This window comes from Porites lutea, chromosome 11 (genome assembly GCF_958299795.1).
Source record: "Porites lutea chromosome 11, jaPorLute2.1, whole genome shotgun sequence".
NCBI lineage: Eukaryota > Metazoa > Cnidaria > Anthozoa > Scleractinia > Poritidae > Porites > Porites lutea.
This window is the reverse complement of record NC_133211.1, coordinates 25138953-25278952: the sequence shown is the minus strand read 5'-3', so window position 1 is coordinate 25278952 and position 140000 is coordinate 25138953. Positions and strand designations below refer to the sequence as shown.

Sequence of the window (140000 nt, the reverse complement as noted above, 5' to 3'; positions counted from 1 at the left end):
TCATATTTTCTAATCAACCAATCGAAAACCATCACGGTTTGGGCAAGCCCAGGCAAGGCAATACAGCCTATTCTTTAACCCAGGCTCCATTAAGTACTGACCTATTTTTTCCATGACGTCACCAAAACGGTGGATCCACGCGATGCACCCAACGTAGAACGCTCCTTTTGTATACTACTCTCACGCACGAGTTGTTGACGTATCAGAAATTAAAAGAGTGAGCGTAGCCAACAAGTGAGGAGGCATTTATCATTCTGCCAGCCTTTTACTTTAAATCTTTCCAAACGGATAAAATTTGCCTCTACATATCGCGAAATGAAAAAGAAAACGAACTATGTCAGTAAAAACAGTATAGGAAAAATTATCATGAGGGATACTTTTTATTAAAGATATGAGTTAATCCACGAATTACAAGTTAACGTACAACTTAAGTTCACTTCTCATTTCCCTTTTCTTTCTCTCCTTCTGCTGCAGTTTTACCGGCTATTTACAATTTTCTTAATGAAGGTGAGATTAAACTTTTTCCACTCGAGTATGTCTAAATGTCGCGGGTCGCGACTCGCGGGTAGAGGTCGCGGGTGCGGGTGCGGGTAAGTGTCGCGGGTAAAAATAAATCACCAAATTTAACAAAAATATAAAATAAATAACAAAACAAAAATTTCTTTTTTTTAAATTTTTAACGAAGACTAGTCAGCAGCACAAAGGAAGTCTTATTGTAGTTGTACGCTTTTTCGCTTTTCTCCGACACGTTTCGTCTCCTACTGAGACTTCTTCGGGGAATGAATACAACTAAGAAAGAACAGCATATGTAACACGTTTTCTGTGTAAGTAAAACTTCCGATAGAAGTCTGAATAATAACTTAACTATGCTGTAAACGGACGTTATAGGAAAGGCCTTAATACATATGTTATTGCGTGTTGTTATATTGTGGGGGCCATACGATCACCGCTAATCTATGGCCCCCAAAAACTCAACGGAACTATCGGACTCCATCAGGATAAAGAATCGATCGATCGAAGTAAACCTGGAAATCGTCTTCCTTTTTGTTGGTGTAAAATCAGAACTATGAATGAAAGTTTTACCCACGTGCACGGGTATTGTTGCCGTGATCAAACCGCCAGTAACGTGGGGAAAATTCGATTTACCAGGATGGCAAATTCTTTCGTGCTACCGCGCCAAAATTGAGCACGAATGACGAATGACAACTCTCGATTCATACTTTTTGCTGAGGAATTAAGTACACGGAAGTCTCATTAGTGCAAAACAAAAAGTCAAAGCTGTATTTTCGATGAACCAAATTATGTCTTCATATATACATAGGGTAAAAACCACTTCTTTTAAGTGGACAAGTCACATAAGCTGACACTGCGGACCCTTACACTGAATAACGAAGGGGTCGAGAAGGAGAGAGAAAACATAGCGGGTGGTCAAGAATGTCGTTCAAGGGGAGGGGAGATTGCTTTTATCAAAGAAGTAGCCACCTTTGTAAGATTTTGCTGGAGGTCTTAATCATTTCTTTTTGTTTATATTCAAGAGCTCGCAGTTGAAAAACAAAAAAAGTTCTAATTAAAGTATTATAAGGTCTTCTTAAATGTAATAGCTATTTCTAACTCCTGTTTAACCTATCACAGCGCTAAACCCTGGTTTCACTTGCTATTTTCAAGTCTTGGGGCGGGGGGGGGGGGGGGTTCTTGACGAAATTTTGATTTTCCATTTTTCCTCAAAAATGAAGAGAGAAATGTACCAGGCATGGAGGAAACAAGATTTAAGACTGATCACTCGCAACATGGTAATGATTAAAAACCAACTCGGAGGTTACGCATTTATGCCACCAAAATTAATTTTATTTGTCTTGATTTGCAGAAAAAAGAAAAAAAGAAGTATTAGTTAAAGTTAGTTTTTCAGTTCGATAGGGTTTCGGCTTTTTAAGGCGGGCACTGAATTTTTACACTCCTTTTTCAATACACTTCGCTGCTACATATAGGTAATATAGAGGTCAGCAAAGGGCCAAATACTTTTTTGTAATATTGCAACTTAGTACCCTTAAACCCTTGGGCGTACAAGCTAGGGGAGTGGGTGAAATCCCCGGAAGGTTTTTTGAATCAACCACCAAGACAAGTCATCACATATCCACTGATACTTTTCTTTCCTCTTTCAGAACTTCAACCTCCTCCCCAACAGATCCCAAACGCAGGTAGCTCGGTTACTTAGTGCAATTTTAATTAGCCAATGTAGTTTTAATCACGTGGATTTTTCTTTAGTGACTTTTTCCTTTGTATCACCCTTAGTTAGCTTTAAATAACTGGACTTCCTCATTATTACCTGTGGACCAAAAAAAAAGTATTGCAAATCTTCTTTGAGAGATAATCAAATTTCCCTTTATTTTATTAACAATTTAATGTTAAATTTGGTGATTTATTTTTACCCGCGACCTTTACCCGCATCCGCACCCGCGACCTCTACCCGCGAGTCGCGACCCGCGACATTTAGACATACTCTTTCCACTCCATGTTCACTTTCCTTCTCGTTGAATGTCTGCGAAGCAACTCCCAAAACGAGGGCGCTTTGTGGCTTTTGATTGGACGAATCATATTTCTCACACGTGCAATAACATCTTTCGCGATTCTGATTGGACGTATTATTTTTCTCAAATTTAAACTACAACTCTTTGCGTGTGAAAATTTGTGACATAGCTTTCCAGAGAGAGTATAATTATCAATATGTATATTATAAAGTGAATCTTCTTAACCAGGTTGATAAATTCAACAGAACATATAACTTCTCAATCACCTGCGAAGAACGTTGTTCAGGCAAATTTTCCAGAACTAGTAAAATGAAAAAAAAAATCTTTCGCTATATATTTCCCTAAGTGTACAATCTGTCACTAATAGATCCGGTTTTCAAAAATACCAAAAACGGTGCCCCTTGATTTTATACCTCAGTAACACCTAAAATATACCCTGGATTCCAGAGGATATTTTTTTCTTATCGATACTGATGGTTCGCGGCCAAGCCTCGTCAACGAGGCGCGAAGGGCCGAGAAAAAAACGTTTCGGGAGCCTTATCAAACCGTAAGCACGGTTTTTTGGTATATTGAGAACGGACCTCTGGAGCCAGGGTACCTAAAGTATTGAATTCATATAACATTTTGATAAATTTTAATTCAATTGATAAGTTATCCGCTGGATAGTGATTTATCCGGTAGATAGCGCTATCCAACGTTTGAACAACTGATAAATCACTATCCAGCTGATAACTTTTATTTAGCGCATAGCGTTATGCCCCTTTTGAACAACTGGAGGCTAGACTGCTTGCAGTCCGCCGCCTTTTCTCTTAAAATCCGTCTAGTTCTTGTTCTCATCCAGCGCGATTGTAGACCACCATAACACTTCCACATTTAGGAGAAATTGTCAACAAAGATTTGTAAGTGTGAAAATGCAGTTATCTAATACTAAAAGAAAAGAGTAAAATTTACAGATAGTACAATTGCTTTGTATGCGGGCGGTTTCATTTGCAGCTATCCAATATTTGAACAATCCGGACCAGAACAGCATGTCAAATTGAACACCATATGACTATAGTGTTATAGCTGATTTCCACTAGTGACAGAGTTTTTAAAAGTCAGTGTTATAAATAAAAGCACTTATGACTACCTAGTAAAAATCAAAGGATTAAAGTCAGCAAAATCATAAACTTGAAGAAATCAGGTCAACGAATCAGAATGTTGCTTTTTTCTTCTGGGCTCACCTACAATTTTCTCGCTCATAAACCAGTACCTGGGCCAGATTGTCAAAGTCTTAGCAGAAGCTGAAAAATAATCTAATCAAAATGTATCCTAAGATCAGGCCCAATTTTAGCGGTTCTCATACATTTCTCTTTTCGTTTCGCCTTGCCCGCTGGAATGTCATTTTCAAAGCGAAACGAAAATAGAGCCTTATCTCAAGTTAATCAAAATGCTTATACCCATGCACTGTAGAAGTTCTGCCACTAACACCAACACCACAATCTGTTATTCACTAGATTGTAAACAGTGGAGTTGTATGCGGAACCCAAAATGCTCTTTTCACTGTGCGCTCTCTCTGTCACTAGTGAAAAGCAGCCTTTAAAAAGTATTCCTTTACAATTTAGCCTTTTGCCCTCTGGCTAAAAACTGAAACACCAAGTCAGTAGTATCCATGGCACAGCCCCAATGCATAGTCAAACCTGACCCACCATGACCATAGTTATGGACAACCTGGAAAAAATACAGTTGTATAATGTGGAATTATAGCTACTCAACACTGCTATTAATATTTTAGGATATACATATAGCTGCATGTACATCAATAAGTGTTGTCCCTGTGACGAGTGTTGTCCCCATACCAAGTTTTGTCCCTGTGACACACTGTTGTTTTGACATGTACTGTCATTTCTGTGCTCATTATTTTTTAATAACAAAATAAAAATAAAAAACGCCCAAAGATCCTAGAATGCACCACAATCTTTGGTTTATTACATAGCTATACCCAGGCATGCTACATGGGAAGTATCACACTGATGCTATATCCTTTAAAATCAAAGATGGCAAAGACATTGTTTCAATGTTGAGGCTTGTAACACAAATTTCAAAATCCTAAACAGAAGGATTCATGTGAAAAGAACACTGTTAGTTTGAATGCTTGTTTATTAAGGGCTCTAATGGAAGATTTTAATTCCTACTTTGAGAGTTCTTTCTTTTCCAAGCTTGTCTTTGAATTTCTTGACTTCTTTTTCCAGCCTGACAGTTGGACGTGCGGGTCGGAGTCCTACCCACGCCTCTAGTACTCGAGCTCTCTAATAATAACAAAGAGGCAGAGGAGGATACCAGGTTGTAATTGGCTTAAAAAACAAAGCACTTTATAGAAGTTCCAGATTGAATTGGAATTTGAAACAAAATATCACCTAGTTTCGAACAAGATGTAAACAGAAGCTTTTGAGAAAAGTGTACAGAACATGTAGCAAAAGTCCTATAATCAAAACATATCTGGCAGAGATTTTTATACTCACTTTCAGGCTTGGAATCAGCTGACTAGTGGCTTCCAAGATGTGTCTGGTGTCATCAGCACTAACTCTTAAGTCAAAGTTATTATGGTATCCAGTCCCTCCAAGAACAACTTCTCCATTGGCTCTGGCAAAAAGAAATAGTTTTTTACTCTTCCAACCCTAAAGACAGATAGCAATATTTTCTCCTTCCTTTAATGTCAATTCTCTGTTATATTAATGTACATGTATCGACAAGGCTGAACTCTAGCAGCATCTGTTGGCCCCTGGTGCCCAACTTTTGCTGGGTAACCAAAAATATTTTTTTTTGTTACAAATCATAGGCTGGGCTTAGATTTCACAGGTTCAGAGCATTGCAGGGCTTCCTTCAGTTTTCTAAGAGCACAGCCTTGATGGGGGTCAGGTCGTTTTTTCCCTGTTGAAAGGGGGGGGGGGGGGGGGGACGAGGGCAGCCATTTTGCTAGGGGTCATTTTCAAAATATTGATTGGTTTTGGGAGGCCATTTTCAGATAAGAGAGTGTTACCTAGGGTTTTTTTTAACAGATTTCATGAAAGTAGGTCAAATCAGTTAAAGGAGCATGAATTGAAATTGAACGTCATGGCCGTAAATAGTGAACACCGATCTTATAAACACAGCTATAGATAACTGTGGCTAGAATATTTGAAGTTTCAACAGCAATCACTTTCACAACGAGTAAAATTTATAGGGGGTTATTTCTAAAAAGCCAGTATGAATCGGGGGATTTGTTTGAAAATCTTCTAAGCTTTCTCAAAATGGCCAGTCCCCCCTCATAGGTAATAAAAGCCAAGCCCCTGAAGACAGGGCAATAGTACCTTAAACAAATAGGTGTTATGAACTATATTGGATGATACAATAAGCTCTTAAAAAGATCTTCTTAAGGAACTAAAAATGACATAGTTGGAGGACAGACATGTAAAGGATATGCTTCTCTGGTCTATAAATGTGTAAATGGGCTAATGCCCACTTATCTTAGCTCATACTTTATGGAAAGAAATACACGGTACGGTCTTAGGGGTATAAGGAAACTCGTTCTTCCGAAACCGAGGATGTCTACACGTGGCCTAAATTCCTTTACTTATTTCGTGACGAATCATGGAATTTACTACCTGACAATGCTAGAACTGCTAGTAATATACATAGTTTTTATACCATTATCTTAGACAACACTATAAGTTATTGTAATGCAATTTGTTGCCTATTTTTTAAATGTTGACATTGTTGTAAATAGTCATATGGTCAAATTATTTTTAATATTATCACCTTAACTGTACAATTCTGAAAATAAGCCCCTCCAAATATAAGCCCACCAAAGCAAAAACAGTAAATTTCCTTCCAACTATAAGCCAGCCCAATCGATTTTGAAACGCAAATTTCCCTCTGTACATAAGCCCTTCGAATATAAGCCCCTCCAAAAAGGGCCTTTGAAAAATATAAGCCGCGGGGCTTATTTTCGGAATTTTATCGTGTTGTGCTCGATTGTTTTATTAATTTATTTTGTTTCTTTTCATTCGGAGATTCTAGCAGCAATGCTACTCTTTAAATCCAAAATTATGTTAAAATGAAGTTTATCTAATCTATCTAAAACCCAAGGTGGGATAGCTGGTAAAGGAACAGAGGTGTACATAGCAGAATTACTTTTTGACACTATTCTGTAGTATTTTGAAATAACTTACTGTGGCAAAATATAGCAATATCTTCCTCGGCTTGTAAGGTCTTTAATATCTCTTATATAAGCATGCTTTATCCAAGGTGCATAAACCTAGAAAGCAATTGACATAATTTAAAGCCAGTTTCAAATCAAAAAGTCTAAAGGCAACAACTGTAACAGTCACACACGGCTGGTGGTATGGGCTTAAGTGTGCAGAGGGTCTTCAGGTCACGTGGTGTTTCCGAGTTCAGGTATTTTTGCTGCCATCCACCACTGCCTGACCTGACCTGACCTGACCTACCCAACCACCCTTTATGTGTGTTTGTTGAGTTGTTTTAGTATATTTGAAGTAGCACAGTGGTTCTGGTTGCTATAATAGTTTCTTGTCAGCCATTTATTAGCTTTTTGATGCTGCAATACTAATGATTTGTGGTCTTGATATTAAGGTCAGGCTGCATGGTCGATTTTAGAAGTGTGATATGATCCCCTGAAAAGTTAATAACAGTAAATTAACGAACATGGGTTGCTGACGTGAATAAAATTTTGTGGACCCTGAGTTGATCATGAGGTAGCCATAATGGTAAGCAGAGGTTTGACAGTAATAACACACCAGACAGTGAAAAGGCTGGTGATACTACAGTCTAGACTGGCCAGTTAGATCCTTCCAGAAAAAATTGACATGTCCAGAAAATTAAAGCTCTGGAAACTCACAAAAACAGGACTTCAAGACTCATGAAAAATGGTTCCATGATCTCGTAATTATAGATGAAAAGATTCAAAGACCCACAATTTTCTTGATACCACTTGCCAGCCCTTGTGAAACTGGGCAATCAAACATCAGAATTAATAAATAGTTTTTATCAGATAGTGGGCAACTAATCTGGATAATTGCTGGTCAAGAGCTCTCTCTAGACTTGGCTACTATGACTCCTAACATAGAGATCATGGCATAAAAAAAATATTTAAACTCTTAACCAGTAGTAGTCATTGAGGGTGGGTACCACAGAAGTGAAAAGAGAGAAGAATGGCCATCTATACAGCAACAAGGAGGACACCATGGCAAATGAGCCACAGGTTACCCAACTCTAAGCACCTCTCAATTCAACTCTGAGCGACCAGCTAGAGTGTGGAGTGTATATCTACTCAAGGATGTGTGAGAGGAGAGGAAAACATGGCAAGCAAGTAACAGGAGAAATATCAAGCGAAAGCAAATGACAGTGCTCCTGTCAACCACAGAGAACCCACAAACCCTCAAACCCAACCCCCAACCCTCCAGCCAATGTAGTGGGACAGTTCGTGATATTATTAATGAAGTAGAAAGTACTGGTAACCAGTCTCCGATAACACGCGTGTAGCAGAAGAAATACAGTAATTCTTTTGAAACCAGTGCATTAATGCTTGGCTTGACTTAATCTGCATTAGCTTTGTTGAGTCACATTTAACAAACTCTCTACATTTTTCCAAACTTACCCTTAAAACTTGACCCCTGACAGGGTCCATGGACAAATCATTCACTAATTCTCGAGCTCTCAGGCCTGGGCAGTTGACAACAACATCATAAAGACCTGCAAGCTAAAAACATTCAACTAAGAGCAGTCTTGAATTCAAACAGGCTCTATGGGAATTAAATGCAATGATTGTTGGTGAAAATTGTCAGTTAATCTCTTACCTCCTCCAAAGAGTCGACTGTTCTCTTCACAATATCTCCACCTAAACCTTTAAACCTGAAATCACACGTTTTAGGGCAACTTGCATTTAATAATATTACACATAGTTTCAAACAGAGACTTGCAAAAGATCTACAAGGCTGTAATTAACCTATGTTCCCTGAAATTTATACTAAAAGTATTCATTTGTTTCATCAATATTTCATGTACTACCTGGGACTACAAAAAAATAAATTAGAGACCTTAAGTATCAGCTAGTTATTCTTGTAAAACCACAAACCACGAAATGCAGTTTGCAGTTAAGTGTTTGCAGTTTCCCCTTACTGGATTTCGAATTTTAGCAGAGCTTCATTGTTTAGTACCCGCATGTTGTTTCTCGTCAAGTCATTGTGCTTTACTTTTATCAGCTCAAAAACATAAAGAATTCATTGATTCCAGTTCAAAAATGTAACAGGTGTAGAAACCTATCTCTTGCCTTTAAAAAACCTTGCCATAAATCAGTTACTGCTGGAAGCTCTTCCTGCCCTTCAAACATAATGTTGTATTATTGAAAATTAAAAACATATCCGTATGAACATTTCCAGGCTGAAACTGCCCAGAAAATAAGAACGATACAGGCTAAACTAAAAATTAAAAATGGACAGTCTTATAAAAAAGAGTGTACATATCTCATAACCCCTTACAAAACTTGGAGTTACACACACTCTTAGAGACATGACGTGGACTAAGGAATCCAATTACTGCAAGTATAGGATCATGCCAATACCTTTCAATAAGCCATGGTTGGTAATATCTTCCATTTATGAATAATGTTGTGAATGAATAACCAAAACTAAAACATGTAAACCAAAACAATATGTCAGGAATTACACTGCATGTCAGACCCTGCCCAATTATGCTACATCACAGCTGAGCTACAGGATAGTTGAGAAACTGGGTTTGATAAAAAACTAATAGAAATTACTAAAAAATAAACTACAAGTCAAAGATGTTTAATTAAAAAACAAGTTTCCTTGAAAGCTACTAAACTAGTCTAGAATTATCTGATGACAACAGTGCTCTCTGGCATGAAGTCCTAGAGAGTTTACTTGTAGTTCCTGTAAAAATCATAAAGAAGAGCTTTAATCTTTAAGTGTTTGTGCGGTACAAATAGAGGATATTTAATACATCCATGCCGTGTGGAGATACAGAATTTCTCCTCAATATTATTCATGAGTGAGTGTAGCTAACTCGTGAAATATTTGTTCAATTATATGAGAAGATAAATTTTGCATCTCCAAGTGACTGCCACGTAATTATGTTCTATTTATCATATAATCACCAAATTATGAAATACCAAACTAGTTCACACTATATTAGTATAATAGTTTTTCTCTGTAAAAGGTGCAATTTATCATGTAACTGTTACGGGTCAAAATTAAATTAAGGTTAAATTTTTTTAACCTAGGTTAATTTTCAATTTCTTTTGTCTCCTACTAAGCCCTAATAGTTTCATGAATTATCAGGGCTGGTAGACAAAGGAAATTGAGAATCAACCTGGGTTAAAAAATTTTTAACCTGAAAATTATTCAATTTTGACTTGTATTAAACAGCTACAAGATAAATTTCACCTTTTCACCTGTGAAGATAAAACGTCATTTTCACATGTGAAGATATCATGTTTTCATGTGAAAGCTCACCTGGTATTTCATTGGTGTTTATATAATTAGGTTCTAATAATTTTCATTATGATGCAATTTATGTTCTAACTCATGTACAGTTAATTAAACCAAAATTCCAGAAAGTTTGGTCCAGAAATGAAAAGATTGAATCGGTTCATCTTGACTGGAAATGTTTTGAAAAAAATGTGAACTTTTAACGTCAGCCATTTAACACAGTTGGGCCAGTCTTACTAGAAATCAGCCAAAATGTAATGGTTGGTTCGCTCTAGCTAACTGAACCATGGAGTAAAAACTGATGTTAGAAAAAATTCCCGCTATTCTTCAAGATTTTGGTTGAATGGACCAGCCCCTTCAACTAATCCCACAAAACTTTTCATGGATTAGAAAATTTATTAGTGGCACTACCAGTTATGACCAATAATATACCAATTACTGACTCTAAGTTACTAGAAGTCAAACTAACTTTGCTGGCTTTGGTAACTTATCCAGTTCGTTTTGTGAGAGAAGACGATACCCGTCGACCAGGTCTTTCCAGGGAGGTTCCTTAAAGAAAAAGAAATCCATAGGTAACAGGAAATGATGCTATTTTATTATAACTTTGTTCCAAAGAAATACAGTGAAAAATTATCACAAAGTTTTGGATACGACAAGGACTTAATAATACATTTCATCCCCTTACTCTTTCTCTATTTAGTCTCGCTTGCTTGAGCAAAGCGAGACTCTTAAAATGCAGTTGTTGTTTTTTTTTTTCGGTGGGACCTAGTTTGTAGGCCCCGTGTTCCTAGCGAAGACCGTGGAAACTGGGGATAAGAATCGTGACGACTTTCATTGTATGGAAATGAGTCTCGTGATGAGAATGCGGTTTATTTCGGCGATGACTGAAATGATGCATGTAAGTTTGGCAATGACATAATTTTCCTCCAATGGAGGCCCTTGATTTTCGTGTAATTATGCACGACATGCAGGCACATCCCCAAGCAGGATGAGAAAATATTATAGCATGGAAATCCTCAGGATTTTGTGGCTTTTAAAGGCGTTACATTTCTCAGAATATTGTCGCAATTACAGGAAATGTATGGTTAAATAGATTCACTTTGTGTTATGTATTTAATTGATAGATTTTCGCAGTTGTTACGATGTGAATTCATGTTGCAGTTCATAAATACTTGAGATATGAAGTATCCACTGTCACGTATTTTTTACGTGCGCACGTGCGTAAAATTTGCATTCGCAAATAAAATAAAGGCAATGTATGAAAGGCTGCATGTACAATTATGTAAGCGTAAAAGTAGAAACTCGCTTAATTTGACTTTTAATCTCAATACTTTATGTCTTACCTCTATTTGATTTATGTGATTAAAATTTACGTGCGTTAGCGTGCGGAGCCAAAAACGCATCAGTGGAAATCCACCCTAACGTGTCACGGATGTGTTTATATGGGTAGTTTTGAACTTGACTTTAACTGCACACTCTACTTGCAGCACTTCATGTCCATAGTTAATAGAAATCCCATATCGACACTGTATCGAGCTTCTCCGGAACGGGTTGGTCCAAGAATTCTATGGCTTGAAAGCGTTGATTATTTTGGAACAACTGATCACTTCAGTGGTCGAAAAAAAAAGAATAATCTTAATGAGCAAAACTTCAAGGTTTACTGGAAAATCAGGATCGAGGATCGAGGATCGAGAAATCAGGGATCAAGGATCGGTTAAAAAGAACTTGAAAATAAAATAAATAAATAAATCGTGGATCAGTGATGATGTGGGCCGCAGACTGTAGATAAATTTCACAGAACATAACCCCGTTCGCTGTACTGAATGCTAAATTCAAGTAAACTAATCCGAGTCTGTCTGAGTCAGTGATTGTTTTGATGAGAAAGTGAAATTTTCCGGGAAAATGAAACACTTTATCCTGGTGACACTGTAAAACAACAAAAAACTTTTAACAGTTTTCAATTTTTTAGTGTACATTTGCTTTCAGTACTCCTTATTTTTCTCGTAATTGTTGTATGCACGACCCCACCAGCAATGCTGATCTTTTTATCGTGCCATAAACTAAGGTTCTTACCTACCCATCTATCTATCTATCTGTCTGTCTGTCTGTCTGTCTATCTGCCTATTTATCTATCTATCTATCTATCTATCTATCTATCTATAAATCTATCTAGCTATCTATCTATCTATCTATCTATCTATCTATCTATCTATCTATCTATCTAAAATGCTTGCTGTGTACAACTCTAAACATTGTACTCTGAGACTGTACGGAGATATTAAAAGTAGATACTAAGCAGCTATGGAAAATGTCATTACTTTCATGCGATATTGATATCTTATAAAACGGACAACAAATTCAGCAGAAATATTTGCGAACTGAATTAACTGTGTGTTGTATAAGGTTCTGTTCAACTTACACTTTTTTCCTGTGATGAACATATAAAGTACCGAGCCGTATCTTGGTCCAGTACAAAGAAGCTATGTATATTTAAACTGACAGAGTCATGGGCCCCTGATACCAATAAAAATCATCGTTCAATTTTTCGAGTGTAGAATCCCTGAAAGAGTACTCCTCAATGGAGCAATATCAATATGTAAAAGGTTTTCAAAGGTTTCACACCGGTTTGAGGCTAAGATGTGCAGCCTGTCTCTCCTTGCAATTTTTACTTTTTGAGTATATACATTATGACATACAACACTCGTATTGTATTCCAAACGAAAAAGTAGTATAACGGCACCGGGGCCTTTGACATTAAAACTCCTCTCCAAGCAAGCGAGACTCAACGCTACTAAGAGCATTCTTGTTTTATAGAGTATTAAATTAATTTGGAATTATATATGTACACGTAGAGTACATGTCAATAGAGAGGAAAATAAAGTGTTTATTTTCATAAAAAAGGTGCTGATTACAATTTGATCAGTCATGTGTAAAAGCATGACATTTGGTATAGAAACCACTGCTCACAGGATAACATTATCATCCATGCATTGTTTAACAGCTTGCCTAAACGTTCGTTAATACAGAAATGCACTGTAAGATGATAACTTGTACAAGAAGAAGGTTATGTTATCTTGTGAGCAGTGGTTTCTATACCAAATGTCATGCCTTTACACATGACTAATAATATTATTCATGCCACAAAGCAACAAACCTCAATAATTTCATCTGTATGAAAAAACACTGTGGTGGTATAAACTGTTAATTCCCCTGCATCTTCTCGTCGTGAAAACTTCTCCAACTCTTTCATAGTTTCACTAAACCATTTTCTAGGTTTCAAACAAACACCAGAAGAGCTTTTCTTTCAGATATAAAATAGAGTGCAAAAGACAGTAGCTTAACTTTTAGAAATTTGGTTCCTTATTAGTGCCCGCAGTTTCACATATATAGACTGCACACTTCATCAGAACTACAGTTCAGCATGACTGAAAATTCTTTATAAAAAAGTTATAATAAAATTATGTCCAGTACCAGGTCACCTTTTATGTGAAGCGCACCTGAAAAAAATGTCTGACAAATATCACATTGAGTTTTGATTTCTTTTATAATCACCAAGCACATCTTCAGTTACAAATTACTCTTTAGTATTTTGATCTATCTGAACAACATGTCTGACAGAAGGTTGGATATGGTCTGTATTGGCAAATTTTTGTTGGACACAAGAATAGATATGGGCTCTATATATTCTGTTCAACAAGTTTCAAACTGCTGGACGAAGGATGTTCCAGTTTTTATTCACAACCACCCCCCCCCCCCCCCCCACCCAAGGATGGCTGGGATCCAAACCCCTTAATTTCTGTTGGGGCCCTTTGAAAAATGAAATCTGAGGGTTCCTGTTCATCAACACCCTTCAAAAAAAATATCTAGGGTGTCCAGATTTTGTTGGCTTCTTCAAAGAAAAAATGTGAAGTCCCCTATACAAAAACCTGCCTTCCTTAGGTGGTTATTCCTGGGGGGGTACTTGACCAAGATTAGGGTATGGGTGAGCTGCTGAGGGTTTGAAACTTTAACCATGTTTAGAACAAAAAAATTCCAAAATACATACCCAGTTTAGGACAAGACTCAATTTTATTTAAAACCATACACTGTCCAGCAGCACATACCTTCATGGGCCATACAAGGGAGTGCCCCCCCTGGAGGGTATATGGACATAAAAAGAATGTCCCCAGAGAGAGCCCGAGACCACTACAAATTTTTGTTGTTCAACAAATGTTGCAGATCCTGTTTAACAAACGTTGAGAAGTGTGGCATGCCATGTTGAAAGTTCAAACAGGCCACTTAACGTGTTGAACGTTGTCCAACGAGAAATTCCAGAGAGACAACATTTTGTTGATCGACAAATGTTAATAAACCGTACATTCAGGCATTCACGTTGTTAATCAGCGTACACACTAATCTTACATTTCCAATCGAAATAGCCTTATATATTAAGCTTACCTTTGTAAGTGGATCGCAGTATTTTCCAACACAAAGGGCATTATCAATCCTGCGGCTCCATCGCTAGTTGTATTTGGAGTAAATTTATCAGCTATCAAAGTTACTTTCACCCTAGGATCTCTTTCCAAAATACAAACAGCTGAGGAAAGGCCGATTATACCCCCTCCGACCACTGCAACAGACGCCATGATTTTCCTGCTCAGTAACCAAACCTGGGACAGCGCAAAGAGAAACAGCGAGGGGTAGGGTAGGGGTGACCGCAAGGAAACTTTCCTTCGCGCTGCCAGCACAGGTGGCCCAAGCGTAATATGAGAGTTTGTATGGGAAAAATAGAGTTTGAAACTTAGATGAAATAAATGAAGTAAAAGCGATAAAAGTTCTCAATAAAGTGTAAATATTGTTACCTGGAGACGTTGTCTTTGCTTTTACGAAGTTTCAGCGCGATTTGAGTACTTTTACATCATCTGACCTGACAGTGTAATAATAAGAGACAAGGTAGGACAGAATCGCTCGATCGATCTTCAAACCTGCTCAGAATCAGCTCCAAATTTCACGCGAAAAAACAAACACACTTACATTTTACGCCGCCGAATCCACAAAGTAGTACCTTAAGATCACCTTCCTGCAATCCGTTCCGGCAAACCTTGCGTCTGGATCGCACAACTCGATCAAAAAGATCAACTACAGTTCAAAAATCGGCGCCATTTATCCGTGACTAGTAAAAGTGTAACATTTCAACCGTTTTGTCGCTCGGCGGTGACTGGGCGCTAACGTCAAATAATAACTCACCGGGAGAGGGTGACATTACTTCGTTAAGACAAATCTATACGCACTCACCTCCGAGCCAACCTCCGAGCAAGGTCGGCTTCTTTGTTTTTACTCGGCCAATGAACGAAGCAACAAAACAAAACAGAGAAGCCGACCTTGCTCGGAGGTTGGCTCGGAGGTGGGTGCGTAGAGATTTGTCTTAACGAAGTAATGTCACCCTCTCCCGGTGAGTTATTATTTGACGTTAGCGCCCAGTCACCGCCGAGCGACAAAACGGTTGAAATGTTACACTTTTACTAGTCACGGATAAATGGCGCCGATTTTTGAACTGTAGTTGATCTTTTTGATCGAGTTGTGCGATCCAGACGCAAGGTTTACCGGAACGGATTGCAGGAAGGTGATCTTAAGGTACTACTTTGTGGATTCGGCGGCGTAAAATGTAAGTGTGTTTGTTTTTTTCGCGTGAAATTTGGAGCTGATTCTGAGCAGGTTTGAAGATCGATCGAGCGATTCTGTCCTACCTTGTCTCTTATTATTACACTGTCAGGTCAGATGATGTAAAAGTACTCAAATCGCGCTGAAACTTCGTAAAAGCAGAGACAACGTCTCCAGGTAACAATATTTACACTTTATTGAGAACTTTTATCGCTTTTACTTCATTTATTTCATCTAAGTTTCAAACTCTATTTTTCCCATACAAACTCTCAAATTACGCTTGGGCCACCTGTGCTGCCAGTAGTCGGAGTGGTCAGTTGACGGGAAGTCCGCCATTATTGTTGTTCAGTTGGCATATAAAGTTAGATGGTACAGATGATAAATTACATCCACGAGTAACAATTGATCAGCAAACTTGAAAATGAGAAGTGTGGAAACTATTACACACAATTTCGCTCTGTTACCCTTTATTTTGTACATAATAACAAAAACGGTTCGGTGTAATTTGTTCTCGCAGGCTAGTACGAGAACAACTTCAGATAAAGATTTCCTAGCCTGATCGAATTTCAGACTTCACTGTTCACCTCGAGTCGAAGGAATGTCTGAAATTCGGGCTAATAGATGTCCCTAGATAGATTTTCGATGTTTTCCATTATCAATCGATAACCCGAAATTAACGATTTTTATCGATTTCGATTTTATTTATTGACCACCAATGTGACCAATGTGGCACGGGTTCAAATCCCGGCGTCGACGCCACTAATATGTGGGTTGAGTTTGTTGTTGCTTCTCCCCTTTGCTTCGAGAGGTTTTTCACCTGGTACTCCGGTTTTCCCCCTCTCCTCAAAAACCAACATTTCCAAATTAATAATAATAATAATAATAATAATAATAATAATAATAATAATAATAATAATTTAATTAGTATACTTATATTGCGCAGGTATTCATAAAAATGATCAAATGCGCATTCCAATTCGATCAGGAATCAGATAGACGAAGAACCACTTCAGTGTGGATTTGCTACCTCCAAGCCATTATTCATTTTATTTATTATTTATCTATTTACTACACCCGGAACTAATTTTGAAATCGTGAAAATCTGGGCTCTTACAAACGTAGACTGCGAAACAGTCGTTTTTTTTTCTCAAAATCAGTAAAGAAATCGGTAAAAGCGTTCTCTCTGTTTTCAGCCTCGTTCCAGACCTTTTGTTTGACTGCTCGTGCGTACTTGAATACGCAAATATACGGTCGACTGTTTTGCAGTCTACGTCCTGCGTAGCATAGCGGGTTTGTCGGGAGCGCCACTGACAACAAGCAAGCCGAACCTCCAAGCCGATCCTCCATGCTACGCAGGCTAACCTCCACACGGGACGCCAATATCTTCTCCCTCGGCCTCTCTTGACAGTGTTGAATAAAATTTAGTGGACCTCTCCGGACACCAATTTCTGATTAATTTCAAGCGTTTAATTGGTCTAAAAATAACTTTGGTGAAATTCACATATCCCAGGGGCTAGACTCGGTGTTTCTTTCTCTGTCCCATTATGAGTCTTGTTATTTAATGTTTGGAGTTGTTGGCCAGTAATGTTGCTCCCGACCCGAGACTTTTAGCATTAGATTTTTTTATGTTAAACGACTCACGGCAAAATTGAGGATGATTGCAGTTCACGTTTGAACGGCAGGCTTGGCTACCAATTCTGTGATTGCTTCTCAGTAGTTTCGTTATTAAGATATATTTCCTGATGACGAAAATGATTTTATGAAAGCAATGAGGTGGCTCTTCAACATCCTCAGCTTAAAACCTACACACTTGCATTTTACCAAGTGTTTTTGTTATTTTTTCCTTATTTTTTGTTTTTCTTTTCTGTTTGAAAACTGACAAACGCGAAGCAAAGTTGTGTCGCGGAAACCAGTATGTATAAACACGAAACGAATAAAGCATTTACCAAACGAAGAACGAACCTAGACTATGACTGAGTTCGTGACTCGATTGTAACTCTTTAATTAATTTCGCGTTCTATTTCCTTGTGGAAGAATGATGTGACAAACAAAACAAACAAACAGATTTTGGCCACATTTCACCGAAGGATCCTCTCAAAGGAAAAAGTTCGTTACAAGTCAATAGCTCGAACTGAATCTTTTAGTCCACTTCAATTTATAATACAGGCCTTGTTAGACTGAAAATTCACTTCGGGTTCGATCATGACACAGCATTACGTCAGCCTATATATTAAAGATTTAGAAAAAGTGAATACATTGAGCGCTGTACGTGCTCAACTAACAATAATTGATGCACCTGTTTTGTCATGACTTGTTGATAGTAACAATGTGTATAGCAAATCATTGAACGCTATTGAAGCCGATCATTGCTTATGTTTTAATGAGGCAGCTAGAGACAGAGAGAAGAATTTTTCGGGATCAGCATCGAGAAATGCAAACACTGGCCGGATTTTTTTAGTGATTTTTAGCAAAATCCATGGTGATATTTAAAATTATGTGTTGCTGCATGCTCAGGATTAATAAGTTTGGTGCAAACTGGGGACAAGGAGAAACAAAACGAAGGTATGTAAAGCATATTTTCACAAAGCGAAACTGTCAAATTTTATAGATTGTTAAGTTTAACTCAAAGAATTAATGATCCTCTATCATTTCACATTTTAATGACCGGTACTGTTACGTAACTTGAATTGAACAGTATTTGCTACGACTTGTGTTGCGTTTTTAACTCGCAAAAAAAACATTTTCATGATCGCTCGGCCATTCTCATGGCCTTGAATCTATTGACTTTCAAAACAATGCAGTCATTACAGTCGAAGGCCACCAGGAAACATGTTCTGCTCTGGTGACCCGCTTTAATCACCATCACTAAATCGCTTTGATCCTATCATCCCCGGAAATTGGCTCAATATCCTGACAGACCCATCCACGAAGAAAAAGGGGCAGAAGGCGCGTCCAGCAACGACGATCACTTCAGTGGTGCAAAAAAGAGAAAAAGTATAGGATACCTCTCGTACCATAAAATACGAAGAGGTTCTAAACAATTTTAAATCTATGCCTGCGCAGTCTGGTGCGTGACCATTCGCGTTCCCTCGCACGCGAAACGAGCTAAATCACTCAGTCTAGTTCAGTTAGCAAAGCATATCTTAGCCCTCCACATCTTTCCGACCGAGAAAATAATAAATGAGTCAGCATTTGCAGTCATGAGCTAATTTTTCTGTATCAGTGAGCAGTATTCAAAAATTGTGAAACAATACCAATAAACTGCACAGAAGGCACGCGTACCAACTCCGCGCAGTTACCGTAATTGGTATTGTTTCAAAAATAGCGCAACGTTTACATAATGGCATAAATTTTACTTTGGTGTTCTACTTGTTTTGCGGTTTCCTCCAGTTTCTACCCCTGGTTTTTTACGGCCAAGTTTGAACAAATGTGTACAAGTTTCTACAAATGAGTTTGTTTGTACAAATGTGTTACCAACCAAGCCGCTATCGATATCCCTTGCTATGTAGATCATCAGTCTTTCCTAAAAACCAGAGCATCTCATCCACTGAAATTTATCCCACTTCAGCTACTGGCCGAGAGCTATCACTGACTGGAATAGCCTGACATCTGATTACTTAACAATGGATTCAACATTTAAAGCCACTATCTCTGACTGCATTTTTTCAGTGTGATGTTTACCCCTTTCAATTTATTGTATTTTTATTTTTATGTTTCCTAGTAGTAGTGCTTTAGTTTTTAGTTAGGAGCTTGTGAATATGTCTGTTATAGATGTTGCAAGATGATATATGTAAATGTAAATGTCGTTCACGGTCTTTGGGGACAACAATGCGACACTCTCGCGTTGCGTGACGCAGTATGCACTGCGTGACAACGAACAACACGCGTCTGAAGATCAGTGATTGTTTATCACACAGCTGAAAAAACAGCGGCTCTTTGAAATGCACATATATTAGAACTATTGGCAAAATATTTACATGGCTAAGCACTCGGAGTAACAAACCATAACTTCCTATTACGACAATTACAATATACTGACAACACTTCAGCAATTAGCAATTGCTAGATTGCAGCACCATTGACTCAAAAGCGACACATTTCCGACGATACAGTTGTCCCGTGTTGTTATTTTCCTACGGAACTTGTGAACGAATCCGAAAGATAATGACAGGGATTAAATTTCAAAATATTATCGCAAGGAGCTCACTCACCTCTTGAAGCAAAACATGTGAGGGCGAGAGATCACAAGATACAGCCCAAGATATGTCGACAGGAAATCGCGGGGTTCTGAAAGTCTTTCGCCGAGCTGCCAAGAAAGCAAAGAACTTTCGACTGTTTACAAAAAGGTAAGTTCGATAGCTAATTTTTGAGCTCTCATGGAATGCCAAGAATTATGTATTTGTGAATGATAAAGTTAGGTCAATTCTGTTTGCTAGTAAGATTTCCTCAGGAAAATTGCATTTTCTTGAAGTAAAGTAGCAGTGGAGGTGGTTTAATCGCTCTAACGGGAAACAGTTCTATTGGCAGCCAAATTCGAAATCTATGCAAACGCCAAACAAACAGCTTGTGGCCTTCGTCGTGTAATTAACACTGAAGCTGAGTTTCAGATGGTTAGAGATCACAAAGAAAAGATTGATTTTGAACGCTTACGCTTTGTTGGAAGACATTTACAACAGAAAACAAGGAAAATAATATTGCGTCTTGTCGATCATATGAATTATATTAACAATCGCCTCGGTATCAGGCCAAAATTTATTTATTTCCTTACGTAGCATTCAACAAGATCTCTGAACTGACTGAAAGACTGCGCTGGTTTCGGATTATCTGTGGCCATTTCCTTTGTTTCGGTTTGTTTATTTAATACAGGCCTAAGAGTCAAAATTTGAGATTTAGGACCGAATTAGCATAACAAGCACAATATTAGATTGACAAAACAAACACAAATTTATAAAAATTTCCTCCCGATAGGGAAATTATTTTGTGTACTGTACGTACAGAATAGCACCCTTACCATATAAAGCAAAGGCACGCGCAGCTATGATGAACTTGACATTCGGACGTTCAAGGTCACGCAATGGACTTTTGCTCAATATATGACGCTTTAAAATTTTCAACAAGATGAATTTTTATTGCTCTTGCAAGCCACAAGAAAAATACCTACAGAGGAAAATGTTCTTTTCTGGTTTTCGACTAACTCTGGCTTGATTCCTTCTTTTTTGATACGCGGAAACAAACTGAACATAGCTCCATAGGAATAATCCAGCATGAATAAGCTTTTTGTTGGAAATAAGACATTTTTCCTATCATATTTTTAAGCTAAAATCTCCACCATTATGAAGTTGTATTGAATTGACGTCGCTGAATATAAACGTCTTTTCAATGACGTCGACACGAGTTTGACAATGTTTACATTTATTTGTCACGTTACGTTTTTGACCCTTTTTGTTAGTTTCCGGTTGTGGAGCAATTGGTGCGCTGCGGACGAAAATTTTTTTCAGATATTTTATTTTTTCTCGCCTGTAAATATATTTTTTCGGGTACTTTATTTTCCTCACAACTTAGAGATAACTAACACCCAATCTAACTTGTATATTAAAGTTTGGTTTTGAGGTTAGCGGCGTATTTATACTCCTGGCCCTGCGGGAAGAGGCTTCGATCTCGTAAAAAAAAATCGAAAAGATGTTTTTTAAATGTTCTGGAGAAATGGTGCATGTATAGTTATTAGGTTTATAACGATTTCCAGAAAACTGGATAAAACTTTATCTATTCATCATGAGACGAGGTTATATAAAGTTTGTTATCTACTAAGCGTACCGCACTGAATTCTTTAAATACTTGTTGTTAAAAATATCCTTCAACTTCGAGATGACTTTACTTCAATATTAAATGATGTACTGTGCACTGATTTTTGGGAAATGAAGACAGTTATGGAATTTCAACAATTGTCATTTCTCTCCCGGTGAAGCAAATATAACATATGTGTTGTGACGAGTCTCTATAAGAAAGTAGTCAAGAACAAGGCCGAATCGTCAGGGTAGTGGGCGAGTGGAATGCGATCATGTCGTTTATAAACGGAAACCAAACATCATCGATTTTCACACGTTTTGTTACTGTAAAGCCGAATTTTCAACATGACCTTTCAAACAAAGAATTGATACATATACACTTTTGTAAACTTTTGAAAGCCAGTTCGATTTTATGTAAGTATAAATTCTATGTGTACTAATGTATGTACTCTGGAATGTACTTACTCAAGCCCTGTCTGTCTTTTTGCACGTGACCAATTTCACTTTACTTGCGTGATCTCACCGGATTCGAGGGTTTTCCCGAATAGGCTAGGAATATCAATTTATATCATTTGTGTTACCTTTTCAATTACATGAAAAACGAGACGCCAAAAAATTCACAACCCTGCGGCCTTCCGTCAATTGAACACACTTTTCACACGTGCTTCCTTTTCTAACGCTTTTTGACATTTTGCAGATGTAAATTGTGAGAACTAGAACAACAGAATTGAGTGCAATTTTTAACCCTTTAGCTGCTAAATAAACTTGAATTGAAATCAAGCTAAATGTAGCTAAGTTTCGGGGGCCTCTTTTGGTCTTTTGGTCATGCTTATTTCCTGTTGATACTGTTGATGTAAAGTCCAAGATTGACACTTTGCCTTTCTTATAAGTCAGTGTGACTTCCGGTGAGCAAACCAGAATTCCAGAAAGCGCCGGTCGTCGGGTACTTGCCATCACCCTAGCGGATTGCATTTGTAGCTGGCCAAGGATAGGAAGGACATGCAGCTTTTTTCTATGCTGTCTGAGACTCTGGAAGATTTTTTCAATTGGTAAGATTGAAAGTATCACGTAGAAAATTGCGAAAAATTGAAAAAATGAGACAAAATTCAGCGGAAACGAGGCCAAAGAGCTGCTCATGCGCAACAGTTATTTCATCTTTATTTTCATCTTTTGTGAAAACTACACGGGGATGACCTCAAGAAACCTTAGCGGTGATTTTTGAACAACCACTGCAGTGTTGAAGTATTTAATGATGTGACCGTTGGTCCAATATGTCCTTGGTAACTGTGCTGCGTTCTCCGTCGACGTCTGAAAGCACCAGCTTGGGCGATTCGGTAAATTGTTTGCTCATCCATCTTTGGTGTGTTTTCTCGATCGTATTTGATATGAATGATCAATTTCTGCTCTGCTCGATCAGTTGTTGTATATTTTTGTTTCAATTAATTGATTGACTTGTAGGAAGTCGACGAAGATCAGGAAGATAGTTCATTCAATAGGTCCCGAGCGTAAGTCTTTTCGTTTTCTTGCTTTGTTTATTTTGTCAATCCTGTCAAGAAACAGCTCCTAGATCTGTCTTGGGATAAACGATAAAGCTGGAAGGTTTGCCTTTTGTCTGATTTGATTACTTGGCTATAAGGAAATACCTTCTCTTCCTCTTTGTAACCTGCCAATGCTTGCTATTCCCATAGGGCACATGTATTTTTGTCATTGAAAAATGCAAAAATGCAAGGTTATAGTTTTTGCCATTTCATTTCGTTGATATTTTTATAATCTGATCAAAGGGAAAGCCAGAATGTTTTCTGCTCTGTCTCTGAACTCTATCCCTCTTTAAGTTGAGATTTAAAATTTTTCATCATAATTTCTTATCGCGTTACAGGGATGTTATTTTAATCTTTTTTGTCAGACGCACGCCCACAAACCCAAAATAAAGTTTAAATTCGAGAAGTGGATTAATGAAGTTAAAGCCATTTAAATTTCCTTCTTTTGTGCTTATTACTGCCTTCGAATTTCATTCGTGTTTTATTTCTAATCTGTAGGAAAACGAGTAATGGTCTGGATTTGTCTCATTACATTGAAATCTCAGAAAATTCCTTTCCTTTCTCAAATTATCTCTTATATGTGGTATTTCTGTGGTACTAACTTTGACATTCCCTGATGCACGTTTTACAGACTGCTTTAAAATTAAAAAGCCTTTTATTGGCTATTGTAAGGACCTTTTGCTTCAAGAATAACCAGATTATTTTTTTGGCTTCAATACAATTTACAAAACTATTAACCTAAAAACGGAATTGATTGACCTGTCAATCATTGCACATGCATCAAAATCTTCTGCTTGTTTTACCAAAGGTTGTGTTAACATGAAAAAAAAAAAAATTCTTCAGTACATCTTGGCTCTTGTCGTGCCAGACAGATTTGCAGCTTTCAGTTGGTTAGTTAGTTTTAAAAGCTGCAACTTCACTTGTGGCTGATCCTGCCATTATTTGAGCAGCAGGGGTGGGTGCAGTAATGGCATGTGAAGTTGTCTGAGATGGCAGTCATTAATGCACTCTCAGTTTTCTTTGATGGCATTGTCTTCCTTTTTGGGAAGGGCTTCTTCTGTCATACCATGGTCCTCGAGACTGCTTAGTGTGATGCCATCCTCATCTAGGACTTTGGGTACATCTGTAGGTGCTTCATGGCACCCTTAGTAGTAACTTAAGTCTGCCCTGAGAATGCTGGCCACAAGAGAGTTCACCACTGTTTTGGCATATGGGTGTTATCCATCCTTTAAACACACCTGAGCCACTTCATTTTTCTCCTGTTCAGGATAGTTGTTATGCTAGCGAGCCCTGCCCTCTTGTGAATTCTACAGTTGAAACATAAAAACTTTCGTCTTCCATGTCTCAGAGGTATTCATAGATCGGCTTTGGACTTTGGTAAATGCACTTGTTATGTAAGGTTCTCTTTCTTGTTTGAGAAACGGAAAGCAAAGTGATAATGTTACAACCCATACTGGAAGGCTGTTATTGCCCGAACAACAGGACAGAACAGGATGGGTTGAACAGACAACATGACAGCCTTAGCTTATACACCTTCTGTTGCAGTGGGAAAGGATAGTTTATGATAATCTTTACATGTATAATGTTCTTTTCCTTCGATGTTTTCCTTTGATTCTCTTTGCAACCATTTAGTTGCTGTTTTGTTCTTTATTAAGTGTAATTTGTACATTTACCCTCTTCTATTATTTTCTCCTGTTGTGGGTTCTGCAGTGCACAGAAATCCTATAGCTAACCAAAGCACTGTTATTTCTTTGGCAACTTGTATGCCTTAATTTGCTTGTTTATAATCAGTAAGGGATGATTTCCAATTAGCATAGTTACACTGTAGTTAAAAGGTCACAAATCAACTGAATGTTTTGGCAGAAGTTAGTAAACAGGGGGTCTTTCCGCTGTATTAGCCTTCTTCAGTCATTTTATCTGTCCTTGAGTTTTGAAGTAGAAGTGGTCATAAAAAGTTTGCATAGCGCTTTTCTAGTAAGTAAATATGATTTTTGATAGTCAAATTGTTTCTTTCCTGTCTCTTAACTTTTTTTACTTTATTTTTAATAACATTGAGTTGTTTTCTGAATTCCAAACAAAAGACTTGTTTTGAATTAGAATGCCTGCACACATTAAGAGTATGCAAGCCTCATGTAACTGCACCTGTCAGTTCATTGTTACTGTAGCTTTCATTATTTTTTTCTCGCAGTGGCCCGTTTCCACCCCCTACTAGAATACATCCTGTGGTAATGTTAGGTTGCAGAGTAATGTATATTTGCTATTGTCTTCTGCATTGTAATATATTAATTTATTATTGTTTTGGGTTTAACCATGAGCAAGAGTACTGTTATCTTTTGTTATGAAAACAATAATAATAAGTAATCCTATTAATATCTTTATAGTCCATTTTTGCTTTTCTGGCACGTGCTTAAATCATGGTCACCTTGCATGCATGTATATTTTTGACAGTTATACTAAATGCTTTAGAGCAACTTTTAAACTACTATCTTAGTAGTGTTCTGTCATTGAAATCCTAAATGATGAGGAACTCCTTTATGAAGTGTCCTTGCTGCTCACTACTTGTTGATTCTTTCAAGCATTTTAAAAGGTCACTTTTATAATCATTCATTATTTAAAACTGTTGACAATGTCTGCTGGCAGCCGGACTCGAGGATGAATTCATGAACCTGACTGTTTGATATTGATGAACGGGGAACATTGTTAGTTACATCTTAAGAAATGAGAAATTTATAAAACAATCTGACAGTATAAATATTATTTTTACAAAGGTGTCATACTTTTACGCTGTAATTTAGTTGAGATCAATCATATTGTGATTATTAGGAGCAACACAGTACATGCTCTTTGCAATTTGCTGTTTGTCATCATTGTAAACTCTTAATGGTTGTAACTTTCAGGTCAAGTTTTGAAGGTTTCTTTGCATCCAAAGGAGCAGCATATGCACTGCCTGATGGCGACTTTGCTCGGCGAGCCACTAAACATGGAGGTATGTGAATATGTTCTAGTTATTATTCTTGCTTCTGATCACTATTTTGAAAAAAGATTGAAGTTGTTTCCATCTTCATTGTATAGGTCGATGGTATTACATGTAACTTGTTATGCCTTAAATCTATTTCAGGAGAGATGCAGTTGCATTTGCAGGCCATGGTCAATTTGTTACGGGATGAAGATGAGCTTAGACTTGTAAGAATCTCTTTTTTGTCCTTGTACAATGTACCTAAATAAAGTAATGTCATATTTACCAATTACTGTAAAATATCTACATGTAAAACCTACATCGCAGCTTGTATGTTACTGGAATGTTGGAATTCTAGTCCCGAGTTTCAGATTTTTCCCTTAAAGTCATTGCTTTCTGTTGTGGTCTTGCAAATTGGCTGTGGTTTGGGCATTTTAATTTTTCTTTCCTTGTCTCTAATCTTCCAGGCTTACTTGGGCCACAACCTTTGACATAATTTATACTCTAATCACACTACTAAATTTCATATGGTTTACCGGTGTACATGTATGCAGCCTCCGTGCCTGAACTTAATTCTGTGCAGCAGTTCCTTCGCAGATGTCATAAACACCATTATTTGTATGTTTTATGCTATAGATATATACGATTTGCATGAAAAAACGGACTGGTCAATCTCTTAGAAGATTAGTTGCCTACCTACTCATCCTTTGAATAATTTGTTCCCCAGAGTTAAAGATTCTTCAAAACATCTGAGAACTCAAACAAGCCTACTACCCTGCGTTAATACGGAATGTTTTAAAGCTAGTTTTATTAATAGACTATTTTAAATATACTTTTACATTTTAACTAATAACATTAAACATGTAAATATATAGGTATGTATTTATACTTGCATATTCAATAAAAACCAAAGACTAAAGACTGTACATGTACGGTGTATACCAGACAAGATAAATAGCTTGTCTGACTAAAGCCAATACATTGCTAATGGGTGTCAGGGGAATTAAACATCAAAAATGCTTTATAACCAACACATAGTTATGAATTTGTATATCCATATGCACTTTATTAGACTTTCTAGAAGTGCTTTATTTTTTCCTGGTTGGTTATGCCATTTTAAAGGACTTTTTTCACTTGTTTGATGTGAAATTCACTGGTCGAAAATTCCACTGGTGATGTCATTACAATTGACCAGTAGGAGCCTGAGTGATGCAATGTACTTGATGCCACTCCCGCCACAGCATACATGTTTGCCAATCATTTTTCCCCATGTATGATTCAAATCCAGGTGAAACAAGTCGACCTCGCGACTTCATCACTGGCTTGGCTGCTACACGACCTCATGGAAGCTTGCTTCGCTTGCTTTTAAGAATTATGAGAGGTCCAATTGTAGCAAGTTAAGCACTGTATCTATATATACCCTTCAAAACAACATTAAATCTGTCTTTTCTATTTACTCAAGACTGTCCACTGCTTAATTCAGACAATTTGATATCACTGGCTTCATGGCGTTAAATTTTAGTACTGATTATTGATTATTGTCTCATTTTGAGTAAAATGTTTGATGTTATGATGTTCTACCATTAGATACAAGTCTGATATCTTCAATCTCTTTGTGTTTAGGTTGTTAAACTGGAATGTCAGTATCCAAACAGAATTCGCTACCTAACCATAGTGTCAGCATTTGGCCCCGATGAAGAAGAACAAAGCATTGTTATGGGAGTGGACTGGACTGACAAGTGAGAAAATGCTTATAATGATTTAATTTATAAATCAAAGCAGTGAATGTCATGATACAACAGCTTGCAGGGCTGTATGTTTCCTGCTTCAAGTAACAATCTACAAGACCTGTACAGCCCGGGGAGGGGTCAGTAAGGCATTACCCCCCCCCCCCCCCCCCCACTACTGCTATTTGTGTGAAATACAAAAAAATTGATAAGATAAGTTTTTTGGATACTAGATTACGTATCTGGGTTTGAATTATTGTTGAATTTTCAAAGTCAAAATCCTGGATTATCTAAATCCTTCTTTGAACAGTCTGTTGAGGAGATTAGCCAAGGTTTATAGGGATTGCTCTTGGGGGGTAATTGTAACCCTTCTATTCTAATAGTCTTCAAATAATTAAAAGGAAAAAGTAACTTTTTAAAACTGGCAACTGATTTGTGTTTTATACTGCTTTCTCTACAGGGCCACTATTGGTCTTGTGGTTCCTTTGTACAGGGACACTAGCATCACTCTGGATGGAGATGGGTAAGTTTTAATTCTTGTTACAAATATATGAATCTTCTTTCTCATTTTAAATCTGGCTAAACAATCACCTCCCTCTAAGACAGACATCTTTGGGCCAGCAAGTCCTATGTGTTCATCTTATAGAGAGTCAACTGAAAGGATTATACAAAGGCATACGTATGTCTTAGTGAGGTGTCTGTTAGAGATTTGACTGTATTGTACGTTAAACTTTAGGCAGTATGCTAGCATGGGTCTTCCTCATGGTGTCTCAGTTATTGTGGGGATGTTATAATTTATACCAATGCCTTCAGCAGTGTCGGATCCAGACCTCGAGATCAGGGGGGGCCCCCATCATCCAGACCCTTAGATGGTGGGACGTGGGGGGGCCTCCAAAAAATTTTTTTCAGCCCTTTGGGCCATTTATATCATACACCAATGGTCAACTATTGATTATTATTATTATTATTACTATTATTATTACTATTATTATTATTATTATTATTATTATTATTATTATTATTATTGCCATTATCACCATTATCACTATACAGTTTTGGTGCTTCTTTGTACTCTTTTATATTTGCAGTATTATGATGTCAATATTTTCATTATTTAAAATAGTGGCTTTAAAATGATGTCAGCCGGCAAAGCAAACATTTTCAAGCCAATCTCTGTTCAAACCATGTGGTAAGTATGGCTAGAACTTTTAAATTGTCTGGCTTTATTTGCCGTAAAGGTTAAAGGAGTTGTCTTTTTAATACTGAGTAGGGTAATTGGACAGTAATTTTGTCCCAAACTCCCTCTTGATGTCAACAATGCTTCTGAAATGGTTATAGATCAATCCAGGGATGTTGTAAAATATGATTAGTAGATCAGAGACACTGTTTTCCTCTCCTTCTTCTTTTTTTGAGAGGAGGGTCAGCAATGTATAAAGTACAGTACATGTAACTTCCAAACACAAACCTACCCCTCTGATATATGATGCTGCTCCAAGCTGTAACCTGGAAGGAAGTGTTTGTTTGAAGGAGTGAATGACGTTAATTAATGTTGCTGTTTAGGACTGCTCTACAGTGGATTCACAAGTGTGCTGATAATGCCAGAAGAAACAATTACTTCTACCCAAATGGCTCATCACATGAGTGGGCAGACTATTATTACAGCAAAATTTCATCAGACAGGCTCTGCTTGAATGAATGGTATGTTACTGTTGTGAAACCTTTGCTTCTTTGCAGTTCTTGTTCAAAAGGCAGATTATAATGCCATCCAGGGGATAAATCTCTACCCAGTGGATATTGAGTGATTTGTTTTCCTAATTCAAAATGTACCTATCTGGCCCCAGTTGTTCAAAAGCTGGATAGTGCTATCCATCGGGTAAATCACTATCGAGCAGTTAAGTATTATGGAAGGCCATTGCACTATCCACTGGATAGAGATTTATCTGGCCCCGGTTGTTCAAACGTTGGATAGCGCTATCTACTGGATAAATCACTATCCAGCAGATAAGTATTAGGGAAACCAATAGCGCTATCAATTGGATAGATTTTTATCCTGTGGATAGCGCTATCCAACGTTTGAACAACCGTAGCTGGTGGATAGTGCTATCCACCTTTTGAACAACTGGGGCCTGATGGAAAGTGATTTATCTGGTGGATAGTGCTATCCAATATTTTAACAGCTGGTGCCTGTAATGTCTTCAATAGAAGACAAAATGGACATTAGGACCCACAGTTTGTTCATCTTGAAAAATTGTTCGTACATTTAAAGTTATAATGGTGATAATTTCTTTTATCCTTTTAAACCATCCTTAATCTTAATCTTGTTTAGCTAACTTTTAGATGTCTTTGGTATTTTTTTTTCTTTTCTAACAAAATACATTTTAGTAATTTGCAGTTTTCTTCATATTTACCTAGAATATGTATGGCATTTTACATAATTCAAGGATCTGAAATGAGGCAAATCTAAATCTTCATTCCAATTCATGACAACCCTGCGAATTTGAATTTTCTTGGCCGTTAAACTTGAATGTAATTGAGGACAACTTTGTGTCTGATGTACTGATATTGTGATTAATTTGTTTTCGTCCTTTTTGAAATACTTGGTACTTTAGTAATGACTCTAAAGCCTTCTGAAGTATTTTATATTGTTGTGGGATATTTTCCCTGTGATCTTACTATAACTCTAATTCAGTCTATAGATACTATATTACTAACTTGCTTCTTCCTATATTACAGTTGTTGCTTGAAATTAATTACACACTAATGAATTACACCATCAGTTTTCAAGTAGAACCAAAAAAATAATAAATTGGTAACCAAAGCCTCTTTTTATAGGCATCAAATGGAAGACATTGAGTCAAAGCACCCTGATTCCCCCATTGGAACAAGGTAAAAAGAAACATTTGCTGAAAATGTTCCGACTCAATCTGTTCACACCCCACCCACCATCAGGGATGTGCATCATTTCTTTTCTTGAACTGTTAAAGCCATTTGACCTTCTCTGGTTGGACTTGTGCAAGTGCATTGTCAAAAACGTTCTGCTTATTGATGTTTGATCTAGTGTGGTACAAAGAGTAGCAAAAGAAAGACTGTTGTGATCTTCTTATTAAAGGGATATTTTTATATGTATTTGTTGTGTTGAATTCTGAAAAAGCCCTTTCAAGATGTTGATTGCTGTTGAATGAGGATATCATTGGTCTCTATCCAGCAAGTTACAAGTTATAAAAGAATGACAGTGGATTGTTTAATAATGATGAGTTTGTTTTACTAATTTAGCAAGTTGCATTATTGCTTAACATTACCTAAAACGTACATGTATGTAGTGTATGGGAGACAGCCAGTATTGATTTTAATTTTGCAGCACTGAAAAAGAACTTGTTATGAAGCTAATTCGCCACAAACTTAGAGAGGTCAGTTCGATGATTGTTTATGTTAATTGCATAATCAAGTCATATTATTTCTGTCTTCAGCATCCTTAGACATTTTTGTCTGCGTGTATTTTACAGGTTATGATGAAAGTCGACCTTGAAGATGTTACTTCACGTCAGGTAACAAGAAATAGTATCTATTTTGATACCATAGAATCCTTTTCCCTTTTTGTCTTGTTAGTATTTTAGGGTCAAGACAATGGTTTTTTTTTCTATTTCTCCCTTGTCCTTTCCATACCATTCTCGACCTTTTAATCTCCTCCTCCATATTTTTCCTTTTTTCTCTCTCATCTAACCCCGCCTCATTCCTCCTTTTCTATTCCACCTCCTCCAATATCACCCTCCTAATATCCCAGTTCTTTCTCTCCATCCTATTCATTTTTTCCCATTCTATTCTCTTCCCTTCTCACTCTCCTTCCTCTCCAATCCTCTTTTCCTTTACCTTTTTCTCATCTGTTTACCACTCCATTCCACACCCCTTCCCATCTTTCTTGCTCTCCATACTTCTTGCTTCTTGTCCAAATCCCTCATCATACTACTCACTTCTAATCCTCTCCTTATCATTTACTGTCTTTATCATCTATGTTTCATCTGTCTTTATCTATCTCTATCTTTATCATCTATTGTCCTCCTCTAATCTCCTAGATGGCAGCATGGATTGGACTGCACAACCTTTAGCTTTTAATAGTGGCCAAAGGAAAATAATAATAATAATTATTATTATTATTATTATTACAATAAGACAGAACGAATTTTTTTGTAAAATAGAGAGAAGTAAGTAGTACTATGCGAAAGTTCCAGCAAAGAGGTTTCATGTGAACGGTAACACCATAGGATTTCCTCCACAGATTTAAAAATTGCAGTGACAAGAATCCCACTATAAAGTGGTCTAGGGATGAAAAGGTCAACATTGAATTTCTTTTTTTCTCTTCCTGTAAGGTGCGAACCATGCTTGAAGAGGATACACAAATGGACTTGAGAGAATACCGTTCATTTATTGACGAGGAAATGTTTACTATACTGGGCCAGATGGACTCTGCATCTAAGATTTTTGATCATCTTTACCTAGTAAGTTCATATAAGCTGGTTTGATTTCTGGTATACAGATACATGTATCATTAACACATCCAAGAAAAAACATCTAATCCAAAAATTAATTAACATTATTATTGATACCAATCTATGAAGGCCCATGTTAGCGTGTTTGTTTGTTGCAGGGTTCAGAATGGAATGCATCCAACTTAGAAGAACTGAAGGAGAATGGGTAACTTCTTAAATTTTTTGCTAGACTGTTTAAGTTCTCTTAGGGGTGCTTGACTAATCTTGTCTGTATGTGATTTTTTTTTCTGTTTTGATTGTGTCTGAATAATTTGTTCTTTAAGTGATATATCTGAACAGTTCTGGCTTCATTTAGGTCACAGTTTTAAGGAGGGTACTTATAAAAATTATCAGCCATGGCAACGAGAATAGCACTTAATTTGAATAGTCCAGTTTCTAGATCTGCTTGTCATAACCGCTGAATAAAAGCACTGAAGACGCATTTTTACATTGTTACCCTCCATCTGAAATGAATATATTCGGGTTTTTAAGATGCCAGGGGCCCGTTTCTCGAAAGGCCCGGTAACTTTACGGGCCCGAAATCAAATATTCAAATCGAAATATAAAGAATAGGAGCGCTGGTCCTAGCTAGCAAACTACTCCATTTTGTTTCATTAACTGACAGTTTTATCATGTTAGATGCAAAACTCTTGAAACCTCGATCTTTAATGTAAACGGAGACAGCTTACCGGGCCCGTTTATTATCGGGACTTTCGAAAAACGGGCCCCAGGACGGTGACGACAGCGAGGACGTCAAAAAAGCGATAGGCTGAATAAGCAAAACAACTACGCTGCACGTGCATCACCGTCGCTTTTTTGTACATTTCTCTGCTGTCACTGCACGACTACGATGGGAAAATGCCAAATTTCACGTTTTATGAGGGACATAATTAGGAATTCGGCTCAAATAGAGTTCGCTTACATTTGACAAAGTAAACGAGTTTGAGTAATCGCGTGATAGGTTTAAAGAACGCAAATTCGCTTTTGAAGCGACGTTTTCGTGGGCGTCGCCGTCGGGGTATCTTAAACTCCCTATTCACAACAGCGATAAGACGACCAGTTTACAACTCTGTCTATTGTTTATTTTTGTGAATTTGAGGTATCTTTCTCCCGCTATTTTTGAACATTTTACTTCGGTTAGAACTGACAGAACATTTTACTTCAGTTAGGTTAAGGCTATTCAGTTGTGCCCATAATGTATGTAAACTTGTTGTGTCTTGTTTTTTGTTATTCTGTAGGGTTGGATATATTTTGAACATAACGAGAGAGATTGATAACTTTTTTCCTGGAACATTCCATTACCACAACATCAGGTTTGTTCATGTACATTTTGTTTTGCAAATGTACCCTGACCGTGACGTCGCATCCTAATTCAGAAGACTCAAACATTCATTCATTCATTCATTCATTCATTCATTCATTCATTCATTCATTCATTCATTCATTCATTCATTCATTCATTCATTCATTCATTCATTCATTCATTCATTCATTCATTCATTCATTCATTCATTCATTCATTCATTCATTCATTCATTCATTCATTCATTCATTCATTCATTCATTCATTCATTCATTCATTCATTCATTCATTCATTCATTCATTCATTCATTCATTCATTCATTCATTCATTCATTCATTCATTCATTCATTCATTCATTCATTCATTCATTCATTCATTCATTCATTCATTCATTCATTCATTCATTCATTCATTCATTCATTCATTCATTCATTCATTCATTCATTCATTCATTCATTCATTCATTCATTCATTCATTCATTCATTCATTCATTCATTCATTCATTCATTCATTCATTCATTCATTCATTCATTCATTCATTCATTCATTCATTCATTCATTCATTCATTCATTCATTCATTCATTCATTCATTCATTCATTCATTCATTCATTCATTCATTCATTCATTCGTTCACTTTAATTTAAGATTTTGTCAACCACTTTTCAAATTCTCTCAGCAACCAAGCACTTTTTTCTGTAACATCTGTGCTTAAGTTAAGTTATCGTTTCTTCTCACAGGGTTTATGATTTAGATGAAACGGAATTACTACGCCATTGGGACAACACTTATAAATTTATACAGAAAGCCAAGTAAGCATTCAAGTCGTTCAATAGCTCGTTAAAAAGGCTACCAAGCTTGTCATGTGTACTGTCAGCTTTTAGTACTGATCAATGTCATTTAACTTCACTCCGCTTTAGCAAAAGACCAGACGTTTTCTAAGTATTCTGAGTAGCTGAAGGACTTACATTGTAAGCACTTAAATGCCCTGCCCTAGCGGATGCTTTTTCGAATGCGTTCTAGTTCTTTGGCTGCAGAGAGGAGAAGTCGTTACGTCGCATTGCTATGGTAGCAAAATTTTGGATGACAACAAACCGATAAAGTCACTAAAGTCTGTTCACATCATTTCAAATTTCACCGATCTTATTCAATTTCATTTACTTTGGCAAATTTTGGCGCAATTTTCTCTGGGACCGTATCTATTGTTATCTAAGTTTAGGAAAATAAAGCGACAATTTTTGTGTTGTGTTCACCTACTCCTTAACGCGGGCTCGCAAAATTAGGAAGTTTCATGTCGTAGTGGTACAACGACGGCAAAGAAATGTACAAAATGGCGTGATCGCACGTGCAAAGTTGTTGTTTGTTAATGTAAACATATTATTTTTTGCCGTTTTCCTTGCCGTCGCTGGTTTTGTTGTCATCCAGAAATAGTGCTACCATGGTGACGTGACATCACACTTCTCTCTATTCCCGGATGTGTTTTTAAGCTTGCGTAAATACCTTCGGTTGCATCTAAGCGTGGTCACGTGAGGAAAAAACATGGGACCAATTTAGGTGTCTGGGAAACTGCTTACCTACCCCTCCCCTAAGTCAACACTAGCACTTAGTTCTCACCTAGGGCAAAATGTTGGGTTAGGGGAGGGGTAGGTGATCCAAAACATGTTCTAATTGGGTGCAAACATGACATCTTTTGGCACCAAACATTCGTAGTTTGGAGTTAGCGGCTGTAGTCGACTTGATTTGTTTTCGCTCAACAAAATATTCTTTGCAAGAATTTTTAGACGTTAAGAATAATTTCTGGAGGTAAGTGTGCTGTTTCTGGGCGAGAAATATGCCTGAACTTTGAGAAAAATGAAAGATGAGCAAAACGCTCTGATCAAAAACATATAAACAGCTTACCTTTGGCGTGACAGTTTGCTTTGTCATGTCTGACACCCTGTTAGAACATGTTTTTCTGTCTCGTGTCCACGGTTAGATGCAACCGACGGTATTTATGTTACGTCCATGCTGAGACGATAGACCTCCGTTTTCAAAATACTACAACTACTCATGAAAGCGTTCATGAAATCCCAGGTTTGGATCGTTAAAGTTTGGAAGCAAGGTCATAGATGCAAATATGTATTCGCTTTCAAGAGTATGAACGCATTAGCGTTGGCGGTATCTAAAGGGTGATTGCTGTTTATCCAACTAAAATCAAAGTAAATACTCCAGCCAAACACAGCTGACGCATGCAATCCATCGAACTAATCAAAAGTCAAAGACGTGTGAAACCGGCGCAAAGCGCGGGAAAACAAGGCAAAACACGTGTGAGCATCTTACTTCTGATTGGTTAAAAACATACCACAGGCTATTCTTTCGATATGTTAAAATTCAGGGTGATAGTGAGTCTTGGAGGACACAAGCAAATTCCTTCCAGGAATCGCTATCAAGGTGAATTTAATATATCGAAAGTGGCATGAACGATTCACAAAACACAGTAATGCAAAACTAGAGCAGTTGCAAACAACTGTTTGTTCTTAGCGGAGACGTTATTAAAAAGGTTTGTCCACGAACCACTGACAGACATGCTTTATGTTTGTTTTCAGAAATGCCGGCTCAAAAGTTCTCGTACATTGTAGGATGGGTATTAGCCGTTCAGCTTCAACGGTAATTTTACTCGCTAGCTGTAATGATTTCTTTTCCTCTCTGTTGTAACTTTTTTATTTGTGCTGGCATAGCTGTCTATTTCATAAATGCTGGGATCTTTTGTCATTTCGGTTGTAGCAACAGAATGGCTGATTATTTTGAGTTTCAGGCGAGCCAAAGAATGGGCAGGCTGACCTGTTTGGTCTATGACCTTATACAAAGGACTGGTACCGAGGGAAGCAGAGAGTCCTTATGTTTTATGACGTCATACATTTTGTATTGTTGTCCTTTCAGGGAAATAGTTTTATTGTTGGACGTCATGTGATCTTAAGCTAGCCAATGAGAGTGCGCACTGGTTGGGGAAAAACCCATCTTCACAAGTTGTTTTTTTACGCCCGTAATTTGGTCCTGAGAAAGTGTTAATTCCGTTAATAATATATTGCATTTGTCAAGTACTGATGGTACAAGAACTTGTAACACTTTCCAGTCCGGCCCACAAGTAGACAAAGTCAAATGTCGACAAAAATTCCAAAGTTCGTGTTGTAACATGCTGAAAAAGAGATACCTAGTTCGTGCGAAAGTACTACCAAATGGGCAACAAGACTCCACCCTTTACTTAACATCAAAGGACGGACTACAGTACACAACCTTTGCTGACTCCTTTTTTGTCTGTATTGGCTTGTTAGGTGATTGCTTATGGTATGAAAGAGTATGGATGGTCTTTAGGTGACTCAATGAAGTACGTGAAGGCTCGAAGAAACGTTGTCCAACCAAATGCGGGGTTTTGGAAACAGTTGATTACATACGAAGGGATTTTAAACTCGAGGTATATATTGCACACGTGTATGTATAGGGTATTGCATGGCAGTGTGGATGTATGGATTTTACCTTCCAGGGTTTTAGGTCAATAGCATTTGTAGTAGTCATGTTAACGGTATTTGTATTTCCACGGTGAAAATATCACTTTTAATTATCAGAAAAACTGGTAACTAATTCAGGGATGATTATACAACTCACCGGCTATCGCATAATTGTTATGTATGATGAAATTATATTTGAACGCGACAGGTAAAATTTGGTTGATTAAGAAAGCCTTCAATGAGGTGAGAGCAACTTAATCAGCTGCGAATAGAGAAGGCCCAAACGATCCTTTCAAGCCTTAATTTCTTTTCTCGGGCTTCTTCATTAGCATTTTTGACTTGCTCACATTTACCTCACAGGAAGTCAGGGGCAGTCAGTCATGAAAATGTATTATTTTATATTCTAAGAGTGGTATCTCGTCTTTACTTTGCAGCAAACAGCGCTACAACAAATTGTTTACAAATGAGGCGGATCCTGAGGCAGGGCCTGTCAGGAAGACAAAAGCCAACATAGCCGTCAAAAAGGACACTCAGCCTCAGTGTGAAGGCTTGGATACTGTGGATAATTTACCTAGAGAAACTGTTTCAGATCAGAAAGACGAAGAAACCTCGGAGGTGGAAATCAAAGATCCAGCAATACTTCGGGTTACTGCCGAAGAAAACTTGGAAGTCGGTCTTGTCACTGCTGAAGCTCACGAAGATGTTTTTAACTACGAGGATGACTTGCGGGAAACGAAAGTTGATGATTTACCGATAAACCCAATATTAGAACTAAGCAAAGAAACTGTCCTAGAGGATCAGTCAAATTCTTGTGTCTCGGAAACTCCTACGACAGAAAAGACTGCGCTCTATAGAGTAAGTTCAGTGCCTGTATTGCCAAGTGATGAGAAAACGATGCACAAATCGAACGTTCTTAAGACTAATTTTCAAAGGTCCAGCTCATTGCGGGAGCGGGGGCCTAAGAGAATACAATACCTTCGTGATTTCATGGAGGGGAAAGCTGCTAGTGATGAAAATATTACGGAATGTGATCAAAAAGAGAAGGGCACATTTCAAAGTCGACCTAACGACCAAGAATGTCAAAGTGGCGCGGGATCCATTTCGCTGGGTGGTCTCCCTAGTGATTTACATGGCCTGCTTGAAAGTGGGTTTGTCAAACGCAAGTCACGGAACTTTGAGGAAGGTGTGTATGATGTCCTTTCTGTAGAGCTTGACGATATTTTTAGCCTAGGGAAAGAAATGGATAGAGAGTTTGAGCTTGGTGAAAATGAAAAATCCGCAGCCACTGAGAAAGAACCAGACAAAAGCGAGGAACCCGAGCCTGGTGTTGTTAAGAAACACAAAGAGGAATATGAACTGAAACATCGGGAGAGTTTGAAACGAGGGGCTGTGCTTCAGCGAGGAGAAAGCGGTGATGGAAGTAGCCTGAAACGCGAGCGAAGTGATGGCATTTTGACTAGTGATGCTGATGGCATTTTGTCTGGTGATGGAACGGAAACTGAACGCCCGTGTTCTGTTAACGTAGACGCTCTTGTACAAAAGGTCAATGAAGACATGAAGAAGGAAGTGTCTGCTCGAAGAGTGTCCAAGAAAGAACGGGAGTTACGAGCGCTGGTACAACTAGCTGGGGAAGATGGAAACTCGAATCAGGAAAACGATAACTCAGTAGCAGACTCAGTTTGCAATGAAACCACAGAAATGCTTGCTGCTGCTGGCCTTGTTAAGGAAACAAATGAGGGAAGAGCACAACTGTCGGAAGATCCTCCTATCTCCATGGAAGCTGTCGGTTGCGCAGAAACGGAATCAACGAAAAGTGACTTGACAAGTGATATTTCACCGGGCGCAAATGTAGAACAAGCTGTGAGCGCTGATGGTGATTCCAGTCGGAATGTGTCCGCGGAAAATACTTGCAAACCGGCAGAGAACGGGGAGGACAATGTAATCGAACAAGACAAAGAGGATATTCCTCAGAAAGGTTTGGTAAAGCGTCACACGTTACTTATTGAAGGAAAGCTACAGCCTTGGGATCAAGAGACGGAGAAAGATGTCCAAAGTGAGACTGAAAAAGCGGAGCGCGAACACACAATGCAGCAGGAAGTGATATTACGATCGCCGTCGAAAGAACAGACATTTTCGTCGGAAGGAATAGAACAAGGTGTTGCGGGTGATGTGAGCACTACATTGGTTACGGAATCGAAGGAAACTGAAGATAGAGCGCTTGAAGAAGATACGCAAAGTCTTCCTGAGAAAGGACTAGTAAAGCGTCACACGCTGTTGATTGAAGGAAGGCATCAGGCTTTAGAGCAAGCTCTAGCTGAGGTTGAAATTGAATGTAAACAGGAGGGCGAATCTAAAGACTGCAAAGACCACTGTACGAAGTCATCAGAAGAGCAATCGAGAGGTGTTGCCTTAAAAAGTATGGAACCAGTTGAAGGAGACGATGTAAAGATTGCTGGAGACATAATAGAACAGGGAAAAACTGCCCCAGAAAACGTGGATACGTACGAATTGCTAGACGACAAGGAGGATATGATGAGTGTAGATGACGCTCCTCAGAGAGGACTCGTTAAGCGGCAAACGTTAGTGATCGAAGGAAAGCTACATTTGGGTCCGGAGCGAGATGAATTTGCAGTTGACCAAGAATCATTTCCATCACCTTCGACAGTTGAATTAAGAAGCGATGAGCCCACAGGAAACCAAGATATCTGTTCCTCTACCTGTCAAGATCAAGAACAAAGATATCAACCTGAACTAACAAGCTCTGTTCCAGGGGAAGTAGTTGTTGAGAAAACTGAGGATAGTGAAACAGTGTCTGGCTTGGTGAGACGTGAAAAAGAGCGCATCGAGAAAAGAGTTAAACCTTTAACGGTTGAAGAGACGAATGCTAAACGTGAAGAAGACAACGAGGAAGTTTGCAACGATGGAACATTGCTTGAGGTTAGTGAGGGAGGCGAAGAAGGTCGTGGAGATGCTGAAAAGAATGAAGACGTGGAAGACGATCGAGTTGAAGAGAAAGAACTAAGTGACGTCGGCGTCGACACGTCAAGCGTGGTGCGTGTTAGAGACCAGACGCAACACTTGGAAGGTATTATTAGGGTTACAACCACGTCGAAGGACGGAGAGAAAGTTAAACGCCAACGGTCAAAAGAAGACTTTCCTACGACGGGGAACGAGTCTCCTAAAATTATCATTGTTCCACGTTCGTGTTCAGACGAAAGTGTCCATGAAGAAAACCAGCTGAACATGTCGTGCAACATGAAAATGGAAGAGATTCTGAGTGACAGTGCAGTAAACCTAGCTCTTATGAATGCCCAGGAAAAGTTAGAGTTGGCAAACGAAAGATTCATTGACTGGGATGGTGCAAACGTGAAGCAGAGGACGAGAATTTTTGAAACAATCATGCATATTAGTAAGCAAAGCAAAGAAGACGAGGAAGACAATGGAAATCAAATTCGGCGATGCGGGTCAATGCCGAAGGCAATCGGTAAAGCCGAAAAATACGTTATACGTCGTCGGTCGTTTTCGGATTTATCCGAGACTGTTTCTTCCTCTTCCGGTCGAGAAGTCGGTTACACAATCAAATTCAGCAATGGGCAATCGTCGAGTTCTTCATCTCTGCCACGAGAATGGAGTCCGCTTCAGAGAAGGCTAGAAAAAGAGAGGCTTAACACAAACGAGGTTTTTTCACCTCAAAATTGCGGTGAAAGTGAATCAGAAGAAAAGATGTATACAGAACTTATCGATTGCCAAGATCAAAAAAATGATTCTCCGAGTGTAAAGGAGAAAGTTCAAGTTCTGGATTCCAAGAATCACCGTAATATTAGTAATGTTAGTTAGCGTTGAACAAGGAAAATTCTTTAGAAATAGTTTAAATTTAAGCATGTTTTTCAAACATGAATTTTAATTTTGATATGAAATTGGAACTGACCTCACAGATATTCGATTTTCATAGAATCACCCTCTGTACATAGTCATTCTTTTAAAATTTTAATACAGTTATACCAGTTAATACCAAATAACCTCGGACACAAATTGCCTCGTTTTCCATACATTTGAGCTAACTAGAAGCTAGCCTGTGCCGGGCTTTCAGTTAGCAGGGACGTCGCGAAAATTAGACGCGCGTCAACTGAGAAGGGAGCCTGCAATAGTTGTCAAGATCTCTGCACATTGCTATCTTGGAGCCTGGAACAGCTAACATGAGCGGGTAAAATGTAGACCTGATGGGATCTAAACTATTTTGTATAAAGCGTTCGCTCTCTTTGCTGTCGAGCGAATACAATCTTCGAACGAGAACTGACCGATGAAGCTCTGTCTGTTGTTTGTTGCATTAAACTTGCAGTTGATAGGTTGTCAGATTTCGTTAAGTTGTAGTAATACCTTTTCTTCTGATCTAGTTAATTCAGTTTTGTTTATTGTTAAGATTATCCATCGTTCAGAATAATTTGCGTTTCGGTCGATTTGCAATAAAACCCTGTAATTATACAGACGAAACTCTGGATTCGTGGTACCGGTATGTTATCTTGAAAAGGCATTGTTTAGATAATGCCGAAACTCGTCTTAAAATAATTTTGTGTGGCGAGTATACGAAAGATTTTATTGTTTTAATCTTTGAGCAAAATCTAAATTGGTGTATTTTTACGGTGACGAATTTTGCCGACATTATTTTGGTCCGTCATTCAGAATACTATGTTTGTTGATGTTGGAAAATTGAATCACATTTTGTATATATTTGAGCCGTAAATTTTCAATAAATATTTATTGTGATGAAAATCACGTTGTTTTCAAGTTTTATGCGTCAGAGTTTTTGTTTTGCTCATTAAAACTATTTCTTCTTCGATTTTCTTTCCTTAGTATTCGTCACCGTAGCTGCTCAGCGCTACCACCCAAAACAAGCGACGAATATGTTGAAAATAAATGCGAGATTGTAGGGTACTTTTCCCTCGGGTACTTTACTGACGACGGAACCGTCACGCGAAAGGAACGGCAAAGCCGTGCGGGTTTTTCGCGAGTGGCCAATCTGCCCTCGCCCTCTAATCCTGCCAGCTACGCAGGCTAACGATTTTTGGAAATTGCGCGACAAAAACAATGTCCTCAGGCTAGCAAAGGAATTGTCAATGCGAAATGTCATTTGTGATTTTTATCGGGGCACTAAGCTTGGGCCCTGTTTACATGGAGGTGGGGAACCCCAGTTAGGTGAGGTAACCCGCTTTGGTGGGATAACCCACCTGTCCACATAATCTCTCATTTTGAGCTGATCACGTTGACATGATAGGTGGGGTGACCCGCCACATATTACCTCACCTATCTGGGGTCCCCCACCTCCATGTAAACAGGCCCTTAGTGGGATGTTGACACGAACCATTTTAAAATTTAATAGACCTTTTTTGCATTCTGCTCCAGTGTGCAAGCACAAAGAAGTAAGGGCGATGCTCGGGTGGACAATTTCATACAAATTACTGTACTTTGTCCACCCAAGCCCCGCGTTCGTGCCTTTGTTTACAGGAATGCGGAGAAGGTAAAGGTCTATTGGACATGCACTTTGAACCCGGCTTCGGGGGGGGGGGGGGGGGGCGGGGAGCTCGGGGGAGTAACGTTGATAGGTGCATTGAAATATTACAAAAAAAAAGTAAGAATTTTTACAAGAAGCATGTTTAGTGATCGCTTTCAGTCACGTGGTTAGCAGCTTTCCAAATTGCTTAGAATAAAAGAAAGTTCCCACAGGATTTTTTTTGTACACAAACAAGGCCCCCGATTCATTGTTTTGTACACAAGTATGGCCGCCGTGACGTCATGGGAAAACGATCTATTAAGAGACATGAAGCAAAGAATAAAGCGAGAAAAGAAACCTCCCACCTTGACAAAGAGAATATCTTGAACAAATCTAAGTTGAGGTGCAGATAAGTTTACTTTAAGTTCGTTTACGTGAAAAATTCATAATTATTGGAATTTTTGCCTTTTAGCTACAGAGCTTATATTCTGAGACAGCTACATTCGGAGGTTTTTTCCCTTCGGAATATTTAGCCCAAAAAGCTAGAACAGGTTGTAGTCTCTTGGGTTTTTTTCTGGGAGTGGAAGAAAGCGCAAGAACAGCACCCTTGCCGCGGCGCGTGCTTCCTACTACTTGCCTCCACTCGCTAACCAAAAAAAAAGCGAAAAAAAGCCTCTGACCAAAAGTCACACTGAAAACTTGAACTTATTACAACGCAGAGCATTAGAACGGAATCCATCAGAGGAAATTGCGTAATTTTAATTTTTAGTGGACAAAAACCTTGTACCAGAATATTTAAACCATAACGCATTCTGTTTTACATTTTTCAAGGGCTATACTGGGATATAATTAGTTATCTGTAATAACACCGAAGACCATATCTCCTGAGAGCCCGTTAAAATAAATGTCAAATTTTACAAGAACTGTGAAAAAACAGGCAAAATTCTGAAAATTTCATTTGTAAGATGTCATTTTGTGAAATTGGACATGTATTTTTCGGACTCTCATGAGAAATTTTCTTTGGTGTTATTACAGTTAACCAATTACATCTATAGCTCTTCAAAACTATAAAAAAAATGCGATATTGTTTAAATTATTCTGGGACAAGGTTTTTCTCCACTGAAAATTAAATTACTCAATTTCCTGATGGATTTCGTCTTAAAACACACTTTGACGTTCAAATTAACGTCCATCGAGTTACTGTATAACTTATGGGATTAGAAATCCACTCAAGAAATCTGGGTTAAACGTTTCACTTCACTCGTTTTTGAGCGTTGTCCCTTGAAATTAATAAAAATACCTCATCTAGTACTTTATCTCTGCTAAATGAAAAAATCTACAACCCAGTAACACATAGTGTCTATGCTATTACACACGTCTGAAATACCTGTCATCTCGGTTAAAAAACAGCGCTAGATGTAAAGCAATTGTAGTCATCTGGTAAATTATCCAGTGGCCGAGGGAACACGCGAACGTGAAGGCCTAGCAGATCCCAGTAAGAGGGAACAAATTGAAAAGTCACGCTAACCTTATCGCCAGGATAAAACTGATTTCCATCTATAATATTATGGGTGGTCTCGATCTTGTAAGAACGTCGGTAATGACCGAGGAAACTAGAATTAAAGGAGACTTAAGACAACTCGGAATTTCCCCATTATTGATATTAATTTTAAATTTAATAGTTTAAATTATGACATTTAAACTGCATAACTTTCTGTTTGGTGAATAGTGTGAATTTTCTTGACTAGTATAATGAATTTTCCTAGATATAGATATATTTTTTAAGTGAATGCACACTATATTTATTCAAATATTAGTACTATAATGATAGTCACGGAGAAGCGAACTCAGCCGGGCCGGGTTACCTATTTCAACACACAGGTCGCATTCAAAACAAACGAGTCTGACTATGGTAAGCAAGCAAATTTGAAAGTGTCGGTGGCCCAGGTTGAGTTGGTTGCACAGTAATAATTCATCCATGTAGCTCCACAGGACTTCTTCGTTTCTAACTTTCAATTCACGCTTTATTACCAGGGGCTGGTATCGGTATCAATTGCCACACAGTTTGAGATCGCATAGCTAAAAAAATAAAATACATGATGCTTCAGTATATTGCATTTTAACACAGATTTTTCCTTACAGCCTGCTTGGTGGGTTGCACCCGCACCAAATAAATCCCGACCCCAAGAAAAAAATGTTACCTGACATAACAACAACACGATCTCTACTTCTCATAATTTCACCTAAATGAAGCCTGTTCCTCCCCTCCCCTCCCCGAAACCAAGTTTAGAAGGAGAGAAAAATTCGACGTGGTGCGTTTACGTCCTCCATAACACGTCCCGTGAGGGAATTTCACGTTGAAGTCCTGCAGTGACGGGAAAAAAGTGTGCTGAACGTACAGAGTTTTTGTTTTGCTTAGAAGCCGTCGTTGCTAAAGCTCCCTATCTTTTCAAGTCCCTCAATTATCATAAACTGAAGATTTGAAAGCAGATTTCTGCCTGCTGCTAACCTGAGCTTCTCCTTGGCGATGGCTGCAGACGAGTAGTCAGGAAGGAAGAGGGTACTGGCGCAGGTAGAGGCATGGGGAAGGCTGTCCTTGTCTCCTCCAGCTTTGGCCACAGTGAAGGGGGCAGGCGGCCTCTTACGTCCGGTAACAAAACGCAGGAATCGGCTGCGCTCCTCAGAGCTGAACTGACTCAAAACTGTCCACATATGTTTGACTGTCTTCGACGATTCCCTTAAATCATCGCCGTATTTACCTGACAACAAATACATCGTTCAAACGTCTCTCTAAAAAGGAGAGCTCCAACACGGCGAACGCCCTTCCTAAGATATCAGTGTGACTACAAGTACAAGATTCCGCCAGTTTACCGCTCTTGTGTGTAAATTAGGGCTATTGTTTGATAAAACTCAGTGGGATTGATAAATATAAATAAGAGAGCTGAAACGAAATGAATTCTGATAGTTGTAGTTAACCTCCGTCATCGTGAATATGGCCTATTCTAGACACTGTATGATTGATTCTCGCAATTCCCGATATACTTTCTAATTAAAGAGCAATAGAATGGCTTGACTGGAAGGTGGCTTGACTCGATTTTTTCTGGGTAACACCTCCCAAGTTTGAGCATTTCCCACGCCACCATTAACAACGCTGTCGAAAAATAGTCAGTCCACGGCTGTATTAGATAGAGATAAAAATTTGTTATGACAAATGCTATATTGACATCGGGGCTGCCAAGGCAATAGAATTAGGTCATATCTTACTATGTATTTGCTATTGTATTTTTCGGAACCTGGAGGTTTTAATGAATAATAATGGAGCAGATTCGGCCGTTAGCGGCAGTATGACCGCACAAAGCTCAACATACTTACAGGCAGGTTTGAGATGCGCAAGAGTGACGTCTCTATCTCCACAAACACCTCGTTCGAGATTACACCAAGTCAGAAGAGTAAGCACTGACTCAGGTACAACAGTCATCAAGCCCTGCCTCATGGCCTGTACCTGTCAACAGAGTAATTCCTCATTAGGCCTGGATAAGTTCTGCCGGCAGAATTTTACGCAAAATGGACGATTTCAAAGGCGAAAATTCTACCAGCAGAACTGATCAGGCATTTTTGAGCAGAATAATGGAAAATGCACCTAAAAGTTGCAAGAAACATTGAAAATTAAATACAAATCAAGATAAAAGATACTACGAAATAATTTAACCTGTTCCACTAAAAGGAGCGATATTGCACAAAGTAAGATGAAATACAATTCTGCTATGCAGAATGAGTGCTAGACCTATGCTCTCTCCCATATTTGTAAAAATCACAAGGCTCGAAGGGCCTTTAAGTTCTAAACCGAGCAGAATTTAGGTGTCTGAGCAGAACTGCAAGGAGAATAAGCGATTTTTAGGAGCTTTGCCGATAGGTAGAACAGGCCACTTAACGCGTAGATTTTATCAAACGTCTTCTTCACCAAACAGAACATTGTAGCCACATTTCGTCTTTAGTAAACATTCTGGCCTGCCAGAAAGCATTGTGTGGTAGAGGGTTGAGAGAAAGGAAGAGAGACTATAATGTGAAACAGAGAAAGAGGTTCCAGCTATTGCCAATAGTTGTCTTCTTTCAAGCAAGACAAAATGTGTTTTGTTTGAACACAAACGTTCAACATGATAGCATTTTATCCATGGAACGAAAAAACCTTGATGTAATTAGAAATCTCAAAATGATTCCGAAAGTAGTAATATTCAAGCATCACACAATTATTGTGAAGATTAAAATACCACCTTATAATCACACTCGTCAGACGACAAGCAGTGTTGTCGTCACTGTTACCTGCTTAGTAAACTCTGTCATCCGGGCTCTTCTGACAAGAGATGCATACTCTTTCCTTTCATCAGGCATCACTACTCTGCCCTCCCCTGCTGGGAGTAGCTCAACACGACGGCCATCACTTAACACGGTGGAAAAGGTACACTCGTCACCATAGTTACTTTTGTACAACTCTTCATCTAGGGCTTCTAGTTCATCTGCATTGCAAAATATCATAAGCTATAAGACAACAGCTCACTAACAATTACAAGAAGCACATTAATTCTACAATTAACATTTGTTGCTCCTCTCAGACCCCATGATTGTACGCTAGAGAAACGCTTCTTTCAAATTTTTATTTCATTCAGGAGTATAACCAAGCATGACAAAGCAAAACTTCTCCCGAGAAGGTAGCCTGTTCCTGGCTGCAAGATGGTAGTGCAATTCTGCAGTAAAGAGTGACGCGAAAACGCGTAGGCGCTGGGGAAGAGATAGCAATGCCACCACCTTCTGCCCCAGATCACGCGTCTTATTTTTGCTCGGCTTGTTTTATTGTTGCGACGTTGTACTATCTGAGAGCCAGGCAAAGGCTACCGAGAATGTCACTAATGCACCATCAAACAAGCCATTGCAAGTTTTCCATTTTGAGTGGGAAAAGTAGCGCCTTGCAAGTGGTGATATAAACCAAATTTCTATTGTTATTAAAGTATCAAACTCTGAACCGTAAAAATGATAAGTTTTGCTTTGATGTGTTTACTCAAGTTTAATTTTACAAAGTCCTTCGACCAATATCAGTTGGTATTTAACATTTTAAAACTATTAATACTTCAATCATTATCAAAGTATAAACTAAGTACATAAAAAAGGAGTCACAAGAGTACAATAATTTTCCTCTGCAAATTAGTTGAACAAATAATTTGCTCTCAACAATTTTAAATAAAAAGTTGTCTTTCTAACCAGTTATACGGACAGCAGCTTCATCAATGGCAGCATAATCCTTGGCCCAGGTGACATGTTCTCCAACAAGAAGTTTCCAAACAAAGGGAGGAAAGGCAAGAGTAAGGCTTTCATCACTACGAAACGCTCCACCCATCAGTACTCCAAGCCAATGAAACATGTAAAGTTCATCACAACCAGGGTTAGGGATAAAACAATCCAGAAAATCACCAACTTTCCCCTGAAGAAAGTGAAAGAAAAGGCACAAACAGTTTTACTGATGCATTCATTGCAACAACAACATTAGCTTCAACGTGGCTAAAATAAAAAATTAATGTAATTTAGGTGAGCAGAGAATGCTGGCCAGTGGTCTCCCTCACTAATCAAATATATGGTGGTCTTTGGGAATTTGCAGAGCCTTAGTAATTTTTAGATTGCTGCTGTCGAGGTAAATCATTTTCCTCACATTGCCTTTAGCAAGTAATATTTTAGGCTGTTTAGCTCCCACTCATCCATTCCATCTGAACGTGTATCTACAAAATTCTCCACTGAAGCTCTCAATGTGACGGTGTCTGGTGGTTGCCACTCACAGGATTGTGATGGTTACCTTGCGTGTTCGCTTTTGACTCACTCAGTTTGTCCAGGCACCATCCCACAACCATCCATCGGCCATGGGTTTGGCAGAAGTACAAAAACGAATACAAAAACGAACAAAACCTGTGGATTACTGTAATATGTGGTGCTTGATTGATAATTACCTTCTGATTTGGAGTCCTGATGAGATATGGCAGAATTTCTGGTACATTCTCATCCAATGGGCAGAGTTCATCCGCTAACTCGGCCAGAGAGTCTCGGAATCCTCCTCCCTGATCAATAATACCCTCGCCAACAAATTTCACTTCCCACCACTGATCATACTTGCACTTGTTCCAGCTGCAAAGGAATGGACAGTGGGCACACAGGAATAAGGAAAAGATCTGTCTCAAGCGCTGAAGGCAATAGAGAGCTGTAGACTCTGAGACGAAGACGACTACGAATACGAGATTTCCTCAATACTGAGTATTGTTCACGCGTGAACCAGCGTCATTTTGGCAGGAAAATGTGATAGCCGTCGTCATTCTACTACGAGTTTTAGCAAGAATGTCGTACTGGCGGAAAAAAGTAATCAATCTTCTTAACTAACCTCCTTCAGTATAAATAACCGTTTTTTGGTGAAAAAAAGTAAATTGAAGCAGGGTGTCCTTTTTTTAGAACGCACACAGAAACTTCAAGTTAAATCTTGACTCGCACTCGTTCTCGTCCTCAAATCTAAAGCCCTCTATTAGCAGTGGGCTGCTTCAGGAATAATTCTGCTACTTTGTTTATAAGCACTGTCTAAACCAGCATGCAAAGAAAGTCATGCACCTTAGCCTGTGGTTTCTTGGTTCAGCTGCTACATGATGGGCAAGTGCAGTTTTTTAAGGGTATTTAAATTATAGAAGAACTGTAATCAATCCTGCTGGTCAAGAATTTTTTCACGCTAGTTAAAATGACTCTTACCCGTTAGTAAATGCTAGCTACAGCTTGACCAAAAGGCCAGTCCTTATATAAACAGACGTTCTTTAAACTCTAGTCTAAACTCCCTATCAGGCTAAGAACCCTTTAAGGAAGATATAATTGGTTTTCTCATTGCAGCCTCACTATATTTCTCTGTCATTAATAACATGACTATATACGTTCTCTCTCAAAGAGTGGACAAGGAGAAAAGGTTATATGGGTGTCCAGCTTACAGGCAGGGAATATTGTATGTAACCCATTTTCTCCTGATAATAACCAAAGGGAAAACAAAAATTACAAAAAATTTGAAATATCTTCCTGGAAAGTCCTAAGAAAAATACTATGCAAAAGTTCTGACAAAAAGGTGTTTTTTTTTTTAACTTGAAGAACACCTTACGATTTTTTCCAGATTTAAAATTTGGAGTGACAATCTCGCCATAAAGTAGTCTAGAAGTAAAATGCCTCATGTAAAAGGACAAAAAGAGTTCATGTTATAGTAACAACTAACCGAAAGTGAAGTTTCTCTCCCTTCAGTTCACGGTGAACCTGAAGAAACACACTGCTACGCAATTCAGCACGGCGTTCCACCAATGGCACTCGTCGATCCACTGTTATTACAGGCATGTAATCAGGGGCAGACAGCTCAGTGGTGTGTAACAACTCATGAACTAAGCGCCATCGCTGACTGCACAGTGGCAAAAGAAATCGGATCTTTGGCAAAAGTGATGAGAGGCTGTAGCGTGTAGAGCTGTTATCATTTAGTGGGGTACTGGCAGAGTGTATTGTCCATTTGTGAGCTGCTTCAACTTGCTGTGGCATTGCTTTTCTTTCCTGAGCAGAGGAGCTTTGTTGGAGAGGTTCTGTTGTCTCTTGTTTTGTTACCTCTGTCAAGCATTCCACTTTCTAGAAGACAACATTTTTGCAGTTATAAATCAATTTTTGTTTGGCTAGCTAAAACAAGGCTTGGTTAACAAAGATTGAGAATCATGTGCATGTGAGAATGACTCACAAACATTTTCAGCCATTAGAGGTCAAAAAATTCATTTTAAAATGACTAATTGCATGTAACTGGCACTGACAATTTTCAATAGAGATAAAGAACATTAAGTTTACTAAGAAATAGTTTCAGCTACATACTCAAATATGCCCCTTAATAGTATGGCAACAACTCTGATTCACTTTTAAGTGGTAAATGAAGCAATCCACCAATTTTAACCCCTAAAAAGTACAATGGACGCCCTGTATTTCTTATAGGGAAATATCTCCAAGGGTATTCACAGGAAGCAGATGACTTTGAGTCAGTAGAAATTTGGACCAGAGCCATTATCCCAGACTGCCACAGAACAGCAGAATACTCTTCCTCAAGAACAAGCTCAATTTTTTCACGCCAATTTTTTTTTACTTTCTATTTCCACAGGGTTGAGTTAGTTTTCAAAATTAATACACTGATCATATAGGCATTTGGATGGCTGCATTATTATTAACAGTGTTTTATGATTTATATAATTCTTAATGTTGTACAGTGCTTAATTCATACTTCCAATATTTCTGTAAATTATGTACATATTTTTAAAGTTGAATAAAATTATTATTATAATCATTACTATAACAAAATTGTCAAATCTGATTGGCTATCAACTACCCTGATTTCAGCCTTAATTGGACAGTTTAATAGGACAGTACGAGTCATGCCTAAGTAATTGGACAGTATGGGCCATCACGTGCGCGCTTAAATGGCTTTTTTTTTCACCACTAGCAAAACAAAATTTCGAATTTTGTGTTTTGATTTAAAAAATAACCTATTATCTCACAAATTTTGTTAAAGTTATGATTAATTGGAAACAGAACTTCATGTCGTCCAATTCGGTCTGTAATCATACTCGTGATTACAGACCGAACTGGACTCCACTCAGTCCTGTTACCATTACTTATTATTATTATTATTATTATCATTATCATTATCATTATCATTATTATTTTCAGCATGATCATCATCACAATCAACTTCAGCTTTTTCTCATCTTTGTTATCATTATTCATCAAGGGAATAAACTACTTATACAAATGTACAATATTTGTCTCACAATGCCATAAAAGGGAAGTTTCGAACAGATAATTTTAACTAAACTATGACCCACCTAAGAGCAGGACCACATTATTTTCATTTAAGATGCACACATGTACCTTTGTAAGAAGTTTCTCATCTTCTTTCAGTTTCTTTAATAAAGCAAGCAGGTGGAGTTTGTAATGTTCTTGCTTCTGTTGCTTCAGTAACAGTTCATTTCGCTGAACCTTAACATCACCAACATCCATGTCTACCAGTAAATCAGCAGGAACTAACTCCTGCTCTCGAATGCTGCTGTGAAGCAGCTGTTTTTGTTCTTCTATAAAACAAATCTACAAAGAAGACACATATGTTAAGTGGTAAGAGGTATCTTAATCAATTTTACAATCAAGGACATTCAACTTGGATCACACCACTCTGGTACCTGCCTTTCTCTCTTCCAATGTTGTTTTGTAATGCTTTTTTGGTGAAATTGTCCAAATTCCAGGCCAACATTGAAAGGGAGAGGAAAAAAGGACGTCGAGCACAACATTTCAATGTTACTCCCTCAACTGATCCAAGTTTTAATACCATGAATTGCAGTTTAAGGGACTCTGGCCATTTTGTTTACATTGTAGATTTTCCAAAAAAATTATTTGCTTATGCAGTTGAACCTCCCATATTAGAGGCATCATCCCCAAAATGCGAAGATGTTGTGGTCACTTATGAGAATCGACCCACAGAGGGTCCCTTGGGAGGTTCACATACATCTACTTTTAGCAGGAAAAAAAATTATTGCATTTTATTTCTAAGTTACTATAGGTGTAGCTCCATGTTGTTGTAGACTTTGAGAGTAGAATTCTGTATAATACAGCAACAACATAGGGATTAGACCATACCTCAATTTGTTGCTTACAAGGGGTTAAAACATAGTAGGAAAATTATAAAACCAACAACCCAAAGAGTGGTTGCCATTGCTCACAAGAGGTGGTCATTTATGAAGGGTTCCAGCCATAAGACTTTGACTGGAAAAATTTTGTGTTTTAGAGATGTGGTCACACATGGGGATTCAAGTGTATTGAATTACGATCAAGCACATCCATATTGTGTATGTCGTCCTTTTCCCTAAACAGCAATTCTGCCTAGCATCAACCTGTATACCTTTCTTTTGACGGCCTTGAGTTGTTCCTGGACCTTTTCAAGAGATGCCAGTGAATGTTTCGCTTTCTTCAAATTGCCTTCATGCAGGAAGTTGTTTCCTTCTTTATCCAACTTAGTCTCAACCTTTTCATTGGCTTCACTTACTGACTTTTCCTCTGTTCTATAATTGATAGGAGGTGAACTGCTTTTTGATTCCAGGTACAGCCACGAAGACAGAAATGAAGATTCTGTGAATGAATCTAGTTGGTATCGATTTGGGCAAAAACTCTGCTCTGTCAACAATGAGGGTCCAGTCACAAGATACAATACAGAATCAAGAATTTGGGCAATTCTGCAGAGCGCAATGGTTCGATAAGCCAAGCTCTCAGGTGAATAGTTGGAAAGCCTGGGATGGTTTGCAACACTTGCCTTAGAAAGCAGTTCAGCTAGTGCATATTCTTCACTGAACCAGCCCTGTAAAAACAAAGAAAAGCAGTTACCTTGAAGAGAAAAAAATTAGAAGAGTGCATCTAAGACATGCTAGAAACCCAGTGCCCAGGGCTGTGCTCTAGCAGAGCCCGGTGGCCCCTGGTGCCTAACTTTTTCCCTCAGGTGACTAGCAAATCTCAGATTTTTCATGCAAATCATATGCCGGGCACCCTAGATTTTGCAGTTTCAGAGCACTGGGCTCCCTTCAATTTTCCTTACAGCACAGCCTTGAGTGCCCCTTATAAAAAATGGGAAAAAAAGAGGTCTGAATATGATTTATCTATGGTCACACATGTACCTCCTTGCCTAATTAAAAAGTGGTATGACTGAAACAAACAGAAGTTGTTTCTACTCCCTACCCAGTAAGGGGCTTTCCAAGTTTTATGAAACATCTCACAAGAGTCAAACATTGCACATGCATTCAATCATCTCCTTAGAGCTGCTTCTATTAGTTCTCTTGTCCCCAATGCGATTTTAGCTCATTTACAGGGTGTTTACATGATACCATGTGACTTTTGTAATGGCACAAATTCAACCTGGCTCCTTCTTCTATATATGTCTTGGTTATTTAACACAAGAGTGCCAGAGCAAGAATTTCGTTCTGGCACAAAATCTTGCAACAGTTACTGTCATGTGAAAAACGAAAAATGACCAAAACTCTATCACTTTAAATGTCAGCTTCTTGTTGTTGTTGTTCTGTTTTTTTTTTTGTTTTTTTTTCGGTTGGTCACACTAGTCAAAATAATTTACAGCTGTAAACCACTTAGAAAACTTCCTACCTTGGTTCTCCCTTGACTGGACTTCTCACAAATGTCACACAAAAGGTGTACAAGAACAAGATCGTCATTTAAACACCACCTGCTTGATGGCGAAGTAGCCAATCTCTCCATAAGTTCTCTTTCCATCTCAATAAGCACTTCAGTATATTTTGAACCATTTGATCCTGATGAACTTCTAGTTTTGCATGTCTCAATGGAGCTCACTTCATCAGCAACATTCTTGTCACCAGACAATTTCTGAGAACACATTTCTGGCGAGTGACTATTACTTGATGTGTTTGGCTGATTAAATTTATCAGCTTGATCAGAATGACTTACAAATCCTTCAGTTGAATTACTACAAAAAGTACTGCCCGTAACATCTTCAGGAGTGCTGTTAGTGCTATGATCTACAGTTGCACTGCAGTCTTTTGTACTACTGCAGCTACTAGCAGATCCAGTCACTGCACTTAACGCTTCCTCTAATGGTAACTCACTCTTGTCTCCCAGTGACTCCTGACATTCTTGCACCGAAACAACACTCTGTGTTGTTGTACTGAGTATACCAAGCTTACGTGCAATCTCAGCATATGACAAAACTTTTTTACTTTCTCTTCTCTCACTTTTATGCCTCACTTTTCTCCTTAAGTAAACATCCAATGTCTGGCACCTTTTTTGATAGGACACATTGCAAAGACTGTAGTAATACTCTAACACAGTCTGCCATAACTTGTCCTTCTGCAAATGGTTCCAGATGCTTTGAGGACCTGTTGTATCTGCTTCAGAAGCACCACCACTTGAACCAAAGAAAGAGATCTTCTGATCCACAGGAGAAGTTACCACCACACTGGAATGTTTCCTGGCCTTTGTTTTCTTACTAAAGTATTGCTGGACTTGTTGTTGTGATGGTACATAACAAAATGCCACTGGTAGAGACTGAGACATAAGTAAGCACTCTATAAAAAAAAAGAAAATTGCTTTGATATTATTAAAGTTAGGGTTGCTAATTAATGTGAAGACAAAATGTTAACCATCATCATCAACACAAGTGCAGGTTCCATTGAAAATCGTGGCAGCCAAAGGGCTGATGTGGTCTTGTGGTTTAACCTGTTAACAATGCATATATTTTATTTACTTTCTGTTGTGCCTTAAAACAGACTATAATTAAAATATTAAACTGTATTAACTGTCTGGTTAGAATGGCTAAAAAGCACATTTAATTCAAGACTCAGTGGGACCCATGATGTCTCAGGACTTAAAATTTGTTACATAAATCACTAAAAGTAAACATGTAGTTGAACCCGTCCTTCTGCAAACCTCAGTAATACAGAAATCCCATAATAACAGTGTAAGCACAATGTATATAACAACCTATGTATACCTTAAATGCAGTAGAAGTCCAAAATGAACTTCTGAGGTTAAAATGAATTCAACCCAGCTTAATTCTCTTTTATCATCCTCTTTTCCTTTGATTTCCTAACTGCTAGTTGCTCAAATGATTAGCATTAGGGAAGGAGTCACAAAGGAAATTGTTGACATTATGGTATTCATAATAGTAAATGATAATAGAGCGGTTTTCACTTGACTGTCGAAAGTAATTGAGGAATTGGTTTGGTTTTGGTTTTACTACGCCCTTTGGTTGGCTAGTGTATTTACTTTGGTTTTGGTTTTACGACAGTCAAGTGAAAACCGCTCTAATGACTATACTAATTACAGTGTATAATTTGTGGGCAACCGGAGGAGCCCACAATCCTAATGTCCAGGTTGCTATTACAGTGACGAGGGCAGCACGTATGTAGCCAGGATTCATTTGGACTTTTGATAAGAATGAAACGAATGCATAGAATGCATAGAATGCATAGAATGCAATCTGACGGTACGCTTGGACAGCCACTGTTGGAGCCAAAACCTTTGCATTGATCTCCCCTGCACTTCCTAACCTTTGGTTTTTACTAGTTTTTATAATTATTTGGGTCTAACAGATAAAGGAAATCTCAAAGAAAGCTAAGTGCAAAACCATTAAATTCATTAACCTGAATTTCAGTTTGAACTACAATGCAGACACGGCACCTCTGTAACATTCTTACACCTCTTTCATACTGCAAGTGTCTGACTACAGAGGTTAATTGAATTTTGGCATGAGAAAAAAAATCACGCAAGGCAACTCAATAATAATTGAGAAATTTCTTTAACACAGGTAATTGTTGGTTGTAGATCACTCCCCCCCCACCCCACCTGCAGAAACTTAGTTATCTAAGGCTACATACCAGTTGCTTCTTGGAGAGCTCTCAATTTAGCAAGTAGTGTTCTGGCCTTTCCACGGCTTACCAGTACATTGGATGGAGGGTAAATACGAGTGTTCTGACAAAATAAATAAAAATACAAAAGTCACTGTCGAGTTCTTCAAGTAAGTCCACTATCAATTTGGGCTTCACAAAATGAAGCCCAAAATAAAGCGTGCTTTGTCCAGCATTCTGCTAAATATATAAATTAAATTATCTCGCGACTGTGCAGCATTTTTGTGTAAACACACAAAAGCAATTGCAATTTACTTCACTAACAGTTGTTAGCATTTCAACAAACCTTTTCTCTTCTTTTTGGATTTTCCTTCGGAAAAAAGAGTTTGGGAAGACTTGAGTCAGAATCTGGCATTGTTACAAGTGGTGCGAAATTCACATCACTGATACAAGTCTGTTTCACCCCAGTTTCTGAGACTCGTTCAATCTTGAGCAGCTGCAGAAATAAAACACAAAAACAATTTGATGTACTGGTCTATAACAATGGACAGGCCTTCAGGATTTCAATCATCAACAGACTGTCAAAATCCATATTATAATTATTGTAAAATTAAACTAAAGTAACGTTCTCAAAAACAAATCAAAACTGTACCGACCATACCTTGTTTCTACAAGGAATAATGGCAAAGCCACCAATCTTGGTCAATGCAAGAATGAACCGAACTTTATTGGGAGGACAAGCTGCTCCACAATATACCCTGTCATAGTTACAACCTGAAGGATCCACTCTGAAGCAGTTTCCAGCCACAAACTTGGGCATACAGATATCATGGGCAATAGCAGGACAGAACTGTAGGTATTCCTCAACTCTTTCCTTAGCAAACCGCACCAGATCTTCATGAAGTTCTACGCCATGATTTATACCGTGGTTTTGAAGAATGTAACCAGCTAAACAGGAAAAATAGCCTGTGCCACTGCCAATGTTGAGGAATGACAAACCTAATAAAGGTGAATAAAGGTTGAAAAACAAATGCAGGGTATCTGTGTTCTAGCAGTGTCCCTTGGCAATGTACTTTAGTTTTAAGGTGACAAGGATATCTTACGTTTTGCATCAAACATAAATGCTGGGCAATCTGGTTTTATGGATTTAGAGGTTTTGGGATCCCTATCCAATGTACAGCTTGCAGTGTATAATTATTATTTTCTTAGAGCACAGCCTTGCTTACACCAAATTTGTTTCATTCATTGTAGGTGAATGGAATTTTCAGTGGATTTTTTTGCACAGAATAATGGAACTGCCCTTACAAGCAGGTTTACAAGGGTTAGGGTGATACCTCGGATGACAAGGCGATACCTCGCATGGCATTGCCTTTTTCTTGAAAATCATTCCACCTGCATGTCACGTTCCATTAAGTTTGCATTCTTCCCAGAATTACTGAGCCATACAAATGGTAAGCACTCCTTGTTTCCCAATAGGACGCTAAAGCCTGGTTTCCATATGATCCTCCGGATCATCCTGATCGCCCCAGTTGTTTCAAAGAAAAGAGTTGGGAGTCGTCAGCGATGTCTCTGGGTCAGACAACAGAATTTTTGCGCATGTTTTGCAAACAAGCCAAACATAATGATGGATTTTAATCGCACAGCCACCCTAGCACCTTGCTATTTACATTTTCTCTCGATTTTGCAGCTTTGAGAAGCTAGAAGAGTTCCACAAAGACATAGTATCACATCAAGAACTTGATGTCAGCGAGTTTCTCTAATTTCAAATAGCACCCATATGCAGTGCGAACAGTTTTGCTTTATTTTTCCAACTTCAGCGGTATTCTCCATTACTGGAATAAAAGTGATGATTTCCGGGATAGCCTTCGATCATCCAAATCATCCCGATCATCTCAGTCACCTGAGAGCGTTTCCACATGATCGCTTCAAAATTTACACGATCGTGCGGATAGAACTCAACTCTATCCAAGCAATCGAGGTTGTCTCAGTCATCTGGGTCATTTGCGATTGTCCCAATTGTCTGAACATTATTTGAGCAAATGGGATGATCGGGGTGATCATATGGAAACCAGACTTAAAAATTCATGCAGCTACCAGTTTACTCATGACTGACCCACTTGTGATGAATGTACACTACTTACAGAATGTAATAATGGTGAAAGTCTAATATTGAGATTTAAGATATTACATAATTTCTTATGTTGCAACAAGCATAAGCCTCCATTGGATTCAGACTCATAATATCCCAGAATATTGCTTGTGCATTCTGATCTCTGAACTAATGGTGACCTAGGTCACTATTAAATACATAACATTTTCATTATACTGTATTATTAAATTGTTATCAGAAATTGTCTTGGTAAATGGTTGGAACCCAGAAGTCATGTCATAAGTAGGTAGGAATCAGTGTTCTCACCAAGCCGCGGCCTTGCGGGATTTCCGCAAGAAAAACTGAAATTGCGCATTAAAACCAAGAAGATGCGCCCGTTAGGGGGCAGGGGCAAGCTACGAGTCAAACGGACTTAAGTAGTTTTAATGGTCAACCTAACACTAAAGCATTCTGTTTGTTTGAATAAATAAAAAACATGATATCAAATGAGTCAAGTCTTTAATTTTGTTGCCTTTACTTTCATTGGTCCCACGCACGTCTCACTACATCGTAAACTCCTCCTCCGAATCGTAAACACCTCTTCCGCCATATTGGATCAGGTAGGTACTTCACGTAACAGACAATTTGGAGTGCGGGCTCAGGTTCTTCGTACTGCGTGTTTTTTGTTGACGCGAGTAACTTTGTCCCCCTAATGTTCTTACAGCAGGGTTCTCCCTAAATTTTAGCCCAGCAGGTGAGGGACCATTCATGGACGGTAAGGCAAAAAATATAGACAAGACTTTTCTCGGAAGTGGGGGGGGGGGGCAGGTGGAGTGAGGTACATGGACCCCGCCGTCACTGGGAAATTTTTTTATTCCCATATTTTAAAACATATTTTACGCAAATCTGCTGTCGTGTTATCTTTAGACAACAAATTAAAACGTTTCATTCCAAAATGCATGTCCCTAAAAAGGAAAGCTGTATATACAGTACAGTCCAAAAGAAATGCATGTGCAAAAAGTGGCGTAAGAAGTTGCTGCGCCACAAGAATATGCAAGCCACCGCAAGAAGCGAAAGTGCCGTATTTTTGCGGATCCTTTGTGATTTACCTGCAAGAACTTTGAAACGAAAGAAGTCAAAAATCTTCACCGCAAGAAGCTACAAAATTACCGCAAGCCTCAAGACGGCGTACGAAATTCTTGATAAGTGTTAACCTGAAAGAAGTTTGTGGTGTTTGTCGCCTTTTTGTTACATCATTTTGTAGCCTTGACACTAATTCACTCTGTGGCAGCAGAAGGTTATCATGCAAGTAAAAAGTTGCCTGAGAAAGCGAACAGCTTTCTCTGCAGAAAGCGAACAGCTTTCTCTGCTTTTTCTGCAAAGTGAACACTTCAAACGTTCAGCTTTTCCAAAGGTAGATAAAGCGTGTGAGGCGATTGTTTAACAAAACGATCTGTAGTTTCGAACATTTCGATCATTTCATAGTACAATACCATAGTCTCGGCAAAACAAACCAAAGGCGTTGAATTTCTGCCACAACGGATATCACGATTCCAAAGAAAACATGACAATTATTTATTACTTTATAAGGAAAGGAAATCTTGTCGAGTCAATTTAACAGTTCTATTGTCTTTTGAAGAAAAAACAGATGACGCTCGCGCGTGCGCATAATCGGGACACTGTCCCTTTAAATGTTCAAACACTATGTGCCTAAAGTATAGATTAGTGATCCGCTGACAAATACAGAAAGTGGCACAGCTATTTTATTATCAGAATAAATTTTCACGTGTCTGCGGCGATGTCGCAAAATGACCCGATGATCGTTTGTGAAACTCCTTCAAACAGCTACTGAAAGAAGGGAAACAAACGAAAACTGAAAAGGATAGAAACGATAAAAATGAAAACATTGCCAAACGATAAATGTAAACGATTCAAACACTGAGCGTAACGCCTCACTTGACCTTGATCTGACCTGCTGAATAATTTTGTCTGCAAAATTTTCCATGAAATATATTTATGAAAGTAAAAACGACGGAAGAAGTTCTTGCGTCTTGCTGGGTTCAAGCGCAAGCGCCTTGCAAAAAGCCACACGAAGTTGCCAGCCTGCGGAAGCAAACAGAAGTTCTTGCATGTGCATTATTTTTTAGCCTGTGAAAACATCCGTTTCTCCTCGCTCTTCGCCGCCGATGTTTTCGCAGGCTAATTATTTTTGGGCTGTATATACGTGTGTTTTGTTCTTAGGTGGCTATACTTTTTTATATATTCATTCATTTTCTCGTGAGGATCGGATCGGATCACAACTTACATATTTTTTAGCGGCTGCAGGCGGTAAGAAGTGTTGCTTCAGGCGGTAAATTTTACCGGTTACCGCCTGATAAGGAGAACACTGTTACAGGGCCCCTATTTCTCAGAAGGGGGGGCCCTGGGACTCCCCAAGGCAAAATCCTGGTGAGAACACTGAGGAAATTATCATTTGGTTGAATTTTATAGTCCTGGATAGGCCTGTTGATAATCGTGACTAACAGTTCGACAACCTGTGCAATAGTCATTTTGACTCTGAAGATGACTTTGTGCAGGTTGTCAAAACATCAGTTACTGTAAACAACAGTCCTATTCTGGACGTTCAAATCCCACCTATTAATATAAAGAAATAGGGCTTTATTTGGTAAGTCTACTTCCGCTCTTTGATATGGACGGTATCAAAACAGCAAATTGTCACACTAACACATGTAGGATATAGACATTGACTTTAGAATCAACAAGTCTTAGAATAAACAAATGAAATCCAGTACGCCTTCTCTGTCCCGTTATAAAAAATTGTTTAGCTTAAAAATCAGCAATTCAAAATTGAAAGTTGGACTGTAAGTCACAAAAACGGAAATTGGCCATACAGCTGCCAGCTAATCAGACAGACATGATGTAATTTTACTTCAATAAAAACACACAATTTAAAAAAAAAGATACAGCGAATAATTCTTCATACCTGGAGAAAGCTGTAAGGCTTCAAGAACAGTAGCGTACATGTGAGGAGCTGACAAATGAACGTGTGGTTCCCCGCGAAGCGGTGAGTCTATGTAGGCCTCGACTTGTAAATCGTGGGGCACAAACGCTCCCCTTGGGACAGCCCTGAAAGCATCTTCCACTTCTGAAGTTATTATAACGCCCATATGAACAAATTTGTCTACCATTTCCTCGTTACTTCGTCCAGTACATCTCCAAGCCCCGGGTAAGCCACTTGTAGCGGACGAACTACGAAGAGCAAACATCTTTGGTGCACTTCCTTTGAGAATCTTCTGAATTTTTAGTTCGCTTTCTAACTTATGCAAGTTGGAAACTTCGCTCCTTTGAAAGGAGTATTACAAAACCTGCTTCAAAACACGTTTACCCCATTGATGAATAAAGTAGTTGACTCTAAACACATGAATACCAATCCAAACTTAAGAGGATATAAGGAACAACATTGCTTCACTCTGATGTCAGTTGCCGATGTTGAAGGGCGCAAGTGATGATGGGAGGCACGCGCGGGGGCAACACACGCTTTTGCCTTCACTACCCAGAAAGCCACGCGGCCCGCCCAACAGTAGATGATATGGCTCTTAGATGAGCAAGGACCTCAAAGCTAGTTTATTGCAAAATTACCGCAAGATTACAAGACCGCACTTGATTAAAAAACACTCTACGACGAAAAACTAACCTCTAAAGAAATCAACGGTCACGACACCGTCGAATACGAAAACCCCAAACCCTAAAACCACTTGGTGGAAAAAAAAGGGAACCTTCCCCTCCCTCGCTCTCCACCCCCGCTGCTAAAAACAACTTCGGTGCCGACAACTCGGGGGCAGAGGCACGCAAAAACTGGCTGCCAAAAGCCTATAAACAAATATAACAAAATTGGTAAATAAAAGTTAGGAGCGCTAATCTGCTGACCTAATCTCGTACGCCGACTTCACTCTGTCTTACGCTGGAACCAAAAAAAAAAAAACTAGATTGATTCAAATTTGCAACGTTCGTTAGTATGACCATTTTTTTTGGCTCTGCAAAACGGCCGTACATTTTCCTTTTTAAAAAATACCGTTAGTACAGTCACCCGTTAATGCGACCAAAGGCCACATTTTAAAGACGGTCTTTAAAATCCCAAACAGCAGAATCTTTTACAATTTCACCCCGTTAATACGGCCACTCGTCAGAAGTAATCGGCTCCTGCAGAAATTTAAAGCTACACTGAAAGGAAAGAAGTCGAAAAAAGGAGATGACGTCATACTTAGGAATCGAACTCGGGATCTCCCGCACAGAAAGACGCGCACTAATCCTTCCTTTTGTTTATTAAAGAGAACATAGCCTACGGGTAGCCGCACCTTTCCCCGGACAAGGTAGGCTTACTTCTTTCCTGCGAGCAAGCTCTCCCGGAAGCTCTGGCTGCTTGGCGGGAAAAGGAAGGAGCCCGCTGCTTCGAAAAAGTCGATGCGAAATGCTTATTGGCGGAGATGACATTTGTGATGACGTTATGAACCTTGGCACATGTTTTTCAATGTTTTTTCACATTAGCGCTCGTTTCAGCTTCGCACTGATTGGCGGAAATCTGACAGCTCAGTCGACAGGGAGCACAGGGACCTTTTCCCACTTTTTAGGACTTCTTTTGAGGAAAGACGTGACTTTGAGCTAATGCAGATGGACACTGACAACCTGTACTTTGTACGTTGCAGAAAAACACTTGTAGACGTGGCTCGCATCAAACTGCGCGAAGAGTTTGAAGCCTACATAAAGCAGTGGCTGGTTTGCGACAAGTGCTTCGCGTTATGCAGTGGAGAATAAAAATGTAGGAAAGGCCTAGGACCCCCTTTTACAACCCCTCGCTGCGAAGGAAAAACTATCATTTCTTTTAAGAACGAAATGTGACGTTTCAGTCAAGATTTTTTTAGACTGGCAGAGCTGTATTTTCTTTTCCTTTAGATCAAGAAAACTTTTAAAACATTTACAGACACACACGCATCCCCATACCATCTCTTTTGGATGACGCTAGTAACATCGTGACCACCGATGCCCTCTAACCGATCTTAGATGGTTCCGTCGGGAGATGTTCGGGAGTATATTCGAACTGAGCGTCCCTCTCTCACACATGACGTCACATCCGCCATGTTGGTATCCCTAAACAATAAAACGGCCGCCATGTTGGTCTTGTGGGAGTTCAACCTTTTTCTTTTCTTAAAAACTTTCTTTTGTTTATTTTTGGGACGCGCGAGTCACGGGGGGACCCCTCTGGGTTAAGCATAAAGGGCTGATGGTAAGCTCGTTCATATGATCCTGACGAAAGCAGTGGGTTATCAAAAGCTTACTCAAGATTGTCATCACCATTATTGCCATCATCAACATCACCATAATCATCAGCATCATCATCGTCAATATCATCATCATCATCATCATCACCATCATCGTCAACCTTGTCATTTTAATATCACTATCCACAATTACCATTCAAATGACCCATAGCACATTGCCATTCAAAAGCATAAGAGAAATGGAGAAAGTCTTGATGATCAATGAAACATTTTTTTTTATTGTGGATAGAACTTTGTTTGTATAAAAATAATTATCAATACAACAAAACCTAAATTCTATTAAAAAACACTTTGATCTATTTCTTAATGTAACTCAACTTGTAAGTCATTATTTTAAAAAATAATTGATAATGTTGTAACACCAATATTAACCACATAAAATCTCATAATATTTTTATCTAGAATGCAACCCGTTTTATTCATTATACATTTCTCATGCTCTACTTGCTTCTAATTTTTTAGGCTTTGCAGAATATTAATATGCAACCTTTTAGTGTATATTTTTTCCTGTCACACAATAAAATAATACTTATTTGATTGTATGTAAAGTAACTCTGAGTAAAAGATTGAAAGAAATAAAGCAAACTTAATTCCTGATACTGCGCCTCATGAAAACTATCAACCCTTTACAAGCAAATTACTTTGGTGATTATTTCCAAAAATATATATAATATAGTTTAGTATTAAATCTCAATAATGCTGACCTTTATATCTACCTTAAGTACCTTAATCAATTTTAAAAAAATAGTATCTGCAGCAAATATCATGAATCAATGATAAATTACATAATCATTCTTTAGATCATAGTCCCTACATATATCACACAACTGGAACTTTTGAATTCTTCCTAAACATTCTTTCATATGCAGTGTATTAATGTTTGTATGGCAACCACATTGCTGTTCTAAAACTATGATAAAACTTGCAGTTTTGCCATCATTCTAAAAGGATACCCTGAAACATGGTTGTCAGGCTAACGTCAACAGTGCAATGGTCATAATGTACACACAGAAAATTGAAAATTCTTTCCTATAAATCATTTAGTATAATATCAACATACAAACGAACTCTAGCTAGTTAAGTTCTTGATTCTAGAGCCTTAAACCCAATTCAATAAAATGCAACACATAACAAAAAGAAATCATTAACATAATTATTTTTTGTGAAAGGTTTGAACCCAGGAGTCATTTCAAAAGTAGGTTGAGTTTGATCGTCCGGGTGAACGTAGTCCCGAATAGGAATGTTGTTGTTGACAGTGACTGTCACTGTCAACAACAACAGTCCTATTCAGGACTACGTTCACCCGGACGATCAAACTCAACCTACTTTTGATAATTATTTTTTGTAAAAAAAAAATTGTAATTAAATTTCTCAAGGAAATACAAATTAATGATCCTTGCTTAGTATGTGCACAAATTTCATGCAGACACAACATTCACTCATGGAAGAGATTGGATGAGACATAACCTGTCTATTTCTCTCCATTTTCACATTATTTATCAAAAAAGTCAATAGAGACATTCATTTATTTTTACATTAAAATTTTGATCCAAACCTGAATGAAACAAAGACGTCTTTTGTTATCGTGAACAACTTCACCAAGGCTTACAAGTAAAAGATTCAGAGCAGATCACTTAATTCAACCATAAGCACATTAATGGGCAAAAAACTGGAACTGTCAGTCCTAGACACCTGAGGGGCAGGAGCAGGGGGAGGGGGAGGGGGAGGGTGTGGTTGACAAGCAAAGAAGTGAATTTTGTTTCACCGCAGTGTTTATCTATCAAAGAAATATTGCACAATGAGTGACCAATATTTAACCACGGATATAGCTGTTAGATTTCAACTGTCATGTAGACAGGCCCTATGTCAGGGCCCGCGCAGGGGGAGGGGCAGGGGGGACCAGGGTCAAAAGTCGCTTAGGGCCTTTTTTCATGCACCCCTTCAATTTATTATTATGGCAGACCTGTGACTATTGAAGCAAAACAATCCACACACCAACTCAAATACAAGTATGCAATATTGGCTGGTATTATAAGGATTTCTTAGACCTTCTCCTTTTTGCAGGACGAACAGGCATGTCCAGATGAGTTCCCAAACCTAGTAGAAAATAGTAATATTCAATTAAAAGAAGAAAATTAATATTACTATACATTTAAATAATAATGATCAAACATGTAATTGAGTAACAACCAACTGCAACCATCAAGAGTCTAGCAATATTGATGCTTATTGGCAAGTGTTTAACAAAATAATAGTTATTTTTAACCTCTTATATCCTTATACATTATTCTAACTACACTAATTCAAATTCTAAGAGTGCTTTATACGCCTTACAGATATTTAGAATATGAGCACAACAGAACTGTGTTTTTTCTCTAACCACACATGCAGGTTGACGGGTTTGTTCCACCAAGTTCTAGGTGTTAAAGGCAATTCATTGCATCACACTGCACATTTTGCAAACTTCAGAGCAATTTTAAGTTATTCTGTTGCAGCAATCACTTGAATGAGTATTGGTGGGATACATGCAAATCAAAACGCAACATGCTCACCCAGCTATGGCCCCTTGCCACTCTGAAAATGACTCAAAAATAGCACGAAAATTGTGATGGAGAGTGGTAATTTTGACAAGATATTATTCTTGCAAAAGGGGGGAGAGTCATTCATTCATATGGGAAAGATCAGAGGCATCCTCAAAACAACCAGTTGATTGAGTAACACCTCAGCTACCAGTGAGTAGAGGTGTAATGACTGTTTTACTTTTAGTTTTGACCTATTGCCTAAATTAAATGGAAATTAAAAATCTTCTTCCTGAATGAGGTATCCATAGCCAGTCTAGCAGTTTGAGTACTACCCCCACAATGTTTTTTAAAAAATATATCTTGAGCTGTTGATAAAATGTTATCATATTATCACACGGTTTTGAAAAGAGAATACACAACTACAGGCAAAAGTTTAGATCTATATCAAAAGAAAATAGCAAGTTTTTATGAACATATACACCACTGAGTTCAGGCAATACATGTACTTTAAATCTAAACGCAGGAGGCAACGAAAGTCAGTTTTACGCGATGTGTTTGACATTGTGATGAAACAGTGCTTAGAATATTTTGATAAAATTTCCTACACAAAATGATTTTGAATAGAACATAACATTATAAATATGCAAAACTGAAGAGTTTTTCATTACATATTCAAAGTATAATCAAAGCATAATCAAATGGGTTTTACAACTAAATTCCAGGTGATGGTCCATTGGAAAAATGTGGAAAATAATAAAACGGATTTTAAGACACCATTTTTTCTACTGTGCACTATTTTTATAAGCTGTATTTGCAAATAACAAACAGTCATCAGACATTATGTCTAACAAAATAGAAAAAAATATATTGGCCCATGTCCAATGAAGTGTTAGCTGTAATCAGATATGATGTCGGGACAAAATTTACACCAAAGACTATTAAGGTCAGTACACACTAGACAACAAGTTGCAGCAACATGTCACAGCGACTCATCGTATAAACAAATCACTTTGTGTGTACTGGAGAACTTTTGTGAAAATCGTTGTCTCTGCAACAAATTTTTGTCACCGCAACATGTTGCAAAATACAAAATCAGGCAGAATTCTGTTCCTGAGACAAAGATTTTCAGAAAAATTCTCCAGTATAAAGTGATACTTGAGGAGTGATCTGTTGCTACAAATTGTCGCCTAGTGTGTTCCGACCTTTATTTTGAAGATGAATAAAACCTGAGCATATTGAGATGTGTTGTGTCCTTGAAATAACATTGTTGCAGGGAATATATGGCAATAATTAATTAGTCTACCTCCAAACCCCATTACTATCATGCACAATTTTCATGAAAGACGTAATGCATTCTTGAATGAGTCCAAACAAATTTTTGTTTTGTCCCACCAAAAAAGCGACTAAGCTAGACAAGAGTCCTTTCATAAAAATAATTATTAATTGCATCTCTGCAGAATACAAAAAAATAATTCTGACCTGTTTTTCTCACTCCAGAGTTACTTCCAGTGTTCCCAAGACCATTTCCAATACTGCTGCCAACATTCACACATGCAATAGAACTGTCATGGATAAAGCTCAACTTTGGAGGTGATCCATAGAAATTTTGTTTCAAGCTTTCCTGTACTAATCCATCTGGGCTTTCATCATTAGTCTGTCCAAGCTGATCAAGAGATGGATTGGCCAAACTAACCCCATCTTTTCTGGGTCTAAATGAAACAGAATTGCTACCAGTCCCATTACTATCAAACTCCATCTGTTTGGAGTTATCCACTTTCACTGAGTTTTTCACTGTTTCAGTAACATTTGCCATAAAAACTTTACACGACAATGGAACTACAAAAGATGTAGGCTCTTGAGTGTTTGTATTGTTTAACTCATTTTTATCTTCAAGCTTGCTTTCAAGTCCTTTTTGCTTTGAGCTTTCAGAACAGGAATTCTCCTCGAAAAAATCACCGGTCTGCATCTTTTCTGAATTTGAATTGTTAGGAGGGTTTGCATGAGAGATTTCTGGCTTAGATAATGGCATTTCTTCTGGATTTGACTTCACTGCATTCTCACAAGCACCACCAACAAAGATTTTTGTATCTTCCTTGGCGTCCACTGTTGTTGCTGGCCTGGCTGGGTTGACTTGACTTGCATTTAAGTTCAGTGCCTTGACATTTGACAGGTTACAAGATGCTAATGCTTGCAGTCTACTCCGGTACAACAAACTGAGCTGTTGCCAGTACCTCATGGAACTGGCAAGGTCAATGAATTGCATCTGAGGGGGAGCCACAGTGTTAGTGGTGGGTTTCAAATCTGCTGTGGTTACAGTTGTTTTCTCTGCAGAAACATCAGAATCTGTTTTGGTTTCTGTTGTCTTGTTAACAGACACATCATTTTGATTCACTGGTAGAGTTTTATTTTCATTTTCGCTGCTTTCTGAACTTTTGGGGTCGCTTACTTGAGCCGCCATCGTGAGAAAAGGGTAAACAAGGCTTAGAGGATATACATAATTTAGTGGATAAGCTGCAGTAACTGCTTGCTGTCCAAGCTGGTTGTTATTGACATCTGCATTGTATAGTGCTGAGTAAATTCCATATTGACGCTGGCCTCCAACAAAATATGTTGGGGAAACCTGCTGATTGGACCATGTGGTTTGTGTGTTAGAACCCGCAATAACAAGTGGTGTTGGTATAGCTGCCGGTCTTCCTAAGGTGAGATTCTGTACCACTGCTGTACTTGTGCTTACTGGTAATGAAGACTTTGCAGTTGTTGCAACATGAGAACTGCTTGTTCGCTGAGCAGGCAACGAGGCTACTACTTGGGAATTAAATGTAGACAGTGTCGGCATTTTGTTGATCACGTTACTTTCAGACGAAGTCTTCATTCCCTTTAATGACTGATCTAACTCTGGTTGTTTGTTTGATGTGTGAAGGTTGCCAGAGGTTGCTGTACATGTGAATACTGACTTGGTAACATCAGTCCATGTTACTGCATCACTTGTCACACTTGCTCTTACAATACTTTTAGCACCTTTTTGGTGTACTTTTGAAGACAAGATGATATCGTTGCTTGATGAACTACCCTGAACAAAGTCTGCTGGTAACTTGTTAAAGAGAAAATGGGCAGAAGAAATGTCACTTTTTGGAAAGGCATTAGCGCTTGACCACAACACCTTGCGTCCACCATGATACCCAGCTATTGTGCTTGAAGTTGCTTTGATGTTACTTGCCTGTGAATCATTTTCTTCTGAAGCAGGGAGCTGGTTTGAGGAACTCTGAATTCTGTCTTCAGCAGTTAGAGGCTTTTCAATACTGGTACCCCTAGATTGAAGGCCGAGTGTCTGATCACCTACTCTTGAGGCTGGTGTTTTTAATGATGCACTAACAGTTGATGTAGTAGCTGTTAGACGTGTGAGGGAATTGCAACGTATGCTCTTAAGATGTTCACGATAACTTCCAGTAATTACTGATCTCCTGTTGTTACTGGTATCTAAAGCTCTCGACTGTTTCCTTTGATGCATTCCACTTGAGCTGGATTTAGCAATGGCAGGAGTGGATGTCGATGAATGTGTTTCTAAGCTTACCACAGAAGTGCAAACAGTCGACTCCTTAATTTTACGAGTCTTGGCAAGTTCTTTCAGTATGTCAGCAGCACTGTATTTGCTTCTGTCAACAAAACAGTCATAAATCAGCTGATCATGATGAAGATCAAAATTCTCCTCAGAGCTCGTACTGCTGGTATCTGAGCTTGGGCTGGCGCTGTAAGTTCTCTGACTAGCAGGAGAGGACACGGCTCCATGAGATACAAGGCTTTCAACACTGGTTTTTCTCGATAGAACCGAAGCTGGACTACCTGACGGTTTTTGCAACGTTTTCTGCATAGTTGATCCAGAGTTTATTAAGCCCTCCTCCGGGGCAAGGCCGCTATTGTCTTGTGAATTGTTCTTGAGCTTACTCAGATGTGATGACAAATCGGCGGAACTCGAATGCGCACTCAATGAACTTGCGATTGACGAGGTTGTGGAATGTGATACGTGGCGAAATTGATTACAACTCTTGGGAGGATTGCTCAATGTTTTGCTTGAGTCTTTGAATAAATTATTTTCTGCAACATCTCCATCTGACCGGACAACTCTCTTTCTCTTCGCCATGTCATTTCCAAAGCTCAAATCTTGCATGGTTTGCAGCCCATGAGCAATCGACGCTTGCGAGTTGAAATCATTTGGCATGTGATGAATTGTCGCTACATTCCTACGAGAAGATACCTTCTTTACTCGTCCTCTGCTCGCGTTTCCCCGTAGTTTCGCTGCAGCTAGTTCCGTTTTCTTTATTCTTTGCTTCCCTAGTTTTATTCCTAGTACAATGCTCTCGCCTTCATTGATCTGCACAGCTAGCACCCCGAGGTCCAACAAGCGCCGATCTCTGCTAACTGCCATCGTGCGAAGCTTGCTAGCCGCTTTCCTGGGGATTGGAAATGTAACCGTAAGTGGGGCATCTCTTTTGCTTCCCATCCTCCGCAGTGCATGAAAAAATCTTTTCTTTAAGAGCCACAATCAGTTATTCGCTTTTGTCGATATCCACAGGGATGAAAAGACTAATCCCTCCTTCGCTGCACAATAACGGATGAGCAATGAAACAAAACACCCCTTCATTGAATTCCTACGCCCGGCCGGCCGTCTCGCGGGACAGCCGCTGTGATTTGCACCTCCTGAGGGACGGTCTACTTTTCTATGATACCGAAAAAAATTGAGTGTCCGGAAACCCAGCGCATCGAGCTGAGACCAAAAACTGAAAAAACCAATCATGCATATAAAATTCTTGTTTTTGGATGTCACCCAGACATTACAATTACAATAAACAATATTTATTCGCATAATGAGGCCATTTACTGATTACCATAATTTGTCAGCAGGGCACCATGGAGGGTGCAATGTGGAAACCAAGTGGGGAGGGCCAGGTCAGAGTCGAAGTCTAGTCTAAGTTTTTCAAGGCGTGAATGGGATAGTTTTTTTTGTTTGTTTGTTTTTTAAACAAACAACAGGGTCTATTTGAATGCTAGCAAAGTGAAATACAAAATAGGCTGGTTTATTTCAGGGAAAGACATCAAAGGAATATTCCCACGGCGGCAGTTTTGACACTGAAATTTCCAGACGGGAGCGGCCCGAAACAGAGTGCGTTTTATGTCTGATGGAATCCACAGTAAATTCGGTATACTCACGAAATTAGAAAAAAAACGAGTTTTTTTCCCCATAAAATGACGTGTGAATAAGAAACCCATGCATGATGTAACAATGTATGTAACCAGTTGTGAAAGTAGGCGAACTCGCGAGATTGGACGGAAAATTTTTTTCAAAAAATAGACACCACAGAGCTTCATTTTCCGTTTTTTCACCAGAAAAGTTAACACGGTTTATAGTTGTCATTTAAGGAGGTTATTACTTACCTTGCGTTTGTGTTTTGTCATTTACTGTCTCTTCGCCTCTAGAGCCATTTGTAAGCCGTTTTATCAACGTTTATTTAAAGATTTTGCGGTTGTACTACTAACAGTGAGAAAAATCTTAAACGTCAATAAAACGGCTTCCAAATGGCTCTAGAGGCGAAGAGACAGTAAATAACAAAACACAAACGCAAGGTAAGTCATTTTTATTTCTATTGTCGTCCAAAATTGGAATTTAGGGCGTATCTTGTTTGTTTTCATATATTCTCTTTTAAATTCAAAGTCCAACGAACTCCCACAGAGTTTGGGCTGCCTGTGCTGGAACCCGTGCACCACGTTTTCCCGCCAAACCGCCAAAATGACGATGGTTCACTGTAATGCGCACGCTCGTAAATTAAAAGTTTCTAATACGTCATAGAAGCCTATGACCCTCCTGTGCCTGCCGGGTAGGCGTTTGAAAGGTGAGGGAGAGGTAGTACAGCTGGTTCGAGAAAGGTTGTCGGAAAACTGCACGCGACAATCCCGAAAGGTATTTGGGTGGTTTTGTGTTCACTTTCCTTCAAAGAAATTTGAAAGAACGTTTGCGATAGCCTGACTTGGAGTCGTTTTCTTCTCTCAGCGGTGGAGGGAGTAGGAGTAGGCCTTGGCGGATTGTGCTAGCATAATTTTTGGCAAAATTGGAGCAAAAAAGCATAATTTTTTAAACGAGCACTGCCACGGCATAATTAGCAAATTTCAGCACTTTTTGGAGCATAAATTCATAAAAGTTAGTAAATATGGTGTATTTTCTACAGAAATAAATTAAATCAGCCGCAGTGAAGTAGTTTCTATTGGTGCAGCCTTTCTCTGCTGCAGCTGAGCGAGCCTTCTCCCTACTCTAAGCGGCATTTAGCGATCAGCAGGACAGCGCTCTGGCAGACTATCTCCAGGCCAGCGTAATGCTGCAGTACATTAAGCGCTGATGTTGACTTGTGTATACTATTCTTATCCATGTTTATTCAAGCAATTATTGGTGCTGAAAGAACTCAGAGCTGTCAAGACAAGTTGATTTACTTTGTGGCTTGATACTTCCAACGTTATAGTTTCCTATAAGGGGTGGCGAATGGTAAAATCCGAGACTCGCCGAGACGCCGAGATCCTAGTTAGAAATCCGAGCCCGAGACTCTTTGGTGAAAAGTTTCGAGACTCAAAAAAAGTAAAAGCAAACCATGAAAAAACGAGACTTGGAGACTTATCAAAAACGCTTCCGAAATTTCGAGATCCTGCCAAAATTTTCCGAGACCCACGTTTTTCGAGGTACCATTCGCCACCCTTCCTATAGTTTGAGTTAGTTTAAATCAAGACAGTACTATATCCTTTTGGTTCAGTCAGTATATACAAGTGTGATCGTTAAGTCGTTGAAGGCATTTTACAAACGATTCAGAGATGCGAGCAGCTAATTTGGACAGCTGAGGGCCGAGACAAACTGCCATAAAACACAAATAAATTTACAACAACAGTTTATTTGAAAAACATTATAATTTGGTGTCGTTATTCCGCGCCTATATGTACAGAATCTACGTCATTTTGTGAGCATAATTTCGGAAACCAGAAGCATGATTTGGGAATTCTGGCATAATTTTGCCATAATTTGGCAAAATTTCGAGCACTGCTAGTAGCATAATATGCCACTTTTAGGAGCACAATCCGACAAGGCCTAGGAGGGAGTAATGACGACTCCAAGGAATCGGATGAAATTCAGGCCACGTTTGCGAATGCTAAAGGAAATCAACAAAAGTATGTTCGACAGCTACAGTGTCAGGAACCGTGTATTGATCATACCCCATATTACCTTCGGGATTGTCGCGTGCACATTGACAACCTTTCTCGAAATAGCTGAATACCCACCACATTAAGGAAATTCCGAGCGCGAGAAGCCCCTTTTTCCTCGCGCGTGGTCTCGCACCCAAATTCCATTCCTCTCCGCTTTCGAACGCCTGCCACGCAGGCTACACTCTTCTACCGGTATTGAATTGCTATTTTGGAAAAGGTAATGAAAAAGAAATGGTCACTCTAACAGTGGTCCCGAATGATGTTTTGCCCGTATGCCCAGCTGAAGTGTCAATAAATTTAGCTGAGTCACGCACATTGTTTATTTCCAATTTTATTTAATAAAATGTATCTATTTAGATTTATTTATCATGTTTATCTATTTACATAATTTTCACCATTTCCTCCAGCTGCGCTGAGCCTGAAAAGACAGCCGACATTTCGCTTCTTATTACTGAAAATTTGCTGCAACGAATCAGAAACCCTACCCAGATCTGGGTAGTGACGCGTTATCAGCACAGGATTTCGGCACTAGGAACACGGACGGGATGCTGTCGATGAGTGAGAAGTGCGAGTTGGGGGTGATGGAAACGAGCACAGAGCGCCAGCGGGGAGAAACGGTTTCCTTAATTATTTTACAACTAAAATATCCCTAAAATAAGCCATCGCGAGTACATGTTTACATAAGTTTGGTTAAATTCGCAAAATGCATTTTAAAAGCTTACCTACGACCGTTCACACACGGCAATCTAACACAAACATTCGTGCGTCGTGTGGATGTTGTCTAACTGCTGCGTTCACACTCGGCGTCCGCGCACGGTGCCTTAATACGGTACTCGCTGGATACTAATGTGAATACAACCAACCTTTTTGAATACCGGTTTCCGTAGCATGAAGCATCATACCCACGAGTATTGCTAGGAATGCAGTTTCAACTATCACTAAACTATGCTTTCATTTATGCAAAAGGTTTTTTTCGAGTTTGCGGCTCGAGCAGACGGCTAAAATTCATTCTATAAATGTTTAAAAAAAATTTTGTTCTTAGTTAATTCGAAAGAACCTTCGGGCAAGCATGATAACAATACTCCCTTTTTCAAAAAAAGGACTTGAATAGGAGACATCACTGTTTACAAACATTGTTTTAGTTATTCAAATTTATAACGAGTAGAACAAAACAATCTTTTGTTACAAGAACCAATGCGCTTCTGGTTGGCACATTAATATCAATAGGTGACGTCAGCGTGAGTATCGCTATATATTATCTCTACGCCTGAAAGTGTGTCTTGCGATACTCTTGATGAAGACGCAGTATTGCTTAAGTTATATATGTATGTCTCCATTACTTTAATTTACGGACTGTTTTAATCAGTTGCTTAACAATTGCACTCAGTAACGTGCAACTGGGGCTATGCGCGGGAACAAGTACGCATGTAGCGTTATGTAGCGCCACACAGCAATTTTTTTCGCGGGAAAACGCGTCCACTGCAGAACGGGCCGTACTCGGCAAAGGCGATTGATAATCGTCCAATACCTTTAAGCTAAGGTTTAATCATCATTTAGAATTAACAGTTGCTTGGTCTTTGAGTATGACTTCATTGCATCAGATATGGCCGTCTTGAAGTTCTCAAATGAATGTTTTGCACAAGGTGGAGCCTTAAGCTTACCCTCAAGTACCATATTACATACTTCCTCTAGCATGGCAAGCCTTGTAACGTCTAACGAAAAACAAAGTCATCAAGGCTGAGTCGGCAAAGCAAACACAATGATTTCGACAGTTTAACATAAACTAAGCTCATTAGCTGGTTGCTATATTTACTGAGACTTAGTAAACATATAAATTCTCTCATACTGTCGCGAAACTTTAACTAATGTTTGAACAAATGTCGTATGTATTTCATGGAAGAACAACCTACGTCTGTTTCGCCTAAAGTTCTAGGAAAATATTCTCCAAATGTAAACTGCGCTTCTAACATCAGCTGTAACATGAGTGTAACCGGATAGATTCACTCCAGAATAAACACGCCACTATTTGAAAAGGAAGGATATTAAATTGCTAAAAAAAAAGATACAGAGATTATATTTTGTGTGACAAGGTTGATTCCTTCGTAGCGCTACATTTTACAATAAACTTTTCCTATGACAATACTCTCGCTGTCACAAAAATTAGGCTGCGTGGCAGGCGTTAAAAGGGGAAGGGGGAATTTGGGCGCGTGAGGGACAAAGGAAAGGAAAGTTTTCACCTTGATAAACTCGTGAGATAGGGGAATCCAAGACAGTCTTGGATTCTGGATTACACGCCGTGGCTTCCGGATTCCAGCTACTTGATTGTAGAACTTGGATTTTGGATTCCAATCCTTAGTAGGATTCCGGATTCCTTGAGTTGCATTCTGGATTCCAAAGCCCTGGATTCTGGATTCCACAAGCAAAATTTTCTGGATTCTGGATTCCAAAAGCAAAAATTTCACGGAATTCCGGAATCCTTATTCCCTTGCGTGTGGCGAAGAATGGTTCAAGTTTTGAAGAAAGAATCAAAATGAGGTACCTTTCTGATGTTCTTTGCTCCACTTGCTCATCCAGAATCCTCTGACCTTCACATCACTGAATATTAAGGAACCCTTAAGAGGAAATAAAAATAGCAACGAAGATTCGACCAACGTTGAGGGCAACACGGAATACTAAAGCACCAAGCGAAAAAGAGAAGTAACACTGAACTCCATTGCAAAATGAACCATGAGTGCCCAAAACATCCAGGAGTTTTCATTAATAGAGATTAACACTCCCAAACTCATGACTGGCAAAATATCCCACCTAAGAGCCTTCACGCAGCTGGGAGGACAGAAGCATGTCATGCTAACAAAACACGAGGAAAGGGTGGGGGTAGGAAGGGAGGAAACAGCCTTTTCATCTAGTGCTTAGTATTAGGTATTTTTAAGTTAAACAACCAAATGCAGGAGCTTGACATAACATTAGCAGGAACATATTCTATTGTTCACTAATAATATTATTAGGAGCACAGACCCGACCGCCTTAATCGAGGATGGCTGTAGAAATTGTATGCTTTGTAATGTTACCAAGCAAAATTTATCCTGTTAGAATATACATACATTTTTACCTGTTAATAGGTGTTATATTTTTATTTTTCCTACCTTTTACTATTTGCATTACTATTTTAACATTATTTTAACACTATTTAAATAATTATTATATGATTTTTATCTTTTATTGCATCACCAATTAGTCACTATGCACTAGAGATTCGTCACACGTCGATTAAGTTCACGACTTCACTACTACTACTGCTGCATTTGCAACAGCTCACGTTATGGTCAGGTATGTCTTATCTGTTATGTGTGTGTCCTCTCAGACAATGACTATCTTGAAAATACTAATGCAAATTTGTTGAGGACATTGATTCATTTGGCCTGGACGCTGGGCTAGTAAATGTTATTCCCACACCCTCACTCCCCCATTTCTGAGAGCCTATTGCTTATAAGCAGGGTGGATTCCCTTGGGCTTCCTAGCCATTAGCTTTTAATATTTAGAACTTCTTCTTACTTTGTATCAGTATATGGCTCACCCCCTACCCCACCCCTCACTGTTTTTCCTGCTCACATCTCTTCGCGCCAACCCTGCGTTCTAAACCAGCCTGGAACAGGCTAAGTGGTTTAAGGCCGCTTGTTCAGACTGCCTCAGGTCTCAGGGGCTAAAAGTATAGGGGTCTAATCTGGGTTTATCAATGGTTCACATACCGTAGGTACAGTAACAGGCTGCCTGGACATTCCTCCATAAGTTACCATCGTTCCTTTTGTTCTGGAAGTAAAACACTTTTCATGAGATGTTACTGCCATTGTTTCTGGCCAAAGGAGTGTTGTTGCACAGATTCCATGCATACAAACTCTGAAAGCAAAGTGTCTGCCACTCTTCTTACTACTGACAATACAAAACTTCAAGGAAAGACTCTAAGTTAAACACTCCCTTTACATTTTTCTTACCCCAAATAGCGAAAAAGGACCAAAGAGCTCTTTCCTCCAACACAATTCAGAGCAAGTTTAGGAGGCTTCATGTTCTAAAAATAAATTCAGAAGTATTTATCTCTTGTATTTAAGTACAAGTTTAGGACACTGTAAATTAGATGCTCAGCAACTCACAAAATTAAAAAAACAGTAAATGTTTCTGTGATTTATAACAGGCTGCAGTTATACTTAAAAATCAACATGGGGATAAAAAAAGTAAGGTAAAGGCATATATGAGTCAAAGTACATGTATTGCTACTCCCTCCATGGACAGGATGCTAGTCCATCGCAGGGTTACCCCCCAGCAGTATGTTGCCAGGACTCATTTATACACCTGGGCAACGAGAGACAAAGTGGAGTAAAGTTCCTTGTCTAAGGAAACAACGCGACGGGCGACGCTTGAACCCCGAACCTCCAGATCTGGAGCTAGAGGTGTAAACCACTCAGACACATATGCCCAAGAGATGATAGTCTTTTAACACGACAGAAATTCTCAGCTTCATACTAATCCGTTTCCAGATATCTATTGGTAAAACTTAGTAAAAGAGCTTATAACCAAGGTTTCTCACCAAAAACTGCATACAGTGATCACACTTATGTTCAATTTTATTTGATCCCTCAATCACACTTTTAAACTATGTGAATCCCTTTATTTCTGTTGCCAATGGTACACACTACTAAAAACTTTTATCTTTACATGAACCATACACGTACAAATACCTTCTACCGTGAGGTGTAATATTATTATCGTTGGTTCTTAAAGTCACAAGATTCTGAAAAGTGTTGGAGAGTGAGGAACAGTCACTTACAATCAATGATTCTGGCTTGAATTAAGATGTTAGAGAGGGCTGATCTATTAATGCAATGAATGTGGGAAAACGTTTTAGCTTCTCTTCCAAGTACAGTGTTCCAAGCTGTGACAATTTTGGTTGCCATGGAAAGAAGAGTCGAGTTGAAAAGACGAAACTGACCTTCATTGTTTTCTTCACTTCAGAGCTTTTCAGTTCCTCTTCAGTAACAACATAATTTGCTCCTAGCCCCACAAGCTGACTTTTAAGGTCTTCAAAATCTGGTCTAATATAACAAACAGTTAAAATATCATTACTTTTTTCCCAATGCATGCAAACCAGATAAGTTAAAAACTATTTTTAAATAATTGTCCTTGCTGAACTCCAAACATATCTCACAAAATCATTGTTTAACTGTCAAGACAATTAAAAAAGAATAGTCATCAATTTACAAGGGACAAGTTAATTCTTATTACTGCAGGAACTTAACTTTCTCTAAAGGGTTTACTGGTACACACAATTTAAGTAATTTACCTGTCACGAACAATATTGACAGTGGTTAAACCCCAGGCTGCAGCGAGTTGGATTACTGCCTGTCCCACACCACTGTTTGCTCCATTTTGAATGACAGCATCACCTTGACAATAATATTTAACAGACATATCATCTAACTACCATGAAAACCTATTAAAATTAAACCATAAACAATTAAGTATTGAATTTAGCTTCTCACAAACAATAACAACTCTACTGTGATGAGGAGGATAATGAAGATGACTGAGGGGAGGGTGATAATCAACTCTTCATTGAATTTGGAAGTTTACATGTACTAAAATTAATTATTAGTTATCCAGTGATTAAAAAGTCTAACTACTTGTCACGTTTATAGATTTGAAACAGAGTGACTACAGTAGTGACAATAGTGCCGTAGTGTTGCTGTATTTAAATGATACCAAAATAATACCAAGTTGATCAAGTTTGCACAAGTTGTCCTTTTATGTAATGTTGATTGTGACTTTATCTGAAAGTTAGAATAAAGTGTGTCGCACTTAAACTTATTGAGTGAAGAATCCAGTTGTCATAAAAGTACATCTTTGTATAAACAGTGTTGAGGAGGCAAGTAAGGAAACAATTAAGGGTTCTTCAAGGTTATTAACTGCATGTTCCCAAGTCCTTGGTACAACAAGTTATTTTGACAAAAATAGAAAGTAGTGACAGCACCAGATCCACAGGCCCTCTGAAGCTCGGCAATAACTAGAAAAGTTGCTTCTCTAGTTATTGCCGAGCTTCACAGATGTCAAATAAAAAAATCAGGGCCTGTCAGGTCAGACAAAATTCTTGCCTTTTTAAATTATTGTAGCTATCTTAGCCAATATATTTTTATAACTACCTGGCTCCAGCTCTTCAAAGTCCTTCAGCATCCTAAAAGCTGTACAAGGGTTTACACTAACTGTTGCTGCAGCATCAACAGGGAGACCAGCTGGAATTTTCAAAACTTGGTCTTCTGTAACCACAAGGTGTCTTCTCCAAGACCCTAGACATACGTTGTAAACAAGACCATGATTTAAGTCCAAATACTCTCTATAGAATTAATGTAAACATTACATACACTAAACCATTTAATACCTAAGCTCAGATCAGCCCTTAGTACCACTTGGTCACCTGACCTGAGACTTTTCACCTCACTTCCAACTTCTGTGACTTCTCCAACACCTTCATTACCACCTACAGCCGGTAAAGGCGGCTTGATCCCATAAGTACCTGTTACAAAATGCACCAAATAATTGATTATAGAACCTACAAAACGCCGGACAAAACTGAAAGAAGAGTTGTTCTATTGATGGAAAGTGTCCAAATTTCTCCTTGCAGCTTTATTTGCGAACGCAAGGAGAGATGATGTTAGCAAATTTCAGGTTGAAAATACGGCCATTTTGAGACTTCTACCACGAAAACTGATATTCTTACATTTCTTGAAAATAAAAGGGTTTTTGCGAGAACAACTTACATCAGATTACTTATCTACCTAAAAACTATTTATGGACAAAAAATTAAGGAAACCAATTTTTCAACTCTTACCACTCGATGGTCAATATTTCCTGACCGTCACTCTTAAAATATAAAGCGTTATGGGCTATAGGCCAGTAAGCTCAAAAAGAGGGACTGGTAACAGCCTTTAAGCAGGGGCAATAATAATAGGCTATGCAGCACCATCATAATAACACTACGCACAACCAAGTGTCACATACTCACAGGGGGCTTTCAATATCATTGTGTGGGTGTGTTTTCTTTTGGCAGTCATCTTGAATATGGCAGTCAGCTAGTGTGAGTTCTGGGACTGAGAAATCTTCAAAAACCTTTTGGGAAGCAATCAGATATTCCGTGGATTTTTGAAATATCTGAATGTCCCAGGCCCTCTAAATTTCTTGGTCCAAGAACTTGCACCAGCTGACTGCAAAAGAAAACAAACCCACACAATGATAAGGGAAGTATTGTTTTTTCATTGATTATAGTCTAATCAAATGTGAGAGCCCCGTGTGCATACATTGTTACATACCAAGACAAAGCTTGAATTATTATTCTAACCTTGAATCTGATTGATATCAGCAGGGTTTATTGGAGCTGCCAGCATGTGTAACAACACAGACCTGTCACCAAAGTTATTTGCTTCAACTTTCCTTACACTAATAATAAGAAAATACAAAGTGATTACATCTTTTCACAGGTGTGATACTACAGTGAAACAGGTCTCCTAATAGGGAGCTTTCATTATGACCACAATGACAGTGGTGAAAACGTCTTTTTTAGTGAATTTTATACCTGCCAACATTTTTTAATTTATAGCTGTGGCACTTTTATCCTGAGAGTGCCAGCATTTTTCGTAGGGGTCCGATTGTATCTGAAGATATCCAAAGATGTTCCAAAGAGTTCTGTCTAACATGAACATGGGAACACAAGGGAACAGTGACTTTCCTTAGTACGAAAATAAGAGAATTCAGAGAAAGCCGATCATGTTTTTGTGACTCTCATTTTAGACTAGTCTTTCTCAAAGCCTGTTTCCAGTTTCTGCTGGTTAGGTGGTCAGTAGGGAAATGAACTTTTCTGGCCTGAAGCACGCTATTTTTGACCCACCACTTTTCTCGCTGGCAGTGTGACGGGGGTGTGTCATTAGGGATATCCAATCAGGAAACCCCTTATCTTGTGGCGTCAGTTCTCAGGAAACTTAATCCAGGCAAATCCTTTGATTGGCATGTGCTTGACTTTGAAGTGCAGGAAATAAACTTACACAAAGTGACAAATGCTGGTAAAAAAAAGGAAAGTTGGCTTCAAAGAATTGAAATTAGAGAGAATCAAAAGGCAGTGGTAGAAGGGTACATTAATGGTCGAGATTTCTTGATGGTTGCACCGACAGGCTCAGGGAAAAGCCTTTAAATATTTCACATCGCGCCATTCAAAAACATACATAGATAGCAGAAACGACCTGCCATGATAATGTTTGGGTGGACTTTTCAGTTGATTTCACTATGGGAAAAGGTTGAGCAGTGATGCTGGTTTTGTTGAATATGAGGGCTTTTTGCTTGCTGGGAAATTGATTGCTAGAGTCTTTAGTTTGCCGTTTGACTGATTTGATGGAGCCAAAGTTCACGGTTTATTTCACAGTAGGTATTTTGAGAATGGACCTTGAAAGCCAGGGTACACTAAGCTGCCAGCCCCTTTTTCAAGGAGGCAAATAATATTGCTCCCTTGTTCAAAGACCTTTTCCACCATGTTTTCATTACTTCTGGCAGAGTTTTCACAACTAGTTTCTGTCCAACAGCTTCTTTGCCCAGCTTTGAGCTGACAAGGATTTCCAAAGTTCACTGACACGTGCTGGTGACTTAGCCTGGTCCAGAGAAAGCCTTCCGGGCAAACTTGAATTTCAAAGACTTTCTACAGTCACATAATATGCAAGTTAGTTCTTTCGATTTTGGAGGAATACCGACCTGGGAAACGACATTCTTTGAGTTCAGTTCATCTACATTCATCTCGGTGTTCAGACCATCCAGTCATATGAGAACAGATTAGTTAAGGGGGCTGTAAAACAGCCTGTCAAACTGACGACACAAACAATTATTTTGCACAAACATTATGCAAATTAAATTCAATCTTTTCCGCAGACAGAACAAGTCAACTTGCGACGCTGGTCTTGTGACTTCATCACCCGCTTTCCTTTGCTTCATGAGCATCCCTTTGCACCTTCGGCGCTCACTCACCGAGTCGACTTGTGGCAAGTCTAGACGCATTGGTTCCAGTTTCTTTAAATAATTAATATATTTTTCAAAATGAGTCAGTTAATGCTGTCATACCTCAAACTTTTCTACTAGGCATAATAAATTGGAATACAGGTGTGAGCAGGCGTGAGAACGAAGTTTTCGATCAAGGCGTGACACTTGGCATGTACAGAATTCTTTTTCCATGTCGTCCAATTTGTTAAATCTTGGTGAATTTTTCTGGAGTTGAATTTTGAAGAACTGTGTCTCAGTTTCAAAATCAGATTTAGAAAATGGTTGCTTTGTGCTCGCGTCCTCGAAAAAACATAGAATGAGGCAGCCTCATGTCGTGGTTGTGCAATGATGGCAGAGAAATATACAAAAAAGCGTACGGCACGTGCAAAGTTATTGTTTAGCTAATCTACTGCTTTTTTGCCATTCCCACTGCCTATGTTTTGCAAATAGTTTACATTATGAATAGAGTCGACATATGTATGCATAACAAATTTATGTATGGGGCTGTGCGGAAATCTGCCCTGAATCTTTTTAATAGTGTGTGCGTAGTTACATTGTGTAAAACCTCACCTCTCACCTTAAGACATTCTTCGGATCACCATGCTCGGAATAAACTAAAGACTCAGATTTGGTTTTGAAAAACCTAGATAAGCACCCCAGACAAGCGACTTTTCTTGCAAATTCAGGTCGTTTAAACCTGCAATTCAGTAACGCTCTTGACGCCGCCATCTTAATATCATCTTAGTTCCCAATCCCTCACCCACTATCCCCGTGTTCCCTTGTTCTGAAGTTCCCCTGCATCAACCAAGCATGAACCTCCCTCGATCCCCGCCCGCCAATGAGGATGGTTTTAATAAGCCAACACTACCACGTTTTGTCTGTTAATCGTTCAAGCTTTCATACACACTTAGCTCGCTTAACTACAGAATACAGGGCAAATTTTCTAGGTAAATTCGTTGGGGCGGCTCGGCGGTTCGGCAGTCCGGTCGGACGAGCCACTGAGCCACTAAAATATATATCAATACACACCTTTACTTTTTCTTTAAATTTTATACTTTATGCTCCTTTCATGCATGTCTTATATCTTTCTTCTTCTTTAAATGACTAGCAAGCCAACGAGCCACTTCAGTAAATATGGTCCTACGAAATTTTAAAGGAGATACTGCAGTACTTAATTCGTGGTTGTGACTGAAAATACGTTCAGTTTTGTTAGCGTACGTACAGTTAGACAGTAAATAAAAGAGATCTGAAACTTGCTTCGAAAAAAGGGAATTCCAGTTTCGATAAAGCTGGGTGATAGATATAACCAGGTATACGAAATTAGCGTGTTTAAGCAAAGGCGTTTTTGAGCGACGCACTTCAACCGGAAGTAAGGCCTTTTGTGGAGTTTAATATGCCTTGACTCTACCAAATTTCTTTTGCCATGTTTCTTTACCCTCACACAGACAATTTTCCCGAAAATTTTGGCTAAAACATCAGTGACCAAGAATGAAAAAAGTCTACTTCAGGTCGACGTGCGTCGTTCAAAAACGCTCCCTACCAACCTGTGTACAACGGTCACTCGTAGGAAATCGCAAGGAGACCGTTATATACAGGGTGACAGCTATATACAGATCAATTTTGCAGAAAATAGAAGGCAACTGAAAATCTTAGGAAGTTGTCCCGTGACCGTAATATATAGGGTGACTAGGGCCGCTATATACAGATTTGACTTTACTCCCTCGGGGGGTACTCCCTCTGATGGCCCATACGGAGAAGCTCCGCCCGAAAGGGGTATCTTGTTCATGCTTCAGGTATAGAGCGGTTTTCATTTGAGTGTCGAAAAGTAATTGGTTTTGCACTTTCTACACGATGCGATTGGCTTAAAAGATTCGCGCCACCTTTTCATCCAATCAGAAGTAAAACCAAAGCCAATTGTGACGCGCCCGCATGCATTTTCCCGCGCTTTGCGTCAGCCACATGTAATTACTTCGAGTTTTGATTGGTTCAATGTATTGTCTGTGTCCTATGTGATTGGCCAGAGTAATTACTTTGGTTTTGGTTTTACGACACTCAAACGAAAACCACTCTATGAAAGGGTAGGGATTTCACTCGTTGAAGTATATAAAAGGGTGGGGAAATCTGTCATTTGTGTCTGTGAAAGGGCCCAAAAGGGCTAACAGATGGATTTTATGGCTTTATAAAGTCGAGAATCTAAGATCAGTGTAAGACTAACCCAGCGCACCTCAGAATACCTGTATCACGCACTGTTAGGTACAAACAATCGTTTATTCCTAGAGGTGCTAAACTTAACTTAACTTGATATGTATTTATAATATGTAGTGTTTTGAATTTTTATTGTAATATTACCGTAATTCGTATCGCCAAAGGTAATAAATAAAGGCAAGAGACTATAAAGGGGACAGAGAGGGCATCCCCCATATACACCCTATTCGATAGGTAATTCGTCTCGAGTTATTTTTAACACCACAGATCTCAAGGGGGATTAGACAACAGCCAATCACATAGCGCGAATGTGTTCCGCGTGGATGACCCACGCTGAGAGCCACGCGTCCTTCACGAAATGACGCAGAACAAAATGGGGGAAGACGCGGAGAGCGATTTTGCTATTCCCTTTGTCGACGAAAACGACTACAGCGAGATTTCTGCGAAAGCTGTGTCAGCGAAACCGAAATTAAAAAAGAATCGCCCTTCCTCTCTTGTATAGAGCTAACAGCAGAGCAGGGAAATCCTTAACACACTGAATATTCTCTCAGGATCATTTATAATTTACAGTTTGAAGAGAACAATTTCTGGTTTGATGTTTATTTTTTTCAGTCTTTATAGCGATTATTCCTACCCACCTACTTTGTCAACTGTAGGCGAACCCTCCTAAAGCTGAATTTCAAGGGACCATATTCAAGCTCAGAAAGAGAAATAAAATTTCGTCGTTGCTTATTTACGTCCTCCATAAAACGCGAAATTAGGCATTTTCACGTCGTAGTCGTGCAAAAACGGGAAAGAAATGAACAAAAAAGTGTGTTGCACGTGCGAAGTTGTTTTTTTGCTAATTAAACCTAATGTTTTTTTGATGTTCTAGTTGTCGTCCGCGTCGTTGGATCTTAAACTCCCTAAATTGTACAAACGACCGGTTTCAATAGACCGGCGAAATTTCTCATTTTATTAAAGCACTGAGGTTACGACAACTTCGAGTTAAACTGATTTCACGGGTTGTCAAAGAGTCCAGCGATTCCTTTTTCCCAGGTGAGCGCCGACTCATTTCACTTCAATATTCAGGAATGCTCTCGATTTTTTTACGCTTTCATTGCCTCTCGCCCGACATGTTTTGCACGGCGTTTGGTCATGCGAAACCTCCACGAAACATCCACGCCTCGCGCAAGGTAACTTTATCCCGATTCTAAAAATAACTCGAGACGAATTACCCATGGAATAGGGTGTATATGGGGGATGGCCTCTCTGTCCCCTTTATAGTCTCTTGATAAAGGTATTATTATTATTATTATTAGAAAACGTTCTATTTTTATGACTGATTCCTATTTAGAAGACAAGGCATTTATAGCAGTTAAAAGGGATGCAAAAATCTAAACAAGGTATGAGAAAGGGGTAACACAGGGGGGGGTGATGAACTCGCCAATCGCTCCTATAGGAATCGCGCGGCGGATGATCTTGGCCATCGTGACGTCACGAGAAATTTATCCCGGGAACTTTAAGTGGTTTCAGCGAGCGAAATTGTTTCGTGGTTTCAAGAGGTAAAAGTCGAGACGTTGCGATGAAACGACCGAAGGTATGTGTTTATCTATCAATGCTATATAGTAAAATTGCAATATATTCTAGGAAAGAGCATTTCCATCGTAAAAAATCAAGAACTTCCCGAGATCGACCAGATGGTACAACTCATACCCGGGCGTCTTTAGAGACGCATAACTAAAGAGCCCAGCAGAATTTAGTCTCGAGAAAAACAAATGACGTTAATATGGTATAGGTCTCTCAATTAGTGATAGAAGTGAGCCATCTAATAAGTTAGCAAAAATGATCAGTGGGATAAAAGTCGCAAACCTCAGGGATGTTTACAAAAATTGCGAAAGTGGCGTGGACAGGTCACGAAACATAGCGTCATGATGTTCATACTACACTATCAAATTGTGTAAACAATTTATTAAAACTAAACAAATGTAAGAAGCAAGTGTTTTTTTTATAGAATATGGGCTATAATCTTCAAGGGTTTTGAAAGGATTTCCTGTTTGAGTCAAACGTATCAAACTGTTAATAAAGCGTATTGAATCTAATCGTCGCGCGATAACCAAGGATATTATAGCTTATTATATTGCAACTTTTCACTATAAATTACGATCATTTTGTCAAAACATTCATTGCTCATGATGGAGATAAGTTCACATTGCCTTTCTCTTTACTTCTTCGCCCCACAAACAAAGGAGAACATGGTTTTTAACCTGTAAATAGTCAAACAGAATCTATCACTAGGGTAAAGTGCCGTGAACTAAAGTTTTTGATCAACATCAACATTTTTAGGGCTTTATGCAGAGAATCCAGGAGGAGGAGCGATAGAAAGGATGGGTATGTAGCTTTGCCTTAATCGCTTTACAGAGTTAATAGAAAAAAAAAACTAGAAAAAGCCAAGAAAACGGACACTAGTAAGCGTTTCAATCGTGTAATATTGAAAATGTGTTTCCTCGGGCGTCCGTATCTTAAAAAATGAGGGGGGAAAAAATTTCTAAGGATATAAAAAATTGCAGGATTTTCATGCGATGAATATCATCACCCTTCTCACACTTTTACAATATAAAAAGAGACTTTTTTATGTTACATTTTTTCGGTTTTCCTTTTTGTGTAGTTCAATAAAGACACCAAAGTTCAAGAACGACAATATAGTTCAATAACTACATGAGTTCAGAAAATGACACGAGTATCAGTGTATGTTTATTAGGTAATGTGAAGGCAGGGGATCTACTGGGAGTGGGAGTGCAGGGGCATCAGTTTAATTTTCAATCATTGATGCTTTTTAACTTACCTGGACTCCATGCTATTGTCAGTTACATCAAGTGACACTGTCCAGTTCCAACAATTCGGGGCCTGCTCGTACAGTTTTATCACCCAGCTTGTACAGTTTTATCACCCAGCTGATGTAGCTTTGTGGTAATTTCTTGGTAGGCATAACTTAGTAAAGACAATCATTCCATGACTATAGGTGTTGCATTATAATAGCTCTAAAGCCCCTCTTTAAAATTTGCCGTTCTACTGCCTCTGCTAATATATTTCACATAGCCTTGCCATTGCTATGGTATGATTACAGATAGGTTGACAGGTATTCATTTAGCTATTGGTTTAAGATTAGAAACCAGTCTTTGGATTATCTTGATAGGTTGCTTGAAGTTACAAAAATTTATAATTCAAGGGAGAAATATTTTTTACCGTTGCTTGGGGGGGGGGGGGGGTGGTGTTTGTGGTTTAACTCACCCATATTAATGTGAAGTTTAGGGAGTAGGCGAGGAAAACCATTATAATATCTGATTTAAGAGATGCTTAACAAATAATTAGGGATTTTACGTGATAATATTGCCTTTATTGATTTTTTTTTTTACTTTTGTATATATAATAATCTCTTTTTATCTGACTGATTTTATAATTAGGTGCTTCCTCGGTTGGGAATACTGAGAAAAAACATGCAGTGTATGATGGAGGAGGTGCTGCTTACTGGATGTCTGTAAAGATCTAGTATAATAGATTCCACGAAGAGAGTAGTGCAGTACGGGAAGTGGAGGGTGTTAGATGTAGTGGATTCCATGGAGCAAGAAGAGACCATACAGGATACGAGAAATTAGAAGAACCAGTTTCCTTTTATTTTTTATATACTGAACAAATGTGTTTTCTTTCTGGCATAACAGGTCTGACTTAGACTTGTTTACATTTAAAAACTTTGCACATCGACTTTGATTCAAAGAAACGGTTTGTTATCAATAAAATTTTCTTACACTGGTGTTTTTCTTTTACTTCTTCTTTAACTTTTTGGTCTCTTCTAGAATTTGGTTAGCCAAGCAGTCTAGCTGCCCTGCCATTAGTTGCAGTTGGGCAGCTACCTGCTTAGCCTCTATTACTGTGTTTTTAATTTCTTTTGCTTTTTGTCTTAACCTTTCTTCTTTTCCTTTCAACTCTTTCTCTTCTCTTTCAATTTACTTTCTCCTCTCCTCAATCTCAGTGGCTGCCAGTCAGCTCCTTACTTCTATTTCTTCTTCCAGGGATAGCTGTAAAAAAGAGTATCCCACCTCTTATAATCTGTCTATTATTGTTAACTTATCTTACCCCCGTCTCTACGATAATAAAACATGATAAGCTCATCCTTTAAAACAAAAAGCATCCTATCTCAACAAACTGTTGAAAGCCTTGTTTCATCAGGTACGGGGAGGGGAGGTGAGGTAGGGTAAATGCAAATAAAAATAGCCATAGGGGAATGGGGCGGGTTTCGGAGGAAAGGCCTGTTTCCATACGTTTTGACGTCATTATGGTACCATTCGGCTGAGCCCTATGTGCCTTTTGTCCTTTTAAGATGCCTTTTGCTTTCCCAGAAAACCATGAGATTGGGAGTCTCGCCCTATCAGCACTTGGCTAGTGTCACCAGGGGACTTCTGTAAATTATATAAATAAGTTACAGTACTTTCTCATTTCATTTTTGTTTGTATAAAGCTTGTTTTACTCATTTGATATCTTAAAATTTCAGGTACAATTTGCTCTGCAAAAATAAAGATATTAATGCAAATGTATATCATCATATCTCTGGAAGTATTCCAAATGTTTCCGCCTTTTATTTGAATGGTACTTAGCTCCTCATACAGACCTGCAAACTCCTGATAAAGGAAAATCTGTAGACTCATGAAAAAAAATCGGGAGATTCTACAAAAAGTAGTGAGATTCTATTTTTTCCTGATCAAAATTAAACGACCCCTTTTCCATTTAATAGTGGCATCAAATGTTTATTTTAATATAACCTTGCTTTAGTGTGGTCACTTATGTAACAAATTAGATGCCCCTATTTCTTTGATGACTTTAAGAGGCCAGAAAATAGGTTATCACTGTGATGAAACATACAGCAGAGTCATTTCTTTGGGCTAAGACAACTTCATGGCTAAAATAGTCAAAGCTTATCCAGGCACAAGAATTTCCCCACAAAATTTATGTTTTTATTCAACAAGGTAATATTTCAATTTAGAATATTTCCCAGAAAACCATGAGATTGGGAGTCTTGTCGTGAGACCATGAGAAAAGTTAAAAAATTGTGAGACTCATGGCAGAATTGTGAGAGTTGGCAGGTCTGCCTCATATGACATTTTTCTATTGAAACCTGTATGTAGTAGGAAGAAACTTTGTATTAAGTGGGCACTACAGCATTCGCTGAGGTGTCCGCTTAAATTATACAAGTTTCACTGTACATGTTTGACTCCATTTGCACTAACTATTGATGTGGAACGATATGAAATTGCTTCATGCATAACAGATGTACATGTTTGGAGCTGTATGTAAATCTTTATAATTTTTTTTGCTATTTATGAAAACTTAATGTAAGCTTATAGGTATTACAGAGAAATATCCTTTGCTTCAACAAGATGGTACAACCTTCAAGTGTTAAAAAAATATATATTCCTGGTGTAATTATTATAGATACATAGTGTTGAGGGAAGTCTTTGGTTTCCTTTTTCTTAAAACCGAAAAATAATTGACTTACATTGTGCCGGGGTAACCGAGTCGAGGTCATCTGTTTATATCAATATTAAGCGCACTCGAATGGACTGATCATTTTTACTGCTAATTTCTCCCATTAAACATCGAGGACAATGTTTTCCACTATTGCTGACCTACCCTTCTGCCAAGTTTCGAATTTCCACACGAAACCGATTTTCTAAAACATGCGATGTTCATATGTGATCATGCAAATTTCTGCGACAAATATTCCACTTGAAAAAATTGGCTTAAACTGTTTACGAGGTAATTATCAACAGAATATAATACAATTAACTCTCCTTCTTGGAAAGAGCTGTTGCAACTATACTTTCCCTCTAACAGAAACTACTTTAAAGTCTACTTATCCCGAAAAGACAGCTTGAATAGGTGGTACTATTGGCATTATTGGAGATAACAGCAAAGTAATGAATACAATTGCATCAGTTCTGGGACTGTACCTTTAATAGCGGCTACGCTGGCACACTCGAATGGACTGATCATTTTTTCTGCTAGTTTATCTTAATTAACTTCAGAGACAATGCTTTCCAATAGAAGTAACCCACCCTTATGCCAAGTTTCGATGTTCAACACCTCACCGATTTCGAGAAAATGCGATATTACTGTGCGAACATGCAAACTTTTCCGGCACATTATTCCACTCGAGGAAATTGACCAAAACTGTTTACAGCTCTCATACGCGTTATTTTTCGGATTAATACACATTTCACTCACCTTCTCGGAAAGAGATGTTGGAACTGCACTATCCTACCGTGACAAAAACCATTTTGGAGCGTCAATATCCAGGAAAACCAACTTTAAAAGTAGCATTTGGAAATGGCAACGGCGCCATTTTCGAAAACTCCTCGAAGTTGCGCGCTTCTCTCTTCGTGACGTCACGATGGCCAAGATCGTCCGGACAAACAAACTACCAAGTTCACCACCCCCCCCTGGGGTAACATTTGTCAATAGAAGTTAAAAGGAAAGGGTGCCTTTTCTGTCAAAAATGGTGTATAAAATGGTAAAGGGTTGGACCACAGGGCGGAGCCTCCCCGTATAAACATTTTTGGGCAGAACTTAGCGGCTGGCATCCGGGAGCGGTACCACACCAATCACCAGATTCTTTTGAAAACCCTAAAAAAATCCCTACTTACATAAAGGCATCAGTTTGGCATTCAAACCTCTGGAATTTTACAGAGGGAATTTAGCTATCAGATCAGTCTGCTGCAGGCTACCCCGCGCCATTCACTGCATGTTTATCGTTTGTGGCGTATGATACAGCGCTTATTAGAACTGCAAATGGAAAGACACTTTTTAACTCTCCGAGCAAATAGGGTGATAAATAATGGGTGATTTGTTTTTGTTATTGTAGTCGGTATTCGTTTGGACATCGATCATGCATGCAGTTGTCGGGAGTGTGAAAAACAGAACAGTGATGTTGCAGATCAAGCATAATTATTATAGGTCTTTACAGTTGCTGGGGCCTGTTTCTCGAAAGTTCTGGTAACTTTTTGGGCCCGAAAAGCTGTTTTATGTTTGCTGTGTTTGCATTCAAAATCAAAGTTTCAATAATTTCGAAAATGGTACAATAAAAATATCAGTTAAAGAAGCAAATTTGACCGGTTTCTGAGCTAGGAACTGTGCTACTATTGAACAGGTCTTGATTTTAAAATTTGCCTTAGGACCCGAAAAGTTACTGGGCCTTTTGAGAAACGGGGTCGTCTTTATAGTGTAGTCAGAGAAAAAAACGCTTTACTCAGTTTTGCACAAACGTTGACAATTTCATCTGAACTTTTCAGTTTCAGTTTATGAAATTTTTTGATGAGATCTACAGAAACATGAACTGAAAAATCTTCTAACTACATGTTACGTACAGAATGATCAATTGGAATGAAAAAGTTAAGGTATCACAAATCTAACTTTATCATAACATTTATGCCCCCGCTGTAACAAATAGCCTTTTACAACTTTCCGCATCTAACATCATAAATTAAAAACCGGAAAGAAACGCGCTTTCTCTTCTGTTTGTTTTGTGTTCAGCCGTATCTAGTTTGATTGATATTGATCAGAAAAAAATCTGCTAAGTATTGCTTATACGAATGCAAGGCCCCGATGAGAGCAGCTTATATTCGCAAAGACTTCAGTTTGTAGGCTAGCCGCTTGTAGTAAATCAATGCTAATGAATGTTTGACTCATTTTGTTCATGCACATCATGGTGATTATGTGATGAGTTTTTTTGATATATGGAAAAGCGTTTAAATCAGGATTTTGCATTAAATTGCACTTGGAAAGGTGTTTAGAAATAAAGCTGGTTTCCAAGATCGCAAAAACGAAAATACACCAAAATTTCCGTGCATGGCAAGCATCATTGTGTTGCTACTTTGGATATTTAACCATGATTTGCTCCTAAGTCGTTCATTTGTCATTATGACTACATGAAAATATAAGGTGTAATTTTTTTGCGTTTTATATGCATTCAAACATACAGAATATTTTTATTCTCATGGAGGTAATGTGCCAAAATCCAAACTTTACGTTCCAGATGCTGGATTTTGAATGGTACGGCTAGATCGCGCGAAATTCGTCTTTACTGATTTCAAAGCTTTTTGCTTATCGTTGTCTTAGTAAGAACAATTTAACTTAAAACTACATTTTAACAAACTTAAATCTAAATCCACTAAGTGGTGAAAATCTTATGGCGATCGGACGACGAAGATAAAACTATCACGTTCACGAGGCGAAAACCGTATCGAAACACCTTATGTGACGGTAATTTCCTATACCTTCAATATAATATTGTGGAGCTTTAATTTCCTATATATTATAGGGTAAGAAAGGAAAAGCGTTCAGTGTTTGCTTTTTGTGTGCAAAACGGAAGCTCAAAATGTTTTTAGACTCGTGAGAATCTTTCAGCTGAATCTTTATACAGTCCCAAAACCCAACAATAATGAATTATTACAATTCTCATTGCCTCACCAATGTATACTCGCCTTCTCTCCTCGAAATAAAGTGGGGAGAGAGACTACCGATTTTTTTAGGGGTGGAGGCTGATTAACACAGGATAGCATTGCCCGCCATGAATCTCGACATCTTTTCCAAGCACTGTGGCTTTGGAAACGCTATACATTATATCGAAATTGATATGATGATCCTTTACAAAACCAGAGTTTTAACCATCAAAACATATCAGTGTACTAAAACATCTTGGTTTCTCTCTACTTCGCTTTTTTGTGGGAGTAATAGGGCACACGTACTTCCGTAGTGCATAAAAAGTACCCCAGGGAAGCTCCCATATAAAAGACTGAGACGGGGATGCTCGTCCGTGAGTTTGTTTTCTTGTAATTATCAGTTTACTTCTTCTTGCTTATAAAGAGGCGGTCGCACCTTAAATATGTGTTCCAATGACAAATCTCCTGTAATCACCTTCTGATCGGAAAGCCTAATTGTTATCTTGTACTTTTTGCGCTTGTGAATAATTCGTTAAGGGTTTTTTTTACCATGTTTATTCAATAATTAAGGCTGTACGGTACCTATTGTAATACTAATCGGCTCAGCTGTTTTCCTTGTGGATGAGATCACCTTTTTCCATTTTCAATTTCGTTTTTTAAGTGAATACTGTAATTAAACTTACACCAATTCAATATTGTAAACTATCGAAAAATGTATATTAATTTTATTTCAATTAAGCTTACTTTTACTTCACTTGTAATAAAGTTTTAGTGACCAAAATGATCCTTATAATTTTTCCTGGGTCTCTGGCGCTGTGTTGAGAAACAGTTGATTAACAGTATTAAAAATATTGGAAATAAGGTGTCACCTTTGCGATGAATTTATCATCTAGGCACAGCTGTTCTTGGATTTTAGCGTTTACGAAGTCGTTCGCGTGGCTTGCCGTCGCGTAGCTGGTACTCGACAGAGACAAGCCACGCGAACGACTTCGTCAACGCTAAAATCCACGCCGCATGCAGAGAGAAACCTCTGCTCAAAGGGTATAAGCTGTTCTTAAATACAGACCGAGTTAGTTGCTGGTTTGAAGTGACTTGATTTGATTTGTGTCAGTCTGTCAGTTGTCAGCCGAGAACCAGTCCCCAACAAACAGTTGAACTATTACAATATAAGTTTAAAACTAAAAACTGCTTTATGTTAGAATAAAATCGGCAAAACTACTAGCAAGCTCAATTACAAAAACATCTACTCCACACTGCCAGCTTACATAGAACATACATGCTACATTGCTGGTACCAAAACAAAAACCAAAATTTCAGCATCAATCTGATGGAGCAGAGGGCATTTTCTTGAAACTTAACAGGGGTCTGCCTTCAAAAAGAATGTTGTGATTCAAACAATCAAGGCCTCCTTTTTAACTTTCCATTCGGCCATCCTCTTTTTTTCTTCGTTTAGCGTCGTTTGACCAGCCACAAATTTTTGGCATTTCAAAAAAATACCTCTTTGAAAAATTCTTTTAATCTGAAAAACGAGGATTGTAATAGCATTTCGTAGCATGGAGGGTTCGGCAGTGTTTACTTTTTAGCAAAAAAGTTTTACTTTTACTATGACATCGGCGACCATTACATTTTCCGCCATATTGGTTTTGTCTTTTTTTTCCAAGGAAAAGAAAGGATGGCCTTATACCTTAACTGGGTCAAAATCATGTTATTGCAAAATTTTCACTACGGCTAGTCATGGGCTACATGAATTGGATTAAAACGTTAAAACCTAAAAGTGGCACATTTATGAGCTCCTAAAATGGTAAAAACTAATGGTACATTCAAGAGTTAACTTGTTTAAATAAGATGCGCTAGCACAAATGTATTTTAAGGCGCCCGATAACATCACCAAGCGCCCACATGTTACTTGGTTTGTCATTTCCCTGGGAAGTAACCAGACTAGATTCATCCTGTTGGCGTTTTCGTTTGTCTACAAATCCGCTTTCAGTTTTAGCAGCAGGAGACTTTAAAAGTAGACTAGTGTTTTCGTCAAGAGAGGATAGGGTTTGCGTTGAATATTTTCAAAGAGTTTTTCTAGGGGGGATTAAAGAAGACTAATTAGAAAATGTTCATTACTTATCCGCAGAAAGTTACCAACTAATTGCAAAACACATCCACATAGTGGCATTTTCAGCAAAACGGTCTAACTGTTCACATTAGAGGACGAGAGCAAAATCAAGTCTTTCCTCCAATTTTGAAACGCTTATGGTAAAACTTGTTACTTTTCCAGGAATACTGGTTGCGTGATGGACTAACGTTTCAGACGGTGAGTTGCATTTTTACTTTTTTCCGCATCAATGAACTGTGTAATTTACATCTTTATTTGAAAAAAGGATGCTCATAAACTTTTTATTTATTACTTTTTAATAAATTTTCGTTCAACCTGCAGTGGAGAGTAGTGACGATACATCTTTCAGAATTGCGCACATTTATGTGACTTCTTATCATAGGTAAGTAAAATAATTGTCACCGGTCAAGGATTGCCGAAAAATTTCAATCAATTTAATCTTTGCACGTTTAGCTAAGCAATAAACAGTAAATTTTCTTCTCAATTGCTTAGTCTGTTTTAGGGGAAACTTAAAATAAGGAGTTTTGGGTGATATACCTCAACGGACCAGTGCTCAACCAATTCATAAGAAAGGTAATCATTTTTTTAGTTATTTTCCTTCTGCGAAGTCCGACAGGCGCACTCGAGACCAGGAAATTAGTCTTTTTTTCCATTCCACTGATGAATTCGAAACGCGAACAGAACCAAAATTGTCAAACATTCGGTGGCAAGAAATGAAAGAAAAATGAATTTTACTTAATTTATTCTCAACATTGGGTCGACCAAAAAAATAGCGGCAAAGGTAATGAGGTTGCAAACACACTGTCTTCTACTTAATTCTCGTTAATGCAGGTGATGGGCAATACATGCACATTAAACTAACGGGCAACAAAAAACGACCAACTGGTTTTGACGGCATGCCACTAAAAAAAGAGTTGAATAGCGATGTTGCGCGTTTTACCACCCACGTTCGAACCTCTTACAACAAATAAGATTGCAAGGTTTGTTTTCGTGGGTGGTAAAACACGCAGTTCCTACCGACCAACAGCATGGCTCAAACATCAAAACCCAAACACTTTATTTAGCCTTCCGCGCAGACGTTCTTTGGGTCCTTTAGGTTTCGTCAGCCGTTCCTTCTTCGCCAAAAAAAAAAAAACTCGCTTAATATGGCAAATGAACGTGAATTTCCCTGGAGTTGCCAGCGAATTCTTGGGGATCGCACCCACATTTGGAAAGAGAACTGAAAGATTCGTTGTCGAGTGCTCACGTCCTTCAAACAATTTAAGTCGCACAAGGAGGTCATGTACCAAAAAGCGCAGTGTGACGTGAAAAAATTTGTTGTTTTTCTCATTATATTAACACCAAACCGATTATATTTTTCATAATTTTTTTGCAGATGGAAGATTTGCAAGCAACGTCATATCCATTGTCTATTAACAACCATTCAGCCGCTTTCACCAACGGCACTGCTGCAGCAATCACTGCCAGTTTAGTATACGTCACTCCAGCAGGTTTCGATACTAAACTCGTTCTTGTGGTACTGTTTGTAAGTTTTGGAATCCTCGGATTGGGGGGTAACATCCTGATCCTGTATTTTGTTTCCAAGAAAAATTCTGTTCCATTCCATCAATCATCTCCCTTCCTAAGGAACTTCAACCTTTACATGAAGAGTTTGGCGATTTCAGATATACTTGCTTGTTTGATTTCTGTTCCGGTGGTTTGCGCACAACTAATGTTTGACATATTTCAAAATGGTTGGCCTTGTAAAATAGTTCGGTATATTGCTGTTGTATTTAACTGTGTAACAATTAATAATTTAATGGCCATAAGCACCGAGAGGTTTCTTTCGACCCGTGATGTTCCTAAGACGTTCAGTAGTAGCACTGTTCGTAAATTAGTGTACGCTGCGTGGGTTACAGGGTCTCTTATCGTATTTGCTCCTGCAGCAACAATGAATGGTGTAAGACACGATATTAGTGCCACGCACTACACGGTGGTATGCGATAAAGATACCAGTTACCTACCTTACAGAGTGATTGTAGCGGGCTTTGTACTTACACAGCACGTCATACCAAGCATTGGTTTGATTTGTATTAACGTAATCTTAGCCGTAAGGGTGTGGAAGAGGGGAAAAAGAACCATCGATATACAGAAAGATAACGCCATTAGGGCGAGAGTCAGATCACAGCAACTCAAAGCAACTTACATACTCATACTTGTCACACTCGCTTTCGTTATTCCATATTCATCATTACTTTATTACGCAGCCTTTGTTGTGGTATTTAAACCTTCCCTGGATTTCCAGGACGATTTTTTGATAAGATATATCAGTGCAGTGCTGATTTTGTCGAGTAGCTCTATAAACTTCATCATATATGTGGTTCAGATGAAGGATTTCCGTGCGTTTTTAAAGAAAGTCTTATGCTGCAAGGGTGATGGAAACGCGTAGGTTTAAGTGGTTCGGCCTGATTGAAAAGCGCATAGTGTTCCACAGCAGCTCACAGCTGACCTGATAAATTTAAAAAGCGCTAAACAAGAAAGTTACCCAATAGATCTCTTTAACTTGTATGGTTTGTTTTCCCACAAAAAGTCTGGAGGAAATTTGTCCCTTTGTTTTTTCATAATACGTACATATGTACGTTAATAAGGTTAAATTTGAAAGAAACAGTTCTCTGGGTCGGAGTACTATCACACGACCTACATCGGGAAAACAAATCATACAAGTTAAAGAGTTCTATTTCACCAGTTTCTAATCGGAAATTTATTGGGGAACATTTACCAGCAAAACTATTTTTTTCTCTACAGCAACTGAAGTTTCTATCAATGAAAACCAAATCAGTTATTATGCTTAAAAAGATATTTGTATTATTTTACTCTTTTCTCCCCATCATTTGTGATATGAAAGTTAATTCTGCAGTTCATTTAAAAAATTTCTTGGTAAACTTCGTTTTGCTAGAAACGTAAAATGCTACTGTAGTATTCTATCGTAAATCTTGCATTTTAAAATAAAGCAACCAGCCAGTCAGAAAGTGGAAAACTGGATAAAAAAAGAAATAAAAGGAAAAGACGAAGGATCGAAACAGGCCCTTTGCGGGTAGCCATTCAGGTGGTACAAAACCACCATGCTGGAGAGCAAAAGTCGCACTAGCACAAGAACAACAAAGGAAATTACCCTTTAAAATTATGTATGCCTTTTATTTGTCTTGTTCCAGTGCGACTCTTTTGCACTCCAGTATGGCGGTTTTGTACCACGTGAATGGCTAGCTGCAGAAAAATCCGACGAAGACAAAAAGGAAAATATGCAGAAAACTTTCAAAAGTTTATTTTTTTGCTATTTCCATGCTGCTTGCCGGAAATTAAAACCGGTTTTTGCTTTAAAAACTTTAAACATGGGATACCTAGGTCAGGAATCTAAGTTCAGCTCATAGTCTAAACTCACAACAATGTTCAAGCGAGGCGTCATAAGTCTCAGCATTGAGAATGCCAATAATATAATCAATACTAATTACAGAGGAAATATTGAGATAAACTAGAATCTGTATGTCCAGCGAACAATAAAAAAGCAAGACCAATTGTACAGCTATAATACAATACAACGACAGACTGATACATGTACTGGCTTAGCGGCCGACAAACTGTCCGAGACCAATTTGGCCACGTAGTTGCCGGATGCTTAGGTGTCGGCCGCGGGCCGACAGATCCTCGGCCGAGGGCCGAAGCCACGAACGGCGAAGACGCGCGGAGTACTATAAAGTCCTGGCGAAACCGAAAACCGCTCACAAAAAGTTTCTAGCACCCAGGGATTGGCACTATTATAATAGTCCCTAATTGTGTAATATAACCATATTGATATAAGATGCTATAATGACTAACAATTATTTCGTTCAATCTTACTAAATATAAGATAAATAATTGTACATCTAGCCGGATTTTTGAAAGCGAACCTCGCCAAATTTGCAACCATTTGAGTGGAAAAGGGCCAAACGGCAGGTTTTTTTGCGTCCGATATAAAAAAAGGCCGAACATCAAACGAAAAAGGGAAAAGGAATGGAAAAAATAGCAAGAGCGAGGAGAAAGGAGAAGATAAAAAGCAGAGTTTTTTTCATTTGCTTACTTTAACGGAAGAGGTCTATTTGGTGGTAACCGTTTCAAAAATCCATCTATTGTAGACATGTAAACCGTTTCATATCCAATGCGCATGGGGGCCATACTTGTAATGGCTCCTGCTGTTGAGCATTAAATACGTTTAACTATATTCAAAAGCAGCAAAAATGTATGAAATTGCTTAGTCGACTTCGAGAAATCTCTTATTTTGCTCGAGTGTTAGTAAAACGAGCAAAATACACAAACAGACAAAAAGAGTCGCCTCCCACGAAAGACGCGACAGGCAGAAAATGGTCTTTATTCTTTGTCGTGTTGCAACGCAGATTGTTCGCTTTTCCAACTCTGAGAAAAAGAAGAGTTTACTCATTATTTATCGTCAGGGAACTCTCTCTCTAAGCTGGGGTCCCTGAGGACCTGCTTCACTTCTCCTTACATAAGAGTCAACCTCGTAGCGTGTCTAGCACTTCGGAACAAACTGTTGTTCAGTGAGGAAAAACTAACCACTGGGATCAGGGTGTTGATCAAAATACATATATTAAAAACCTAATGCAGGTTTCTGATTTCAACGTAACCCCGTTAGTGGGACCATTCACAAATCATTGAATTTTAAGGTCAGTGGCGGGGTAGGGACACATTTCATGCATCACTGGTCTCTTCATCACTTGATACTGTAAGGATGTTGATACACTGATAAATTTGTGAAGAAAATAGCCATTTTAGAAGTTAAGAATTGATATTTCAAAGACACTACTAAAAGGAACTCTCATTATTGTTTCTCCAAAATAATTCTTGTTTGCTTATTTTAAAAAGAATGTCTACTTTTAGAACGCACATTTTTATTTGAGTAACCGTTAAGTATTAATGAGGTAATTCTATAAAGGAACACAGACTTTGGGAACTCAAAAGTAGCAGTTGGCCGCTCATTCAAAAGATGGTCACACTAACGGGGTCAGAAAAGATATTAGAAAGTACACGTTGACAATCTCGTGCCCAGAGTCTTCTGGCTTTTTGGTCAGCAGGGCAACTTAAGGGCCTTACACAGGTGACATTGCGCATGGGTTCTAGGGATAACCGCTTTGAGAGAGATGACTGACGTGCAGTGTACAGTTGTACAGATTATATAGTCTCCCAATAGGGACATTCACTGAAAACTTGAATTATAAGGCGTTTTATTTTGTCTAGTCACCTATTTTATAAGTTTTAAGATCCTGCGAAGTTAGTTTGATTAACAGTCCAGAAAAAGTCGTTTTGCCTCCTACAAATTAACGATGTTTCGTAATTTTTTTCTTTTTCTGTTCTAAAAGTGCCTTTGAAGATTTCAAGATAAAAGAATTGGACGTTACAATTCACTAAAGAACACTCTCCGGTCTTCAAGGCAACCAGAATCAGAAAATTATAGGTGATTAGGGCCTTTAAAACGCCAAATTTCCTCCAAAAGGATTTCTTAGGTGTCATCCTTTCTAGCATTGTAGCATATTTTTTTGTTAATAACTTTATGTAACCAGACTTTCAAAAAGGCAGATTTACATGGTATAACTTTACTTTTCACCCTTACTGGCTAACAGGCTCAGGTTTGGTAAAAGTTGCTACCAGCAAGGTAAAGCTAAATATTTTAAATTCAGAATCTCCGGTGTTGGAGAACTCCTTCTATCTTCAGTTTTTCGTTAAAAAATGGGCACGTTCGGTGCAATATATCTTGATCATCACTTTTAACAGACAATTCAAAGAAATGCCTCAGAAGAGGAAAATTTCCGGCTGGCATACACTGATTTTCATTTTTCTTTTCTTTTATATTTCTGGTACAAGCCCCGGCGATGAGTCAACGTCGTATCATGTAAATCGTCCCGTAAACGATAGCAAATCTCAGTAGTACGTAAACAATTGCGCAGTGAAAATAAATCAATAAATTTAGCTGTTAACTACCTACCTGACCCTGTTCAGACTAGTTTGTTTATTAAGAGGCCTCAACAAGTATGAGTGCAAGGCAGCGTGTCCTCGGAGACCAGTGACTGGGGGTTGGCCAACTGGAATTGAACATGTACGGACTAATTCACTACAGGCAAAGTTTACAACAAGAACGGGAGATCCCGTGGGAACTCACCTCTACCTAACTTTTGAATCCCCCGCTCCAGATTTGCCACAAAAATTTTCGGGCCAATCAGGAACAGAATTTTTTAACGTTCTTGGGATTGGTTTGACCCCAGGGGTTCTTCTATTTTTTGTCGAAATTTTTTCTTGCAATGATTTTTAGGGAAACTACGTCTAGATTAGCTGCTGCTGGTTCTCGGAGGACGAGAAAAAGGTGGCTGTGGAGGTGGTTGACACCTACATGCACTAAAAGCGGCAAGGGAAATTATAAACTAATGCGAGGATCACAAAGTGAGAATTATATGGAAAGCAATCAGGTTCATAAGGAATTTTTGTTTATAAGAATGCCCACTTAACGTGAAGAGAAAGTGAGTTTTTTCTCTTCTGTGATCAAAACTTTTTATTAATTTTTTTGACTTGGCTTTCACCAACTTGTCACACACTACACCCTGATTGGAGGCAATCAAACACGACTTCTAAATGCAACTGCGAGCAGTTTCAGCACTTATAAACCGCTATGGCAAAACAGAAACAGGAAAACAGCTCTAACATTAGCAACATTATCTCAACCGAAATCAGTCGCCTGCTAAGATAAAGTGGTGTCCATAGCGGGAAACTAATAGTTAATGGTAAATTATTATGAAGTGCTTGGCCCTTAATGCTTCCCATAATTTCAAAAACAGAAGTGAATCAGAAGTGACAGCTGAGCAAATTAATTGACCTCACATGGTGCCATCAGTGTATTCTTTGATCCTTTACTTGTTCCCAGTCTGTGGGAAATTTCTGAAGGGGAAAAAATAGTTTTTTGGCCAAAATTCAAGAAATGTTTTTGGCAGACACATTTTTCAAGTTTCAGATAAATTGTTAATTAAACTTGTCTAAGGACCAAAATCAGTTTTAAAAAAATTCGTGTCATATACACTGTAAATTAAAAATTCACTGCACAGGATCAACTATAGCACACTGTACAGTGGAATCCTGTTTTTCAAACCACCATTGTTCAAATTAGCAGGAGGTTTGAAAAATTCAGGGTAAAATTGTAGTGTTTGACTGGTGAAGGGAAGTTATATTAGGTTTGAATATTAATATGGTTTTGAGTAAACCAAGGGTTTGAGAAATCAGGATTTTACCATACGTTGATATGGCTTTTCTTCTATGTAGACTCATTTATGAGTTCTTAGGTTTCCTACTGGGTAATCATGTTTCAGAACTTTAACATTCATAACACATTTTCTAAGTTTGGACCCTCTGATTTAACTATAACACTTGCCACAATATGATAGAACTTTCCCCAGAGTGGATTCTTTGATGACTCTTCAGATTTCCTGTGCGGTTAAAACACTTGCCACAATGTTTACATTCATAAGGCTTTTCCCCAGTGTGGACCATTTCATGTCTCCTAAAGTCTCCTGCTCGGCTAAAACACTTGCCACAATGTTTACATTCATAAGGCTTTTCCCCAGTATGAATTCTTTCATGAGTCCTTAGAACTCCAGCTCCCCTAAAACACTTCCCACAATGTTTACATTCATAAGGCTTTTCTCCAGTGTGAACTCTTTCATGTACTTTTAGGCTTCCTGATGTACTCAAACACTTGCCACAGTGCTGACATTTAAAAGGCTTTTCTCCAGTATGGACTGTTTCGTGTTTCCTTAGGTCCCCACTTTGTCTAAAACACTTGCCACACTGTTGACATTCATAAGGCTTCTCTCCAGTGTGGAGTCGCTCATGTCTCCTCAGGTTTCCTCTTGAGTTAAAAAACTTTCCACAAGTTTTACATTCATCCTGCTTGACCCCAGTATGGACTTTTTCATGTTTCTTTAGGTCCCTGCTTCGTCTGAAACATTTCCCACACTGCTTACAATCAAAAGGCTTTTCTTCAGTATGGACTGTTTCATGTTTCTTTAGGTCTTTGCTTCGTCTGAAACATTTCCCACACTGCTTACAATCAAAAGGCTTTTCCTCAGTGTGGACTATTGCATGTTTCCTTAGATCTCCTGCTGAGCTAAAACACTTGCCACACTGTTTACATTCTGAACGGGTTTCTTCGGTGTGGATTCTTTCATGCTTCCTTAAAGATTTCACCTGCATAAAACACTTACCACACTCTTTACATTCATATGGCTTTAAGATTTCTCCAGTGTGAACTCTTTCATGTGTCCTTAGGCTTTCTGCTCGGCTAAAACACTTTTCACACTGCTTACATTGATGAGGCTTTTCCCCAGTGTGGACTCTGTCATGATGCCTTAGATCTGCCCCTCGGCTAAAAGACTTGCCACAATGTTTACATTCATAAGGCTTTTCGCCAGTGTGAACTCTTTCATGTGTCCTAAGTCTATATTTTTCACTAAAACACTTGCCACACTGTTCACATTGGAAAGGCTTTTCCCCAGTGTGGACTCTTTCATGACACCTCAGAGTTCCTGTGCGACTAAAACGCTTGCCACAGTGTTTACATTCATAAGGCCTTTCCCCAGTGTGAACTCTTTCATGAGTCCTTAGATCTACTGTTCTTCTAAAACACTTCCCACAATATTTACAACTGTGAGGCTTTTCCCCAGTGTGAACCCTTTCATGAGTCTTTAGATCTGCTTTTCTACTAAAACACTTGTCACAATGTTTACATTCAAAAGGCTTTTCCCCAGTGTGGACTATTTCATGTCTCCTTAGGTCTCCTGCTCGGCTAAAACACTTACCACATTGTTTACACTCATTACAGTTATTTCCAGCATTAACTGCCTCATTTCCTTTTAGATCACACTGTTGGCTCAGTATGGACATGGAGTACAGATCTAGAGTGATAACCATGAGAAAAAATTATTATTTAAAGGATTAAGCTCAAGGAAAACGTTCACAACATTGTCACAGCATTTGTTAAAAATCCTTCAAGGTGATGGGACTATAGCAGGACAAAATAATAATTCAAGAAATGTGACAACACTTGTACAAAACTATAGCAAGTTTTTAACTGTTTAAAAATTACCCTCACAAAACATTCTCACATAACACAAATGAGATATGCTATTCTTAAGGTTGTATCCCATAATTTGGACAAACTATACATGTGTGGGACAAATAACCACAAGCTGCAAAGGGCCTATTTTAAAAAATACTGTCAGTTTAACATTCAGTCAATAAGATTTTTTTAGTGCTGTAACAATCTTTAGTTTTAGCAGCATTTGTTAGATTTCTCCACTTTCCAGGATTTTCAAATTTTATTGGTGGGAGAAGTCAGTGTGACTTCTGCTTCACAAATTTTGTATTCACTTTGGAGCATTTGGAGTCACATAACACAACAAAAAAGCAATGTATTATTCCCTGAACACGAGTTAAAATAACAGTAAAAAATTCTAGACAGCTTTGGATAACCTTCTTAAGTCACTCTCCTTTTGATGAAGATGCCATTTCACAGAGTGTGGTTTTGGCACGTATGAGCTATCATGACGGAAACATGAAGTAGCCACGGGCCTCATGTTGGAATCTGCTGACCTTGAAAGGCTCAAATAACCTTGATGATCATCATTTGTGTGATCTTTACAGTAATTTTGCTTCTACAGTACTTGTACACACATGAAAAATTCTTCAATTTAAGTGTTTGTAATCAAGTTTACAGCGCTTTCAGTTAATGTAAATTGAATTTGTTTTGAAAAAGGTACGGAAAAAACTATTTTGCAATTATTTTGAAAATTTCTGGAGTCAAAGTGACTCCCTTCATAAACTCACTGGCGTCATCTTAAACATTTTGGCGTAAAATACGCAAAATGTGGCATTTTTGTGAACCCTGGCTTTCTAATGCCCAGTTCAGATGCAGAATTGACTTCCATGGATTAACAAGCGGTAGAATATCAATCTGCATGGAGAACACTTTTTCAGTTCCATGTGCAGAGATCATGAGTACCTATATGATACAGTGAAAATGGAAAAATCTCTGCGTTATTAAACAAAAAGGTGTGTGTGTGAATTGTGCCAGTCTCAAAGGTCCACCCCCCAGCATTTGTTGGTCCTGGCAGTGGGGAATTTGTCATAAAACCTCTGCCATGGTTCGTACAACTTCAGACAAGGAATTTTCGAGGACTTTTCAAGGACAACTGACAGTTTTCAAGGACTATGATTTCTTCAATAAATCGGCATTCCTTAACCCTCTTCTGAATACCTATTATTGCCTATTTACACTTACAGTGTCTAATGGAGTTATTTACATTATTTTTAACTTCTTTAGCCATGGTTGATCACATTATTCTATACTACTTGTAAAATTTTGAGGGATTTTAAGGGACAAAATCGCGGAAAAATCAGCCAATTTCGCAGGAATTTCGCGGGAATTTTTACGAAAAGCAATCGATAAAAAAAGGCGGATTTTGTGGTTATTTTTAGGGCAAATTTTGCTAGAAATTGATTGGTTTTACACTGATTAGACCAGCCTTTTTAATGTGTTTCTAACAGAGGTCATCATTTGCTCTTTCAACAACAATATGCTCCAGAAATGAACCGATGGCAAAGCCTTTAACATCATGGCTAGTGCCCAGTTTTTGGCAACATAATCTACACCTGGCAGTTTCGGGATGTTGTTTGCACATTCCAGTGACTTAGTTTCAAGATAAATTTACAAGTTTACAGCAAGTAAATAGCCCCAATAGCTGAGACAAGTATCAAAAATGCTGTACAGACATGTATTTGACAAGATTTTCACCGAATTTCGCGGTATTTTGCGTGTTTTTGTGAATTTCGTGGGATTTCGCAGATTTCCCTGAATTTTGCAACTCCGCAACCATGCGAAATATCAGAAGCCCTGTCATGTTAAGCACGTCGGTTGTTTGTTTATCATTCACTATATTAAATTTCTTAGAAAATAAGAAAGCTATTATCAAAATTCTAGTTTATACTTCTGTCTGGTATTATTCAGATAAACGTGATCCTTTTTACAATAATTACATGTATAGCTAGTGGCTAGCAGCAATTTGCATAGGGTGCTTCATGTCTTTTGATCAGATTATTACAGATTTCTAATAAATATGGCATTTGCAGCCTATTTATTGGAAAATGCAACTTTCCTGTTGTCCGGGGGTGGGGCATTTGCACCCTTTTTTTAACTCCACCATGGGGCATTTGTAGCTATTCCAAAATAATAAAAAAAATGACAAATGCCTGACGAGGGTTCGCAAATACGCCAAATTTGGCATATTTCACGCCAAAATTGTTCAGATGACTCCACAGAGGTTATGGAGGGAGTCACTTCGACTCCAGAAATTTTCGGTAACAAACAGGGAGCCACTTCGACTCCAGAAATTTTTGGTAACAAACACAGTTTTGTCCTTACCTTTTTCGAAACAAATACAATTACGTTAATTTGTAAACGTTGTAAACCTTAATTAACTCATCAAAATTAAAGAATTATACTACACGACAAAACAGGAAGAGGGTAAATTACGATCAAAGTTTACTTGATGACCGCCATCATGGATTTTAGCTTTCCAGGTCAGCGGACTGCCACAGCTACTTCGTGTATCCCTCAAGATAGGTTATACATGCCAGGACCACATGCTGGAAAGCCTGAAAATGGCTTTTTTCGTCGTTATACTTGACTCCAAATATTCCAAAATGACTCCAAAATTTGTGAAGCAGAAGTCACAGTGACTCCACTCATCAATAAAATTTGCAAACCCTGCAAATGCCCTTGGAATTGATTGAGTCATAAAGAAAACTGTTTTTTTGTCGATCATGCTTGATGCTTGATTATTTGTTGTAAAGCCATTAACCTTTCCATAAACAAAATGCAAGTGTACTCAGATGTAACAGTCTGTTAAGAGTGTTCCAGTGAGGATAAATTCTTTCAAGACAAATATTATGGTTTAAATATTAGGTTTAAATGTTTCAAAGACACAGGGTTGTCATTACAAGCTGGCAGCTGGCGGAAATCTGCCAGTTGTTGGACTAGTTTGTGCTGGCTACTTTGTCGGAAATGTTTCTCAAATTTTAGAGAGTTTTGAAAGAAAGCTGTCATTCCATGCTCCTACAAGTTGTAAAAAACACTTCTATGTTGTATAAATCTATGGAAGTTCATCTAGTTTCGTTTCACCCTTCTTTCTCATTTGTATTCGTTAAAAAAACGGAAGCACACAATTTCATCATGGGTGTTGTTGACAGATAGTATGGAGTTCGCGGTAATACGTGGGCGATGTCCACTGAACGTGTCAGATTCTCAAAGTTCTTTACTAGTAAATAAAGGTATAAAGGTATGTAAACTAAATAAAGGCTCCGCATTAGCACACATACAATATTGTCCGAGACAATTCCCGTTTTCTGTACTAATGCGGAAAGGCCCTAATCAACCATTTGGCCATCGTGTCCTGTATCAACTGTAAAATTAAAAAACTGCAATCAAGGTCACAAACAACTCCTCTGATCCCTGTGCAAAAGATGTTACCAGTGGATTCACTGGACGCCTTGCGTGATGACAACTCCATTGCAGGACTTGCGACTTTTGAATGAAGGTTTGAATAAAGGTGTCCGCAAAATCCAAGTTTGGAAGCACAAAGCCATAAAAAATAGACTAGGCGAGTTCGAATCACTCTAAGATGTGTAAATAATGTGATACAAAAAGCTATTCTTACCTTTAAGATCGAATAAAGACTGACTCTAAACTCAACCACCGACCGTCGATCGAAGAAGTAAGCGAACACCCGGGCTTTCCGGTCAGCGGGTAAAAAGGAGGGAGGGAGGGGAGGGAAAGGATTTTTTCCCCTCCCCACTCCCTTGAGTCTAGAGAACTTGCTGCCTTTGCTACTTTTGCTGGCAATCTCTACAGCTGGACTACGAAACTTGTCGAGCTCCAAGAAACCTGCTTGCAGTGTGGGATGTAAATATACTGACTCTCAAATAAAGCGTTTAAGCATAATCGGCCGGTCCGCCGCTGCAAATTTCCATGACAACTGACTGTCATGACAACTTCACAAATACAAGATCGCCAAAAACGCGTGTGTTGATTGGTTCGTTGGTGTTCGACTTCTTGAAGGCCACAAAATGGCTCTATTCTTGACTCCTTAGGCAAGTTATCGAGGCAAAATGATATTTTTTCTTCCTTATGCGGCGTATTTACGTCAAGATTTTATAAAATAAGAACTAAAAATTCTATTATTATCGAAAGGCACGGATGGCGGGCTAAATTTCTCGTTTTGATGATGGCAGTAAAATGGCGATCGAAGCTAAAATCGAGATGCTATTTGGTGGATGTCAAACTTAATTCCATGGAAAAGGTTGCGAGATTCCAGAAGAATTTTAAGACCTCTCTCGAATAACTAGGATGTCCACGACTTCCTCTAGCGGTGAAACGATTGAAATTACAGATGACAACTTTGTAAGTAAACTTTATACATGTAAGCTTAGGAACATGTTTATTAAATGCATAAATTGCTTAAATTGGAGAACATAGCCTTGATTTCTTCAAGGAAAAACGTAGAGTCAGTTGAGTTATTGCATTGACAACGACAATTTGTTGGGAAATCCCCTTGTACGTAATACCTTAACATAGAAGTGTATTTAAGACACGTTTTGAAATAGGTCTGATAGATAAAACACAGAGGAAGCGCCTGTCCTTGTTGATCAAGTTAAAATGCGATTAATATCGCCAAGTAGCAATATGCAGCAGTTACATTTCCTCAATGCTGTCTTGCAATGACGTGAAAGATTTTACTCATTTTAAAACTGTCTGACTTTGCTACCTGTTTGCTGCCGCAGTGGTTAATTAGTTTGCCGTCAGAGCAACAAACATGTAGGCATTAAGACGGAATCCGTCAGGACACTGAGTAATTTTAATTTTTAGTGGACAAAAATCTTGTACCAAAATATTTAAAAGCATATTGCATTCTTTCTTACATTTTTCAAGGGCTAAAGATGTAATGAACAGGGACCGCGCAGCAAGTTTTCGAGTGGGGGGGCTAAAGAAGAATGCGTGAAGGAAAAATTTTTGGGGGGGGGGCCGGGGGGGGCATGCTTGTGGATTTCTATTCAATTTCTCTAAAGTGACGGAGAATGCGAATAACGATAAAACTATTGATTTTTTTCCACATCTTCAGTGATGTTGCTATCGGGTCTGAAAATTCACCATCACTAAATTGAAATATCATAGATTGTTGTGTTATACTGCTGATATCAACCTTTAATTACTATAAATAAGCCAGAAATCCAACGATTTTGCTTAGCTGCCTTGAACTCAAGGCTGTATAATTACTGAGCAATTATTGCACGAGGCTGAGTATGATATGAAGAGTTATGCAGATCGAGGGGGTTATCCGCCAATGCCGAAGGCTTGAGCCCGGTGGATAACACCCTCCGAGATCTGTATATCTTCATATCATACGAAAGCCGAGTTCAATAATTGTTTAATTATTCCTTCAAAATATTTACACGGCAAAACAAAACGGTAACTGAAAATAATTTAGTGAATGATATTAAAGTTACTGTACATCATTTACTCGAAAAGTGCCAAAATTACACTTTCTGTTTGTGTTGCGGTCGGTAAATTCGTTTGCGATGTCAATGGTGGAAAGCCTGTCCGTTCTTTCTTTGTGTATGTTTAAAACTGTCAGGTTACTAAATCGTTCCTGGTTCATTCTTGAACGGAGCCATGTCAGGGGCACCCAACGACAATTTTCGGAAAATTATCTGTTCGGAAGACGATTTGAGATCGGATCATTTCCTGTAAAATTTCTTGCTTGCCTGCCTCTCCTAGGATTTTCGAACATCAAAAAAGTGGTACAATTGGCCATTTTTCACGGATTTTTACCCTAAAAAGGTCACCTAGAATTTTCGGAAGCCTTTTCTCTGGCTGAAATTTTCGAAAAGGTAAATTTTGATCCCTATAATTTTGATCACTATACTTTCAGCTAGGAAATCCGAACAGATGAAAAATTTTTAGGGGATAAAAATTAGCCTTTATCTACCGTTTAAATACTAAAGTACGTTCAACAATGCTATGTTTATGTGGTTTTGAAATATATTCTCGTTGGGTGCCCCTGCCATGTTTTTAGCCTCCGGGCAGTCGAAAAGGATCTTTCACCGGCTGCACTGGTTGCTGGATTTACGACAATCAGCTTACATGTTTACCTCTGCTAGGTTAGAAGCGAAAAAATATTTTACAATTGTAACGACTAATGCTTCATTCTGTCTATTTATCTGTGCTTTTGTCTTTGCCAGTAACTCTGGTCACTTTCGAATTAACGATTTTTTGCTATTTTTCACTCCGTTACTTTTGTTAAGTTATTTTTCGTTCAATTTATTTTTATTCTTGCAAAAAAGTGGGGGGGCTAAAGCCCCCCCAGCCCCTCCCTCTGCGCGGTCCCTGATGAATCATCTGTAGTAACACCAAAAAAAAAACCATTTTGCATTATTTGTGTGTTTATTCACTCTCGGGCTTTATATAGGTTGTCGATGAACGCACTCTGGTCTTCTTTACTGCACTCCCTGAATTTCGGGTCCCAGTTCTTTCTGTGTTTAATCTTTCACGGCAAGGGTTTCTAGCCATTGTCCAATCAGCAACTGTTATGTTCGCAGCCCGCTGTTATTTGCCTCAGAAATACTTTGCGGTTTGCCAGGCAATTCGCCAATGCACAGTGGAGGATCAGCCCTAGTCAGTGGCCATGTTGCCTGGAAACCCAAAATACACTATATATTTCTTGGTTCAGAGCCCCCCTCCTGCTGAATTTCCAGAACTGTTAACCCCCTCCTCTGGCGAGATTTTCCAGCATGCCGTCTGTGGCATGGGGGTGTGGATTTTTTCTGGAATAACCCATTATAGCTGCAAGTGGCTTAAGAAATCACATGAAGTCCTTACATGTACATAGCATAAACATTATTTTGCTTTAACATCACAATGATATGACCAATAGTAATCTTAGTCAGTGATGAAATAGGTACAGAAATGCCCCAGAAACCTTATTCATTGAACTTTTGGAAAAATGGAAAATGGGCTTAATTCCAAACTTAACCACAGCTAAAAAGTCTGAATCTTATTCGAGAGAGATTTGGTATGGGAGAGCAAGAGATTGGCTTTTTATTTGGGATACTCCCGGATAACTCGGGAGAGTCAAGGCATGATAATTATTAATGTGAAAAAGTAACAAAATTTAAAAACGTGATTTTAATTAACAGTTAAATGAAAACCAGCATAAACTCACTTGTGTGAACAAGATCAAATTAATTCCTGAATAAAGGAATTAAGAACTTTCTAACCAGTCAATTCCCCACCTGCTAATTTCATATATCTGCTAACTTGAAGTCGTATAAGTAACAGTTCCGCACTAATGCCTTTTAGTTGCATAAATGGGTGACAAAGTATCTAACAATATTGTTTTGTTTGTTATTTCTGTAACATATTTATTCTTACCATTGCAATTATGTTATGTATATCTAGAAATGAAACAAAACTCTATCTCCATGTATAGTGTGCTGTTGTGGGCATTACTTTTAATATTATTATTCTCTGTGTTCATTGAGATTTTAACATCATTAACCTGTGTATAATATTGGAATGTTCTCAGGAGAGTCTTAAGAGTGGTGTCACTTTGATTATTACTTTTTTGATTGGCATCTCCATCAGTGAAACTGTATTTTTACAGTGCATGCAAGCAACTACATCTGTCTACACCTGAGGGTCTTTATTCGCAAGCAATTTCCAAGTTTATACTAACATAAACTCATTGCTTTTCAGGAAACCTTTCTGTCAGATGATGAAGGATTTGTAGAGTTCTTTAATGCATTCTTAGCATTACCTGTACGTTTTTCCCACACTAACTTTGTATTATATTAACTTGTGTCTGAGTCATTCAAGTATCTTAAGTTTACCACCATTGTTACTCAGGTGCATGATTGTCCTTCTTAGGAGTCAATGAGGCATTTTTTCTTGGCTCCACAGATAGCCATGGTACATTCAAACATGACAAGGATTAATATTTTTATGGACTGAACCACATAATGTTGCTTCAACCTTGTTGTAACACTGCCTCTTCATTCTCAACAATTTTGCTAAATTAGACAGTTTGGGCATACCTGTACCTCTTTTTCTGAGATCTTTTTGTTAGCTGGGGTCAATTTGATAAAACCTTTTTAAAAGAGAAGTGCAATTAACAAGTTAAGTGTCACCTTTGTTTTAGAGTCTGGATACAGTAGCTGTACCAATAAATTTCACTTGTAAAAGTTATATTTAACTGAGCTCTGGTCTTTTGCTGTTTCTTCCATCAGTGGCTCATTCAGAAATTTGTAAATGAAAATAAAAACAGACTTATTGTACCCAAAACTGTTCAAAACAAAAAACAGGTGTAATCTGTTCATGTTGACCTTCAGCAGCATGATTGAAATAAAATTATTCTTCTATTGAGGCCTTAAACTGCTGGGTTTTTTTTTAAATAATTAAAATGAAATCCGAGCTTGTGCCGATCAACGGCATGATGATGATGATGACGATGCCATTGATTGGCAAAAGTTCTGATTTAATTTTTATTTCTTTTTTTAAAAACAGCAGTTTAATGCCTCATTAGAACATTTTTTTATAAAAAAAAATCATTAAGAAAATAATTAAGATTGGCTTTTTTCCCCATTCTCATTCCATCTCAGTTCCTCTTTCCTGTCCTGTTTTTTTCCATCACCGCTAGCTTTGTTACTTCAGATAATAATTATTATTTTTCTCTCATCCCTAGTATGTTCATCTAGCAAACAATTAACTGTAAATGTCTTTTCAGTGCTTTGCAGAACGGCTCTTCTATAACAGTGAGCTTGAAGTTTTTGAAGAATTCATTGAAAAATTAGCAGATGACGTGGGTAAAGGAGACGCCAAAAGCGCATCACAGCTGCGTCAGTTTACACACTTCAAGGGAACCATATACAATGTTGCTGACAATCAATCTCGTATTGGTTACTACGTAACTGTTCTTGATAAAGTTCATGGGCTGGAATTTGTTAAGAAACACAGACTACCCTTATTTATGAGAAGCGAGCTGTATGCTGAATTTAAACTTTCCAAACACTTATCCGCCGTCCAGGTTAGTAGATTAAATTGTAAAGTATCGTTTCAAATGAATAAGATAGCATTTGTAGATTAAAGTTTAAGATGTATTTAAATTGAGCAGGGCCGAGTTGTTCGAAGGCCGGTTAGCGCTTAACCCGGGTTTCTTTTTCTTGTGTTCAAAAGCATTTTCTGGGATAATTCTCTCTGTCATTTTTAGAGCTTCCAATCATCAACTTGTAGACAAAAAGAATTAAAACTGACATGTTTTTTAAGCTTTAAAATCTGGATTCAAACCTCGCACTAACTCTGGGTCATCTTAACCCAGCTTTGAACTACTCGGCCCTGTTCTTCCAGAGGTTATTGGTCAGCAAGAAACCTCAAATACTTATTAAATAAATATCAACATCACACAGAAAGTGTTGAGCGGGCATAAAAAAGACTTAATCCTCGTTAGCCTACGTGTAGCCGCATCCTTCCCACCTCCGAAACATAATTTTGAATTTGCCATTGATGTGTTGTAGGCATGTAGTTTACTAGTGAAGGCTGAAGTGGTTTGTCACAAATATAACGTGAAACAGCTTTACTACTCAAAACAGTAAAGCGCATGCTTTTTTTAGGTTATGTTGTTTGCTACGTTCTGATTTATAATCAACAAGTAAATTTCAATTTTCACATAACATTTCTAAAATTAAATGTGATTAAAATGTTCATTAAAAACTGGTTTTCCCCTTCCTTCCGGGTATTTTCCTCGAGGTCCCGATAACTGGAACTTTTTTCGATTTCCCTTGAAGGTTTGAGTTATCGGGAGTCGGCTGTATCTTTTTAAAACCGCTCTCCAGAGTGGAGATTTTTGAAAACGTCGTTTTTCCTGTATTCCTGTGGATGGAGAAAACGATAAATTCACGGTGTTGGATCCAGTCTATCCGGCGCACGAGATTAGTAAATGCGCATGCTCCCATAAACATGATCAAAGATGGTACCGCTTTCAGTAACTATTGCGTTTTCGAGTGGATGAACAAAAAAGAATTAAAAACCGGCAACTTGTGGACGCGCTTTTTTCATTTAAAAATGGAGAAAAAAATCTCCGCTTTCAAGCAAAAACGGATAGTTGTGGACCGGGCCTCGGAGTATGCTTGTTATCTCCCCCACCTCAAAATACAACATGACTCAAGAGTGAAGTATATAAGTATAAGACCACTCTTTCTGTCTTTTATTTAAGGAGTCTTTTTTCCGTGGTCTTTACTCCGAAAGCTCAGATGAAGACAGTGGTGTTGAGGAACTTACAGTTGTTCGTCCTTTGACTCGGAGGCGAAGCGTCGTCAGTTTTAATTTGAGTCCTTCATTAGGTGGAGATGAACAATCCTCTGAAGAGGAAAATGACAGGGACAGCGAAGAACACCTTTACTTACCAACTCACGTTCGAACTATTGAAGAAACGTTTGATGCTTGGCATGAATCATTTACACGTTCAGACAGCCGTATCAGTATGTTCAGTTCTGGTGCTGGCTCGCCATACCCAAGAACACCCCAAATCTTGGAAGAAGAAGAAGAAGAAGAAGAAGGGGAAGTCACCCCGAAATTTATGAACGAAGAGAACGCCCTGGAAACTCAGTCAAGCTACAGTATGTCAAGTGTTCAGGAAAGTGAAGTTTCGGTTGGGAACAATTTTAGACCCGTCTCACGGATGAGCTTTCTAAGTGATGATCTCGAGAGGACTTTAAATGCGAATGATATATCTAGGGAAAGCTCCGCGTCCGCCAGTGGTGTCTCATTAGCGATGGAAACGGCCAGTCAGAATAGCGTAGTCCAAGAAGAGTTAAATGTAGGGAATGAAAACGATGCGAAGTCCTTTGGGGCAGACGAAATGACGCGGAGTCTGTCTTCTGTGGTGAGTTTTATTACAGAGCATGGCCAAGTTTCAAGGAGTTCATCAACTTTGGAGAACGTGGATGGTGAAACAGTGTGGTACGAAGTGTCATCAAAAGACGGTGTAGAACGCAATGCTTCCAGTCCTCCAAATGAGAGAGACGTAGATGTTGTATTGAGCACCGAGGAACAAAATGCGAACGCGCCTGGTGCCGTGGCGGTAGGAGGTGAAAACATACGTATGTCAGAAAGTGTTGTGGTTGCCATAGGAAAAGATGATGTATCGACCGTAGAGTCTGAAAAGAATGCAAGTACGCTGAATATTGAAGTTGGTGAAGACAATTTTTCCCCTGTTGGTGATGACAAAGATGAAGTTACAACACAAACGTCCGATGGTGGAAAGATACCAAGTATAGTAGAGACTATGTGCAGTGATTACGAGGACGGAGAGCTTACTATCACTGGGACCTCTGTGGATTCAGTCAATGAAGAAAACAGCGAGTCGGTTAGAGAGGTAGCGAGTGAAGAATTGTCCCAAGCAAATGAAGACATGGAGGAGTCATCGGTGAGTGGTGTAGCTGAAGGAAAAGATAAAGATAAGGAGAAACAGGAAAATGAGGTGCTTGGTGATTTAAGCAAAGAGGATTGTCTTCATTGCCGGAGCATTTCTGAAGGTAAAGATGCAATTCTGATTGACGGTTTCCATGACAGTTTAAACGATGTTGATGATTCAGCGCCGTCCAAGCTGTTAGACCCAAGTTCTGAAACGTCAACGATGTTAGCTGATCATTGCACAGAGCAGAAGGACTCGGAAAATGAGAGTTTGGCTCACCAAGATATACCAACGGAATTGGATGGTATATCTGAACCCGGGGCGCAAGGAAGCAAGTCTCTAGTAGAAGAAAAAAGCGAAGAAAATGTAGCCAATAAACCTGACTCAACTAAGCCCCCGATTTCCTCCGAACATTGTGAATCACAGGAATCCCAGTCAGTTACTGAGCCACAGGACGCACCGGAAGACGAAAACGATTCTCAGGACGAATCTGAAAGTAAAAATGAAGGCAACGACGAGGATGATGAAGGAGGGTACACAACGGAAGCAAGCGCCACAACTCTGCAAGGAATCCGTGGCGTTTTGGGCCGTCGACGGCTAACACGCTGCAGCACAGCGGCCACGTCGATAGGGTTGGATATCGACGATGAATCCGCTTTCAGTGAAGACGGATTCGATGCTGAGGAAAAACCTTATGATTTAGCAACAAAGGATGGTTTGGAAGCTTTTAAACAGTTTCTTTTGGATACAAGCGGTGAAAAAATGTTGCAGTTCTGGTTAGAAGTTGAGTGTGGAAGACATTTGGACGATGATGGCCAAAAGAACAGGTGGGTGCAGTCGCGCCGCCTTCAAAAAACACTTTCAAAATTTCTACTTTATCAACCTTTAAAGCTGCAGTTAAACATTTAAAAAAAATCGCAAGAAATGTTTGAGCTAAAACCACGAGATGGTAGGCAAGATAGTTTTAAGCAAAACGCGAGTCTCGCGCACTTCTCAGTGTCACATAATATCCCTTATGTTTCTTTTATAGCCTACGTTTCGAGCGTTTCCAAACGAATTATTGGGCGAAAGTTGGAGCGAAAGCAAAATATTATTCTCTTTTTACCCTCGTCCCAACTTGCTCGACGAGCTTGCGTGGAAACGCTTGCTACGCAGTCTGTTTCTTTTATTTCGTAAAAACGAGTAGTTTTCGCGATTCGGTAGAAAATGACTTAAGTTCACGAAAATCTTACAGATGAGGACAATAAGGTTTTCAATGAATCGACACTAAGACCTTTATCTAGTATGTATTTAAAAACCATGTATTTTTCCACAATACTGGCATACTTTATTTGCAAATCCTTAAGTTATCATTACGGCAGTCATACTTCAACGCAAGTAACACTAATGTTACAATATGAAGTTGATAAAACAGTGGTTCTTGTCTTTATTTTTTAGGCTGGTGCAGAATATACGCGACAGGTATTGGAAAAGTGGAGGGATTTACGAGTTCGCTGCTGCAACTAAAACAAGATTAAAAATGTTAGACGCGTCACTGTTAACCTTCAACAGTTTGTTTGCTGTTCAGCCTGATGTTCTTGAGCCTTTGTTAAGTTATTGGTAAGTTTATTTTTATTTTGTTATTTTGTTATTTTTTGTTTATTTTATTCATTGGTGAAGTGCAGGAAATGGAGTGGTTGTGATTGTGTACTTCCTGAATTATTTCTTAATACAATTTACCTGCTTACAGGAGCATTCGATTTACTATGCACCAACAACGTCGTTCTGTTTCCCGCGACCTGGAATACACAAGACTTGCTAAAGAAAGACCCAAATCTTGCATGAAACGCGAAAGCGCCCTTTCAAACCTGCCTCAAGTTCCTGCTCATACTGGCCTAGCCCAGGTGCACTCGGACAAGCTAATTACCAGGCCCCAGAGCAGTACCGTCAAGAAAACTACTCAGCACCAGACTTCCAGGCCTCAATTGCGAGCCAAGTCCGCGCATCCTAGGCTTCTGCAAGCCAATAAATGCATCCATACCAACGCCAGTACAAAGCAGTTGCAGGTAAGTAGTAAAGGAGCTCTGTCATGATTGTCTCGTTCATTTTGTTGATAATGAGCTTACGCAACATGACGGAATAAAGAAGAGGACGGCAAAACGTTTGTGTGTGACAAATACGACAGGGCTTTTACTTGAGTGTTTTGTCATGATCTTCACTTTATATTACTGTGTTATGGTCTTTTACAAAACGATCTGTTTATTAAAGGAGCAGTGTCACCAAAAAGGATCACTAGACGTTTCTGGGAAACTGCCCACCTACCCCTCCTCTAGGCTAACATTAACAATTACTTCTCACTAAGGGCAAAATGTTGGCTTAGGGGAGGGGTAGATGAATAGTTTCCCCAGTAACGGATAATGATTCCAAAATTCTAACAATAAGAATTTGCCACCAAAATCGAGTGAACATAAAAAATAATCGCTCGAAACTTTAAAAGAAGGTATAATAACACAGCGAATACAAAAGTCGGCACGGATGGACAATTTTGGGGAAGATTGAAACTTGCATAATTTCGACTTTCTGGAACTTTTATTTTTAAAATTCTACATTTTTTGTCAAATTGAACAGCATGGCCTAATTCATTTCCAAATTCTTTTTTTATTGTTTAACTTTTTAAAAAAAATGTCTGTCTAACAGCGAACCCCATTTCTTTGATGAATCATTTTTCTATTATTTATTTATTTGTATATTTATTTGTATGTTTTTTTGTTTATTTATTTATTCGTTATTTATTAGTACATCCTTGAACCCTGGAAGACTGGTTATGGATTTGAGCAGCCTCCTGGTCCTACCTTCCCAGTCGAACCTGAGCCAGACTACCTACCCTCTGTCAGGCTATTTATCAATCCTATCCCCTCCCCTGATAGTAAGATTCAGCGAATGATGAGGTGAGTGAATGAACAGTAACGTTCCAAAGGAATGGAAAATAGAAAATTCGTGTGTGCGACTGAGAGAGCGCCTGATTGAGTAACACCTACAACAACCAATTTCGTGGGTATTTCCTTTGGAAAATTAGAGGGGTAGAACACCTCTCAGAGTTTCTAAATGGAAAGTCCTAGAGACTTGACCGCGGCAATCGAGAGAAATTTGCCAAAGCTAAGCGAAGTACTTTAAAAGCTAAGGTTGCTTCTTTTACTTTTAGAAGCTTACAATATTACCAATACGTTGTTAATTTACCATAGATGTTCTGCAAGTTTACGAAAAAAGGTCTTGGTGTTTGAAAATTAAAACAGGCACCATTTCCCGGCATAATTTTACTCGCGCGCGAAGCGTTTTCAGCGAAAAGAGGCTTGTTTATATTTTGAGAAAAATGACTTAATAGTTAAATTAAGTAACTATTTTAAACATCCTTGGCCATGTTTCCACTATGAATGAAATTCCAAGAAAACGCCTTATACATTTGACGGCGGTGGAATTACAGATGCGTTTGTGCAATATCGCCACTAGTTTCTCCATCCGCCCCCTGATCGATATCAGGATCCGGTTGCTGATCTGTTTTTCGTAGCCTAGTAATCTCCATGGCAGGAGTTATTGTATTCGTCATTTTAAGTGGGAGCAAATCCCAGCCATACTCAACTCCTTTTTGTTCGGCAATGATTTCCTCGAGTTCAATACAGCCTGTGAAGTTGATGAAAATTTAAGTACGAGGTGTTGCACAGTTATCGTCCCCTGTTTTTTGTTTTCTTTTAGAACGCTTCATCGCACAACTTTGCTGCCACCAAGTTCCGCTTCAGCTGTCGTTCAGAAAGAGACTGGGTACAAACCTGACGTCTCGTTGGATTCTCTAATCCAGGGTCTGATCTACGAGAGACAGACCGGAAACTACTTTCAAATGTATTTACAATCGACAGGAAATAAGGTATTATTATGCTGGTGCTAAAAGTTGACTTACTTTGGGATTGGAATCTTAGGTCTAGGCCAAACGTCGAACTTTGCATGAGACGAACCAAACTGCAATTTGGGTCGACCTAAATTAAGTTAAGATCGTCTGCTGGGTCAGACGTCGAACTTAGGACGCGTCGAACCAATCAATTGAATCAGATCAGTAATATTTTTTCTCACGAAAAAGGCTAAATATACATCATCGTACAATTTTTAAATTTAGTGGTTTAGTTTGTGGCATGTGAAGATCGACGTTTGTCCCGTGGACGAGCCTCAGACGTTCAGGCGGATAAAAGATCCAAACACATTCAGGCGAATTTAACTGAGCCAGACGTCGAACTGCTCATGAACCTAACTCACTTAATTTGGTTCGTCTCATAAAAAGTTAGACGTTTGGCCTGGGCCTTAGGGCGCTTTTTAAAAGTCAGAACTGGCCGGTCAGACCGGTCATTTTCAAAATGAAACATTAGCCTTTTCTCAAAAATTTTACTAAAACCCATCACTGCCCTGCACACCATTTCAGAATAGACTGATCTGGCGGAACAGTCCTGATTAATAGTGAAAATCTCCTCACGACTGGACTGGTCTCGCCAGCAAGTTCTGACAACTGGAAAGCACCCTTAGTAAGACTCCAAATGCCTGTGAACCACCGTCTCTCCAGTCAATCTGTTTTTGTTTTTTCTTTACTTTAATCTTGTAAAAATTCGTGGAAAGGTTTTACGATTTGTACATTAGCTTACATTGATATTGTTTATTTGTTGTTTAACAGACTTTGAGAAACTGCCTTGCATTCTGGAAATCACTTCAAGAGTACAATGCATATTTTTTTGCTGATGCGCTAAATCCTTCTCTGCTTTCAAGAAAAGCAAGGGTATGTTCACCTTCGTTTTCTGGGCCTAGTTACACAAAACTGTTTTCCTTTGACAGTATACGCAACTAATTGGCGACGCTTTTCAAATAGAACCTATTCAAAAACATGCTTTGGTCTCCCCGGGTAGATTATACAACGTCTCTTTTTTATAGTCCGTCATTCGAATTTATGGGAGAAGAAAATGGTCACACGCGCAACTGGAGGCGGACGCTGTCGCTTGTCGCGTGTCACAATCTCACCGCTTTTGTCTCGCACGTTATGCGTGGCCAAAAAATGGAAAAGGTCGACAATACCTCAGCATTCATCATAGCGTCGACCTGGCAGATTACCAGACTAGATCCCTAAATTACGGTTTTTGTTTGTATGTTACAGACTATGTATGCTAATTTCGTGGTGTCGGGCAGTGCGCAAGATGTTCACGTATGTCGTGACATTCAGACGCAGGTGCTTAAAGAGCTAGAGCCGCCGTTTGAGGAACTCTTTGATGCAGTGGAGGAGCACGTACTTCAGTCTTTGTTGGAACCATGGAATATGCTCATTGCACAGGAGAAAAATCAATACAAAGATGAGGTGAGAATAACTGAGTTTACTACTATGCGCAAAAAGCCCAAACATCTGCATTTTGGCGAGCAACTGTGTTTGTAAACACGGTAAAAAAGTAATACATTCTGAAAAATTTCCACTTTTTATGCCAAAAAGAATCGACTGGTAAAACTCTTCATGATTGCTTCCTTTTAAGCCGGCTTGTGTATGGAAAGTACCCCCTCCCCACCCGTGAATGACGTGGATGACAAACACTAAACTAAATTAAATCTTGGCTAAATTACTCTGATATATTCTCTTTAAGAGTTATTGTTCTGGTCCCAGTTGCTCCAATATTGGTTAGCGCGATCCACCGGCGGGTTAATCACTATCCAGAGGAGTGAGATTTTTTCAGGAGCCTGTTCCAGGCTCCGAGATCGTCGGGTCCACGAAATTGAGAAAGCGCGAACACGAAAATAGAACGGTTCCTTTTACCCGCCGCCACCTCCTTTTCCCAGATCATGCGCTCATATATTTTGGCATGCCTTTCACTTACGCGTTTTCCCTACTATCTGAGAGCCTGGAACAGGCTATTTATTCAGTGGAAAGCGTTATTCACATTTTGAATAACTGGTCCGGTGAAGCTCTGTAATCGCGTGGATTTCTTAAGTAAGTCAGCTTCGCGTTATCTTTCCCCCGCGAGTAGTTTGAGTGGGAATATAGCACAATTCAGGGGTGAGTCAAGTCCGGGTGAGTGGTTTACCAGGGTACCCCTCAGCTTGTGAGTCCTTTGAATCTTAACAGTCTTCTGAGTTAACTGTTTTATCACCTCAGGTTCGTACAGAACAAAGACTGAGGCATATAGAAATCCAAGTGACCGCACGACGAAGGCAAAGCATCGTCCATACTAATGGAGGGGTAAGAAATTAATTTTTGTGATCAGAATCAATTTTCCCATTTTGATACTTGGTTATGGTCTTGAGAATGAAGAAACTAATCATCCTTGGTTAGGGTACCTCGCTAAAGAAAATGGTTTTCAAACATGCGACGTGCGATGGAGGTATTTGTATTGTAAGAAACACACAAATGGCACTTCAAAAAGCACTAGGCATAGACAACGACGACGTGACAAAGCAATTGGTATTATGAGCAAACAAGGGCTCTGCATTTGCATCACGTACGCTTTTTATTACATTTCTTTGGCTAAGACGAGGAACTTCCTAATGCGATTTTTTATGGAGGACGTGAGCACACAACGATGAATTCTCCTTTCTCCTTTTGAACCTGGATAAATTCCTTTTAACTCTTAAAAGAATTCAACTACAGGAAAAATCTCCAGCATTTGACCAATCGAGTGGGTCTACAATAACACATACGCAGTTCTTTTTATGCTACATTTTTTACTGCTAAGGTAAGTGTCCCCTCTTATGCTAGATATTTGACTGACTAGTTAGTATAGGTAATAGCATGGTTTGTAGTCATATTTGGCATAAATACCATGAGTGATATTTCAAAATTGTTAGACGTAATTTCACGAGCCGTTAGGCGAGTGAAATTTGAGACAATTTTGAAATATTACGAGTGGTATTTATGGCAAATATCACGTACAAATCATGCTATTATTTGTTTATACTACTACCTGCAAAAGGTTTCAAATTTTCACATGTAGGTATTTCAAATTAAGCTGGAATACCACTGCTCTAAGCCAATCAAATTGCAGAAATTTCTCATGTAGTAGTATAAATTAAGTTTACTCACTCATTCATTCATTCATTCAGTAAAGTTGAAAGAACGGAAATATAGGTCTTTTTTAGCGACGTGACAGTTTCAGTACACCAGCTATACCAATCAGTCTTTAAAGAAGATTATTTAATTTTTGTTGGTTTGTGACTGTCTTTTAAACTTTCTGCTAGGAACTGTTAGTAGCCTTTTTAGTTAATCAAGTAGTGTACCCTCAAGCAGACGCATTGTTTTCTCTCTTTCAGCTGGGTAATGCTGAAGAAGACCACGAAAAGGAGCGGATATCAGTGGAGGAAGCCAACAGACCACTTCCGGTACCGAAAGACGGCGTCACATTTGAATCACTTATAAGGAACAGGGAAGAAGTTGAACATTTTAAAGAGTTCCTAAACAAAAAGCATGCCAGAGGTAACAGTTGTCTTAATTGTTTTCTGTTCTTTGTTTCTTTTCCTACGTAAGGTGCATTTACACTTTCGTAAATAAACCACGACGAAGTTTTCTTCTCGGTCTAAAATTGGATTCGCTCCTGCAAAAGTACGTTTGTGAATATTAGTATTCTCTATCTCAAAAGCCATACACACTAGACCCCTAACGGCACTTGAGTTCAAGTGTACTTGAAAAGCACTTGAAGTGCACTTAGGTTTTTGGTAAGAGATGAAGTATTCGAAGTACGGGAAACTTCTTTGCTCATCATAAAGCCCTGCTCGACAGTCTTTTGTGTTCGTTGCTTCAAGGGTTTAAAATCGTATTTCAGATTTTGTAGGCTGTTTTCTTGAGGTAAGAAATCTAACGCTTTTATTAAAAACCGCTTTTTATACTTGTTGTAAATTTCACTCCAGATTCTTGCTCTCTTTTTAGCCGATGAGCGCTTTTATTGTTCTTTCTTTGGTCCCTACACTTGCAAGAGCTCTTCTGTTTCTTCCCTGGTCCAGTCTGCACTTTTTTGGTTGTTTGAACTTCTTTGAGTAGTTGTAGTGTCGTTCTGTGTCTTGTTCGAGTCCAGAGGTGGACTCATGTTGTAAATTATGACTGCTTAGCACAGCAGATGGACACGGAAAACTGGCTTGAACGGGTTGAAATTAAGAATAAACTGCATCCACCGATTCGCAAAACGCGGAAGCCGCTCTTCGTGGAACACATGTCATTTCGTTTCCATGGCCAAGTCTTCAATTTACGTTGTATCTATCAATTAAAAAAGGAAATCGTGAAATGTCCGAACCAGTTCGTGAATCAAAACTAAGAAAAACCTGCTTATATTTCGAGAAGATCAGTATCTCCATTGCTTGCGAGAAGGAAAACTGCGGCTGCACGTGCAGTGTTTTAAACATATAGAGGTTTTTTTTATTTCCGTGGCCGTACTATGTGGTCAGATGTGTTTCGTATGGGCAATGTGGGCTTGCCAGGAACGTATCATGTTAGAGCGGTAAAATCTTGTAATTCGTATAACTTGACGGTAAGTTGAATTCTCAGTTCGATTCTGTCCTTCCAGTCCAATTTCTGATATTCATTTCCCTTACATGCTTGCAGGCCTCAAAGATCTTATGGCGTGGACAGACATGGAAACATTTCGCCGCGTTCCTCGCTTTATGGAAGAAAAACGTGACAAGAAAGCTAGGGAAATCCGAGAAAATTGGCTCGGCAAAAAGTACTTTTTTGGTCCCGACAGCCCGGCGACTAGAGAAGGACGAAACTTGGTAAGTAATCGGTCACGCGGAGTGAGAAAATAAAACGAATAACTCAAGAATAAAAAAATAGATTTTCTTCCAGCCCAAGCTTTTTAGGTTGAGCCCTTTTCCCCTCTGTTCCGTAGATTATGGACCTTAATGGCGGCCGACCGATTAAAGAGCGACCCGCGTCACCTGTTATCCTCGAAAGCCAGAAGTTTGTACGCGCACGCATCGAGCGGCGTTGGTTAATGCTGTTCAAACAGACCGTAGAATTCCTCGAGAGACAGAAACCCAAAGTTGCCACGGTTCCAGAAATGGTGGAGGATATAATGCTCAAGAGAAGACTTCAGCGGAGCGAGGCTGCTTGGAAGGTAAATATAACTTTTTTTGCGAACGTAGGCGCTTTTTTTTGTCATTTGGAACGCTGAGGAAAACTATGTAGAGTTTGTGAAGATTGTAATCAATAGGGTGGGTCAGACAATTTCTTCAACATGGCCAATTTCCAGCTACACATGGTACCATTAGCCAATCAGAGCATTTGTTTTATATTTGGCTGTTGCGTAATTTTTTATAACGCTTAGTTTTTCATTTTTATTTTTGTCTGACGTAGATTCTTAATAGCAGATGGGTCTCATCGTCACGTGACGTGGTGGCATTACGTCAGACCCTTTTAAATCCCAGCAGCTGTAGCGAGTTTAGTGCGTTTGTCGCAGTTAAAGGAGACACACTGGAAAGTAATGTTCAGTTCTGGCTTGAAGTGCAGAAATTCAAGGTAAGATATATGCACGTGTTTTGTATAATTAACTGAACTTTCAATTCAGGTCGCGTGACATGTGACGAAACGTTCCACCGTTTCTTAGTGTCTTAAGGGAGTTAAAGCAGAGACGTTTTTGAGTGACGCACGTAACCCGGAAGTGAGCCTTTTTCTCTTTTAATATGCCTTGACGCTACCCAATTTTTATGGCTAAGTGTTTTTACGCTTATAGAGACGATTTGACCAAACATTTATTCAAAATCACGGCTCAAGAGTGCAAAAAATGTACTTCCGGTTGACCTGCGTCGCTCAAAAACGTCGCTGCTTAAACTCCCTTTTATCAAGCTAGTAGATTGAATATTCAGTTTCTTTTTGACAGCTTATTTCGAGGTTCGTTAGTGACAACACGAGTGGAAATGTCACGAGTTGTATCGTATGACTTCCAGCTCAGTTAGTACAGCTCTTTAACAGTTTAAAAAAATAGAAGCCAAGATGCGAAATTACTTATTTTATGCGATATTTTTAATCTCTAAGATTAGCTTTGACTTGTTCCAACATTCCATTTGTACACTTAGCTTGTAACCTATATAAAGTGCTTCTTATTTTGTCTCATGAAAGGTTTGTGTTTCACTTGCGTCTCATTTAGTGTACACACATAAGCATTTAAGTTTCGTCCTTTCCAGCTGTGAAACTCGTCAACTACAATCTAATACTCTCGTATGTTCTAACTGTTCTCCTGCCCTTGGTGGGCTGTTCGTGTTAGCTTGTGTTACAAGGCTATGTTGTTGTTTATTTGTTCTGACTGTGGTATATGAACATTACAGGATTTGTGCCACGCACATGCCCTGCCAGCTCTGATCCAACGTAAAGTACAGACCATTATAGATTGTTTCCTGAACTCGGCGATTGCACCTGAGTTACAGATCGATATACCTATTGAGATGGCCGATAAGCTTATGGAAAGGCTGTCCGGGAGGAATCCTTCTCTGCATCCTTATGTCTTCAGAGAAGCACAGGTAAGGAGTCGGCATTAGGGACCTTGAGATCCGATGACGGCGACGGCAACGAGAACGTCAAAAAAGCAATAGGTTTAATAACCAAAACAATTTTGCACGTGCATCACGCTTTTTCGACATTTCTTTGCCGACGCTGCACGACTACGACGTGCTGTAATGCCTAATTTCACGTTTTACAGAGGAAGTACACAAGCAACGACGAAATTTCTTCTCTCTTTCTGAACTTGGATATGGTTCTTAGGAATTCAACTTTAGGAGGGTTCACCTTCATTTGACAAAGTTAGTGACTTGGAGTAATCGCGATGAAGATTGAAAGAAAGCGAATTCACCTTTTTCAGCGACCTTTTCGCTGCCATCGCCGTCCTCGGATCTTAAGGTCCCTATTAAAAACAAGAGGACGGTAAAGATTTCTTTTAAGCAATGCAGACAAGCAATTCAATGAAAAAACTTGGATGGAAACAGTGACACCCCGAGGTGCTTGTAACCAGTGCCAAGAGAACAGGGAACGGCTGCTAATGGCGGGAAAACTTGTAATCTGCACCAAAGGCGTGAAAACATGTCACGGGTTCCAAGCGCGGGAAAAAAAAAAAGTTGTCAAGAACCGAGAACGTTGGTCCAGTCGTTGGTGGTGTTAGTTCACTTGCAATGTGTATGCATGTTCTACCTGGTTTTTAAGGAAGCTCATTGAATTTTTCGAATTCACTCATTTTTGCCTTGTTCAAATGAAAATGTGTGCGCATATGGTTTGACATCTGCTAATATCGTTCACACAGGTCTCAAATTTTCCCACAGAAAGGAAACTTTAGAAATACAGACTTCTTCGCGATCGCACAAATGTATTGTTCTTTTCGTTTTTCAGATGACAGTATTTCGAGTTTTGTTTAACCACTGGAAGGAGTTTGTGACCCAGCGGAGCAAAATCCCCGAAGGCGTACATCCTCGAGAACATTTCAAAGAGCTGCTGAGCAGGCACAGAGCAGATACAAAGTCCAAGAAAGAGGCCAGTGAACGAAGGAGGCTGGCGCGTCTCAGTGCAGAGAGAAAAAAGAAAGAGAAGGAAGAAAGAGAAAAGAAACGAATTGAAGATCTTGCCAGGTGGGCAAATAGGTCATGATAAGGTTGTGAGTAAGACTGGGTCGGGGTTGTGCGGAAGTGCATCATGGGACTGTTTTGGAGACGCTATTGCTTTTTTTATCGGGTACTAGGGGTTTGCGCAGGATTCTGGGTCAAAATCCATTTTTTAAAATTCCCACCGCCCAATTCGACAGGATACCAATTCAATCTCACGCGTATCTCAAGCGGCCAATACATCAGTTCTTTCAGCACTGCATCAAAACAACAAAAGAGATGAATAAACAAGGATGGCAAGTTCAAGGTCCTTGATATAATAGAGGCATAGTGGCAGACACATTCACTGCCGCTTCGCTCGTCGTTATGTTATAACAAGCTAAAAGACCCTAATAAAACCAGGGCTCCAAAAAGGTCCCTTGCGGTAGTCCGGGACAATTACCGCTGGATCAATATACGTTTCTGGAAAACTGCCCACCTACCCCTCCCCTAAGCCAACATTAGCACTTACCTCTCACTTAGAGCAAACGTACGTAGCTTTTGAAGCTTACTCAGTGCCCAATGGAAAAGAGAGTCCTGGCAAGCCATCCTCTAATAATATGATTTACTAAGTCGAGCAAGAAATGGCTCGGACAGGATAGACAATTTATTTTTATTTTGTTCAAAGCATCATATTTATTTGTTCCAAAACTTTTAATTAATATTTTAGGAAGTACGTTTTTCTAAATTTTATACTATTAGTCATTTTGTAGAATTACTAATAGTATAAAATTTAGAAAAACATGCTATAAGTAGTTAAGTTGGTAGTATTTTAAATAATGTCCCCTATTAGCAGGTTTTAAACAGGTCAGCTAGAAGATTTCTTGACAATTAAATAAGTTCATCTTTATCATCATCATTTATAGTTTGTTCAGTATGGAAACCGCTTCCATTTTCTACTCCGAAGAGGATGACCTACGATCATGGTTTTACTCTAAGCATTTGGTTGAACAAGAACGCCAAGAACACATTAAGAGACTCAGAGAGCAAGGAATTATCATCCCGGAAGAAGAACTTGTAGAGGAGAAAGGTGAGCCTACCATGTTGTGGCTTTGTGTTAAAAAACTTAATATTAGTTAATCTCAGTCACTGTTTTTTAGCCTGCGAGCATGCGCAATCTCTCCAATTGTGGCGAACGCACGAGCGAGCGGCGTCTCCTTTCTCGTGACGACTATCCTCCCAAATACGGAGAGCTTGCTCGCATGCTAACTGCTTTTAAGCAGTGACGCAGTAATTGGGGATATAGAAAAGAGGCAAAACCAAAAAGGAAAAAAAGGCAAAGGCGCACACATGACAGAAGAACAGAGCTGGTACAGGATAAGCTATAGTATGCCAGTTGTTGAATTAAAATGAGAAATAATTCCATCTCGTGTTTCAAGAAAGTGACATCTTTTCTTTTGGTCTCTTCGGTAGAAGAAACAAAGAGCAGGAGATCACGTGTGTCTATGGCGAAATCCTCCATACTTGGCAAGAAAGGTATGAAATTGTCCTTTTTAAAACGTATTACGTACAGGCAAGAAAACGATTTAGGAGATTCGATAACTTATCCGTCAAACATCGGGCGTACAACCCTCATTGACTCATAGTTGACTTCCTCTACTTTCTTATTTATTTCAGTTCATGAGGCTCTAAGTGACAAGAAAAGTAGTGAAGGTACGACTGTTAGAGGCCTGTAAATACAATCGCCTCCCGATAACTCGAACAAACTTCAAACTTCAACTTTATTCATTCACTTTCAATTTACAATTACACGATAGCTTCCACCCGCGTATAGGAGAGCCTAATCGAGGCGGGGGAAGAGACACACAAATTTAAAGAAAGAAAAGAAAAAAAGAACTACTTTACAAACAGTACCAGCTGTCGCAAAATAAAAACTGTAGTATGTATTAAGCTAATTTAATTGCATTATGATTTACACAGAGAATATAAATTTAGTTGTGTTCCTGAGCTAGTTACATTTAAGTTGATGCATGATTTCAGTGATTTCAAGATAGTCATCAGATTTAGATAAAATTTCAAAGAGCTTATTCCTTATCTTATTCCGAAAGGTAGATTTTAATAAGTTCCTCATATCTGAGAGTCAAGAATTCCAAATTTTTGGTCCAACTCTTAGAAAAGAACTACGCATTTTTTCAAGCCTTGAGTGTTCGGTATAGAAATCATCATTGAGAGAAGATCGGGTAGGTTATGAGTGCACCTCAGAAATCCTAGTAAAGGCTCTCTTGATATTTTCAGGTGCAGAATTGTTAGCAACTTCCCACATGATACTACAAAGACAATCAAAGTAAATAAAGGATAGGGGAAAGACTTTTGATTTTAAGAAAAATGGTACAGCATGTTGCTTATAACCCGTAAAGTAAATCAGGCGTGGGGCTCGTTTTTGAATTAAGAGTATCTTATTTAAATAAGTTTTAGGTGCAGAGCCTCAAGCACAGATGCCATAATAAAGATAGGGGTTGATAAGGGCTTGATAGATATTTAAGAGGGGACGTAATGGAATACTATGTCTAAGCTTTGCTATAGAATTCCCACGGTTCTACTTATCTTTAAACAGATTAGATTAATATGGTTTTTCCAGGAAAATTCATAATCAATCAGAACACCAAGGTATTTGACAAAATCTTTCTTTTCTAAGGTACTCAATGCATTTATAGCTGGATCATAAGCTTTGATGGAGGGGTTATATGTTAAACATTTCTGCCGAGGACGGAAAAGCACGTAATTAGATTTTTTGAAATTATATTATATTGAAATAATCTGAAGGGAAGCAAAAATTACCGTACTTTCAGTTAGCGGGAGATTCGAGTTATCGAGGGTTCGAGTTATCGGGAGTCAACTAAATGTTTTACTTTTAAAAGGATATGTCTCTGACCAGTTCACCAGTACATTAAGAAACCCGCTGCACAGCTCACGTTTCGTTCTGCAACTCACATTTTTAACTTGCAAGGGTGTCGCGTTCTTTAGCGCTCTTAGGGTGTCGCGTTCTTTAGCACTCTTCCTAGTGATTCTCTAAATTTTTATGTTCAAACTAGTGTCTTAACGTCACTTCCCACGTCTTGTATTTTCTTAGGTTCTTCAAGGAGACTCCAAGCAAAGCTTCTAAAACCCAACGCTAATGGTCAGCTGTTTACCTCGTTGGGCAGGCGCAGTTCTGTAGTTTCTACCTCTGTGTCGGTCACTCGGCGGAACTCAGGAGTGTCATTGGCGCTTTCTCGCAAAGATGAAAAAGTTAGCACGGTTACCTCTGTGAAAGAAGAAAAGATTACCGAGAAATGTGATGATAAGGATCTTTCCCCTAAAGACTCAAAAGACGTGAAGCAAGCGGAAAGAAAAAGCCCGGAGATTCAAGTTATTCCGCTACTGTCACCTGAAACTACACAACAAACCTCTCAAGAACGCAAGCTATTACCCCAGCGCTCACGGAGCTCTAAGCGACTGTTATCAAGCAAGCAGCCACCCAAGTCTGCAGGGACGAAACCAGTTCCACTGGATGCTATTTCTTGCATTAGTGACTATAGCATTTTAAGTAACATTGAGTTTGCACCACGGCCAAGGACCACGGCAGGGAAAAATGGCCACAAGGAAGCCGGAACCTCTCTACTGACGTCAAAATCTCTTAAAGACTTCACAAATTCCCCAGAAGGTAAAACTACAGGTTTTCTTTATTTTATCCACTGATTTTACGATATTAAATCAAAACAGGCTTATTTAAGGGGTAAATTAATCCACTGCTGTGGTTGACATTGACCGCGGCCGAGTGATTGACAATAGCGCATTTCCGAGTTCCCCCGGGCCTCTGTATCAGAACGAGGTTAAGTGCTCAGCTTTTGATATAGAAATGATTTTTCATTCTCATGCAAATAAAACTCATTTTCACAAGAAAGGTTGTGCACTTGGCCTCATTTTGAAAGTGAAGGTTTTTAGAACTCGGAAGTGGCCTATTAAAGGAGAATCGTAGCTTCCTTGACAACTGTAAGAACTAAACGATAATCGCACAGTTATTGTTAAAATCGCTATTCTCCTTTCTATCAGAAAGCCATTAAGAGTTGTTCTCATATAATCAGTTTCTCATAAGTTATAATGTATTTTTTTTTGTTTGCTTGTACCGAGGCCTTATTTTGATGGCGTGTATAAACATACTGCACCTAGTTATAAAGTAAAGTTGATTTCTTTTTTAACATTTCCAGGTGCTCAACTTTCAATGCCATTGCCGCTGGTCAGAATCACTTCAGCATCACACCTTGAGAAATCCGATACCGACGGCTCAATTGGTGACCCGTCACCTTTGTACTACAAACCACGACCGCTGACTCAGAGCCTCAGAAAAACACCCATCAGACTGGGCTCGAGAAAAGGCCTGCGATTCGCCAAAGAAGATATGCAGATTATACCAGATGTCGAGGTCAACTAAAGGAACCACGTGACTTAAGTGAGGTCATGTGTCTTTGGACAATGTGGCAGCGGTTTTCCTCTATTTTGATGATCTTTTTTCTCTTGGGCGAATAGTTCATCGTTCTTTCAATGTTAAGAAACTTATTCGTGCTAATTATAAATAAATTATCGCCGGCCATCCTTCCTCAAAGCAACTTCGAGAATTAAAATTAAATAAGCTCAAGGGATTGTGTGTGCTGGTTAAACCAGAACAAACAACTAACTCAGCTTTGTTCATTACCCCTGAGTTTAAGCGAAGAAATATGCCGAGAGAATAATTAAAATGAAGTTATATTAGAGAAAAAATAGTTTTTCTTTTATGTAAGGAATTTTATTTATTTGAGACGTTTTGTTTAAGACAACAAAGTTATTTATTGCCCAAATAGGGCAAATTATTTTATTTTATTTTATTTATTTATTTTTTCATAGCAATAATCCACAATCGTTTAGATTGGAGATTTGACTTAAGCAGAAATTAGAGATGTACAGCTGATCTTGACTGTTTTTGTATGTAAATAACGATTTAGATTCCTTAATAAACGAGGAATTCAAATCAAAATGGCCATTTTCTCTTCTATTCTTTTCCTACATTTGTAAGAAGGGACGCCCCAAAACGATAACAAGTCCCGTGTTTGTATGTGGCACCTATTTGCGCTTTCCTAAAAATATAAGTCCTTTGCAGCTAGCCATTTACTTGGTACAAAACCGCCACGCTGGAGAGCACTGGGACAAGACAAATAAACGGCATACCTAATTTTAAACGGTGATTTCCTTTGTTTGTCTTGTCCCAGTGCGACTTTTGCTCCCCAGGATAGCGGTTTCGTACCACGGGATTGGCAAGCTGTAAAGGGCCTATGGATCCCAGCTTTCTTTGAATACCATTGTTAAGACGGAATTCTCCAGGAAACTGAGTAATTTTATTTCTCAGTGGAGAAAAACTTTGCACCAGAATAATTTAAAGAATACTGCATTCTTTTTTAGTTTTCAAGGCCTAAAGATGTAATTAGTCTTCTGTAATAACACCAAAGAAAATTTCGCATGGGAGTCCGAGAAATGAATGTCAAATTTCTCAAAATTACATCTCTCAATTTGCTGGTGGATTTCGTCTTAATTCTGTTTAACATAAAGAAAGATCGCAGTGTACCAGGCTTAGTCCTTTACATCCACTTGAAAGCAATGGTCACCCAACAAAACTCTGCTGTGTGGTCAGTCCCTTGGGCCTGCGCACAGCCAAAACACTCGGGTAGCGGCAGCTATGAACAGCGTGATAAGCCCTAGTTAGAGCGACAGCTGGCCTACTCTGCCGCTGCTGATAACACAGCTCTGATCATTCTCGTCCTATTAGAACACGTGACTAAAAGAAACGACGTACGTGCACTGGAGACGAGAATTGGCCTCACTTCGGACCGCGCACTCGTGTAATATGAACATTCCTTTCAGATGGTTTATTAGTCCTTTGATTTAATTTCTAAATAAATTGTCCATAACCACTACATCGTAACTTGATAACTTTTGGATTCACCTCGGGGAATCTCTGTTTTATTTTTACTTTTTAACAAGAGGGTTGATAGAATAAGTGAATACGCGCTGAAATCCATAAATTATTTTTCACTAAAAGCAAATCTTGAAATGTAGCAATTCACAAGGCCCCTACAATCTTTCATTTAACTCCATTTCCTGTGTTCTTTATTGAATTCCGCCGTTACGGTGTCTCAACACGGTGACAGCGGATGAAACAGGACTGACGTCCTATTTGATATTAACCCCTATATTACCCACCCAGCCCATGAAAAGGTGTACCACACCACCAGGGTCTACGCCCCCTACTCTTTGCGAACAGCAGCGTGGGTTCTTTTTCGCGTTCCACAAGAATCAGAACAGTGAAAGAGCTGTGAGACGGAGCCTATGTTTTTTCGTCCTTATCCGAGAAGATTAGAATTTCTAACCATTTGTAGATGTCACAACAAAGGCAGCACATTCTCCTCAGTTATTTTAAGACCCTGAGTGTTGGTCCGGCAGGGGTTTGAATCCGCGACCTCCCGCTCAGCATACCGGCGCTTAACCAATTGTGCTAACCGGGCGGCCGCCTAACTCTTTCCAGTAACGTGTGAATAAAGCATTTTTCGCTTATTTCGGCCGGCTACTTGTAAATTGAGCCAAAACTGAAGCTGAAAATGATTTATTCGCGTGCATTTGCTTGCCAACCCCGAGACATATCGGCTTATTTCAATCGGCGTTTATTTGGAATCTCTATCATGATGCTCGAGTTTTATTATCATTTAACTGCAGGTGCACAGATAAAATACCAATCCAACGAGCCGAGGTAACAAAATGGGTGACAAAAGTGTCAGTGTCCTTATTGTCAGCTGTATATATAAGGGACTGTGCAATAATTATCAGGAGGGGGGCTGAAAAACTAGAGGAGGGGGGCATTACATAAAAGGGCCAAGATAGGGGGGGCTCAAAGTAAAATCACTCTTTTGACGGAGGGGGGGCCTTAAGTTTTATTCGAAATGTAAATAAAATTAAACGCAATAAAAGATTCTCAATACAGGCATCATGATAGACTGTAACGAATATCAACACGAACAGTTGTTAAACGATTATTGAAAATATTCCATCAAAATGAAAGCAAATTCACACTGATCAATTTTAACCCGTCTTCTAATTAATTGAGCTGATCCCATGTAAAGCAAAAATCATGAACTTGCTTTTCAGCTTCCCCTATAAAACAATGGGAATCAAACAGATCTCGTAGACAAGCTTTGTCGGTTTTTGATGTGAATAAAAGTAATGTTTTTTCATCGACTGAATCGATTTGCTGAATTCCATATATATCTGGCTCACAATAAAGTTCAACAGGCTCTCCTCCCAAGGATCTCGTTCAATCTCCTGTTCTTTGATTTTTTTTCTCTGCTCCTTTCTCTTTCTGGCTTCAGAAGTTTTATATTTTGAGCCAATGTGGTATAAGCACCCCGGTACTTAGCAAATGCTTCGTCTAAATCTTCAATCAAGCGATCAACATCCTTCTCGATACTAGATGTTACATAATAACGTTTGTCATTATTGAAGCTGTAATGGCAGTTCAGTCCAGTTTTGAGTTTACCAGTGTGGTGGGAGGGGGGGGGGGGGGGTGCGACGTTATTTTTAACATAACAGAGGGGGGTTAAAACTAATTTTTTTTGTTTTGGAGGCGGGGTACTGTCTAAGTTTTTGCTAGATAACTCTAGTTTTTCAGCCCCCCCCCCCTCCTGATAATTATTGCACAGTCCCTCATAGCAGTTTATAAAAGGACAAATGTTGTGTAATTTGCTTTCGCTCTTTTTTCAGATGTTCATTTAATAAAAATAATTAGGAAAAGGATTGTTAATCGCAGAAGTCTCGAGATATAAAGTCTCTCTTCAAAGCTGAAAGTACATTTTTCTTCTGCGGGGGAAAGAGAGTAAAAGTAACATCAGTCTTGAAGCTTGTGTTTTTCCTGTGTGCTTTTGCGTTTGTGGGCCTTACGATGATTCGAAGGTAAACGAGAGACTGTTCGCAGTCTATGACCTAAAACAAAACAGAAAAACTTGAAGCGACGGTTTACGATGGTTCTGTTTTTAGCTCTCTACAAAGTGATTTTGGTGGGGCGAGGGAAGGGAGTGGTCGACTGATTCACTTGAAGTCTGAGCGTACAGCTTAAGGCCATCGATATTAAAAGATATGAAAAGATAATTACTTTCGAAGCATTTTTGGCAGCAAAAATGAAAGTGGTTCTTATCGTGAAAACAGGTACCTGCTAAGTAAAAAAGCAGCTTACATTCAACACTTTAAAAACCACTTGTTGCAACCCTGTGCGGGCTACGATTGGCACAAGCAAATAGAATATAAATATTTAAATTATGCCACTCCCTTATCAAATGTACTAGATGCTGATTAAAATCCTGCAACCTGCTATAGCCTTTCAAGAATTATTACAGAAACAGTACACTTGCTTGCGATCAATATTCATTAGCGTGGAAATAAAATAATCCATTTTTATATTTATAATGCTACATATACCGCAGTGGCTTGCAAGTTTACAAAATTACTCCACTTGTTGTACGAAACGAACCGTTAGCTGACTTTTCCAGCCACCTATGACAGTAGTTATTTCAACTTAGTAAGAAGAACCTGGCTGGAGCCATCGAAGAAAAAAAGAAATAACGCGGTACGCAGCCTGATCAGGAGTTGAACTGAACAAGCTACTAGCTTGGATATTTGTAAAAGGCCAAGCAGTTGTTATGGGATTTGTAGCGGTTTGCATTGTGGTTTTAGGAGTCATTGGGATGTTTGTTACAGCAGGCTTGAGTTGGATAGTATCCTGGTATCCTCTATAGCAAAGTTCAACCCCTGAAACTGGACAAGAAATTCTGGAAACTCGATTTACATGGAATGAACTTAAAGAATCGTAGAACAGACACACTATCTTCCATTTAAAAGTTGTCTTTGCTCTACAACTATCGTTAACTGACATTCATTATATCAGTTCATTTTCTCTGGTTTTATATTGTCGCTAGGGGTGACTTTGGTTACATTACATCTTGCTGCAGAGAAAGCTCAAAATTTATCCTTTACAAACCATTATCCGTAAGGAAATGCCTGACAGCAGTGTTAAACAACGAGACGAAAGTGAGGAATAAACATTCCGGATTTGAAACCTCTAAGGATTTTAAAATGGTTGGAGATACGCTTGATTTAAGACATTTTGTTACAGAAATGTACCGCATAACCAAAGACGATTTTATCGTTCTAAGGTTTCACAAGGAACTTGATTTCAAAAGCCATGATTTTTAAGAACCATGCAGAGGTATTCAGAACTAAGGAACAATGAAAATGATATTACAATGATAAGGGCTTCTTTGTTGTGAGATCCGTGAAGATTAAAACCGTTTTCAAAAATGTTTCGTATCTGAATGTGTTATAGTTCTGTGCCGTCAGTTTTATTGCCAGGCCACCTGTTGAATAAAAACTGAAGGGTTTGTAAATATGGCCGACGTTTCTGACTCTAGTTACATGTGGTTATTTGGCAGATAGGGCCACATCTTAACATTAACAAACTTTTTTTGCTTGAATTTCTCCTGTGTAGCCGTGATCCAGGTGTAATATACCAAAATTTAGACTTAATTTTACTTTAACCAGAAACTCTCTCTTTATGCTCTCTGGTGACAAGCGATCTCCAGAATTTAGTCCCAGTTTGGTGCAAACTGCCTAGGTATTTTAGGAATCTCAAGATGAGTCTATCTCAAAGAGAATCTTCATTCTCTCATTGAAAAACACCAGTTGGATTACACATGCCGAAACGCCACACGCGTAATGCACCTAGCTTAAGCTATCATGTAGGAATGTCATATTAACTGCGGTAGTCGGAAGAGCGCTGGATTGCAGAGAGGTCAGCCTCGATCATTTTAAGTCGTTCTAGGTGAGTTCCGATTTTGGCGTCACCAGCCAGGCTTCTCGGGAGCGCTTACGCACTCGGTTTCAAGCCTCACCTCCTTTCTCTCCTGTCTGGAATTGCTCTGGGGATGAGGCTGCAAAGCTGTAGGTCGCGGGTTCGATCACCTAGCTGGACAGATACTCATGGTTTTACAATAACTGGCGACAAATGAATGCACAGCATTTTTCCTGCAAACCTACTAAACCGTGTTGAAAGAAAACCTTTTTCATACATCAACTTGTTGCTGAAAAAAGTCCTGCACTACATGATGTTTGTGGCCTGCGTAGGAATTGTTTCGTCGCGAGTTGCATTTCGATCTTTTACTCTCGCCCCTACTCTCGCGCAATAACTTAACGGGAAACGCTTAAGTGCTACGCGCAGGCTTTGATGTCTGCGCTTGGGATAAGATATTTATGTGCTAGTTACACAAAATAAGTTGTAGATAATAGAGCAATTATCCTTACTCGCAACCGACAGCATTGTTGCTCGAAGAGTTGTACAAAAGATGAATCAGTGTCTAGTACACGGGGATAAGATTCTCGGCAAAACACACATTCATACAAATTTAATAATCATAGTAGTACTAAACCTTAGTCAGAAAACGGTGATAGTAAAGTTACCATTCAATGTGAGGACGTAAATTTTGTGTAGTCCATTAAGGTAGAAAGTAGAATTGTTGCTTGTGGCCAGTGGCCTGGTCTCAGTTGTTCAAAAGGTGGATAACACTATCCGCTGGATAAATCTTTATCCACTGGATCTCAGTTGGATAACCACTGGATAACACAATCGGTCGCCTTGAATACTTATCTGTTGGATAGTAATTTATCCCGTGGATAGCGCTATCTAACGTTTAAACAACCGGGGTCTGGAAATTAGCCAGCGCTCACTCTGTTGGTGAACTGGAACCGAGTGAGCCTCTTGAATTGATCTATTGGTTCAAAAAATTGAATACCGTTAAATTCCGCAAATAAGTCCCACCCTTTTAAAACCCTCCGAATAAAAGCCCTTAAATTCCAGAAGCAAAAAAGAACACGCACTGAAAGTGAATATATGAAATTTTGATGAATTCGTTCCAAAAAAAGAATTTTGCCGTGTATAGAAAGTTTTTAATGCAAAATGAACTCTTCTAAAAATTAGCCTAAGATGTGTCGTCTTCAAGTCGCCAGCCTGGAATGTAATTGATGACTTCTATCAAGTTATTAAAATCTCGAACGCGGAAAATATGCTGGTCTGTTGAGGAGGCGAGTCCGATGATCTCATCAATGCCAAAGGTAAATCCTCCCACAGCTACCACAAATATTTCCACTCCTGTACTCTTCAAACTAAATGCCTTGAACAGGGTCATTTCTTTACCAATGTTTGACAGTCCATCTGTCACAAGCAGAATGTTTCTGAAGCCTTTCGGGTCAAAGCCAGAACTGCGGAGAAAATAGTGGAACATGACCTGCTCAATTAAAAAGGAATTGGAAATGAACATAAAATGGCATTAAAATTTTAATTACTTCGTTAGTATCATATGCATTCTTTCTTTAAAGTGAAGGTTAAGTAAGGAAAATTATTGATTAGCTTGGATTATGTTAGTGATAGTTTTCTTTGCCGGCGCACCCACGCTACCAACCAGGGCGGATCTGCCATTTGCAAGCAAGTTCCTTCAGATGCGCCGTATCCCTCCGGTACCACGCCCCCACACGGACCAGTTCTGTATGTCATACACTCCCCTCTATTTGTAGCGTATCTCCAATTTAAGTGTTTTGATCTGATACTATTCTTCGCATGCTGGGATACTTTTGATGACCCGACTGAGCCGAGGTTAAGATTGGAACACTGAGAATCTGTCCAAGAAAGATAAATTGTCATTCAATAACTTTTATATTTATTTTACCATAAAGTTCCTAACTTTTGTCCTCTTAAAGGTTCCTTGCCATAAACGGTTTAAAACCCTACCGTGGATTGTCAAAGAACTTTTCTTTGCATACTTGCAATGCCTCTTGGGTATTTGTGAGTCCAGCCTTGCGTTGCACCGTGGGAAGTAGCGCTATGGTCTCATTCATAGAAACAAAAGTAGACGTCAGAACTGTTGCCTCGGTGGCAAAATTAACAACAGCGTACCGAGTATCTGGCTTGGCTTTTTCAGTTAGGTACACTAGGGCCCTTAGACTTTTGCTGAAATCTTCTTTGCGGATTGAGTTGGAGGAATCTATGACATAGATGACATTATTTACTGTGTTGTTTGACTCTGCTTGGCGTTTTACCCTTTTACTGGTGGTAGTTAGGTTGTCTTTTCGGTGAAGGAAATATTTCATAATCTTCTTTGCTGTTACCTTGGGAGGTGGAATCTCAAGAACCTCTGTAATCAAAAATAAAACAAGACAGAATGTTATGTTAGACAGCAAGGTAAATAATATAAGTTTAATAAAATTTTGTTTCTAAATGGTTTTTGGATGACCATTAATAAAAAATAGGCACTACCCAGAGTATGAAGTTGAAAATTCTTGAATAATGGTATTGGACATTAACAGTTCAAATATTGAAGCGTTTATTGCTTTATTTACTCACTAGTTCATTGTCGATGATCCTGACGCTCCAGAATACAAATCAGGCAGATTCAGCACAGTCATATTCACCACTTTAAAAACGAGAAGAAACTGACCCGAGTGAACTTTCGCAAAGACTTTTGGGACTGTTACTAGGAACAAGGGAAAACATTAGCCAATAGCTGACTGGCGCGTCACCAGTAACGATCCCAGAAACCATTGCGTGCACATTTCGGCTTCAGCTTCCTTCTCGTTTATAAAGTGGCGAATGCAACGTCACGTGCGAAAACGACTGGACGCGACTTCCGGTGCTCAATAAATAGGCAGTTTAAGCGAAGACGTTTTTGAGCGACGCATGTCAATCGGAAGAGGGCTTTTTGCATTCTTAGACAGTGGTTACGCCGCACCTAGATCCTATCCCTTTGCGGTACGAAGAGGTTTTCGGTTTAAGCTGGAAGGTCAATTCCGCACAA

General features: G+C 38.8%; 9 protein-coding genes across 9 annotated transcripts in view; 3 read left to right on the top strand and 6 right to left on the bottom strand.

Annotated features, from left to right (window-relative positions):
• Nucleotides 1-2368: 2368 nt before the first annotated feature.
• Nucleotides 2369-14678, bottom strand: LOC140952217 (D-aspartate oxidase-like). The gene is made up of 10 exons (XM_073401639.1): nt 14450-14678; nt 13167-13281; nt 10482-10561; nt 9124-9189; nt 8360-8414; nt 8161-8262; nt 6716-6801; nt 5027-5147; nt 4700-4813; nt 2369-4235 (listed from the first exon to the last, which is right to left on the bottom strand). The coding sequence occupies exons 1-10, from the start codon at nt 14635-14637 to the stop codon at nt 4119-4121; spliced, it is 1044 nt and encodes a 347-aa protein (XP_073257740.1). The 5' UTR covers nt 14638-14678; the 3' UTR covers nt 2369-4118.
• Nucleotides 14679-22638: 7960 nt separating this feature from the next.
• On the top strand, nt 22639-41756 carry LOC140953049 (uncharacterized). Its single transcript, XM_073402532.1, has 18 exons — nt 22639-22772; nt 22897-22943; nt 25874-25962; nt 26095-26159; nt 27556-27671; nt 28120-28182; nt 28783-28848; nt 29220-29357; nt 30492-30545; nt 31018-31066; nt 31163-31204; nt 32024-32152; nt 32302-32348; nt 33421-33495; nt 34227-34298; nt 36072-36132; nt 36798-36937; nt 37406-41756. Exons 1-18 carry the CDS (start codon nt 22710-22712, stop codon nt 40806-40808), a joined length of 4719 nt encoding a protein of 1572 aa, XP_073258633.1. The 5' UTR covers nt 22639-22709; the 3' UTR covers nt 40809-41756.
• A 944-nt stretch (nt 41757-42700) lies between these two features.
• LOC140951626 (uncharacterized) lies at nt 42701-61414 on the bottom strand. Its single transcript, XM_073400920.1, has 14 exons — nt 60968-61414; nt 56557-56894; nt 56242-56391; nt 55926-56019; nt 53680-54614; nt 52433-52885; nt 51412-51624; nt 49736-50130; nt 48450-48624; nt 47713-47932; nt 46780-46973; nt 45832-45961; nt 44969-45218; nt 42701-44538 (listed from the first exon to the last, which is right to left on the bottom strand). The coding sequence occupies exons 1-14, from the start codon at nt 61248-61250 to the stop codon at nt 44487-44489; spliced, it is 3882 nt and encodes a 1293-aa protein (XP_073257021.1). The 5' UTR covers nt 61251-61414; the 3' UTR covers nt 42701-44486.
• Nucleotides 61415-64630: 3216 nt separating this feature from the next.
• Nucleotides 64631-70590, bottom strand: LOC140951852 (uncharacterized). Its single transcript, XM_073401214.1, has 2 exons — nt 67322-70590; nt 64631-65417 (listed from the first exon to the last, which is right to left on the bottom strand). The coding sequence occupies exons 1-2, from the start codon at nt 70338-70340 to the stop codon at nt 65350-65352; spliced, it is 3087 nt and encodes a 1028-aa protein (XP_073257315.1). The 5' UTR covers nt 70341-70590; the 3' UTR covers nt 64631-65349.
• A 2803-nt stretch (nt 70591-73393) lies between these two features.
• Nucleotides 73394-82864, bottom strand: LOC140951853 (enoyl-[acyl-carrier-protein] reductase, mitochondrial-like). Its single transcript, XM_073401215.1, has 10 exons — nt 82716-82864; nt 80460-80557; nt 79503-79637; nt 79267-79410; nt 78411-78513; nt 78060-78162; nt 77068-77141; nt 76825-76885; nt 75618-75690; nt 73394-74790 (listed from the first exon to the last, which is right to left on the bottom strand). Exons 2-10 carry the CDS (start codon nt 80503-80505, stop codon nt 74621-74623), a joined length of 909 nt encoding a protein of 302 aa, XP_073257316.1. The 5' UTR covers nt 80506-80557; nt 82716-82864; the 3' UTR covers nt 73394-74620.
• A 13432-nt stretch (nt 82865-96296) lies between these two features.
• On the top strand, nt 96297-97377 carry LOC140953373 (allatostatin-A receptor-like). The gene has a single exon (XM_073402858.1). The coding sequence runs from the start codon at nt 96297-96299 to the stop codon at nt 97347-97349; it is 1053 nt and encodes a 350-aa protein (XP_073258959.1). The 3' UTR covers nt 97350-97377.
• A 4736-nt stretch (nt 97378-102113) lies between these two features.
• On the bottom strand, nt 102114-107782 carry LOC140951415 (uncharacterized). The gene is made up of 2 exons (XM_073400662.1): nt 107704-107782; nt 102114-103884 (listed from the first exon to the last, which is right to left on the bottom strand). The coding sequence occupies exon 2, from the start codon at nt 103871-103873 to the stop codon at nt 102350-102352; it is 1524 nt and encodes a 507-aa protein (XP_073256763.1). The 5' UTR covers nt 103874-103884; nt 107704-107782; the 3' UTR covers nt 102114-102349.
• A 253-nt stretch (nt 107783-108035) lies between these two features.
• On the top strand, nt 108036-132097 carry LOC140951437 (uncharacterized). Its single transcript, XM_073400689.1, has 22 exons — nt 108036-108446; nt 111798-111860; nt 112825-113124; nt 114310-116336; nt 116947-117108; nt 117239-117554; nt 118285-118436; nt 119239-119407; nt 120200-120301; nt 120674-120871; nt 121658-121741; nt 122809-122971; nt 124091-124257; nt 124374-124601; nt 124841-125002; nt 125809-126000; nt 126860-127095; nt 127974-128137; nt 128521-128583; nt 128725-128760; nt 130178-130750; nt 131295-132097. Exons 1-22 carry the CDS (start codon nt 108393-108395, stop codon nt 131516-131518), a joined length of 5835 nt encoding a protein of 1944 aa, XP_073256790.1. The 5' UTR covers nt 108036-108392; the 3' UTR covers nt 131519-132097.
• Nucleotides 132098-138131: 6034 nt separating this feature from the next.
• The window catches only part of LOC140953372 (matrilin-3-like), a 3705-nt gene continuing 1836 nt past the window's right edge, over nt 138132-140000 (bottom strand). The window contains exons 2-3 of the mRNA XM_073402857.1: nt 138938-139340; nt 138132-138411 (exon numbers count right to left, since the gene is read on the bottom strand). Coding sequence (XP_073258958.1) covers nt 138132-138411; nt 138938-139340 — 683 coding nt within the window. The remainder of the gene's footprint in view (nt 138412-138937; nt 139341-140000) is intronic.

What these genes read in the sequence shown, in the direction of transcription:
- LOC140951626 (XM_073400920.1), bottom strand. Translation starts at nt 61,250, where the DNA reads ATGTTTGCTCTTCGTAGTTCGTCCGCTACAAGTGGCTTACCCGGGGCT. An exon ending in TCAAGGCCGTCAAAAGAAAG is followed by an intron (nt 51,625 to 52,432) that starts GTATACAGGTTG and finishes TCTTCTTTGTAG; the next exon opens with ATTTGTTTTATAGAAGAACA. An exon ending in AGCTGCTGTCCGTATAACTG is followed by an intron (nt 46,974 to 47,712) that starts GTTAGAAAGACA and finishes TTTGCAATGCAG; the next exon opens with ATGAACTAGAAGCCCTAGAT.
- LOC140951853 (XM_073401215.1), bottom strand. Translation starts at nt 80,505, where the DNA reads ATGCTGGCAGCTCCAATAAACCCTGCTGATATCAATCAGATTCAAG. An exon ending in AAGTGAAGAAAACAATGAAG is followed by an intron (nt 77,142 to 78,059) that starts GTCAGTTTCGTC and finishes ATTTATTTTTAG; the next exon opens with AACATGAAGCCTCCTAAACT. An exon ending in GTCCTTTTTCGCTATTTGGG is followed by an intron (nt 76,886 to 77,067) that starts GTAAGAAAAATG and finishes TTTTACTTCCAG; the next exon opens with AACAAAAGGAACGATGGTAA.
- LOC140953373 (XM_073402858.1), top strand. Translation starts at nt 96,297, where the DNA reads ATGGAAGATTTGCAAGCAACGTCATATCCATTGTCTATTAACAACCAT.
- LOC140951437 (XM_073400689.1), top strand. Translation starts at nt 108,393, where the DNA reads ATGTCCACGACTTCCTCTAGCGGTGAAACGATTGAAATTACAGATGAC. An exon ending in ATGCATTCTTAGCATTACCT is followed by an intron (nt 111,861 to 112,824) that starts GTACGTTTTTCC and finishes ATGTCTTTTCAG; the next exon opens with TGCTTTGCAGAACGGCTCTT. An exon ending in TTGAAGTGCAGAAATTCAAG is followed by an intron (nt 125,003 to 125,808) that starts GTAAGATATATG and finishes TGAACATTACAG; the next exon opens with GATTTGTGCCACGCACATGC.
- LOC140952217 (XM_073401639.1), bottom strand. Translation starts at nt 14,637, where the DNA reads ATGGCGTCTGTTGCAGTGGTCGGAGGGGGTATAATCGGCCTTTCCTCA. An exon ending in AAGTTACCAAAGCCAGCAAA is followed by an intron (nt 9,190 to 10,481) that starts GTTAGTTTGACT and finishes TACATGTTTTAG; the next exon opens with TTTTGGTTATTCATTCACAA. An exon ending in GAAAAGAAAGAACTCTCAAA is followed by an intron (nt 4,236 to 4,699) that starts GTAGGAATTAAA and finishes TATTTTTTCCAG; the next exon opens with GTTGTCCATAACTATGGTCA.
- LOC140953049 (XM_073402532.1), top strand. Translation starts at nt 22,710, where the DNA reads ATGTCCTTGGTAACTGTGCTGCGTTCTCCGTCGACGTCTGAAAGCACC. An exon ending in GCGAGCCACTAAACATGGAG is followed by an intron (nt 25,963 to 26,094) that starts GTATGTGAATAT and finishes AATCTATTTCAG; the next exon opens with GAGAGATGCAGTTGCATTTG. An exon ending in TTCGCCACAAACTTAGAGAG is followed by an intron (nt 31,067 to 31,162) that starts GTCAGTTCGATG and finishes TGTATTTTACAG; the next exon opens with GTTATGATGAAAGTCGACCT.
- LOC140951852 (XM_073401214.1), bottom strand. Translation starts at nt 70,340, where the DNA reads ATGGGAAGCAAAAGAGATGCCCCACTTACGGTTACATTTCCAATCCCC. An exon ending in CTCTGGAGTGAGAAAAACAG is followed by an intron (nt 65,418 to 67,321) that starts GTCAGAATTATT and finishes ATTTTCTACTAG; the next exon opens with GTTTGGGAACTCATCTGGAC.
- LOC140951415 (XM_073400662.1), bottom strand. Translation starts at nt 103,873, where the DNA reads ATGTCCATACTGAGCCAACAGTGTGATCTAAAAGGAAATGAGGCAGTT.